General features: G+C 47.3%; 1 protein-coding gene across 1 annotated transcript; it reads right to left on the bottom strand.

Moving 5' to 3' along the window:
- Window positions 1-23,980: 23,980 nt before the first annotated feature.
- LOC137359019 (ectonucleoside triphosphate diphosphohydrolase 2-like) lies at window positions 23,981-130,324 on the bottom strand. The gene is made up of 9 exons (XM_068025159.1): window positions 129,856-130,324; window positions 82,159-82,276; window positions 74,725-74,875; window positions 72,306-72,465; window positions 42,593-42,820; window positions 40,948-41,217; window positions 32,791-32,910; window positions 29,400-29,537; window positions 23,981-28,851 (listed from the first exon to the last, which is right to left on the bottom strand). The coding sequence occupies exons 1-9, from the start codon at window positions 129,967-129,969 to the stop codon at window positions 28,648-28,650; spliced, it is 1,503 nt and encodes a 500-aa protein (XP_067881260.1). The 5' UTR covers window positions 129,970-130,324; the 3' UTR covers window positions 23,981-28,647.
- Between the last annotated feature and the right edge of the window lie 13,855 nt (window positions 130,325-144,179).

Below are 144,179 nucleotides of genomic sequence, written 5' to 3'. Positions count from 1 at the left end.
TGCATGGAAAGGTGCTGTGGGAAGGGGAGTGGGTTTTGAGGTGATTGAGGAGTGCACCAGAGTGTTGCAGCGGGAATGGTCCCTTCAAAATACTGAAAGGGGAGGCAAGGGGAAGCTGTGTTTGGTGGTGGCATCTCGCTATAGGTGGCGGAGAATGATCCATTGAATATGAAGCTTTGTGGGATGGAAGGTAAGGGCAATGAGAACCCTATTGTGGTTCTGGGAGGGAGGGGAAGGGCTGAGAGCAGAAGCGCGGGAGATAGAATGGACACGTTCAAGGGTCCTGTCAACGATGGGGCTGGGTGGGGGGGTGGAATCCACAATTGAGGAAAAAGGAAGACATATCAGAAGTGCTAGTATGGAAGGTTGCATCATCAGAACAGATGCAATTGGGATGGAGAAACTGGGAAAATGGAATAGAGTCCTTACAGGAAGCAGGGTGTGAGGAAGTGTAGCCCAGGCAGCTGCGGGAGTCTGTGGGCTTATAGTGAATATTGGTTAATAGCCTATCTCCAGAAATGGAGACAGAGAAGCTGACAAAGAGAAGGAAAGAGCCTGAGATGAACCATGTGAAGATGAGAGAAAGGTGGAAATTGGGAGCGAAGTTGATTAAATTTTCCAGTTCAGGGCGAGAGCAGGAAATGGTACCGATACAGTCATCAATCTACTGGAAAAAGAGGTGAGGGAGGGGACCCGAGTAGAACTGGAACAAGCAATGTTCCACACATCCCAGAAAAAGTAAGGTATAGCTAGGACCCATATGGGTACCCATAATAACATCTTTTATTTGGAGGAATCGAGTTGAGTTTCAGGAGAAGTTGTTCAATGTGAGAACAAGTTCAGCCAGGTGGAGGAGGGTGGTGGTGGAAGTGGACTGGTTGGACCTCCATTCAAGGAAGAAGTAGAGAGCCTTCAGACTGTCCTAATGGGGGTTGGAAATATGGGGGATTGGACATCCATGGTGAAGAGGAGATAGTGAGGGCTGGGAAACTGGAAACTGTTGGAGTGATAGAGGCATAGGAAGAGTCATAGATGTAAGTGTTTATTGTATATCAATTGTATTATTATATGCAGGTGAAGGTTGTTAATTGGGGTCTTACAGAGTCTGGTGGAGGGTTTGAGTGAGGAGCTACATGTTTGTAATCCTTTTACTCTGTACAATAAATGTGAAACTGAGTAAACATGGGCTCCAGTCATGTCCTTCAATAACAAGCTTTCTGGAATTTAACATGGTGGAAGAGGATGGTTGCTTAAAGCTGAAGGTTGGAAACTAGGATTTTTTTTTGACGTAGAAAACTAAAATCTCAAGGGCTATTGTGGAAAATATGGCAGAAAGCAAGTGTAAATTGTCAGGGTATGATGGATACTGGTTACATCTCTACCAATATGAAAACAAGGTATGGCCTTGATGTTGTCACTTCCTACCAAAAATAAAATCAGAAGTAAGGTGTTTTGTGAACTGGATGCTCATCAGTTGGATACTGATCAAGGATTGGATCTTCAGTTAGAGGGTTTTTTCAGAGGAGGGTTTATTCAGAGGAGGGGTTATTTGGGGAGGATTTATTTGGAGAGGGCTTATTCGGAGAGGGTTTATCGGAGAAGGTTTTTTCAGAGAGGGTTTATTCAGATGAGGGGTTATTTAGGGAGGGTTTATTTGGGGAGGGTTTATTTGGGAAGGGTTTATTCGAGAGGGTTTATTCGGAGAAGGTTTATTCAGAGAGGGTTTATTCGGAGGAGGGATTATTCGGAGAGAGTTATTCAGGGGAGGGTTTATTTGGAGGGAGTTATTCGGAGAGCGTTTATTCGGGGAGTATTTATTCGGAGAATGTTTATTCGGAGAGTGTTTATTCAGAGAGTGTTTATTCAGAAAGGGTTATTCGGGAGAAGGTTCATTTGGAGAGGGTTATTCAAAGAGTGTTTATTTGGGGAGTGTTTATTCAGAGAATGTTTATTCGGAGAGTGTTTATTCAGAGAGCATGTATTCAGAGAGCGTTTATTTGGAGGAGGAATTGTTCGAAGAGGGTTTATTCGGAGAGGGTTTATTCGGAGAATGTTTATTCGGAGAGTGTTTATTCGGAGAGTGTTATTCGGGAGAAGGTTTATTTGGAGAGGGTTATTCAGAGAGTGTTTATTCGGGGAGTGTTTATTCGTAGAGTGTTTATTCAGAGAGGGTTCATTCAGAGAGGGTTCATTCGGAGAGGGTTTATTCGGAGAGGGTTTATTCGGAGACTGTTTATTCGGAAAGGGTTTATTCGGAGAGGGTTTATTCGGAGAGAGTTTAATCGGAGAGGGTTTATTCGGAGACTGTTTATTCGGAGAGGGTTTATTCGGAGACTGTTTATTCGGAGACTGTTTATTCGGGGAGGGTTTATTCAGAGAATGTTTATTCGGAGAGGGTTATTCAGGGGAGGCTTTATTTGGAGATGGCTTAATCGGAGAGGGTTTATTCAGAGAGCATTTATTCAGAGAGCATTTATTCGGAGGAGGAATTGTTTGAAGAGCGTTCATTCGGGGAGCGTTTATTCGGAGAGGGTTTATTCGGAGAGGGTTTATTCGGACAGGGTTTATTCGGAGAGGGTTTATTCGGAGAGGGTTTATTCGGAGAGGGTTTATTCGGAGACTGTTTATTCGGGGAGGGTTTATTCAGAGAATGTTTATTCGGAGAGGGTTATTCAGGGGAGGCTTTATTTGGAGATGGCTTAATCGGAGAGGGTTTATTCAGAGAGCATTTATTCAGAGAGCATTTATTCGGAGGAGGAATTGTTTGAAGAGCGTTCATTCGGGGAGCGTTTATTCGGAGAGGGTTTATTCGGAGAGGGTTTATTCGGACAGGGTTTATTCGGAGAGGGTTTATTCGGAGAGGGTTTATTCGGAGAGGGTTTGTTCGGAGAGGGTTCGTTCGGAGAGGGTTTATTCGGAGAGGGTTTATTCGGAGACTGTTTATTCGGAAAGGATTTATTCGGAGAGGGTTTATTCAGAGAGGGTTCAATCAGAGAGGGTTCATTCGGAGAGGGTTTATTCGGAGAGGGTTTATTCGGAGAGGGTTTATTCGGAGACTGTTTATTCGGAAAGGGTTTATTCGGAGAGGGTTTATTCGGAGAGAGTTTAATCGGAGAGGGTTTATTCGGAGACTGTTTATTCGGAGAGGGTTTATTCGGAGACTGTTTATTCGGAGACTGTTTATTCGGGGAGGGTTTATTCGGGGAGGGTTTATTCAGAGAATGTTTATTCGGAGAGGGTTATTCAGGGGAGGCTTTATTTGGAGATGGCTTAATCGGAGAGGGTTTATTCAGAGAGCATTTATTCAGAGAGCATTTATTCGGAGGAGGAATTGTTTGAAGAGCGTTCATTCGGGGAGCGTTTATTCGGAGAGGGTTTATTCGGAGAGGGTTTATTCGGAGAGGGTTTATTCGGACAGGGTTTATTCGGAGAGGGTTTATTCGGAGAGGGTTTATTCGGAGAGGGTTTGTTCGGAGAGGGTTTGTTCGGAGAGGGTTTATTCGGAGAGGGTTTATTCGGAGACTGTTTATTCGGGGAGGGTTTATTCGGGGAGTGTTTCTTCGGAGAATGTTTATTTGGAGATGGCTTAATCGGAGAGGGTTTATTCAGAGAGCATTTATTCAGAGAGCATTTATTCGGAGGAGGAATTGTTTGAAGAGCGTTCATTCGGGGAGCGTTTATTCGGAGAGGGTTTATTCGGTGAGGGTTTATTCGGAGAGGGTTTATTCGGAGAGGGTTTATTCGGAGAGGGTTTATTCGGAGAGGGTTTATTCGGAGAGGATTTAATCGGGGAGAGTTTATTCGGAGAGGATTTATTCGGGGAGAGTTTATTCGGAGAGGGTTTATTTGGAGAGAGTTTATACGGAGGATGGTTTAGTCGGAGAGGGTTTATTTGGAGAGAGTTTATACACGGAGGGTTTATTCGGAGAGGATTTATTTGGAGAGGGTTTATTCCGAGGACGGTTTATTCGGAGAGGGTATATTCCGAGGAGGGTTTATATGGAAAGGATTTATTCAGAGAGGGTTTAGTCGGGGAGAGTTTATTCGGAGAGGGTTTATTCGGAGAGGGTTTATTCCGAGGAGCGTTTATTCGGAGAGGGTTTATTCCGAGGAGCGTTTATTCGGAGAGGGTTTATTCCGAGGAGGGTTTATTCGGAGAGGGTTTATTTGGAGACAGTTTATTCGGAGAGGATTTAATCGGGGAGAGTTTATTCGGAGAGGATTTATTCGGGGAGAGTTTATTCGGAGAGGGTTTATTTGGAGAGAGTTTATACGGAGGATGGTTTAGTCGGAGAGGATTTATTCAGAGAGGGTTTATTCCAAGGAGGTTTTATTCGGAGAGGGTTTATTCCGAGGAGGGTTTATTCGGTGAGGGTTTATGTGGAGAGTGTTTATTCAGTGAGAGTTTATTCGGAGAGGGGTTATTCGGAGAGGGGTTATTCGGAGAGGGTTTATTCAGAGAGAGTTTATTCGGAGAGGGGTTATTCGGAGAGGGTTTATTCGGAGAGGGTTTATTCGGGGAGTGTTTATTCAGGGAGTGTTTATTCAGGGAGTGTTCATTCGGAGAGTGTTCATTCAGAGAGGGTTCATTCGGAGAGTGTTCTTTCGGAGAGGGTTCAATGGGAAAGGGTTCAATCGGAGAGGGTTTATTGGGAGAGGGTTTATTGGGAGAGGGTTTATTCGGAGAGGATTTATTCAGTGAGGGTTAATTGGAAGAGGGTTAATTGGGAGAGGGTTTATTCGGAGAGGGTTTAATCAGTGAGGGTTAATTGGAAGAGGGTTAATTCGGAGAGGGTTTATTCGGAGAGGATTTAATCAGAGAGGGTTAATTGGGAGAGGGTTTATTCGGAGAGGGTTTATTCAGAGAGGATTTAAACGGAGAGGGTTAGTTGGAAGAGGGTTAATTGGGAGAGGGTTTATTCGGAGAGGGTTTATTCGGGGAGGGTTTATTCGGGGAGGGTTTATTTGCGGAGCTTTTATTTGGAGACCGTTTATTCGGAGAGGGTTTTATTCGGAAAGGGTTTACCGGAGAGGGTTTATTCGGAGAGGTTCCATTCGGAGAGGGTTCATTCGGAGAGGGTTCATTTGGAGAAGGTTTATTCGGAGAGTGTTTATTTGGAGAGGTTTTATTTGGAGAGAGTTTATACGGAGGAGGGTTTATTCGGAAAGGGTTTATTCCAAGGAGGGTTTATTCGGAGAGGGTTTATATCGAGAGCGTTTATTCGGGGAGTGTTTATTCGGGGAGTGTTTATTCGGAGAGGGTTTATTCGGAAAGTGTTCATTCGGAGAGGGTTCAATCGGAGAGGGTTCAATCGGAGTGGGTTCATTCAGAGAGGGTTTATTGGGAGAGGGTTTATTGGGAGAGGGTTTATTCTGAGAGGTTTTAATCGGAGAGGGTTTATTGGGAGAGGGTTTATTCGGAGAGGGTTTATTCGGGGAGGGTTTATTTGCGGAGGGTTTATTTGGAGACCGTTTATTCGGAGAGGGTTTTATTCGGAGAGGGTATATTCAAAGAGGGTTCTTTCGGAGAAGGTTCATTCGGAGAGGGTTCATTCGGAGAGTGTTTATTCGGAGAGTGTTTATTCGGAGAGGGTTTATTTGGAGAGGGTTTATTCAGAGGAGGGGTTTATTCGGAGAGGGATTAATTCGGAGATGGTTTATTTGAAAGGGCTTATTCGGAGGAGGGGTTAATTCAGAGAGAATTTATTCGGAGAGGTTTATTCAGGGGTGGGTTTATTTGGGGAGGGGTTCATTCGGAGAGCATTTATTCAGGGAGGGTCTATTTGGAGAGGGTTTGATTCGGAGAGCGTTCATTCGGAGAGGGTTTGATTCGGAGAGGGTTTATTCGGAGAGGGTTTGATTCGGAGAGGGTTCATTCGGAGAGGGTTTATTCGGAGAGGGTTTGATTCGGAGAGCGTTCATTCGGAGGGTTTATTCGGAGAGGGTTTGATTCGGAGAGGGTTTGATTCGGAGAGGGTTTGATTCGGAGAGGGTTCATTCGGAGAGGGTTTGATTCGGAGAGTGTTTATTTGGAGACCGTTTATTCGGAGAGGGTTTTATTCGGAGAGGGTATATTCAAAGAGGGTTCTTTCGGAGAAGGTTCATTCGGAGAGGGTTCATTCGGAGAGTGTTTATTCGGAGAGTGTTTATTCGGAGAGGGTTTATTTGGAGAGGGTTTATTCAGAGGAGGGGTTTATTCGGAGAGGGATTAATTCGGAGATGGTTTATTTGAAAGGGCTTATTCGGAGGAGGGGTTAATTCAGAGAGAATTTATTCGGAGAGGTTTATTCAGGGGTGGGTTTATTTGGGGAGGGGTTCATTCGGAGAGCATTTATTCAGGGAGGGTCTATTTGGAGAGGGTTTGATTCGGAGAGCGTTCATTCGGAGAGGGTTTGATTCGGACAGGGTTTGATTCAGAGAGGGTTTGATTCGGAGAGCGTTCATTCGGAGAGGGTTTATTCGGAGAGGGTTCATTCGGAGAGGGTTTGATTCGGAGAGGGTTCATTCGGAGAGGGTTTGATTCGGAGAGGGTTTGATTCGGAGAGGGTTTGATTCGGAGAGGGTTTGATTCGGAGAGGGTTTGATTCGGAGAGGGTTCATTCGGAGAGGGTTTGATTCGGACAGGGTTTGATTCAGAGAGGGTTTGATTGGGAGAGGGTTCATTCGGAGAGGGTTTGATTCGGAGAGGGTTTGATTCGGAGAGGGTTCATTCGGAGAGGGTTTGATTCGGACAGGGTTTGATTCAGAGAGGGTTTGATTCGGAGAGCGTTCATTCGGAGAGGGTTTATTCGGAGAGGGTTCATTCGGAGAGGGTTTGATTCGGAGAGGGTTCATTCGGAGAGGGTTTGATTCGGAGAGGGTTTGATTCGGAGAGGGTTTGATTCGGAGAGGGTTTGATTGGGAGAGGGTTCATTCGGAGAGGGTTTGATTCGGAGAGGGTTTGATTCAGAGAGGGTTTGATTCGGAGAGCGTTCATTCGGAGAGGGTTTATTCGGAGAGGGTTCATTCGGAGAGGGTTTGATTCGGAGAGGGTTCATTCGGAGAGGGTTTGATTCGGAGAGGGTTTGATTCGGAGAGGGTTTGATTCGGAGAGGGTTTGATTGGGAGAGGGTTCATTCGGAGAGGGTTTGATTCGGAGAGGGTTCATTCGGAGAGGGTTTGATTCGGAGAGGGTTTGATTCGGAGAGGGTTTGATTGGGAGAGGGTTCATTCGGAGAGGGTTTGATTCGGAGAGGGTTTGATTCGGAGATGGTTCATTCGGAGAGGGTTTGATTGGGAGAGGGTTCATTCGGAGAGGGTTTGATTCGGAGAGGGTTTGATTCGGAGAGGGTTTGATTCGGAGAGGGTTTGATTCGGAGAGGGTTTGATTCGGAGAGGGTTCATTCGGGGAGGGTTTGATTCGGAGAGGGTTCATTCGGAGAGGGTTTGATTCGGAGAGGGTTTATTCGGGGACCATTTTTTCAGGGAGGATTTATTCAGAGATGGTTTATTTGGGGAGGGTATATTCGGAGATGGTTTATTCGGGAGGGGGTTTATTTAAGGGGGGTTAATTTGGGGATGGATTATTCAGGGAATAGTTTACTTGGAGCGGGTTTATTCAGAGGAGGGGTTATTTCAGGAGGGTTTATTCGGAGAGAGTTTATTCGGAGAGGGTTTTATTCGGAGAGGGTTTATTTGGAGACCGTTTATTCGGAGAGGGTTTTATTCGGAGAGGGTTCATTCGGAGAGGATTTTACTCGGAGAGGGTTTTATTCGGAGAGGGTTTTATTCGGAAAGGGTTTTATTCGGAGAGGGTTTATTCGGAGAGGGTTCATTCGGAGAGGGTTTTATTCGGAGAGGGTTTTATTCGGAGAGGGTTTTATTCGGAGAGGGTTTTATTCGGAAAGGGTTTTATTCGGAGAGGGTTTATTCGGAGAGGGTTCATTCGGAGAGGGTTCATTCGGAGAGGGTTTTATTCGGAGAGGGTTTTATTCGGAGAGGGTTTGTTTGGGAGAGGGTTTGTTTGGGAGAGGGTTTATTTGGGAGAGGGTTTATTTAGAAGAGGGGTTAATTCGGAGAAGGTTTATTCGGAAAGGGTTTATTCGGGGGAGGGTTTATTCGGAGGAGGACTTTATGTGGAGAGTGTTTATTTGGGGAGGGGTACATTCGGAGAGCATTTATTTGGGGAGGGTCTATTCTGAGAGGTTTTATTCGGCAAATGTTTATTCGGAGGGGGGTTTATTTGGAGATGGTTTATTTTGCAGAAGGTTATTGCGGGGAAGGGTTTATTTGGAGGAGGAGTTTATTCATAGAGGGTTTATTCGGAGGAGGGGTTTATTCGGAGAGGGTTTTTTTGGAGGAGGGGTTTATGCTGAGAGCGTTTTTTCGGAGAGGGTTTATTCGGAGATAGTTTATCAGAAAAGAGTGTTTACTCAGAGTGGGTTTACATGGAGAGGGTTGATTCGGGGAGGGTAATTTCGGGGATGTTTTATTCGGGGAGGGTTTATCGGAGGAGAGAGTTTATTTGGAGGAGGGATTTATTCGGAGCGAGTTTATTCAGAGGAGGGGTGTATTCGGGGGAGCGTTTTTTCGGGGGGGGTTTTGGGGGAGGGTTTATTCGGAGTGGGTTTATTCGGGGGTTTACTCGGAGGAGGGTTTATTCAGGAGGGGGCTTTATTTGGGAGATAATTCATTTGGTGAGGGTTTATTTGGGGGAGGGATTATTCAGAGAAGGTTTATTTGGAGGAGGGTTTATTCGGGGGGGTGTTTATTCGGGGGAGGGTTTATTCGGGAAGGGTTTATTCGGGGAGGGTTTATTCGGGGGGGGGTGTTTATTCGGGGGAGGTTTTATTCGGTGAGGGTTTATTCGGAGAGGGTTTATTCGGGGGGTTTTATTTAGAGATGGTTTATCCGGGGGGTTTTATTCGCAGAGGGTTTTTTCAGGCAGTTTTATTTGGAGAAGGTTTGTTCGGAAAGGGCTTTTTCAGGGTTTTATTCAGGGAGGGGTTTATTCAGGGGGGTTTATTCAGAAAGGGTTTATTCGAGGGGTTTATTCAGGGAGGGGTTTATTTGGGGGGTTTATTCGGAGGGGTTTATTCAGAAAGGGTTTATTCGAGGGCTTTATTCGGGGGAGGTTTTATTCAGGGAGGGGTTTATTCAGGTGAGGTTTATTCTGCGAGGGCTTATTTGTGGAAGGGTTTTATCGGGGTTGGGGGTTTTTGGGGGAGGGGTTATTTGCTGGAAGATTTTTTCAGGGGAGTGGATATTCAGAGACAGTTTTTTGGGGGGAAGGCTTTTTGGCGGAAAGTAATTGGGATTTTATTTGAAAACTGGTGCCTTTCAGTAACTCTTTACAATTCAAACCTTCCAGTAACCTTTAAAAAAAAAATTCCAGTATCTATGGAATCCCTTTTCAGTTTTGAAATATAATTTCTCAAATTTTAACAAAAAATAGAAACACTCATAACACCATCATATCGTCCTCTTTCCCAAAATGCAGAAATAAAAGGCTATACAAAATTCCAATCTAAATTTATCAATTAAATTATGCTATATTACATACAAAGTTAAAATAATCACCTTTGTGCATTCCCTTAGTGCCTCTTGCATGTACCTTTGCCTGCCCTATTGGTCCTACAAGGTGTTTCCCCAGTGGCTGCAGTATGACTGGTGGAAGGCTGCTGACCTTTTATTGAGGAGGCTGCAGATGGCCTTGCAGGATGACCTCCAGCAGCTCTGACCCTACAAGACTTGGCTTCAAACTGCACCATCTGGGCTTGGGCTGCAGTAGTCTGGTCTGGCTGACAGGCAACAGCAAGGGCACTGGTGGAGTGGCAGGGGTGGGAGGACAGCAGCTTCATGCTCCATGGATACACTGCCACTGACCCAGGGCGGTGCCTCTACAATCCTAGTTGGAGAGCAGATTGCTGGAGTGCTGTGGCACCCTGGAAACCCATTGCACACTGATATCTAGAGCCATGAAAGCAACAGTCTGAGCTTCATGTCAACAAACTGATTGCATGTCAGCAGACTAAGCATCCACTGTAGCACTCAGACATTGGGTGGATTCTGTTTGTGCTGCATTGAAAGCTGAGACATGACCATCAGAAGCTGCATTATTGCTGGTTCCACTGGTGTGCTGTTGGAGGTAGTTACCCTTTCCATTTTGGAAAGATGGGCTCCAAGTTCTGTGCAAAGCCCTGTGCCAAGTTGGTGCTGAACTCCTCCATGCTCCTTGATGTTGAACACAAGCTTCCCAGTATACCAAGCATTTGGGTATTTACACCCATCAGCTTCTTCCATAGCCTGGCCCATCCATGTCCTCATCTGAGTTCTCTACAGCAGAGCTAGTGAGCTGCACTATGCTTTCCCCCTGCCCTGACTGCAGTGCACGTGCTCAGCGTCTCACCACATACTGATCCCGCCTCTCTCCTGTCCTCTAAATTACGCGCAGGGTCAGTATCTGAGCTCGTGGGTGTGACAGTGAAATCAAGTGACATTGTGTCTTCAGCTTCACTGTCTTCTTTCACTTCCACCACTGCCTGGGCCGCTCACAGTCCTTGGGTAACTGAAAGGACAAAGGGCCAAGGGTTGGGTTATGGTGAGCAGAGAGCGGAGAATAAGAAGTTTATGTTTACACCATCAGCAGCTTCTCAGTCAGAAGAGAGTGTGGGATGAGGGAGAAGTGGGATGTGAGAAGGAGGATTCAGTCTGTGGATACCCTCATCATTGATCATTTCAGCCCTGCTGGTGGCTACAGCCTCAATAATGGTCATTCCCATAAATGACCAGCACTGTCTCCTGCATGGGGGTTAGAACATGCAGGTCTGCCCTGCCCCCTCTGGTTAGTTCCTGCTGCCTTGGTGCCTCTGGTTGTGCATCACCTTCTCCCACAAGAGAGAGAGAAGTGTGTCAGTGCGTGTTGTACAATCTGTTTGGGTAATGAGGTTGTCATGGTTGAACAGCTGCCAGTGTATGCAAGCTGTGGGTTTGAGGCTTGCAGCAGTGTTAAGTGTGTGAGGGTGAGATGAAGCTTATGAATGTTAATTATTTGTCCTGATTGATAGAGATTGTTGGGAGCTGAGCAATGGGAGAACTGAGCAGTGGCTGAGGTTAGTGGTGCAGTTGGTAGGATATTTAAAGATGCATTCACTGACCTTGACCACTTGTGCAAGATTATTAAACTTCTCCCAGAACTGCATCCAGGTCCTAGGGGCTGCACCTCTGGCATTGAGCTCTGCAGTTATCTGTTCCCACTGCCTTCCCATTGTGTGTCTGGAGGGCCTCCTGTTCCCTCTGAGGATACAGGACATCCCTCCTCCATTCCACCAAGAACCCCAGTACAGCCTCTGAAAAGCTGTGTGCTTGTGCTCTCCTATGGTTAACCATTCTTTACTCTTTCCCAGAACAGAGTCACTTGTAGAATGAATTCCAGCATCTGTCTCAGCCATAATGCACCTTCCCTTTAAGTAGAGCAGGCTGGATTTGCAAAGTGCTAAGCACTCACAATATTGGGCCTCTGCTGATGCACGTAGCCAATAAACAGACTCGGGAGCACTAAGTGAACACAGTAATCATGATAATGAGCAGGCAGCAGAAAGTTGGCACACTGCCTTCGTTACACTGAATGGGCGTGCGTTAATCGTACATCTCAAACCTTGTGCCTATTTTCAGCTGTTATCCAATTTAACCTCCAAGATGTAACCACAACTTTCATTACTGACTCATTTATCGGCATCCACCAGACATGGAAAGGCTGTCCTGGAAATCACACCAGAGAATGAGGGAGTGGAGGAATCCACGGCACTTTCCTCGCATTTCCCAGCTTGATTAGTATCTCAATTCAAGCTGTAAATCCGAGCTGCCTTTTTACAACCATTTCTTGGTTCTGGGTTAGCTCTCTGATCCTAATTCGAGCAGTGAATATCAATAGGCCTGACTTGTGTGGTCAGCCAGGGGTCAAAGTTTGTTTGCCTTTCATTGACATTGTACAGAAAATCCTTGGAGCAGCCAGTGGAGAATTGGCAGTCAAACCAACATAAAGTTTGGCACTAATGCCTGTTCTGTTGAAGATTCATCGACCTGAAATGTTAATTCTGTTTCTCTTTTTAGAAATGCTTCCAGACCCGCTGAGTATTTCCAACATTTTCTGTTTTTATTAAATGCTGGCACTACTGTCTCCCGGGCAACCATTGTGTGTGTGTGCGTCTTTGTTTTGTCTGGACTTTGTTCCATCTAGACTTGACTATTACACTGCTGGCTAACCTTCCATATTCTACTGCCATCCAAAACTCTGTCAACCATTAACCTACTGCCACCAAATCCCTTTCATCATTCTCCCCTGTGCTCGCTGACCTACATTGGCTCCCAGTTAAGCAATGCCTTGACTTTAAACTTCTCATCTTTGTTTTCAAATCCTGACATGGCCTCACCCCTTCCTTTCTCTGTAATTTCCTCCAGCCCCACAACCTCCGAGATATCTGTGCTGTTCTAATTCTGGTCTTTTCATCATCCCCGATTTTAATCACTACACCATTGACGGCTGCACGTTCAGCTGCCTGGGCACTAATCTCTAGAATTACCTTCCTAAACCTCTCCGCCTCTCTTATCTCGCTTTCCTCCTCTAACACACTCATTAAAACTGACCTCTTTTACCATGGTTTTTGTCATTTGTTCTAATATCTCCTTATGTGGTTCGGTGTCAAATGTTGCTTTCTCATGCTCCTGTGAAGTACCCTGGGGCATTTTAAAGATGCTACATACGAACACATGAATTAGGAGCAGGAGTAGGCCACTCAGCCCCTCGAGTCTGCTCTACCATTCAACAAGATCATGACTGATCTGATTGTAACCTCAACTCCACATTCCCGCCTACTCTTATAACCTTTCACCCTCTTGCTTATCAAGAATCTATCTACCTCTGCCTTAAAAATGTTCAAAGACTCTGCTTCCACTGTCTTTTGAGGAAGAGAATTCCAAAGACTCAAGATCCTCTGAAAGAAAAAAATTCTCCTCATCTCTGTCTTAAATGGGCGACACCTTAGTTTTAAACAGTGATCCCTGGTACTAGATTCTCCCACAAGGGGAAACATCCTTTCCACATCCACCCTGTCAAGACCCCTCAGAATCTAATATTGTTGACCCTCAAACCAGGGTGTCAACTGACATGGCGGACAAAAGAAACCTCTACGAGATATTTTGTATAAACACGTTTATTGATTCTTAAATCACTTAGCTACTCGTTACTTCACTTGTTAAACTACTTGTTACTTGTTACAAATAAATCACAAGACCCAGGGCTTGGACTTAAATACTGCCCGTTGTGAGGCAAGGTGATCAGTCTCCCTCCAATGGGTTCTCTTCACTGAATCCTGACCTGGTTCCCCTTTGCGATGGTCCTATTGGTCTTCTTCCTTTTGGGGCTTCAGGCCTCCCCTTTTTATCCAGTTTCTCTCAGCATCGAGAATGTTCTTCGTCATGTAGACTCAGGGCCTGGAGTCATCTGTCTGCTTAGCTCCAAAACAACATGCATCTGCTGGCCTTCCTTCTTACCTGTAACCTTACCACCACAGCATCTGACAGTCTCATCGAAAATGTCTTACCACACACTGCCTAACAGGCTGGAAAACAATTACTTCAGCTAATTCACAGCTCCTTGTCCTTGTGTAAAGCTGGCAACTTTTCCCTTCATGCCTTGCACAGTTTTAGCTGTTAGCCATCCGGCTACAGTCCCCGCTTTGATCCATTAGCGAATTAGATCATAAAGGAGCCCTGATCATACCCCATATCGCGACAGCAGATATTCAAGTCCATGTCGAGATACATTTGTTTATATCTATCATACGTTCCCGTTTTCGCACATACCAATCCATTTCCAACTTCCTTTCCATTTCAACTTTCCAACGTTTAAACATAATCAGATTATACATTTGATACATCAAAATCACAATCATACCAATAATCACAATGTGCGAAACAATTCTTATCCATGGATGTATCTGCATGTTGGTATCCCAATTCAAAATATCATCCCACCAGTGTGTTACTCTAATCATTTCAATCTTTCGCCCGGTTCCCTTGGCTTTCTGAATGACTTTGACAAATGTCTGGTGAGTTTAGCTAACTGTTTCTTGATCCGTTGCAAGTCCTCAGGTAAAACTCGAATGTTAGTTTCGTATTTTTCAAAATACCTTCTTAAACTCTGTTTAATTTCTTCCATGGCATTAATCCTGCTGACTACGCCAATTCTGTTGTGCCTAATTTAACTCGGGATGGGAAGACTGGCCCCCTTTTCCAATTATGTCAAACTGCCAGGCACCAAGGAGAAGTTTAGTGGTCTCTAAGCCTGGTGAGTACGAGTATCCTCCCAATGCTGCACTCTCTTGCTGTGACATCAGTTCTCATGTGGCCTTGGAACCTACCAACACCTGCTTTAAAAAAACAGAAAGAATCCATTGTGGCTCTGCCCCAGAGCCCAATGGGTTAATTTGTCAATTATATATGTCAATTTAGAAATTTAAGATTTAATAATGTGCAATCTATATAAATTTTTACTCTCAGCAATGCAAAAATTGTGTGGTGGATTAAATGGAAAAGCAAAAGCTGCAACGTGGTTTGTTTTTTCCAATGGGGACAGAGCAAAACCTTCTCAGCTGCGTCACCTTACGTAACCTTTTTTTTCTGATGGAAAAGAACTACTCTCCATTTTAAACAGTTTTTTTCCAATCCTTTTGGTATCCTTAGGGTTTTTTATTTTTTTTAATTTAGCGATACAGCGCTGAAACAGGCCCTTCGACCCACCGAGTCTGTGCCGACCATCAACCACCCATTTATACTAATCCTATATTCCTAACACATCTGGAATGTCTGGATACAAAATTGGCTGGCCCATAGAAGTCAGAGGGTGGTAGTAGATGGAAAGTATTCAGCATGGAGCTTGGTGACCAGTGGTGTTCCGCAGGGGTCTGTTCTGGGACCTCTGCTCTTTGTGATTTTTATAAATGACTTGGATGAGGAAGTGGAAGGCTGGGTTAGCAAGTTTGCCAATGACATGAAGATTGCTGGAGTTGTGGATAGTGTGGAAGGCTGTTGTAGGTTGCAACGGGACATTGACAGGATGCAGAGCTGGGCTGAGAAGTGGCAGATGGAGTTCAACCTGGAAAAATGTGAAGTGATTCATTTTGGAAGGTCGAATTTGAATGCAGAATACAGGCTTAAAGACAGGGTTCTTGGTAGTGTGGAGGAACAGAGGGATCTTGGGGTCCATGTCCATAGATCACTCAAAGTTGCCACCCAAGTTGATAGGGTTGTTAAGAAGGTGTATGGTGTGTTGGCTTTCATTAACAGGGGGATTGAGTTTAAGAGCCGCGAGGTTATGCTGCAGCTCTATAAGGCCCTGGTTAGACCACACTTGGAATATTGTGTTCAGTTCTGGTCGCCTCATTGTAGGAAGGATGTGGAAGCTTTAGAGAGGGTGCAGAAGAGATTTACCAGGATGCTGCCTGGACTGGAGGGCATGTCTTATGAAGAAAGATTGAGGGAGCTCGGGCTTTTCTCATTGGAGCGAAGAAGGATGAGAGGTGACTTGATAGAGGGGTACAAGATGATGAGAGGCATAGATAGAGTGGATAGTCAGAGACTTTTTCCCAGGGTGGAAAGGGCTATCACCAGGGGGCATAATTGTAAGGTGATTGGAGGAAGGTTTCGGGGAGATGTCAGAGGTAGGTTCTTTACACAGAGAGTGGTGGGTGCGTGGAATGCGCTGCCAGCGGTGGTAGTAGAAGCAGATACATTAGGGACATTTAAGCGACTCTTGGATAGGTACATGGATGATAGTAGAATGAAGGGTAGGTAGGTAGTTTGATCTTAGAGTAGGTTAAAGGTTCGGCACAACATCGTGGGCTGAAGGGCCTGTACTGTGCTGTACTGTTCTATGTTCTATGTTCTATCCCCATCTGTCCCTCTATTCCCCTATCACCTACCTATACTAGGGGCAATTTATAATGGCCAATTTACCTATTAACCTGCAAGTCTTTTGGTGGTGGGAGGAAACCGGAGTACCCGGCGAAATCCCATGCAGACACAGGGAGAACTTGCAAACTCCACACAGGCAGTACCCAGAATTGAACCCAGGCCGCTGGAGCTGTGAGGCTGAGGTGCTAACAACAAAACCATTAGTAACTTTATCTACTTCAAAGGGAAGCATCTCCATCAGGAAAGACAGCATTTTAGAGTAAACTGCAATTGTTTCCAAACTTTTAGCATCTTTTGTAAGAGATCTCAAATGCCAGGATTTTTTTATAACAAAGATGATTCCAAATTCCAATTCACTGCAATAAATATTTAAAAATCAAAACTGCCAATTTTATATGAACGAGTCTTATGTCCGGAACTGAAGACTCCTCCAAACCTTGACATAATAAACTTGAAAGTTCATTGTGGCCACAAATGAAATTTCTAGTTTGTCAACTTAACAGGTCAATTAACCTTAATAGTATAAACCTAACTCAGACTTATTAACTTATAATACTTATTAACTACACACAGAACAGAATAGCACGTGCTTTTTTTAAAGATAGGCAAATCACATCATTTTTCTTGTTCTTTCTTCAGGCGCCTTTTCAAATGACTGTAATAAAACCAAAAACTAAAGAAAAAGTTATTTAACATTCTTAAAACAAAAGATTTAACACCAGCTTCTTAAACAAACTTTAACCAGACAGCATCTTTCCTATATCTCCTTTGTTTATCCTTCTCTCCCATTAAACCAATATCCAATTCCTGACATTTGCTACTTAAAACAGTCAGTAAAACTTGTCTTTAATTTAAAGCGCAAAAAAAAACAGACTTTAAACTGGAACTCCAATTAAAGCAGTGTTTTAAACATCAAATTGGATTTCTGCCAGACATCTGCCAGAGGGGCAGCATGATGGCACAGTGGTTCGCACCCAAGTTCAGTTCTGGGTACTGCCTGTGTGGAGTTTGCAAGCTCTCCCTGTGACTGCGTGGGTTTCCACCAGGTGTTCTGGTTTCTTCCCACAGCCAGAGACTTGCAGGTTGATAGGTAAATTGGCCATTGTAAATTGCCCCGAGTGTAGGTAGATGAGGTAGGAGAATGGTGGGGATGTAGTAGGGAATATGGGATTAATGTAGGATTAGTATAAATGGATGGTTGTTGGTCAGCTCAGATTTGGTGGGCTGAAGGGCCTGTTTCAGTACTCTATGACGTTTTCAAGGCTGAAGCTTATCTCTTATAAAATTGTTCATTGCCTTTTCACAGTTGCAAAACCAACTTTTAAAATAAAATAAAACTTTAACTTAAAATCTAATTTAATTTTATATCCCATTCCTGGGTGCACTATGTTAAATTGAAATGAATATCTCATTATCAAAAAGAAGGAGGTGTTGGGTGTCTTGCAAAGCATTAAGGTAGATAAGTCCCCAGGGCCTGATGGGATCTATCCCAGAATACTAAGGGAGGCAAAGGTAGAAATTGATGGGGCCTTGACAGAAATCTTTGCATCCTCATTGGCTACAGGTGAGGTCCCAGAGGACTGGAGAATTGCCAATGTTGTTCCTTTGTTTAAGAAGGGTAGTAAGGATGATCCAGGAAATTATAGGCCGGTGAGCCTTACATCAGTGGCAGGGAAATTATTAGAGAGGATTCTTCGGGACAGGATTTACTCCCATTTGGAAACAACGAACTTATTAGCGAGAGGCACGCTTGGTTTTGTGAAGGGGAGATCGTGTCTCACTATTTTGATTGAGTTTTTTGAGGAAGTGACAAAGATGATTGATGAAGGAAGGGCAGTCAGTGTATGTTATCTATATGGACTTCAGTAAAACCTTGACAAGGTCCCTCATGGCAGACTGGTACAAAAGGTGAAGTCACACGGGATCAGAGGTGAGCTGACAAGATGGATACAGAACTGGCTCTGTCATAGAAGACAGAGGGTAGCAGTGGAAGGGTGATTTTCTGAATGGAGGGATGTGACTAGTGGTGTTCCGCAGGGATCAGTGCTGGGACCTTTGCTCTCTGTAGTATATATAGATGATTTGAAGGAAAATGTAGGTGGTCTGATTAGTAAGTTTGCGAACGACACATAGGTTGGTGGAGTTGCAGATAGTGTTGAGGATTGTCAGAGGATACAGCAGGATATAGATCGGTTGGAGACTTGGGCGGAGAAATGGCAGATGGAGTTTAATCCGGACAAATGTGAGGTAATGCATTTTGGAAGATCTAATGCAGGTGGGAAGTATACAGTAAATGGCAGAACCTTTAGGAGTATTGACAGGCAGAGAGATCTGGCATACAGGTCCACAGGTCACTGAAAGTGGCAACGCAGGTGGATAAGGTAGTTAAGAAGGCATACGGCATACTTGCCTTCATCGGTCGGGGGCATAGAGTATAAAAATTGGCAAGTCATGCTGCAGCTGTACAGAACTTTAGTTAGGCCACACTTAGAATATTGCGTGCAATTCTGGTCGCTACACTACCAGAAGGACGTGGAGGGTTTGGAGAGGAACAGAAGAGGTTTACCAGGATGTTGCCTGGTCTGGAGTGCATTAGCTATGAGGAGAGGTTGGATAAACTCGGATTGTTTTCACTGGAACGACGGAGGTGGAGGGGCGACATGATAGAGGTTTACAAAGTTATGAGCGGCATGGACAGAGTGGATAGTCAGAAGCTTTTTCCCAGGGTGGAAGAGTCAGTTACTAGGGGACATAGGTTTAAGGTGAGAGGGGCAAAGTTTAGAGGGGATGTGCGAGGCAAGTTCTTTACACAGAGGGTGGTGAGTGCCTGGAACTTGCTGCCGGGGGAGGTGGTGGAAGCAGGTACCATAGAGACGTTTAAGAGGCATCTTGACAAATACATGAATAGGATGGGAATAGAGGGATACGGTCCCCGGAAGTGCAGAAGATTTTAGTTTAGGCAGGCATCAAGATCAGCGCAGGCTTGGAGGGCCGAATGGCCTGTTCCTGTGTTGTACTGTTCTTTGTTTTGTTCTTTGAATACACCCAACAATCACTTTTCACACTCATTCAATTCCAAACAACTTAGAAAATTGATTTCTGTAATGGGTTATGAATTAAAAGTACCAAAATCTGTGTTAAATTCCCTGTCCCGATGCCAAGGAACATACAGGTTCAATTAGTTCACAACCAAAACATGACTCAAGGCTCCCACAAAATATACACGTGTAAAAACAGAACAAGTAACAGACTCGTGCTTTCAACATTAAGGCCAGACAACAAAGAGTTAACGACTGGCAGTTCTGCAGAACACAAGCTGCACAAGGACATTAATTTCATTTGTGGAAGCTTCCAGCATTCACACATTTGAATCAAAAGATGCAGTAACTTGTTTTTACTCACTTGAAATTTCATTAAATATCATACCGAGGTTAGCGGCAAGTTGACTTTTTAAACTATCTGCTTCTCACTGACACTTACTAGTGCAAATTGTAACATTTTTCATTGTGACCCTTCTTTGGAACTGACCCGAAACGTTAATTCTGCTTCTATTTCCATAGATGCTGCCAGACCTGCTGAGTGGTTCCAGCATTTCTTGTTTTTATTTCAGATTTCCAGCATCCACAGTATTTTTCTTTTAAAAACATTTAAGTCAAGTCCTAGGTATTCTTAACAACAGCATCAACATATCCCAACTGCTCCAATCCACAAGGGTCATTCCTGGAGTCCTGGATGTGATTAACAGCAGTATCATGAGCAGAATGGGACCATTGCAGTCAAGTGTGAGCTCGCTGACATATCAGTAAGTATGTTGTACAGATGAATGGTCTCTCCCCAGTGTGAACCAGCTGGTAATTCACCATTTCCTTGGAGATTCTGCAGCAGCAGGTAGAACAGTGAACCATTTAACATCATAGAGTCATAATGGCACAAAGGCTGATCGAGTTCATGTCAGCTCTCTGTAGAGGAATCCAGTCAGTCCCATTCCCCTGCTCTATTCCCGCAGCCCTGTAAGTTTATTTCCCTCAAGTATGCATCCAATTTCCTTTTTAAATCGTTGATCGTCTCTGCTTCCACCACCCTCTTAGGCAACGAGTTCCAGGTCATTACCATTCGCTGCATAAAAATGTTCTCCCTCACATCCCCCGTGCATCTCTTGCCCAAAATCCTAAATCTGTGTCTCCTAGTCCTCATGCCATCAACTAATGGGAACATCTGTTCTTTGTCTAATTATCTAAACCTGTCATAAACTTGTACATCTCTATTAAATTTCCTTTCAACCTCCTTTGCTCCAGGGAGAACAACCCAAGCTTTCCCTAACTACATGTTCTGCCCCCCCCACAAGTTGAAATTTCCCTCCATTACTCAATCCTAATTCTGAACCTTTGTGCCCCTCCACTGATGCTGTCCTGCCTGTGTCCCTGTTTCCTGCACTTTGTTTTCACTGCAGATTCCAGCCATTACACTGCTGAATAAAATTTCTGTTTAAGTGGTATCATGATCCTGTCTTTATTTTCTGGGAAATTTGCAGTGTGTCTTTAAGACGGCGAAGGATCAGTACTGCTTTAAGAACAAGCAGGCCTCAGGAGTTACCGAGAAGGTGAATTTTGGTTGCTGTTGGATACAACCATACAGAGGGGGAACTAACCAGTTTCAGAAGATGCATCCTGGTTGCCTTGGATACAGCCACTCAGAGACTGAGAATCAATATGCAATGTTGCGATTAACTTTTAAACTGGCTTTTTATCTGAGACAGACTGTTCTAACACACTGACAGGTGGGCCAACATGAAGTGAAGAGAGCTCTCTGTTAATTTAAACTGAAGGAAGGGAATTTAAACTGTGACTGTCGTTTATTCCAAAAAATTCTAAAGCCAGATTGATTCTATTGAAAGTAGTTGTAAGTTGATGATCTGCTGTGGTCATCGCTGGAAGAAAGAGAAGTTTGAAGCTTTGGATGTCAACTGTTTTCCTTTCCTCATTGGACCCGAGAAGACTGCGAGTGGACTTTAATCAGAGGATTGTTCATTGGGAACTGTAGATCTGCAAGGACACTAATTTTTCTATTTTAAATGTTGTTATCTCAGTAGTGTTTAAGAATGTTGTTTTTTCTAATAAACAGTTAATTTGTTGATCTAAAGACACCTAGTTTGTTTCGCCTCATTCAGGGGTTAATAGATGGTTCAATTCGGCTGTGATTTTCTTCAATCTGGATAGTTTAAAGTGATATGTTAGGGAATTTGTTGAGTGATGGGACTGAATTGACAGTGCGTTGCTCCCAGCGCAATCAGAATCATATATTTTGATTGGGGGCTTTGTCTTGAGCAGTCGTGTCATAATGGAACTTCAATGTCCATCACCAAGAGTGGCTCGGTAGCACCACTACTGACCAGGCTGGCCGAGTCCTAAAGGACATATGTGCTAGACTGGGTCGGCAGCAGGTGGTGAGGGAACCAACAAAAGGGAAAAACATACTTGACCTCATCCTCAACAATCTGCCTGCGGCAGATGCATCTGTCCATGACAGTATTGGTAGGAGTGACCACCGCACAGTCCTTGTGGAGACGAAGTCCCGCCTTCACATTGAGGATACCCTCCATTGTATTGTGTGGCACTATCACCGTACTAAATGGGATAGATTTTGAATAGACCTATCAATGCAAATCTGGGCATCCATGAGGCGCTGTGGGCCATCAGCAGCAGCAGAATTGTACTCAACCACAATCTGTAACCTCATGGCCCAGCATATCCCCCACTCTACCATTACCATCAAGCCAGGAGACCAACCCTGGTTCAATGAAGAGTGCAGGAGGGCATGCCAGGAGCAGCACCAGGCATACCTCAAAATGAGGTGTCAACCTGGTGAAGCGACAACACAAGACTGCTTGCATGCCAAACTGTGTAAGCAGCACGTGATAGACAGACCTGAGCGATCCCATAACCAATGGATCAGATCTAAGCTCTGCAGTCCTATCATATCCAGCCGTGAATGGTGGTGGACAATTAAACAACTAACTGGAGGAGGTGGCTCCACAAATATCCCCATCCTCAATGATGGGGGATCCCAGCACATCAGTGCAAAAGATAAGGCTGAAGCATTTGCAACAATCTTCAGCCAGAAGTGCCGAGTTGATGATCCATCTTGGCCCCCCCCTGAATTTTCCAGCATCACAGATGCCAGACTTCAGCCAATTTGATTCACTCCGCGTGATATCAAGATATGACTGAAGGCACTGGATACTGCAAAAGCTATGGGCCCTGACAACAATCCGGCAATAGTACTGAAGACCTGTGCTCCAGAGCTTGCTGTGCCCCTAGTCAAGCTGTTCCAGTACAGCTACAAGACTGGCATCTGCCCAGCAATGTGGAAAATTGCCCAGGTATGTCCTGTCCACAAAAAGCAGGAAAAGTCCAACCCAGCCAATTACCGCCCCATCAATCTGCTCTCAATCATCAGTAATGTGATGGAAGGTGTCATCAACAGTGCTGTCAAGCGGCACTTGCTTAGCAATAACCTGCTCAGTGACACTCAGTTTGGGTTCTGCCAGGGCCACTCAGCTCCTGACCTCTTATAGCCTTGGTTCAAACATGGACAAAAGAGCTGAACTCAAGAGGTGAGGTGAGAGTGACTGCCCTTGACATCAAGGCAGCATTTCACCGAGTATGGCATCAAGGAACCCTAGCAAAACTGGAGTCAATGGGAATCAGGGGGAAACTCTCCTCTGGTTGAAGTCATACCTAGCGCAAAGGAAGATGTTTGTGGTTGTTGGAGGTCAATCATCTCAGCTCCAGGACATCACTGCAGGAGTTCCTCAGGGTAGTGTCCTGGGCCCAACCATCTTCAGCTGCTTCATCAATGACCTTCCATCATAAGGTCAGAAGTGGGGATGTTCGCTGATGATTGCACAATGTTCAGCACCTTTCACGACTCCTCAGATACTGAAGCAGTCCCTGCCTCCCAACCCACCCCCGGGAGCCAAGAGGCTCCCCCCCACACTCCACCCCAAACTACCACCCTAGCCTCACCAGGGCACAACCGATCTCCCTGGTGAGGCATGCCCAACTTACCTGCAGTCCTGGCTCCATGTCGTCGGCTGGGCTGCAGTCCCAGAAGTGGCCACCGCTCCCAGTGGCACTTCTGGGATTATGAGCTGCTGGCCCGATGATTGACTGGCAGCTCAATGAGGCGGGACTTCCTCCTTCAAGCGGGTGGAAGTCCCACCTTGGGACAACTAAAGCCCGGGGACCTGTAAAATGTGGGACGGATCCCCAGGCTAGGCAGAAGCGGGTTCGCCCCCGACATTTACGTCGGTGTCGGAGTCCCATCCGCCTAAGGTAAAATTCCAGCCATTATCTTTTCATATGTTTCATTGCTGTTTGTGGGAGCTTGCTGTGCACCAACTGATGGTCACATTTCCTACATTACAATAATGACTATACTTCAGAAGTACTTCCTTGGCTGTAATGTGCTTTAGGACATCCTGAGATTGGGAAAGGTACTACAGAATCTTTTGCTATTTGTTCATGGGGTGTCTTCTGAGGGGAGCTCCAAACTTGGGGAGGATGGAGGATTGCAGTCCTGGGGGAGACTGGTGAGGGGTTTGGGGGTCAAGCACTCCTGGTCCTCTTGGCCCACAAGCAGTGCTGGAAAGACATTCCTGGATTCCTGAGGCTGGCAAGAATTGCAGCTGGAAGACAGGTTAAACTTGAGGCAAGCAGCCTCAATACTTAAGTGAGAGTCCCACTTCTGTTAAACCTGGAAGTGGGAGTGATTGAGATTTTAAATAACTTCACCTTTTAAGTGACCAAAACGCACCTGTTTTGGGGAGTTAAAATTCCCCTCCAAGAGTCTGAAAGGAGGAAAGGCCCTTTCAATCCATGCCCCCTGCTCCCAACCCAGGGCCCCAGGTTACACACTTTATTCCCCCCTGCCCCTCACAACTCCTGTCCCCAACACAGGTTAACCCCTATGTTCAACTGATCAGAACCTCCTATGCTTTAGAATAAAAGAGAAAGGAACCTCACATTCATAAAGTATAAAAAAATTATTTATTCAAGACATGGCCTGTAACTTTGACAAACAGTGACTGAGTACAAGGGATTTCATGAGCTGCAGGGTCACCCGAGATGGTCTTCATCATTACAATGCCTGTGCAGAAAGAAATCAGCACACAGCTCAAGCTGTCCTTTCTGTGAGCGGCTCTCTGGGGACAGAGGGCAGAGTGGAGGGGGAGGGGTGGGCGTAGGATAACAGCATGGGAACGGCTAAACATAAAATCAAGGTCCATCTTCTTCGCCTTCTATCATCCTGGGAGTCACAGATTGAAAATGCTGGATTGGGGGAGGGCAATACAAGGGGCATTCCTATGGGAATGCTTCAAAGTGCATTCTCGGTATGGGATTGTCTTGTTTTATCATTTGCTGTCACTGGGATCTAGCGGGATCTGAGCAGTGTTTCTGCAGTTTTCAATCAAGCTGCGAGATGGAGCCCCCTGTGATTTGTGGAGCCTGGCCTGGGCTGGGAGAGTGTGTCCCATGACTGAGACCCAGGCCCAGGAAGCACTGTGTGTTGGCACATCAGTGCTGTGCTGTTCACATCAACACTCTGGCCTGGAGTGTTCCTTTAAGAAATAGCAGTGTAACATCCCAGACACTTAATTTATAGTACATTACTGCTATAAGGAAACCACCTCATATATCCATTTCTCTAGTCATGCTCATCTTTTCCGGGTGGAGAAAAAGAGCGGAGAACCTGCTATTGGGCAGAATGCCACCACAGACGGCAGTGAGATCAGGTTCTGCTGAAGAAGGATTAACTTGTAAAGTTGTAGAATGGTAATTAGGACATTTAGCTCAGACATCATCCAAAACAGGCATCAGGATTGCGAGTCTCACATATCACACTGTTTTGGAGGCAACAAAAGTTTGGAAAGACAAACTTCTGACACTGAAGCACTCACTCAGTAGTGGAGTCTCACTCTGAATTATGAACTCAAGTCTGTTGGGTGGGACTTGAACCCATGACTTTCTAACTGAGAGACAAGAGTACTACCACTGAACTGACTATTGCAGTGTCAGCATTGGCTCAGTGATCAGTGCCCTTGCCTCTGAGTTAGAAGGTTGGAGTTCAAGTCTCACTGCAGAGACTTGAATGCAGAATCTAGGCTAACCATCCAGTGCAGTACTGAAGGAGTGCTGCACTGTTGGAGAGGTCATCTTTTGGCTGAGATGTTAAACCGAGGCCCTGTCTGCCTTCTCAGGTGGATGTAAAAGATCCCATGGCACTAATCTGCGGGACTTTCCCCAGAGTCCTGCTCAATATTTATCCCTCAACTAATATCACTGTAACAGATTGGCCGGAATTTTATGCCACCCCAGCGAGCCAGATGGTGGAGTGGGGGCAGCGTAAAATTGAGCAAGAGGCTCCAGGAGGCCTTCCCGACCTGTTTCTGCTTCCAGCCAACTTTACGGCAGTCGTTGGCGGGGGGGTGGGGGGGTGCAAAAAACGGGCCTATCATCCCTTAAGTGGCCACTCCCACCTCCACAGATATTTTACCCATGGCAAGCGGGCGTGCTGGGGACGTTAAAGGCCACCCAGAGACAGCTGCTGACCTTTCTGCGCCCCGGGGGTGCCATGATAATCGGGCAGGGGTGCCTGATTGAGGGCCACCCCCGCCTGCCAACCCACCCCTAGGACCCAAAATGACCCCCTCCCCACAAACAATCACCCTAGCCTCACCAGGGCACGTCCGGTCTGGCCATGCCAAACTTACCTGCAGTCCTGGCTCCATGTTGTCGGCTGGGCTGCAGTCCCAGAAGTGGCCACCACTCCCGGTGGCACTATTGGGACTAAGACCTGCCGGCCCGTTGATTGACCGGCAGCTCAATGAGACGGGTCTTCCTCCTTCAAGCGGGTGGAAGTCCCACCTCGGGACAATTAAAGCCTGGGGACCCGTAAAATGCGAGACAGATCTGTTGGCTAGGCAGAAGCAGGTTCGTCACCGACTTTTACGTTGGTGGCAGAGTCCCGTCTGCCTAAGGTAAAATTCCAGCCATTATATTTCCATTTGCCTCATTGCTGTTTGTGGGAGCTTGCTGTGTACCAACTGATGGTCACATTACCTACATTACAATAATGACTATACTTCAGAAGTACTTCATTGGCTGTAATGTGCTTTGGGACATCCTGAGATTGGGAAAGGTGCTACAGAATATTTTTCTATTCATTCACGGGGTGTTGGCATTGTTGGCAAGGCCAGCATTTATTGCCCATCCCTAATTGCCCTTCAGAAGGTGGTGGGCTGCCTTCTTGAATGCAACTGAGTGGCTTATTACAGAGGGCAGTTAAGAGTCACCCACATTGCTGTTCGTCTGGAGTGACATGTAGGCCAGACCAGGTAAGGACAGCAGATTTCCTTCCCTAAAGGACATTAGTGAACCAGATGGATTTTCACACCAAAACAATAGTTTCATGGTCACCACCACTGTGACTAGCTTTTTATTAATTTAATTAACTGAATTTAAATTCACCAAGTGCTGTAGTAGAATTTGAACTCATGTCACCAAGTCATTATGCCAGGCCTCTGGATTATAAGCCCATTAACATAACCAATATACTACCTTAATATGTTCACGGCTGGTTCAGTCCTGGTTCTGTATGAGATTTTCACCCACGGGCTGTGTGACCAACTAACCTTGTGCTCCCTGGGGTTTCATGAGAAGGATTACAAACAGGGCACATCTCACAAACAGAGCATTAAAGCCCCCAAACCCAATGAGGAAGAACAGCTGGACCTTTAACCAGCCCAGAATCAGACCCAGGCGGAACTGCTGAGTGAGGCTGTGTCTACGTGTGATGTTCATATGGGTGGTCAGCCTTTTTAAAGAAATGTTGGGAAACTGGGTTTTAACCAGTTGGGCTACCTTCCTCAGAACACTGGGTGTCTGTCTCTCATGTCCAAGAATAAGAACTGATGGCAATGGTCCAGTTTCTTAACATTGCCTTTCATTAAAGGGCTGAGACACATTTGGACAATGGTCCCCTTTGTGTTAAATGTCCTTCAACCATCTGGTTTGGGGATTGGGTCAGTGTTTGAGATTGGAAAGGCAGAGCCCAGGACCTACTGTGAATGGAAGGACTCAAGCTGTCCATTGCTGGAGGCCCCGCAGCTCCCTGACACCGTGACACTTTACTAGAGCTACCGGCAATGGGTGGCATCGCCTGCTGCACCTTCTAAGTTAAAGTTTTACGATGGATGCCAAGGGCCATAGCCAGCTGGTCATTCATGGTTCAAACCGTGCACAACACATCGAAATTAGAATCCCAGTGAAGGTTCTGTTTGAAACATTGCAATCAGTGCCCCAGGCTCTGCACACACACACACACACACACACACACACACACACACACACACACACACACACAACAAACACACGCACACACGCATGCACACACACGCACGCGCACACACACGCGCACACACACGCGCACACACACGCGCACACACACGCGCACACACGCGCACACACGCGCACACATGCACACACACGCACGCACACACAAGCACAACAAACACACGCACACACGCACGCACACACACGCACAAAACACACACATGCACGCACGCACACACACGCACACACGCACACACACACACACACACACACATGCTGTACCAGCCAGAATCATCTCCAACTGGCAGAAGCTGAGGGCACCTCTTTCACCTGTTCCTCTACAGTGGTCACGGTGGGAGGGGTCTTGGGAGGAGAGGTGACCAAGGCTCCACAGAGGGGAGATGGTGAGCAACAGACTGGAGAGACATCAAGAACAAAAAACCCAAGAAATGGAAATCTAATCATTTGATGTAACAGCACCAGGTGGGAGTCTGTAGCAGACCAGGATCCTGGTTGGGCTTTGAGATGATCGACCTCTTCCATTTATGAATGGGATTGAGGGATACGGTGAGAGGGTGGGTGAGATTGAGGGATAGGGTGAGAGGGTGGGTGGGATTGAGGGAATTGGTGAGAGGGTGGGTAGGTGGAATTGAGGGATATGTGAGGAGATGGGTGGGATTGAGGGATATGGTGAGGAGGTGGGTAGGCAGATTTGAGAGATCTGGTGAGAAGGTAGGTAGGTAGGTTTGAGAGATATGGTGAGGAGGTAGGTAGGTAGATTTGAGGGATATGGTGAGGAGGTAGGTTTGAGGGATATGGTGAGAATGTGGGTGGGTGGGATTGAGGGATATGGTGAGGAGATGGGGAGGTAGATTTGAGAGATATGGAACTGAGTTTTGTCGAGTGCCCTTGGTTGCACGAATTGTCATTAAATCTGCTTTGAATGCTGCCTCAGGACTCCTGCTATTGAAATCAGGAGCCTGAGCATTGCCCAGTACTGGAACTGTGCTGAATCCTGGGTTAATTTTCAAACATGAGGACTAAGTTGGCAGTAGGAGTAAGAGGCTGAGGTACATGGGAGTGGAGTGAGGGGTAAGTGGGGTCAGAATGAGGGGCTGGGGTAAGTGGAGGTGGAGCAAGAGGTAAGTGGGGTGGGAGTGAGAGATTTTGTTACGGGATCTCTTGCAGTTAGTATGAGGCACTGTGTGAAGGGTTACAATCCTCCAGTCTGATTGAGGAGTGCCACTACTGAGGCTGGGGTTAGTCAACTATGGAGATTCCAGCCCAGGGATTGCTCCACAGACTACAACACCGAGTTATTCTTCACTGAGTGGGAGGACAAAACTAAGACCAGGACTCCTGCCACAACCACCAGGATGCAGATGACGATGAGGACTGCCCAGGGACCGAGCATCTGTACTTTCCAGGAAGAAGGATCTTCAGCTGGTATCATGTTGGTAAGATTGAGCATGTAACCAAGAGCCCACCCAATGTTGGTGTCCGCAACCTGAAAAAGGGCAAAATGAGAAGGGTGGTCAGAGGCTGAACAGGGCAGTGAGGGCAGCAAATCAGAGTGAGGGGGTAGGGCTGAGAGAGGGACAGAAAGACAGAAACAGATAGACACAGCGAGAGACAGAGAGAGAGAGAGAGACAAAGTCAGGGTGACAGCAAGACAAAAAGATAGAGACAGGGTGAAATAGGAAAAGTGTAAGAGATTGAGAGACTGAGAGAGAAGCTCAGTGAGCAAGAGAGTGTGAGAGGCAGTAGGGAAAGACAGACAGAAATAGGTACTCAAAAAGAGAGGGAGACAGTGAGACACAACATGGGAGAACCAGACAGAATGAGAGAGACAGACAGATGGAGAAAGATAAAGAAAGGCAGAGGAGCAGGGAGAGGAAGAAAGGAGAAAGGATAGAGGAAGACATGAACATAATCAATGTAAAAAGACACAGAGATTCAGTTAGGCAGAGAGCGAGATTGACACAAACGGAGAGAGAGAGGGAATCAAGAGACCGAACAGGCCAGCAGCAGTGATGTCAGAGGTCAGACTCAAACCTTTTTCTGGAATACGATATTTTTAAATGTTTGTTTGTTGAACTTGTACCCTCTGGTTGTCAGGGTGTAGATGTAGTAGGAACTTGTGCAATAATCCACCAGTCTGCTCTCTCTCTCAGATGGTGCTTTCTCCTTCAGCTACGTCGATAGAAAGGAACACAGTTAGAATCATCCCTGTACCAAAACAACTGACCATTTTAAAGGAGCAGACATAGCAATCAGTCTATGCTGATCTCCCAATCCTTCTCTCACCCGAACCCCCTCTCTCACCCAATCCCTCTCTCCCAATATGCCTCTCTCTCTCTCTCTTCCAATCCAGCTTTCTCTCTCGCAAACCCCCCTCTGTCACGCAATCCTCCTTTCTGTCTTCCAAACCCCCCTCTCTCTCAATCTCCCTCTCTCTCTCCCCCAATTCCTCCTCTCCCTCTCTCCCAATACCCTCTCTCTCTCCCAATCCCCCCTCCCTCTCTTCCAAATCCCCCTCTCCCCCCCAATCTCCCTCTCTCTCTCCCAAACCCCCCTCTTTCTCCCAATCCTTCTCTCTTTCTCTCAAGCCCCCCCTCTCCCAATCCCCCTCTCTCTCCCCCAATGCCTCCTCTCTCTCCCCCCATACCTCTGTCTCTCAATCCTCTCTCTCCCTCTCTTCCAAACCCCCCTCTCTCCCCACCAACACCCTCCCTCTCTCTCCCAAACCCTCTCTCTCTCCCCCTATACTCCTCTCTCTCCCAAACCCCCTCTCTCTCCCCCAATCCTCCTCTCCCTCTCTTCCAAACCCCCCTCTCTCCCCACCAGCACCCTCTCTTTCTCTCCCAAACACCCTCTCTCTCCCCCAATTTTCCTCTCTCTCCCCCATACCTCTCTCTCCCAATCCTCCTCTCTCTCTCCCAAACACCCCTCTCTCCCCCAATCCTCCTCTCTCTCCCCCCATACCTCTCTCTACCAATCCTCCTCTCTCTCTCCCAAACACCCCTCTCTTGCCCAATCCTCCTCTCTCTCTCCCCCAAACACCCCTCTCTCCCCCAATCCTCCTCTCTCTCCCCCAATTCCTCCTCTCTCTCCCCCCATACCTCTCTCTCCCAATCCTCCTCTCTCTCTCTCCCAAACCCCCTCTCTCTCCCCCAATCCACCTCTCTCCCCCCATACCTCTCTCCCAATCCTCCTCTCTCTCTCCCAAACACCCCTCTCTCCCCCTATACCTCTCTCTCCCAATCCTCCTCTCTCTCTCCCAAACACCCCTCTCTCGCCCAATCCTCCTCTCTCTCTCCCAAACACCCCTCTCTCCCCCAATCCTCCTCTCTCTCTCCCAAACACCCCTCTCTCGCCCAATCCTCCTCTCTCTCTCCCAAACACCCCTCTCTCCCCCAATCCTCCTCTCTCTCTCCCAAACACCCCTCTCTCGCCCAATCCTCCTCTCTCTCTCCCAAACACCCCTCTCTCCCCCAATCCTCCTCTCTCTCCCCCAATTCCTCCTCTCTCTCCCCCCATACCTCTCTCTCCCAATCCTCCTCTCTCTCTCCCAAACACCCCTCTCTCCCCCAATCCTCCTCTCTGTCCCCCAATTCCTCCTCTCTCTCCCCCCATACCTCTCCCTCCCAATCCTCCTCTCTCTCTCTCCCAAACCCCCTCTCTCTCCCCCAATCCTCCTCTCTCTCCCCCCATACCTCTCTCTACCAATCCTCCTCTCTCTCTCCCAAACACCCCTCTCTCCCCCAATCCTCCTCTCTCTCCCCCAGTTCCTCCTCTCTCTCCCCCTATACCTCTCTCTCCCAATCCTCCTCTCCCTCTCTTCCAAACCCCCCTCTCTCCCCAATAACACCCTTTCTTTCTCTCCCAAACGCCCTCTGTCTCCCCCAATCCTCCTCTCTCTCCCCCAATTCCTCCTCTCTCTCCCCCCATACCTCTCTCTCCCAATCCTCCTCTCTCTCTCTCCCCCAGTCCTCCTCTCTCTCCCCCAATTCCTCCTCTCTCTCCCCCAATCCTCCTCTCTCTCCCAATTGTTTTCTCTCTTAATCTACCCCACTCTCCGGATCACCCTCTCTCTCCTGAAACTTCTCTCTCTCCCAAAACTCTTGTGTTCAAGAGAAAGAAAGGCTTCGGGAGAGAGAGGGATTGGGAGGGGGCTTTGTGGGACACAGGGAACAATCCCAGCCCCGGAGCAGATAGATCTGAGACACACCCGATATTAAGCCTCAAGCTTCGTTTTCATGAGGTCAGTGAACAGCGGGCACCTGCTGAGCCTCCCCAGGCAGCTCACTGGCAACGGCCCTAGGATAAGGTCCTGGGAGAGGTTTGGTGGCAGGGGAGATGTGATTTGGAGAGGGAGGGTGTGATCGAGAGAAACAGACAGTTGGAGAAGAGAGAGGGGTGATTGGGAGAGAGAGAAGGGTGTGATTGGGAGAGAAAGAGGGATTGAGAGAGAGAGACAGAGAAGGGCTCAGGAGAGAGAGTGATCTGGAGAGTGGGGTTGATCAGAAAGGCAAGCGACTGAGAAAGAGAGGGGATTTGGGGATTGGGAAAGAGGGATGCTCAGGAGAGAAGGACTGGGAGAGGGTGGTTTGAGAGAGGGGGATTGGGGGAGAGAAGGGATTGGACAAGAGAAAGGGGGTTTGGGAAAGAGAGGAATTGGGAGAGAGGGAGGGATTGGGGAGCGAGAGAAGGATTTGGCAAGAGAAAGGGGCTTTGGGAGAGAGAGGGATTGAGAGAGAGAGGGGGATAGGGGAGAGAGGGGGTGTATGGGAGAGAGAGGGATTGGGGAATGAGAGAGGGATTGGGAGAGAGAGGGTGTTTGGGAGAGAGAGATTTTGGGGAGAGAGAGGGATTGAGGAGAGAGAGGGGGATAGGGGAGAGAGGGGGTGTATGGGAGAGAGAGGGATTGGGGAATGAGAGAGGGATTGGGAGAGAGAGGGTGTTTGGGAGAGAGAGATTTTGGGGAGAGAGAGGGATTGAGGAGAGAGAGGGGGATAGGGGAGAGAGGGGGTGTATGGGAGAGAGAGGGATTGGGGAATGAGAGAGGGATTGGGAGAGAGAGGGTGTTTGGGAGAGAGAGATTTTGGGGAGAGAGAGGGATTGAGGAGAGAGAGGGGGATAGGGGAGAGAGGGGGTGTATGGGAGAGAGAGGGATTGGGGAATGAGAGAGGGGTTGGGGAGAGAGAGGGATTGGGAGAGAGAGGGTGTTTGGGAGAGAGAGATTTTGGGGAGAGAGAGGGATTGAGGAGACAGAGGGATTGAGGACAGAGAAAGGGATTGGGTGAGAGAGGGATTAGGAGAGAGTGGCATTGGGAGTGGGAGAGGGATTGGGGAGAGAGTGGGGTAGTCTGGAAAGGGGGGAATGATAGGAGAGACACAGAGCCACATGATGTTCTCTGTTAGTGCCTCTGTTATTAACAATCACCTGTTTGAAGTCCATTGCACAAATGGTATCAGCTGCATTCTTCAGCTCACTTTGTGATGTAATACTCTCATTTAAAGTATTCTGCAGAAAGTTCATTGTGTAATAGAATGCTGCAAAGGCCTGGAGAGAAAGAGGTGACATTATCCAATTAACTGTAATTAGCAGCACAGGTAGATTTATAAAATCTCTGCTGTAACAGAAGGAAGTCCATAAATGGGATTGAACAAAGTGCACACGACTGTTTTCATTGAAAAGCGGGACATGCTGGAGACAGAATTCTACACACACAGGCCCTGTGAGAGTCACATTCAGCATGGGTTAGATACAGAGAAAAGCTCCCTCTACACTGTCCCATCAAACACTCCCAGGACAGGTACAGCACGGGGTTAGATACTGAGTAAAGCTCCCTCTACACTGCCCCATCAAAATAAATGGGTTAGATACAGAGTATAGCTCCGTCTGCACTGTCCCCATTAAACACTCCCAGGACAGGTACAGCATGGGGTTAGATACAGTGTATCTTTAAATATGGCAAGAATGAGTCTTAAGAACATCTTTCTTATACCATCTACAATATGAAAAAGAGATTAAAAGGTAATTTCACAATAAAAAAAATGGGTTAAGTACAGAGTAAAGCTCCCTCTACACCGGGATTGTCCAACATACAGCCCAGCCATGGGCCAGGATCTGGCCCACAAAGCTTTCCATCCGGCCCGCTGATGTATTTCAAAAATGAGAAATTTTCCATTGTCTTCTTCTTTCAGACCAGCTTTTTAAACATCGCACTGTCAGTTTCATAGCTGACAAGTGCTGACAATGGAGACAGCAGTTTCCCAACTTCGGACAGACTTGAGTTTTCCGACTTTTTTTAAAAGGCTGCAGGAAAACTTCAAATCTGTCTGAAGTTGGGAAACCTCGGTTCCTGATGTCAGCACCTGTCAGCTGTGAAACTGAAAGCATGATGTTTGAAAAAATACTGACCAGCCACACAGCTGCTATGCTCCCTGCAACTGTCAGAAAGACAGAGAGAGGGAGGGGGGGACAGAGAGAGAGAGGGAGAGAAAGAGGGAGGAACAGAGGCAGGGTGGGGGAAAGAGAGGGACAGAGATTGAGTGGGACAGAGAGAACATAAGAACATAAAAACTAGGAGCAGGAGTAGGCAATTCAGCCTCTCAAGCCTGCTCCGCCATTCAATATGATCATGGCTGATCTCATCTCAGCCTCAACTCCATTTTCCTGCCCATTCTCCATAAACCTTCAACCCATTACTAATTAAAAATCTGTCTATCTCCTCCTTAAATTTACTCAATGCCCCAGCATCCTCTGCACTCTAGGGTAGTGAATTCCACAGACTCAAGACCCTTTGAGAGAAGTAATTTCTCTTCATCTCTGTTTTAAATCTGCTACCCCTTATCCTAAAACTATGACCTCTAATTCTAGTTTGCCCCACAAGAGGAGACATCCTCTTTACTTCTACTTTGTCAATCCCCTTAATCAGCTTACATACCTCAATTAGATCTCCTCTCGTTCTTCTAAACTCTAGAGAGTAAAGGCATAAACTGCTCAATCTCTCTTCATAAGACAAACTCCTCATCTCTGGAATCAATCTAGTGAACCTCCTCTGAACTGCCTCCCATGCAACTACATCCCTCCTCAAGTAAAGGGACCAAAACTGTCCCTGATTTGTCTCTCTCCTGAACCCTCTCTCTCCTGAACTCTCTCTCTCCTGAACCCCCTCTCTCCAGATTCCTCCCTCCTAAACCCTCACACTCTCCTGAACCCTCTCTCTCTGATTTGTCTCTCTCCTGAACCCTCTCTCTCCTGAACTCTCTCTCTCCTGAACCCCCTCTCCCCTGATTCCTCTACCTCCCAAACCCTCACTCTCTCCTGAACCCTCTCCCCTGATTCCTCTCCCTCCTAAACCCTCACACTCTCCTGAACCGTCTCTCTCCAGATTCCTCCCTCCTAAACCCTCACACTCTCCTGAACCCTCTCTCTCTGATTTGTCTCTCTCCTGAACCCTCTCTCTCCTGAACTCTCTCTCTCCTGAACCCCCTCTCTCCAGATTCCTCCCTCCTAAACCCTCACACTCTCCTGAACCCTCTCTCTCTGATTTGTCTCTCTCCTGAACCCTCTCTCTCCTGAACTCTCTCTCTCCTGAACCCCCTGTCTCCTGATTCCTCCCTCCTAAACCCTCACTCTCTCCTGAACCCTCTCCCCTGATTCCTCTGCCTCCGAAACCCTCACTCTCTCCTGAACCCTCTCTCCAGATTCCTCCCTCCTAAACCCTCACACTCTCCTGAACCCTCTCTCTCCAGATTCCTCCCTCCTAAACCCTCACACTCTCCTGAACCCTCTCTCTGCTGATTCCTCCCTCCTAAACCCTCACTCTCTCCTGGACCCTCTCCCCTGATTCGTCTCTCTCCTGAACCCTCTCTCTCCTGATTCCTCTCTCTTAAACCCTCTCCCTCCTGATTCCTCTCTCCTGAACCCTCTCTCTCTGATTTGTCTCTCTCCTGAACCCTCTCTCTCCTGAACTCTCTCTCTCCTGAACCCCCTGTCTCCTGATTCCTCCCTCCTAAACCCTTACTCTCTCCTGGACCCTCTCCCCTGATTCGTCTCCCTCCTAAACCCTCACTCTCTCCTGAACCCTCTCTCCAGATTCCTCCCTCCTAAACCCTCACTCTCTCCTGAACCCTCACCCCTGATTCCTCTGCCTCCGAAACCCTCACTCTCTCCTGAACCCTCTCTCCAGATTCCTCCCTCCGAAACCCTCACTCTCTCCTGAACCCTCTCTCCTGATTCCTCTCTCTCCTGAACCCTCTCTCTCCTGATTCCTCTCTCTTAAACCCTCTCCCTCCTGATTCCTCTCTCCTGAACCCTCCCTCTCTGATTTGTCTCTCTCCTGAACCCTCTCTCTCCTGAACTCTCTCTCACCCGAACTCTCTCTCTCCTGAACCCCCTGTCTCCTGATTCCTCCCTCCTAAACTCTTACTCTCTCCTGGACCCTCTCCCCTGATTCCTCTCCCTCTGAAACCCTCACTCTCTCCTGAACCCTCTCTTTAGATTCCTCCCTCCTAAACCCTCACACTCCCCTGAACCCTCTCTCTCCAGATTCCTCCCTCCTAAACCCTCACACTCTTTTGGACCCTCTCCCCTGATTTGTCTCCCTCCTAAACCCTCACTCTCTCCTGAACCCTCTCTCCTGATTCCTCTCTCTCCTGAACCCTCTCTCCTGATTCCTCTCTCTCCTGAACCCTCTCTCTCCTGAACCCTCTCCCTCCTGATTCCTCTCCCTCCTGAACCCTCTCTGATTTGTCTCTCTCCTGAACCCTCTCACTCCTGAACTCACAATCTCCTGAACTCTCTCCTGAACCCCCTGTCTCCTGATTCCTCCCTCCTAAACCCTCACTCTCTCCTGAACCCTCTCCCCTGATTCCTCTGCCTCCGAAACCCTCACTCTCTCCTGAACCCTCTCTCCAGATTCCTCCCTCCTAAACCCTCACACTCTCCTGAACCCTCACCCCTGATTCCTCTGCCTCCGAAACCCTCACTCTCTCCTGAACCCTCTCTCCAGATTCCTCCCTCCGAAACCCTCACTCTCTCCTGAACCCTCTCTCCTGATTCCTCTCTCTCCTGAACCCTCTCTCTCCTGATTCCTCTCTCTTAAACCCTCTCCCTCCTGATTCCTCTCTCCTGAACCCTCTCTCTCTGATTTGTCTCTCTCCTGAACCCTCTCTCTCCTGAACTCTCTCTCACCCGAACTCTCTCTCTCCTGAACCCCCTGTCTCCTGATTCCTCCCTCCTAAACCCTTACTCTCTCCTGGACCCTCTCCCCTGATTCGTCTCCCTCCTAAACCCTCACTCTCTCCTGAACCCTCTCCCCTGATTCCTCTCCCTCCAAAACCCTCACTCTCTCCTCAACCCTCTCTTTAGATTCCTCCCTCCTAAACCCTCACACTCTCCTGGACCCTCTCCCCTGATTCGTCTCCCTCCTAAACCCTCACTCTCTCCTGAACCCTCTCTCCTGATTCCTCTCTCTCCTGAACCCTCTCTCTCCTGAACCCTCTCTCTCCTGAACCCTCTCTCTCCTGATTCATCTCTCTTAAACCCTCTCCCTCCTGATTCCTCTCTCTCCTGAACCCTCTCTCTCTGATTTGTCTCTCTCCTGAACCCTCTCACTCCTGAACTCTCTCTCTCCTGAACTCTCTCTCTCTCCTGAACCCCCTGTCTCCCGATTCCTCCCTCCTAAACCCTCACTCTCTCCTGGCCCTCTCCCCTGATTCGTCTCCCTCCTAAACCGTCACTCTCTCCTGAACCCTCTCTCCTGATTCCTCTCCCTCCTAAACCCTCTCTCTCTCCTGAACCCTCTCCAGATCCTGATCCCACTCTGTCCCAATCTTCCTCCATCCAGATCATCTTCTCTTCTGATACTGCTCCCTCCTGATCCCCCCTTTCCCCAAAACTCACTCTCTCTCCAAATCCTGCTCTCTTCTGATCTCCTACCTTGATCATCCTCTCTCCTGATCCTTCTCTCTCCTGATGCCCCCTCTCCAAATCCCTCACTCTCTCCTGATCTCTCTCTGACCCAATTCCCCTCTCCTGATCTCTTGTTCTCTCCCAATCCATTTCTCTCCCAATTCTCCTCTCTCACTGCCTCTCTCTCTCAATCCCTCTAACTCTCCAGATCCCTATCTCTTCCAATCCTTCTGGCTCTGATCCCTCTCTCCCTCGATCGCTCCTCTCTCCCGATTGTCAAACTGTCTTTCCCACTTCAAATATTTTTATAAACGAATGACAGACTTGCATTTCTACAATGTCTTTCAGGACCACCAATGTCTCAAATGCTTTACAACCAATACAGTATTTCTGAAGTGTAGTCAGTGTTGTAATGTGGGAATACAGCAGCCAATTTGTGCACAGCAAGCTCCCACAAACCGCAATGTGATAATGATCAGTAATCTGTTTTTGTGATGTTGATTGAGGGATAAATATTTTACAGCACAATGGGGAGAATGTCACTGCACTTCTTTGGAATGGTGCCATGGAATCTTTTACATCCACCTGAGAGGGTAGAAGGGACCTCAGTTTAACATCACACATCTGGACAATTAATAAATGATTAATAAATATTCAAGAAGGGTAGTTTAGTTTAGTTTAGAGATACAGCACTGAAACAGGCCCTTCGAGTCTGTGCCGACCATCAACCACCCATTTATACTAATCCTACACTAATCCCATATTCCTACCACATCCCCACCTGTCCCTATATTTCCCTACCACCGACCTATACTAGGGACAATTTGTAATGGCCAATTTACCTACCAACCTGCAAGTCTTTGGCTGTGGGGGGAAACTGGAGCACCCGGAGGAAACCCACGCAGACACAGGGAGAACTTGCAAACTCCACACAGGGAGTACCCAGAATTGAACCCGGATCGCTGGAGCTGTGAGGCTGCGGTGCTAACCACTGCGCCACTGTGCCGCCAGCAGGGATAAACCAGGTAATTACAGGCCAGTGAGTCTGACTTCAGTGATAGGGAAATTATTGGAAAATATTCTGAGGGACAGGATTAATCTCCACTTGCAGAGGCAGGGATTAATCAGGGATAGTCAGCATGGCTTTGTCAGGGGGAGATCATGTCTAACTAACTTGATTGAATTTTTCAAGACGGTGACTAGATGTGTAGATGAGGGTAAAGCAGTTGATGTAGTCTACATGGACTTCAGTAAGGCTTTTGATAAGGTCCCACATGGGAGATTGGTTAAGAAGGTAAGAGCCCATGGGATCCAGGGCAATTTGGCAAATTGGCTTAGTGGCAGGAGGCAGAGTGTGATGGTTGAGGGTTGTTTTTGAGAGTGGAAGCCTGTGACCAGTGGTGTACCGCAGGGATCGGTGCTGGGACCCTTGCTGTTTGTAGTGTACATTAATGATTTAGATGTGAATACAGGAGGTATGATCAGTAAGTTCACAGATGACATGAAAATTGGTGGTGTCGTAAATAGTGAAGAGGAAAGCCTTAGATTACAGGACGATATAGATGGGCTGGTAAGATGGGCGGAGCTGTGGCAAATGGAGTTTAATCACGAGAAGTGTGAGGTGATGCATTTTGGGAGGACTAATAAGGCAAGGGATGGTAGGACCCTAGGAAGTACACAGGGTCAGAGGGATCTTGGTGTACTTGTCCATAGATCACTGAAGGCAGCAGCACAGGTAGATAAGGTGGTTATGAAGGCATATGGGATACTTGCCTTTAGTAGCCGATGCATAGAATATAAGAGCAGGGAGGTTATGATGGAGCTGTATAAAATGCTCGTTAGGCCACAGCTGCAGTACTGTGTACAGTTCTGGTCACCACACTATAGGAAGGATGTGATTGCACTGGAGAGGGTGCAGAGGAGATTCACCAGGATGTTGCCTGGGCTGGAGCATTTCAGCTATGAAGAGAGACTGGATAGGCTAGGGTTGTTTTCCTTAGAGCAGAGAAGGCTGAGGGGAGACCTGATTGAGGTATACAAAATTATGAGGGGCATAGATAGGGTGAATAGGAAGAAACTTTTTTCCCTTAGCGGAGATGTCAATAACTAGGTAGCATAGATTTAAGGTAAGGAGCAGAAGGTTTAGAGGGGATTTGAGGAAAAAAAATTTCACTCAGAGGGTGGTTGGAATCTGGAATACACTGCCTGAAGAGGTGGTAGAGGCAGGAACCCTCGCAACATTTAAGAAGTATTTAGATGAGCACTTGAAACACCATAGCATACAAGGATACGGGCCAAGTGCTGGAAAATGGGATTAGAATAGATAGGTGCTTGATGGCCGGCATGGACACAACAGGCTGAAGGGCCTGTTTCTGTGCTATATAACTCTATGACTCTATGATTTTGCTCCAGGGTTCCTGGGAACAGTATCCAAAAGATTCATTTTTAATTTCTGGAGGCTCCAGCAGAATCCTGGAGGGTTGGCAATCCTGGGTGAAGGATTTTTCTTTTTATTCATTCATGGATGTGGGCATCGCTGGCCAGGCCAGCATTTATTACCCATCCCTAATTGCCCTTGAGAAGGTGGTGGTGAGCTGCCTTCTTGAACTGCTGCAGTCCATGTGGGGTAGGTAGACCCACAGTGCTGTTAGGAAAGGAGTTCCAGGATTTTGACCCTGCGACTGTGAAGGAACGGCGATATAGTTCCAAGTCAGGATGGTGTGTGACTTGGAGGGGAACTTGCAGGTGGTGATGTTCCCATGTATTTGCTGCCCTTGTCCTTCTAGTTGGTAGAGGTCGCGGGTTTGGAAGGTGCTGTCTAAGGAGCCTTGGTGCATTGCTGCAGTGCATCTTGTAGATGGTACACACTGCTGCCACTGTGCATCGGTGGTGGAGGGAGTGAATGTTTGTAGATGGGGTGCCAATCAAGCGGGCTGCTTTGTCCTGGATGGTGTCGAGCTTCTTGAGTGTTGTTGGAGCTGCACCCAAACAGGCAAGTGGAGAGTATTCCATCATACTCCTGACTTGTGCCTTGTAGATTGTGGACAAGCTTTGGGGAGTCAGGAGGTGAGTTACTCGCCTCAGGATTCCTCGCCTCTGACCTGCTCTTGTAGCCACGGTATTTATATGGCTACTCCAGTTCAGTTTTCGGTCAATGATAGCCCCTAGCATGTTGATAGTGGGGGATTCAGCGATGGTAATGATTCAGGATGGGCTGTAGGATGGTCCTGAAGGGAACAGAGAAGACAGGAAGGAAGCAGTGATAGGTGGGAATGCCAGAGGGCAGGTCTAGTGACTGAACGAACGGCCATCAATCCAAGGTGCAGTGGGAACCGGGAACGAGGACACGTCCAGATTTGGGAGGAGCAAAGCCTTTGAACAGGGGACAGGCTGTTGGTGAAGATTCCTTCACAATAATGGGCAGCATCATGAGGTGAGCTCAGTATGTTGGGGTACAGGGAGTGACAGACACCTGCTATTCTGAGTTGGGAAAATGCACAGAGCTCTGTCTTGGCTACAGGATGGAAGGGTAACCAGGCAACGGGTGAAAGGGTTGGCTGAGCTAAGAGACTGGAGTTTGGATAATTGCTCCCATGTTCCATGGGCCACCTCATGTCTCAGCTGCCTGGAGTTACATGAGAAATGGAAGGTTATTTGAGTAAAACCTCATCCACTTACCAAAAAGTTGCCGGTAGTCTCTGGCTGATATATATTGTTGAAGGCACAGCTGTTGTGGGAGCAGAAATCGAAGTTGAAGATGGTGTTGACAATCTCAAGGCACTCAGCTGGTTTCGAAGAGCCAATGAAGGTTATATTGTTTTGGGCTGAGTAATCTGCTGGCCTTTCACGAACAGTACATGGGCTGTCGTAGATAAAGCTCTGTGTGTACAAGGTGTTGTAGCCCTTGGGCATGCATGGGTTGATAATAGTACTGTTGTAACCTTGGGCCTGTGGGAGAAACAGAAGGACTGAGGCCTAGTTAGATTCCAACTATAATATCAAACTCCCTCAATCCCACCTATCCACCCTCTCACCATGTCCCTCAATCCACCTACCCACCCTCCCCGTATCCCTCATTCCCACCTACCCACTCTCTCTATATCCCTCAATCCCACCTACCCACCCTCTCTATATCCCTCAACCCCACCTACCCACCCTCTCTATATCCCTCAACCCCACCTACCTACCCTCTCACCTTATCCCTTAATCCCACCTACCCACCCTCACCATATCCCTCAATCCCACCTATCCACCCTCTCTATATCCCTCAACCCCACCTACCGACCCTCTCACTTTATCCCTTAATCCCACCTACCCACCCTCACCATATCCCTCAATCCCATCTATCCACCCTCTCCGTATCTCTCAACCCCACCTACCTACCCTCTCACCTTATCCCTTAATCCCACCTCCCCACCCTCACCATATCCCTCAATCCCACCTATCCACCCTCTCACCATGTCCCTCAACCCCACCTACCTACCCTCTCACCTTATCCCTTAATCCCACCTCCCCACCCTCACCATATCCCTCAATCCCACCTACCCAGCCTCTCACCATATCCCTCAATCCCACCTACCCACCCTCTCACCATATCCCTCAATCCCACCTACCCATACTCTCCATATCCCTCAATCCCACCTACCCATCCTCTCACCATATCCCTCAATCCCACCTACCCAGCCTCTCACCATATCCCTCAATCCCACCTACCCACCCTCTCACCATATCCCTCAATCCCACCTACCCATACTCTCCATATCCCTCAATCCCACCTACCCATCCTCTCACCATATCCCTCAATCCCACCTACCCATCCTCTCACCATATCCCTCAATCCCACCTACCCATACTCTCCATATCCCTCAATCCCACCTACCCATCCTCTCACCATATCCCTCAATCCCACCTACCCATCCTCTCACCATATCCCTCAATCCCACCTACCCATACTCTCCATATCCCTCAATCCCACCTACCCACCCTCTCACCCTATTCGTCAAGCCCACCTACCCACTCTCTCACCCTATCCGCCAACTCCATCTACCCAGCCTCTCACCATATCCCTCAATCCCACCTACCCATACTCTCCATATCCCTCAATCCCACCTACCCATCCTCTCACCATATCCCTCAATCCCACCTACCCATACTCTCCATATCCCTCAATCCCACCTACCCACCCTCTCACCCTATTCGTCAAGCCCACCTATCCACCCTCTCATCATATCCCTCAATCCCACCTACCCATCCTCTTACCACATCCCTCAGTTGCACTGAGCAAATTACATGAAAACATTCAACAGAAAGTATGGCCTCTTACATTCATCATTTTTGAGAAGACTTTCTTCATAACCTGGTCTCTGCCATAACAAAGGTAGCTGTGAGTGTACACGGAATAGTTATTGCCATATAGACGCAGAGAGACTTCATTTTCAGGGTTTTCTATCTTCCCTCTGGGCACGAAGGAGATCTGTGTTGATGCCCCTCCAAGGTCCATTGCACCCACGGTACTTTTCACTGGCTTAATCCATCTTCCAACCACTCCGTACTGTAAAGGAAGGGGAACATCATTCTCAAGGTGTTTGTCTTACTCAGTCTGTTGGCTGTTGGTACTGTAGGGTCTGTCGTCAACAACATCTGGCAAGTGTCCCGTCCTTCAATACCTCATCTCCATATGGGAGTTAAAAGTGGAAGATAAGAATTTGTAGGAACAGGAAAGATCTGTTACAGATAGCAAAACCACCTTGGTATCATGCAGCAACTCCACCCACCCACCCTCTCACCATATGCCTCAACCCCATTTCCCCAGCTTGCGGAGGGGGATAGGGCACAGGAAGTGGAGACGTGACGTTGATTAAAAGTGGAGGGTGGTTGGGGGGGGGGGTGGTGGGGGAGTGAGGTGGGTGGAATGTGTAAGCGAGTGGAGACTGCTGAAATGAGGTAGAGTGAAATAGTTGGGAGAGTCGGTGGGCAGAGGTAAATGCTATAACATAAAAGAGCACTTCTGGTTACCTGAAACCTTTCCTTCACGCTCATTTGTCATGTCGAAGTGTCTCTTCCTTTCATTTACTCTGAGACTATCTGCTTCCATCCAAAGTGGCCCCATTCCACCAGCACAAAGCAGCTGCTTCAGCTTTATTGCCAAGCAGTATTTTGTTAGCACTGTCATTCGTGCTGCATTTCTTGCACCATTTGCTCTGGGGGTGCGTGTGCCTTTGAGTAACTTCCACTCCGTCACCGGCACAAATCCATGAAAGCGAATTCTCATGTTAAAAAGAAATCAAAACTTTCAGCTCCAAGACTTCACAAGAGGTCAGGGCATTAGATTATTACTGCTAGACCCTGAGGAACAACAACTGTACCCACAGTAATGGGAAATGTACCCACAGTAACAGTAACTGTACCAACAGTAACTGGACCCTAGTAATAATAACTGCACACACAGAAAGAGTAACTGTACCCGCAGTAATAACAAGTGTATCCGCAGCAACACTAACTGTACTCACAGTAACAGTAAATGTACACCCAGTAACAGGAAAGGTACCCAGAATAAGAGTAACTGTACCCATAGTAACAATAAGTGTGCCCACAGCAACAGTAACTGAACCCAGGATAACAGTTCCGGTTCCGAAGAAGGGTCACTGACCCGAAACATTAACTCTGCTTCTCTTTCCACAGATGCTGCCAGACCTGCTGAGTGAATCCAGCATTTCTTGTTTTTGTTTCAGATTTCCAGCATCCGCAGTATTTTGCTTTTATTCCAGGATAACAGTAACTGGACCCACAGTCATAATAACTGCACCTGCAGTAACAGTAACTGTACCCACAACAACAGTAACCATACCCACAGTAACAATAACAGTATCCACAGTAACAGTAGCTGAACCCACAGAAACAATAACTGTACCCACAGAAACAATAATTGTACCCACAGAAACAGGAGCTGTATCCACAGTAACAGGAACTGTACCCACAGAAACAATAACTGTACCCACAGTAACAGTAACTGTACACAAGTGACAATAACTATGCGGACAGTAGCAATAACTGTACACACAGTAACAATAACTGTACTCACAGTAATGGTAACTGTGCCCAAAGTAACAGTTCCCAAAGTAACAATGACTACCCATAGTAATAATAACTGTACTCAAAGTAACAGGAACTTTTCATATAGTAACAGGAACTGTACCCACAATAACAGTAGCAATAACATAAGAACATAAGAAATAGGAGCAGGAGTAGGCCATTTGGCCCCTCAAGCCTGCCCCGCCATTCAATAAGATCATGGCTGATCTGCCCCAGACCTCAACTCCTCTTTCGACCCAGCTTCTCATAGCCCTCAACTACCCGATATTTCAAAAATCTATCTACCTCCTCTTTAAATACTTTCAATGATCGAGCCTCCACAACTCTCTGGGGTAGAGAATTCCCGACATTCACTGCCCTCTGAGAGAAGAAATTCCTTCGCATCTCAGTTTTAAATGAGTGTCCCCTTATTCTGTAACTATGTCCTCTAGTTCGAGATTCCCCCACTAGTGGAAACATCTTCTCGACATCTACCCTGTCAAGCCCCCTCAGAATCTTGTACGTTTCAATAAGATCACCTCTCATTCTTCTAAACTCTAATGAATAAAGGACTAACCTGTTTAACCGTTCTTGATAAGTCAACCCCTTCATCCCAGGAATCAGCCTAGTGAATCTCTTTTGAACTGCCTCCAATGCCAGTATATCCTTTCTTAAATACGGGGACCAAAACTGTACACAGTACTCCAGGTGCGGCCTCACCAACACCCTGTACAGTTGCAACAAGACTTCCCTATTATTAAACTCCAGCCCCCTAGCAGTAAAGGCCAAAATTCCATTTGCCGCCTTAATTACTTGCTGCACCTGCATGCTAACTTTTTGTGTTTCATGCACAAGAACACCCAGATCCTTCTGTGCTGCACTTTTCTGGAGTTTTTCTCCGTTTAAATAATAGTCTGCCTTTTGATTCTTCCGACCAAAGTGCATGACCTCACACTTTCCTACATTAAACTCCATCTGCCAAGTTTTTGCCCACTCACTCAACCTATCTATATACCCTTGCAAATTCCTTATGTCCTCATCACAACATGCCCTCCCACCTATTTTTGAATCATCAGCAAGTTTGGATATATTACACTCTGCCCCCTCCTCCAAGTCATAATATAGATAGTAAATAATTGAGGCCCTAGGACTGATCCTTGTGGCACTCCACAAGTTACGTCTTTCCAACCTGAAAAATACCCATTAATCTGGACTCTCTGCCTTCTGTGTGTTAACCAATCCTCAATCCATGCTAATACATTACCCCCAATACCGTGAGCTCCTATCTTGCTCAATAATCTTTTATGTGGCACCTTATCGAATGCCTTCTGGAAATCTAAATACACTACATCTACTGGTTCACCTTTATCAACTCTGCTTGTTATATTCTCAAAGAACTCTAGTAAATTTGCCAAACATGATTTCCCTTTCACAAAACCAAAACCATGTTGACTCTGTTTGATTGTGTTAAGCTTTTCGAATTGTCCTGCTGTTTCTTCCTTAATAATGGACTCTAGCATTTTCCCAATGACCGATGTTAGGCTGACTGGCCTATAGTTTCCTGCATTTTGTCTCCCTCCCTTCCTGAACAGGGGCATCACATTAGCAGTTTTCCAATCCACGGGGACCCTCCCAGAATCCAGTGAGTTCTGGAATATTTCGACCAATGCCTCCACTATCTCTGCAGCCACTTCCTTTAAAACCCTTGGATGTAGGCCATCAGGTCCTGGTGACTTGTCTGCATTTAGTCCCATTAGTTTGTCTAATACTTTGTCCCTCGTGATACAGACTGTTACAAGATCTTTTCTCCCATTAGCTCCTTGCTTATCTGATATCTGTGGGATGTTTATAGTGTCCTCCACCGTGAAGACCGATGCAAAATATTGGCTTAAATTATCTGCCATTTCCCTGTTCCCCGTTATCAATTCTCCAGTCGCATCCTCCAGGGGTCCCACGCTCACTTTAGCTACTCTCTTTCTTTTTATATACCCGTAGAAGCTCTTGCTGTTTGTTTTTATATTTCTTGCCAATTTACTTTCATAATCAATTTTCTCCCTCTTTCATAGCTTTTTAGTCATCCGCTGCTGGTTCCTAAAAAATTCCCAATCCTCTGGCCTACCACTAGTTTTCGCCGCTTTGTATGCCCTAGTTTTTGATTGGATACTCTCCTTGACTGCCTTTGTTAACCACGGGTGGTTCATCCTTCTCATCGAGTCCTTTTTATTGACTAGAATACATTTTTGCTGAGAATTTTGAAATATCTGCTTAAATGTCTGCCACTGCTCATCCACTGACCTTCCCCTTAGTCTATCTTCCCAGCCCGCTTTAGACAACTCTTTCTTCATAATTGCCCTTGTTTAAGTTGAGGACACTGGTTTGAGACCAGAGTTGCTCACCCTCAAACTGAATTTGAAATTCTACCATGTTGTGATCGCTTCCCCCTAGAGGATCCTTAACTACGAGATCTCTTATTAATCCTACCTCATTACACATTACTAGATCTAAAATAGCCTGTTCCCGGGTAGGTTCTGCAACGTATTGCTCTAAGTAACAATCCCTGATGCACTCTACAAATTCATCTTCCATGTTACCTCTGCCAATCTGATTTGTCCGGTCAATATGCAAATTAAAATCATCCATGTTAATTGTAGTGCCCTTCTTACACGCCTCCACTATTTCCCGATTTATACTTTGTCCTACAGTGAGGCAATTCTTTGACGGCCTATAGACGACTCCCACCCGTGACTTCTTCCCCTTGTTATTCCTTATTTCCAGCCAAACTGATTCCACATCACTATCTATTGCACCTATATCACTACTCACCACCACACCGATACCTTCCTTTATTAACAAAGCTACCCCACCTCCTTTTCCTTTTTGCCTATTTTTCTGGAATGTCGAATACCCTTGAATATTGAGTTCCCAGTCTTGGTCACCCTGCAACCACGTCTCTGTAATAGCTATCAAGTCATATTCATTTATTTCTATTTGTATCATCCACTCATCTATCTTGTTACAAATGCTGTGTGTATTCAGATAAAGAGCCTTAAGCTTTGACTTTTTACCATTATTACTCATTCTGGTTCTAATTTCTACTGCACTCTTCTGCTTATATTTTCTGCCCCTTCCTGTCACACTTTGATTACCATTCGCCTCTTCACTACCCTGCACCTCTGCGCTCTCATTTCTTTTTGATTTTTTTAAGCTTCCCTTCAATTGAACCCTCCCTCCCACTAATTAGTTTAAAGTCCTATCTACAACACTAGTTATACGATTCGCCACCTCACTGGTCCCAGCATGGTTCAAATGAAGCCCGTCCCAACGGAACAGCTCTCTCTTTCCCCAGAACTGGTGCCAGTGCCCCATGAATTAGAACCTATTTCTCCCACAACAATCTTTGAGCCACGCATTTACCTCTCTAATCTTATTTACCCTACACCAATTTGCACACGGCTCAGGTAGTAATCCAGAGATTATTACCTCTGTGGTTCTGCTTTTTAATTTAGCCCAAGCTGCTCATAGTCCCTCAGCAGAACTACTTTCCTCGTCCTACCTATGACGTTGGTACCTACGTGGACCACGACAATTGCATCCTTCCCCTCCCACTCCAAGTTCCTCTCCAGCCCAGAAGAGATGTCCTTAACCTTGGCATCAGGTAGGCAACACAGCCTTCGGGACTCCCTGTCTTTACTGCAGAGAACAGTATCTATTCCCCTAACTATGCTATCTCCTATTACCTCTACATTTCTCTTTTCTCCCCCCACATGAATGGCACTCTGAACCACAGTGCTGTGGTCAGTTCACTCATCCTCACTGCAGTCTGTGCCCTTGTCCACCCTGGGAACAAGAACCTTGTACCGATTGGATAAGGGCACTGGCTGAGGCTCCTCCAAAGTTAAATTCTGGATCCCCATACCTGCCTCACTCACAGTCACACCCTTCCATCCCTGACTACGGTCCAAATTTGACATAATTAATCTAAGGGGTGTGACTCTCTCCTGAAACCCAGTGTCCAGGTAACTCTCCCCCTCCCTGATGTGTCACAGTGTCACCAGCTCAGACTCCAGCTCATCAACTCTGAGCCAAAGGTCCTCGAGCAGCCAACACTTGCTGTAGATGTGGCCATCGCAGATCGCACCAGCTCCCACATACTACAGCTGTAACACATTGCCTGCCCGGCCATCTCTATTCTATTTAGTTAATTAATTTGGATGGTAAATACTTTAAAAGTGCATTTTTTAACTGTAAGCTTCAGCTGTAATAACATCTCTTGATTTAAACCACTTGGCCAAAAAGAGACACGGAAGTGTTGGCCAGGGGCTGCAAGAAATACAGAATCAGTTACAAACTGCTGGAATTGTTTGTGACCTATAGTAACCTGGAGCTCAGACACTGGCCTGTGCTGGTAAAAACCAGTTTGAACTAATTAATTTATGTGACAAGACAAAGAAGAGGACACAGGAAAAGGGCCTTATTTGGACACGGTGTGATACCGGGGTCTTTGGGCCTGGGCCAATTAGGAGAAGATACGAATGAGGTGAGCAGGCTTAAGCCAACCGGAAAGAGACAGCTCAGTTCTGGAGAGATAAGAAGGAGAATAAGAATAGAGCTTTTTGGGCATAGAGCCAGCAATAAACTCCGGAGATCAACAATCGTGGAAGTGGAAAACCCTGCGTGAGCAACACGGCGATGACGTAAGAGAGAGAGAGAGAAAACAGAATGCCTGGCCAGTGTCAACTCTCCCTATTTCGGGTATTATCCTTTGTTTTCTGTGACTAGGTCAGGGAAAGGTCAGAGGAACCTAGTGGGTGTGCTTATCAATTCTAGCTAGCTTTGTTATTAACTGTATAACTCAGTTTGAGTTGCATGCTCTTGCCTAACTAAGTGTATAAGCCTTATTCTTACATTGTACAACAACGTGAATAAAGTAAATTGATAGTTAAAGAAAGGACTGAGTTTCCTCCTCTTTGTACGAAGCCATTAACTGTAGCTGTGGATTAAGCTGGAGGGTGGCTCTCCTGTAACCCGATATCCCAAAAACCCAGCCTGAGCCTGAATTAAGAGGACTTGGTCCCACGTGACGGCCAGGATCAAGTGGGTGCTGGGAAGAAAGGGGCCACGGTTTACATAATTGGCGTCCCTGGGTGGACTCGAGGATAAATCTCTCCGTTGAATCAGCAGGAGACTCGAGCTGAACCGAATTGGCAAAGTACAGAGAGAACAGGAACTTAGGGGTTAATTTGTAACTACTAACATAAGATGTCGAAACAAAGGGAATCTCCAAGCCCTGGAGACTCGGATTGTTTTGATTGGAAGGGATTTAAACAAAGAACAAAGAACAAAGAACAGTACAGCACAGGAACAGGCCATTTGGCCCTCCAAGCCTGCGCCAATCTTGATGCCTGCCGAAACTAAAACCTTCTGCACTTCCGGGATCCGTATCCCTCTAATCCCATCCTATTCATGTATTTGTCAAGATGCCTCTTAAACGTCTCTATGGTACCTGCTTCCACCACCTCCCCCGGCAACAAGTTCCAGGCACTCACCACCCTCTGTGTAAAGAACTTGCCTCGCACATCCCCTAAATTCCTCCAAAAATACGTAATAGCGAAGTGGCCGCAATACTGAGAGTATGCCGACACTAGCGACAAGGGAAATCCCGTAGGAGAAGTCCTTTTGAAGATTGCACAAGCAAAGATGTCAGCTGGGAAATTTTAAAAAATACAGAAGTCAGTACCTATTGGCTGTTTACTTGAGGAATGGATAGAATGCCAACAGCAGGCTAAAAATGAGCAGAACAGACTAGAGGAAGAGAATAAAAAACTCCGTGGGGAGGCAGCCCGCCTTAGTGAAAAAGTAACTGATTTGCAGGGACAGAGAAGTGCAGATTTGATGCATATGAACCAATATCAGTTACAGTGTGAGAAACTAGTTACAGAAAAAAGTAGGCGAGAAGGAGAAGCCCAAGCAGCTAAAGCTGAGGTGGAAGGATGGAAACAGCAATGTAGTGATTTAAAAACTGCTATGAATGTGATTCAGAGAGCAGCTCAGGAAAACAGAAGTAATTCAGGTGATCACACAAAGTGTCAAAAATACATAGCGAGACTGCAAGAGCAGCTAGCCATGCAGAGAGGTAACCCCAGTAACAGTACCTGGGCCCACAGTAACAGTAACTGTACCCCCAGTAACAGTAACTGGACCCACACTAAAACTAACTCTATCAACAGTAACAATAACTTTACCCACAGCATCATTAACTGTACTCAGACTAACAGACCTGTACCACAGTAACAGGAATGTATTCACAGTAACAGTAACTGTGCCCGCAGTAAAATTTCCTGTACCCACAGTAACAGTGATTTTTTTTTAATTTCTTCATGGGATGTGGGCATCACTGGCCAGGCCAGCATTTATTGCCCATCCCTATTTGCTTTTGAGAAGGTGGTGGTGAGCTGCCTTCTTGAACCACTGCAGCCCCTGGGGTGTAGGTACACTAACAATGTAATTAGGAAGAGAGTTCCAGGATTTTGACCCAGCAACAGTGAAGGAACGGTGATATAATTCCAAGTCAGGATGGTGTTTGACTTGGAGGGGAACTTGCAGGTGGTGGTGTCCCCATGCATCTGCTGCCCTTGTCCTTCTAGGTGGTAGAGGTCATGGGCTTGGAAGGTACCTTGGTGAATTTCTGCAGTGCATCTTGTAGATGCTACACACTACTGCCACTGTGGTGAAGGGAGTGAATGTTGAAGGTGGTGGATGGGGTACCAATCAAGTGGGCTGCTTTGTCCTGGATGGTGTTAATCTTTCTGAGTGCTGTTGGAACTGCACCCAATCAGGCATCACAGTCCTGACTTGAAAATGGTGAACAGGCATTGGGGAGACAGGAGGTGAGTAACTCACCACAGAATTCCTAACCTCTGACCTGCTGTTGTAGCCACAGCATTTATGTGGCTGGCCCAGTTCAGTTTCTGGTCAATGGTAACCCCCAGAATGTTGATATGGGGGATTCAGTGATCGTAATGCATTGATTATCAAGGGGAGATGGTTTGATTCTCTCTTGTTGGAGATGGTCATTGTCTGGCACTTGTGTGGTGCTAATGTTACTCGCCACTTATCAGCCCAAGCCTGGATGTTGTCCAGGTTTTGTTGCATTTCTACATGGACTGCTTCAGTCTCTGAGGAGTCATAAATGATGCTGAACATTGTGCAATCATCAGTAAACATCCCCACTTCTGGCCTTATGATGGAAAGAAGGTCATTGATGAAGCAGCTGAAGATGGTTGGGCCTAGGACACTACCCTGAGGAACTTCTGCTGTGATGTCCTGGGACTGAGATGATTGACCCCCAACAACCACAACCATCTTCCTTTGCGCTAGGTATGACTCCAACCAATGGAGAGTTTTCCCCCTGATTCCCATTGACTCCAGTTTTGCTGAGGCTCCTTGATGCCATATTCATTCAAATACTGTCTTGATGTTAAGGGCAGTAACTCTCACCTCATCTTTGGAGTTCAGCTCTTTTGTCCATATTTGGACCAAGATTGTAATGAGGTCAGGAGCTGAATGGCCCTGACAGAACCCAAACTGACTGTCAGTGAGCAGGTTGTTGCTGAGCAAGTGCCGATTGATAGCACTGTCAATGACACCTTCCATCACTTTACTGATGATTGGGAGTAGTCTGATAGGGCAGTAATTGGCCGGGTTGGACTTGTCCTGCTTTTTGTGCACAGAACATAACTGGCCAATTTTCCACATTGCAGGGTAGATGCCAGTGTTGTAGCTGAACTGGAACAGCTTGGCTAGGGGCGCAGCTAATTCTGGAGCACAGGTCTTCAGTACTGTTATCAGAATATTGTCAGGGCCCATAGCCTTTGCAGTATCCAGTGCCTTCAGTCGTTTCTTGATATCACGTGGAGTGAATTGAATTAGCTGAAGACTGGCAGCTGTGATGCTGGGGACTTCAGGAGGAGGCCGAGATGGATCATCCGCTCAGTATTTCTGACTGACGATGGATGCAAATCCTTCAGCCTTGATTTTTGCACTGATGTGCTGGGCTCCCCCATAATTGAGGATGGGGATATTTGTGGAGCCTCCTCCTCTTCTTGTCAATTGTTTAATTATCCACCACCATTCACGAATGGTTGTGGCAGGACTGCAGAGTTTGTATCTGATCCGTTCGTTGTGGGATCGCTTAACCCTGTCTATTGCATGCTGCTTTCGCTGTTTGGCATGTAAGTAGTCATATGTTTTTGCTTCACCAGGCTGAAGCCTCATTTTTAGGTATGCCTGGTGCTGCTCCTGGTATGCCCCCCTACACTCTTCATTGAAGCAGGGTTGGTTCCCCCAGCTTGATGGTAATGGTAGAGTGGCGGATATGCCGGGCCATAAGGTTACAGATTGTTGTTGAATACAATTCTGCTGCTGCTTCTAGGATGCCTAGTGTTGAGTTGCTATATCTATTCAAAATCTATCCCATTTAGCACGGTGATAGTGCCACACAACACGATGGTGGGTATCCTCAATGTGATGACGGGATTTTGTCTCCACGAGGACTGTGCGGTGGTCACTTCTACCAATACCATCATGGACAGATGCATCTGTGCCAGGTAGATTGCTGAGGATGAGGTCAATATGTTTTTCCCTCTTGTTGGTTCCCTCACCACCTGCTACAGACTCAGTCTAGCAGCTATTTCCTTTAGGACTCAGCCAGTTCGGTCAGTAGTGGTGCTACCGAGCCACTCTTGGTGATGGACATTGAAGTCCCTCACCCAGAGTACATTCTGTGCCCTTGCCACCCTCAGTGCTTCTTCCAATTGATGTTCAACATGGAGAAGCACTGATTCATCACCGAGGGAGTAGAGGCAGTAGGTGGTAATCAGCAGGAGATTTCCTTGCCCATATTTGACCTGGTGCCATGAAAATTCATAGGTCCGGAGTCAATGTTGAGGACTCCAAGGGCAACTCCCTCCCGACTGTACACCACTGTGCTGCCACCATCTGGTGGGTCTGTCCTGCCGGTGGGACAGGACGTACCCGGGGATGGTGATTGCAGTGTCTGGGACATTGTCTGTAAGGTATGATTCCATGAGTATGACTATGTCAGGCTGTTGCTTGACTAGTCTGTGGGACAGCTCTCCCAACTTTGGCATAAGCCCCCAGATGGTAATAAGGACGACTTTGCAGGGTCGACAGGGTTGTGTGTGCTGTTGTCGTTTCCGGTGCCTAGGTTGATGCCGGGTGGTCCGTCCAGTTTCATTCCTTTTCTTAGACTTTGTAGCAGTTGATGCAACTGAGTGGCTTGCTAGGCCATTTAAGAGTCAACCACATTGCTGTAAGGACGGCAGATTTCCTTCCCTAATGGACATTAGTGAACCAGATGGGTTTTTACAACAATCAACAATGGTTTCATGGTCACCACTGGACAAGCTTTTTAATTCCAGATTTATTAATTGAATTCAAATTTCACCATCTGCCATGTCCTCAGAGCTCTGGATCAATAGTCCAGTGACATTACCACTACGCTGCTGTCTCCCACAGTAACAATAACTGTTCCAACTGTACCCACAGTAACAATGATTGTACCCGCGTTAACAGTAACTGTACCCGCAGTAGTCATTACTGTTTGTGCTCGTCCTTCATAGTCGAAGCTGAACATAACATCAATTAGAACTCATTGAGTTAAGTTTCAGATATCATGTGTTCGAAGATGACTAATCAGTCCAATTTGAGCACGAAAAGTTCTGTTGCATGTTGGACACACGTGTATTGTTGGTGCGGACGTGGTGCTTGCGGCTCTGGACTTGTGAAGCTTACATCTCCTGTTAGCCAGTGTGATTCTGATCCGTTCATAGGAGGTGGTGCCTTTGCTAACGAGACTGCTCTATATAGAGCGATCTTGTGTGAGGTTCTACCACATCTCAAGGGCGGCTGAAACTCTTCAATGAGACCTTGAAGCACTTTTTCTGGCCTTTGTGTGAATGTTTCCCTTCAATTAGAAGAGATTTTTTTGGCAAATGTCTTTCAGGCATTCTGGCAACATGTGCTGCCCATTTATCTGAGCTCCCTTCAGCAGAGTGTGGATGCTAGGCATGTTGGTCAGGGAGAAAATCTTAGTATTAGGAAGCATGTCTTGCCATTTCATCTTGAGTAGTCTCTGCAAGCAGGTCATGTGTAAGTGGTGTAGCTTGTTTGTGTGTCTGCAGTGAACTGTCCAGGCTTCACAAGCATACAAGAGAATGGGAAGGACAACCGCTCTGTATACCTTCACTTTTGTTGTGAGATTAATTCCTCCTCACTCCCAGACAGTTTCTCATAGCTTGCCAAAGGCATTGCTGGCCTTATTCTGGCATCATTACTTTGTCGTCAATGTGAACTGCTCTGGAGAGGGTGCTGCCAAGGTCGGTAAAATTGTCGACTGCTTCAAGCCTTTGATCATTGACTGGAATAGTTGGCTTCACATACTGCTTTCGTGGGGCAGCTTGCTACATGACTTCAGTCTTTTTGGTGCTGATGGTGAGACCCAAGTTATCACATGCAGATGAGAAGCGATACATGCTATGTTGCATCTCTTGTTCTGAACAGGCATTTAGGGAACAGTCACCAGCGAAAAGGAAGTCACAAACCACAGCTTCATGCACTTTGATTTTGGCTTGCCATCTCTTCAAATTGAAGATTTTGCCATCTGTGCAGTATCTAATGTGAATGGCACTTTCATTAACAGAAAGTATGACAGAGAACATCTAGCTGAACAGGTTAGGAGCCAACACACAGCCCCATTTGTCACTGGGAAGGCATCAGAAGACTGTCCACCATCCAGGACTCGAGTAAGCATGCTGTCATGGAATTGTTGTACCATAATGATGACATTTTATGGACAGCCAAATTTTGCCGTAATCTTCCATTGGCCCTCACGACTAACTGTGCCAAAGACTTTAGTCAGATCAACAAATATTGAGTACAAATTGTAGTTCTGCTCTTGGCATTTCTCCTGCAGGAAACACCATGTCAACCATACCACAACCTTTTCTGAAACCATATTGACTCTCTGGTAGAAGGTTCTGTTCTAGATGTAGTGTCAAATGGTTTAGCAGGACTCTTGCAAGTATTTTCACAGCAATGCACAGTAGGGAGATTCTCAATGGTTGTCCATCATAAAGATGGACAAATGATGCATCTTTGAATTCCCGAGGAATGGCTTCCTTGCTCCACATTATCTGGAACTGTTTGCTGAGTTTGTCAAAGTATATTTCACCTGATATTGCATCTGACCCTGGTGCCTTGCCACTTGACAGGAGACTGACTGCTTTCATGATCTCAGCTTTGTTGGGGATGTCAGCAAGTAATGTGTTGACTTCAATTTGGGGCAAGTGGGCAATTGTCTCATCATTGACTGTTGAGGCCCCATTTAGAACATTGTTAAAATGTTCTGCCCATCTCTCCAGGATTTTGGGCTTGACTGTAATCAGTGTGAGAAGAGGAGCATTTCTGGAATCCTGAGGACTGCAGATTGTCTTCAGAACATTCAGTATTGTTTCTGCCTGTGTATAATTGTATTTCTTCTGTCTTTTTGCTTAGCCAGTGATCCTGCATCTCTCTAAGCTTTGACTGGATGATTTTATGGATGTGAAAAGTGAGGAAGCACAGAGTGATCTGAAGATAGAGTGTCATGAACCCAGTGCTATTTGCCATATGTGGGAATTCGGAGCAGAGGAGGAGGAAGTCCTGCATTTTATACTTTCGTTAACCTCCAGTAGCTGGTGAGTGTTCTTCTTTTGGCTGCAAGTGAGGAGACTGTAACTTGCCATTACTTTAGCTAACTAAATTAATAACAAATTGACTCATTAAATAAATAAGGTTAGACAGACATGGCAAGGCTGGTGGTGTGCTGTGACTGCAACGTGGTGGACTCTGTGGAATTTATTGCAGCCCCAAATAACCATATCTGTGGGAAGTATCTGCAGCAGGATCAACTTTGGCTCAGAGTTGCTGAGTTGGAGTCAGAGTTGCCGACATTGCAGGGCATCAGGCAGGGGGAGGGTTACCTGGACACTTTATTCCAGGAGGCAGTCACACCCCTTAGGTTAAGTAGAACTTTAGAGTTGGTCAGTGACAGGAGGACTGCGAATCAGGCAGGTATGTGGGATCCAGGATGTAGTGATGGAGGAGGCTCGGCTCTTGACTTTGACTAACAGGTATGAGGCAGCTTGCTACCTGTATGGTTGAGAACAAGGACTGCAGGGTGAATGAGCAAACTGACCCTGGCATCATGGTGCAAGAAGCCATTCAAATGGGGGGAGTGAAAAGGAATGCGGTAGTGCTGGGAGACAGTATAGTGAGGGGAATAGATGCTATACTCTGTAGCCTCGACGGAGTGCCAAAGTGCCAGGGTTAAGGACATCTCCTCGTGGCTGGAGATGATCTTGGAGTAGGAGGGGCAGGATCCAGTTGTCATGGTCCACGTAGGAACCAATGAAATAGGTAGAACTAGGAATGATGTTCTGCTGAGGGAGATTGATGAGTTAGGGTCCAAATTAAAACACAGAACTCCAAAAGTTCAAACTTCAAACAATCTCTGGATTGTTACCTGAGCCACGCGCTAATTAGCATAGGATCAAATAGATTAGAGAATTAAACGCATGGCTCAAAGAGTGGTGTGGGAGGAAGGGGTTTCAATTCATGGGGCACTGGCACCAGTACTCAGGAAAGAGAGAGCTTTTTCATTGGGATGGGCTCTACTTAAACCGAGCTTGGACCAGCGTCCTGGTGAATGGGCCATGGATAGGGTTTTAAACTAATGGGGTGAGAGTGGGGGGTGGTGTGGAAGTCAGGCAAAGGGAAAATTAGAGATCCAAAGAGAAATGTCAAGGCAATAGAACGGTGTACCGATGTGGGTGAAGACAAGAAGAGTGGGGCAAGAAGAGACAGAGAGTCTAATGGTAATCATGCATCAGCAGCTAAGGTCCATTCGGAAAAAAGTAGAAAGAAAATAAAATTAAAGTCTCTTTATCTGAATGTGCGAAGCATCTGCAAAAAGGTAGCTGAACTAGTGACACAAATAGAAATACATGGTTACAAGGTGACCAAGTTTGGGAAATAAGTATTCCAGGGTACACAACATTTCAAAAAGACAGGCAGAATGGAAAAGGAGGAGGGGTAATCCTGATAGTAAAATATGACATAAGGAGATTAGTGAGAAAGGATCTTGGCTCAGAAGATCAGGAAGTAGAATCAGTATGGGTGAAAATTAGGAATAGAAAGGATCAGAAAATGCTGTTGGGAGTAGTTTCAGCCCCCTAACAGTACTTATACTGTTGGACAGAGCATTAAGCAAGAAATTACTGGAGCTTGTAACAAAGGCAATGTAATAATTGTGGGTGACTTTAATCTTCATATAGACTGGACCAATCAAATTGGCAAAGGTGGTCTGGAAGATGAGTATGTAGAATGCTTTTGTGACAGTTTCCTGGAGCAATACATTGTGGAATTGATTAGGGTTAAGGCGATTTTAGATCTAGTATTGTGTAATGAGGCAGAGTTAATTAATAATCTCATAGTAAAAGCTCTGCTGGGAACTAGTGATCGTAATACAACTGAATTCCATATTAAGTTTTAAATGACATACTCCATTCACAAACAAGAATCCTAAACTTAAACAAAGCCAGTTATATAGGTATGAGGGAAGAGCTGGCTAAGGTTGATTGGGTAAATAAACCAAAAGTTATGCTGGTAAATCAACAGTGGGAGACATTTAAAGAAACAATTCAGATTGTTCAACAAAAATATATTCCATTAAAAAACAAAAACTCAGCAAGAAAGATTCAGCTGTGGCTTACGAACAAAGTTAAGGATAGTATTTGATTAAAAGGAGAGGCTTAAAATGTTGCAAAGAATAGCAGTTGGTCTGAGGACTGGGAGTCTTTTAGAATCCTGCAAAGGGCCACCAAAAAGTTGACAAAAAGGTAAAAAACTAGAATGAAAGTAAAGTAGCCAGGACTGTTAGAGCTGTTACAAGTATATAAAGAGGAAGAGAGTAGCTAAAGTAAACATTGGTCCCTTAGAAGCAGTGACAGGAGAAATTATTATGGGGAATAAGGATGGTAGAGACATTGAACAAATATTTTGTGTCTGCCTTTACAATAGAAGCCACAAGTTACATATTAGAAATAAAGGCTAAAAAAAAAAAAGGGAGGAAATTAAGGAAATTAATATCAGCAGAGAAAAAGTATTGGAGAAGTTTGAGGGAATAAAATATATCTAATCCCTGGGATCTGATAGCCTACATCCTAGGATTCTAAAAGAGACAGCCACAGAGTGGATGCACTGGTTATGATTTTCCAAAATTCCCTAGATTCTGGAACAGTCCCCAGCAGATTGGAAGTTAGCAAATGTAACACTGCCATTCAAGAAAGGAAGAAGAGAGAAAAAAGGGAACTACAGGCCAGTGACCCTGACATCAGTTGTCGGGAAAGTACTGGAGTCTATTATTAAAGAAGTCTTAACAATGCACTTAGATTATCATAGTATGATCAGACAAAGTCAGCATGGTTGAACGAAAGGGAAGTCATGTTTGACAAATTTATTAAAGTTTTTTGAAGATGTAGCTTACTAGACAGATAAAGGGGAACCAGTAGATGTAGTATACTTGGATTTCCAAAAGGTTTTCGATAAGGTGCCACACACAAGGTTAATACAGAAGTTAAGGACTCATGGAGTTGGGGGTAATATATTAGCATGGATAGAGGATTGGTTAATGGACAGGAAACAGAGAGTGGGGATAAACAGGGCATTTTCAAGCTATGAGGAGGACACAAAGAGGCTAAAAGAGATATAGACAGATTAAGTGAGTGAGCAACAAGGTGGCAGATGGAGTATAATGTGGGCAAGTGTGAGGTTATTCAGTTGGCAGTAACAATAGAAAAGCAGAATATCTTTTAAAAGGTGTGAAACTTGTAAATGTTGAAGTTCAGAGGCTCTTGGTTGTATTTGTACAATGAACACAAAAAGTTAGCATGCAGGTACAGCAAGCAATTAGGAAGGCCAATGGCATGTTGGCCTTTATTACAAGGGGATTGGAGTACAGGAATAAAGAAGTATGGCTACAATTGTACAGGGCTTTGGCAAGACCACATCCAGAGTACTGTGTGCAGTTTTGGTCTCCATATTTAAGAAAGAATATACTTGCCTTGGAGGCTGTACAGGAAAGGTTCACTAGATTGAACCCTGGAATGAGAAGGTTGTTCTATGATGAGAGGCTGAGTAAACTGGGTCTATATTCTCTGGAGTTTAGAAGAATGAGAGGTGATCTCATTGAAACATATAAGATTCTGAAGGGGCTTGACAGGGTAGACACTGAGAGGTTGCTTCCCTGGCTGGGGAATCTAGAACATGGGGGCACAGCCTCAGGATAAGGGGACAATCATTTAGGATTAGATGAGGAGAAATTTCTTCACTCAAAGGGCTGTGAATCTTTGGAATTCTCTACCCCAGAGGGTAGTGGATGCTTCATCGTTGAATATATTAAAGGCTGAGCTAGAAAGATTTTTGGTCCCTCGGGAAACAAGGGAGATAGGAAACAGGCAGACAAGTGGGGTTGAAGCCAAAGATCAGCCATGATCGTATTGAATGGTGGAGCAGGCTCGATGGGCCAAATGGTCTACTCCTGCTCCTATTTCTTATGTTCTTATGTTGTTGAAGCAGCTTTCTTTGAAGCAGATGAATGGTTGTTTTGGTGGACACTAACGAGATGGTGTTTCTCATCCACTAGAGTCTGAATCTCCTCATTGTTTTTATCAAACCAGTCCTGGTGCTTATGGGTGGAGGGTCCCAGATGTTCTAGGGTGGTAGAGTGCACAAGGTCTCTGAGGCTATCCAGTCATCGTTCATGCTGCGAGAGATAAATTTAAGACCATCTAGCTGTCAGTAACAGTATCTATACCCACAGTAACAATAACCGTACCCACAGTAACGGTAACTGTACTCACAGCGACTGTAACTGTACTCATAGTAGTGCACCTTCACTGTACTGTAACTGAACTAGGACTAATAGTAACTAATAGGAATTGTACCCACAGTAACAGAAACTGCACCTGCAGTAACAATAACTGTATCTGTGGTAACAATAACTGTACCCACAGTAACAGTAACTGTATCTGTGGTAATAACTGTACCCAGTGACACTAACTGTACATGCTAACTGTGCCAGCAGTAACAGTAACTATACTGCAGTAACGGGAACTGTACCCACACTAACTGTACCCTTAGTATCGGTAACCTACCCACAGGCACTTTACTGAGACAAAATCAGACAAGTTTATTCAGTGTTATGCAGCATGGTCTGTCGCAGCGTGATGTTGATATCTCTCTGTAACAGTGCGAGAGACAATTTTCTGGTCCATTGTGGAGAGGTCAGTGAATCCCTAGGCTTCATTAACAGGTTCAATGGTGAATGAGGAGAATGTAAGATTAAGCTTTGCTCGGCTAATAATCTAAGTAAAGTGTCGCAAATAAGTGCCGTTGACAAAGGGGTGTAAGTTCTTTCAGTGCATCTCTGAATCCGAGGGGCTATCGTTTGCCATCCGTCTGCCCATTTCTGACGGAGAATAACAGTAACATTCTGGTCGGTTGCACCTACCTCAAGGTGAAAGGGTTGAGTCGGGTCCAGTGCAACAAGGCAGGTTGCCTGCATGACAGCTGCTTTAAGTTTGTTACTGCATCACTGTGGAATTCTGACCAGACAGGGCGGATATCATCATCCCTTTTTTAACAGTTTGTAGAGCAATTTTGCCACTTTGGCAAATCCCAGAATGAAGTTCCTCCGATACACTACCAATCCCAGAAATGAGCGGAGTGCCATTTTGGACACCAGGAGAAGCAATTGTTGTATAGCATCCCCCTTTTGGCTGTCCAGAGTCTTCCCAGCCAATGAGAGGTATATTGACATAGGATAAATAAGATTAGAGAGCTGAATGTGCTCAAAGATTGGTGTGGGAAGTGAGTTTCGATTCATAGGGCACTGGCACCAGTACTGGGGAAAGAGGGAGCTGTACCATTGGGACAGCCCTCACCTGAACCGCACTGGAAATAGTGTTCTGGCGAGTCATATAACTCGGGCTGTGGAGAGAGCTTTAAACTAAATAGTGGAGGCGAGGATTCATGTGGGGTGGGGGGGCGGGTAGGGGGAGTGGTGATTTGGAAAGTTAAAGAGAAAGGACAAGGCAATAGTGCAGGGTAATGATATGGATAATGACAACCAGAGTGTGACAGGAAGGGACAGAGTGTACAAACATAAGAGTGCACCAGCAAATAAGGTCAGAGTAAGAAAAATATTAAAGCCTCTTGATCTAAATGCTCACAGCATTCATAAGAAGATGGATGAATTGATAGGACACATAGAAATAACTGAGAACGAAATGATAGCCATTACAGAGACATGGTAGCAAGGTGACCAAGGCAGGGACCTGAATACTGAAGGATATTTAACATTTTGGAGGGACAGGAAGAAAGGAAAAGGAGGTGGTGTAGCTCTGTTAATAAAGGATGAGATCAGTACAATAGTGAGAAATGATCTTGGTTCAGAAGATCAACATATAGAATCAGTTTGGGTGCGGATAAGAAACAGCAAACACAGTATGCATCAAGAAATATTGGGGGTTTGCAAGAAAAGTATGGCAATAATCCCGCGTGATTTTAATCTTCACATCGATTGGACAAATCAAATTGGCAAAGATGGCCTGGAGGATGAATTCATAAATTGTATTCAGGACAGTTTCTTAGAACAATATGTTCTAGAACCTAGCAGGGACCAGGCTAATTCAGACCTGGTAATGTTTAATGAGACAGGATTACTTCAATACATCATAATAAAGGATCCTCTAGGCAAGAGTGATCATAACATGATAGAATTTCACACTTAGTTTGAGGGTGAGAAACGTGAGCCCATAACTAGTGTCTTAAACTTAAATAAAGGCAATTACAAAGGTTTGAAGACAGCTAAAGTGGACTGGGAAAATATGTTAAAAGGTAAGATGGTAGAGGAGCAGTGGCAGACATTTAAGGAGATATTTCATAACTACCAACAAAGATATATTCCATTGAGGAAGAAAGATTCTACCAGAAGGATGCATCATCTGTCGCTAACTAAGGAAGTTAAGGGTGGTATCAAATTGAAAGAAAAGGCGTACAATATTGCAAAAATTAGTGGTAGGCCAGAAGATTGGGAAAATCTTAGAAACCAGCAGAGGGTGACAAAAAAAAGAGGGAGAAATTAGGGTATGAGAGAAAACTAGCGAGAAATATAAAAACAGAGTAAAAGACAAATATATAAAAAGGAAAAGAGTAGTTAAAGTGAGCATTGGTCTCTTAGAGGGTGAGACTGGGGAATTAATAATGGGAAATAGGAAATGGCAGAGGCTTTGAAAAAATATTTTGCATCCGTCTTCACAGCAGAAGACAAAAAAAGTATCCCAAGAACAGTAGAAAATCAGCAGGCAAAAGGGAGGGAGGAACTTCAAGCAATCACAATCACTGGAGAAAAAGTAATGGGAATGCTAATAGGACTAAAGGCTGACAAGTTCCCTGGACCTGATGGCCTGCATCCGAGGATTTTAAATGAGGTGGTGGCAGAAATTGTGGATGCAATAGTTGCTATCTGCCAAAATTCCCTAGATCCTGGAAAGGTCGCAGCAGATTGGAAATCCGCAAATGTAACACCTCTATTCAAGAAAGGAGGGAGACAGAAAACAGGAACCTATTGGCTAGTTAGCCTAACATCTGTTGTTGGGAAAATGTTAGAATCCATTATGAAAGAGGTAGTAACAGGACATCAAGAAAATCATAATACAATCAGGCAGAGACAACATAGTTTTATGAAAGGGAAATCATGTTTGACTAATTTATTAGAGGTTTTGAGGATGTCTAAGCAGGATAAAGTAGCTGTAGCGTATTTGGATTTCCAAAAGGCATTTGATAAGGTGCCATATAAAGGTTATTACACCAGATAAGAGCTCATTGTGTTGAGGGCGATATATTAGCATGAATAGAGGATTGTTTAACTAATAGGAAATAGAGAGTCAGGATAAATTGATTATTTTTAGGATATAACTGTAACTAGTGGGGTGCCACAGGGATCAATGCTGAGGCCTCAACTATTTACGATCTATATTAATAACTTGGATGAAGGGAACGAGTATATTGTAGCCAAATTTGCAGACAATACAAAGATTGGCAGGAAAGCATGTGAGGAAAATTTGGCAGATGGAGTATAATGTGGGAAAATGTGAAGTTGTCCACTTTGGCAGTAAGAATAGAAAAGCAGAATATTATTTATATGGAGAGAGACTGCCAAATGCTGTGGTACAGAGGGACCTGGGTGTATTCATACACGAATCACAAAAAGTCAGCAAGCAGGTAGAGCAAGTAATTGGGAAAGAAAATGGAATGTTGGCCTTTATTGCAAAGGGGATGGAGTATAAAAGTAGGGAAGTCTTGCTACAACTGTACAGGGCATTGGTGAGACTCCACCTAGAGTACTGTGTACAGCTTTGGTCATCTTATTTAAGGAGGGACATACTTGCATTGGAAGCAGTTCAGAGAAGGTTCACGATGCTGATTCTTGGGATGATGGATTTGTCTTTTGAGGAAAGGTTGAGCAGGTTGGGTCTATACTCATTGGAGTTTAGAAGATTGAAATGTATAAGATTCTGAGGGGACTTGACAGGGTAGCTGCTGAGAGGACATTTCCCCTCATGAGGGAAATCTAGGGCCACAGTTTCAAATAAGCGGTCTCCCAGTTAAGACAGACAGGAGGAGGAATTTCTTCTCTCAGAGGGTTGTTAGTGTTTGGAATTCTCTTCCCCAGCGAGCAGTGGAGGCTGGATCATGGAATATACTCAAGGCTGAGTGAGACAGATTTTTGATCTACAAGGGCATCAAGGGTTATGGGGGGTAGACAGGAAAGTGGAGTTAAGGCCACAATCAGATCAGCCATGATCTTATTGAATGGCGAGCAGGCTTGTGAGGCTGAAGGGTCTACTCCTGCTTCTAATTCTTTTGTTCTTATGTTCTTCTCGACACTCCCAGGTAAGTGCCTTGTTCCTTCAGCAACTGGCTGTGGTGCTGGTTGACCTGAAGGGCTGCTTGAATCAGTAGTGGGCAGTAACTAATCGAGGAGGGATAAATGTTCGTCCAAGGTGGTTGGTGGCCAGAAGCAGATCTCCCACATACTGAAATAAACAATCTGGTCCCGAAAATCCTTGGAGTGCCCTCACCATACATATATGGAAAATAGTCGGGGCATTGTGAAATCCCTGTGGCAAACATGTACAAGTATAGCTTTGATCTTCAAAAGTAAATGCAAACTTGTATTGATTCACCTTTCTGACCAGGATACTTCAAACCCATTGGAAATATCCAATCTAGAAAAGTACTTGGACCCGGTCGGTATTTGTGATAGAGGTGTTGGCGTTTCCCTCAAGACTGGAGAGCAGGCTGGCATTAGAGTTAAGCTTGTGGTCGTCAATGGTTAACCTCCAATTGCTGTCCAGTTTCTTTCGAGGCCAAATAGGTAAACTGGTCGTGAAAGTACCCAGCCTAACAGCACCCTGCTGGAGAAGGGACTGAATGGTGTCTCTAATGAAGGGAAGGCTTTCCCTGGGAATGAGATATTGTTTAGCAAATGGGTGTTGTGCCCATTTATGGATTCCTTCCCTGCCCTTCAACCATAATCATGCTCATCAGTGGCGAACGCTAAGAGATGTTTCTAGATTAATCCCACTACCCTGGTGTCCTCATGTCTCTGAGCATCATAGGTCAATGACTTTTTAATTGCCAAGACCGAGTGAGCATTCGAGATCTGGACAGCAATCCCTTTTCCATCGGCTGAGGAAGTCAACCAGAAGCAATTGTGATTCTAGTCAATTATTGTCCCATACTGGTTCAGTGCGTCAATTCCCAAAATCCCCCTCCCATCTGAGGTGGTCATGGAAACAGGTGACGAGAGTTCCCAGCCTAAGCTTCCCAAAGGAAGTCCCATCAAAGCTCATAAGCAGCAAATAATCCCTTCCTGCCAGTGTGGCTTTTGGGGCATGAGCTGTGTGTTACAGTGACTGCCGATCCTGTGTCTATTAGCATAATCTGTCATCAGCCCCCTTTTAAAACGACTGGGATCACAGGTCACCAGTCACTATCATGTCAGAACCCCAATACCGACTATTTGGAGGGGGTTGACTTTCCTCATTGGGTAGAGAGGCTCTCCAGGGGTGAGGCCGCCAAGGAAAAGAAACCCACTGTGGGCGGTGCAGATGAGGTTGCCTGAAAGGCGCCACAAACCAGCTGCCTTCCTTTGTCCTCCCCCATGGAATTTGCCATGGTTATCAGAGCAAGCAGTCGGACGAACGTTTGCTCGACCCAGGATGGTTTCAGGTTGGGTTGGTGGGGAGTAGCATGGCGTGGGTAACAGACAGTCCCTAACAATATGTCCTGTTATACTGGTCCTCCTTGTCCCCTCCCAGGATACCATTTAGGTCCTTCACGATTGTAGCTTTGTTTAGAGGCACAGCCTTTGGGGTGCCTCATGTGCGTGTTGGACAATCACAATTAACTCAGCCCACTGTCACTCCAGGTGGGTGGTTATACCCATAGCCTTCTTCACCAGTGCTTGTAGCTGGGCTAGAAATATAGTTTTAAATGGTAAATGATCCCTCCCATGTATGGTGGGAGCCTCATGCTGGGATCGCTTGTACGGGTGATTTGCATAAAAGTTAACAAACTTGTTCTGACTTTGTCTCAATAAAGTAGTTTCACAACTGAACCTTGTTGCCACATGAGTTCCTGCGTGAGTAACGGGGACAAACCTTTACAGAATTATAGCTGGTGACCATGGCAGGATGTGACTAAGTTGTGAAAACTTTTTGAGAGAAAGGAAGGATCTGGAGTCTGGCCAACATGTGTCTTGGGAGAGGAACCTTATGGGATATTAACCCATATTAAGTCTGGACGGAAGAGTGCATACATCCTCCTGCCGCTTTAGTCTTTGGTCCTCAAATTTTTTTCTCTTTTTCTCTGTCTCTCTCATCTCTTGTCTTCAGGTGTCTGGTTTTTCACTGCTGCGTGGGCTGGATTGGGAGGGTCTCTTTAATCCTGGCTCTTATCCAATTCACCCCTTCCAGTGCCCAATTGTGCTCATCCCCATGGTGGTCATGTATTGTGCATGCTTTTCACCAATCATATACATTCCACATTATCTGTATTAGCCTGAACATGATCACGTAAGGTTCTCCATATTCACCACTGTTCTGCTTCCTCTGATTTTGAGCTGCTACATCCTGTGATCTCTTATCTCAGATAGTCTCCAGCAAGTCTGCTCTTTTAGCTTACACAAGCAATTTTGAACTTGCTACAAGGACTTAGCTTTTTAGCTGCTGCAAGTATTTTAAAGCCTGACATCATTTGCCATGAAGAAGAGTCACTGATCGGAAACATTAACTCTGCTTCTGTCTCCACAGATGCTGCCAGACCTGCTGAGTATTTCCAGCATTTCTTGTTTTTATAACATTTCCCATGATTCTTCTACCTTGGCATCTATTTATATTGTGCCGTAGTTCGACATTTTCCCAATTTACTATATACTGCAAAAGTAGTCTTAATAAAGCTGTGTTAATAATCTTTCAGTACCCACAGTAACAATAACTGCACCTGCAGTAAGAGTAACTCTACCCACAGGAATCATAACTGCACCTGCAGCAACAGTAACTCTACCCACAGTAACAATAACTGGACCTGCAGTAACAGTAACTCTACCCACAGTAACAATAACTGTACCTGCAGTAAGAGTAACTCTTCCCACAGTAACAATAACTGCACCTGCAGTAACAGTAACTCTACCCACAGTAACAATAACTGTACCTGCAGTAAGAGTAACTCTACCCACAGTAACAATAACTGCACCTGCAGTAAGAGTAACTCTACCCACAGTAACAATAACTGCACCTGCAGTAAGAGTAACTCTACCCACAGTAACAATAACTGTACCTGCAGTAAGAGTAACTCTTCCCACAGTAACAATAACTGCACCTGCAGTAACAGTAACTCTACCCACAGTAACAATAACTGCACCTGCAGTAACAGTAACTCTACCCACAGTAACAATAACTGTACCTGCAGTAAGAGTAACTCTACCCACAGTAACAATAACTGCACCTGCAGTAAGAGTAACTCTACCCACAGTAACAATAACTGCACCTGCAGTAACAGTAACTCTACCCACAGTAACAATAACTGTACCTGCAGTAAGAGTAACTCTTCCCACAGTAACAATAACTGCACCTGCAGTAACAGTAACTCTACCCACAGTAACAATAACTGTACCTGCAGTAAGAGTAACTCTACCCACAGTAACAATAACTGCACCTGCAGTAAGAGTAACTCTACCCACAGTAACAATAACTGCACCTGCAGTAACAGTAACTGTACCCACAGTAACAATAACTGCACCTGCAGTAACAGTAACTCTACCCACAGTAACAATAACTGCACCTGCAGTAAGAGTAACTCTACCCACAGTAACAATAACTGCACCTGCAGTAACAGTAACTCTACCCACAGTATCAATAACTGCACCTGCAGTAAAAGTAACTCTACCCACAGTATCAATAACTGCACCTGCAGTAAGAGTAACTCTACCCACAGTAACAATAACTGCACCTGCAGTAACAGTAACTCTACCCACAGTATCAATAACTGCACCTGCAGTAACAGTAACTCTACCCACAGTAACAATAACTGCACCTGCAGTAAGAGTAACTCTACCCACAGTAACAATAACTGCACCTGCAGTAAGAGTAACTCTACCCACAGTAACAATAACTGCACCTGCAGTAACAGTAACTCTACCCACAGTAACAATAACTTTCACCTGCAGTAAGAGTAACTCTACCCACAGTAACAATAACTGCAGCTGCAGTAACAGTAACTGTACCCACAGTAACAATAACTGCACCTGCAGTAAGAGTAACTCTACCCACAGTAACAATAACTGGACCTGCAGTAACAGTAACTCTACCCACAGTAACAATAACTGCACCTGTAGTAACAGTAACTCTACCCACAGTATCAATAACTGCATCTGCAGTAACAGTAACTCTACCCACAGTATCAATAACTGCACCTGCAGTAACAGTAACTCTACCCACAGTAACAATAACTGCACCTGCAGTAAGAGTAACTCTACCCACAGTAACAATAACTGCACCTGCAGTAACAGTAACTCTACCCACAGTAATAACTGCACCTGCAGTAACAGTAACTCTACCCACAGTAACAATAACTGCACCTGCAGTAAGAGTAACTCTACCCACAATAACAATAACTGCAACTGCAGTAACAGTAACTCTACCCACAGTAATAACTGCACCTGCAGTAAGAGTAACTCTACTCACAGTAACAATAACTGCACCTGCAGTAAGAGTAACTCTACCCACAGTAACAATAACTGCACCTGCAGTAACAGTAACTCTACCCACAGTAACAATAACTGGACCTGCAGTAAGAGTAACTCTACCCACAGTAACAATAACTGCACCTGCAGTAACAGTAACTCTACCCACAGTAACAATAACTGCACCTGCAGTAACAGTAACTCTACCCACAGTAACAATAACTGCACCTGCAGTAACAATAACTGCACCTGCAGTAAGAGTAACTCTACCCACAGTAACAATAACTGCACCTGCAGTAAGAGTAACTCTCCCCACAGTAACAATAACTGCACCTGCAGTAAGAGTAACTCTCCCCACAGTAACAATAACTGCACCTGCAGTGAGAGTAACTTTACCCACAATAACAATAACTGTACCTGCAGGATGTGGTAGGAATATGGGATTAGTGTAGGATTAGTATAAATGGGTGGTTGATGGTCAGCACAGACTCAGTGGGCCGAAGGGCCTGTTTCAGTGCTGTATCTCAAAATAAATAAAGAGCTGAGTTTCCTGAGGGTGAAATCCAGCTCTGGTCTTTCCCTCTGCCTCCTGCTGCTTTTAAAGTAAACATGCCAAAGCTGGCCCGAAACCAGGTTCTCCGTACTTAAAAGCTTTTGAAGGGATGTGACAACCACCCAACATTGTTAATATGCAAATATATTTATTTATTTCTGCCGTTGAATTCCAAACATACAGAGTAATCCTGTGAGACGAGCAAGCCCCAGCTTTGATTCCAGCTCTGCTGGTTCATAAGCAGATCTCAGCCGGGGTAACAGGTCGGGTGCTACAATTGGCCTCAGTACCCTTGGTTTTGAGATAGGGGGAAATCAAATGCAGGGTTCCTGTTCCTGATCACTATCCAGTAACTCCTGCTGCATAGAGCGTGACTGGACTTTGATCAGCTCTAGCTCTTCATGTTGCTTCTCGAGTTGCCAACCAACCAGGATCACCCTGGATTCAGCAAGCTATGACATAACAATCTGTACTTATTTGGCGCCTTTAATGTAGTAAAGATGTCCCAAGCCACTTCACAGGAGTGTTATCAAACAAAATCAGATACCGAACCACATAAGGAAATATGAACACAAAAGCAAACTATTGCAGTGGCTGTAAATGTGAAATTTAAAAACAGTAAGTGCTGGAAATACTCAGCAGGTCGGGCAGCATCTGAAGAAAGAGACACAGAGTCAAAGTTTCAGGTCTGTGACCTTACATCAGAACATCAGCATTGTGTATTTCCAGCATTTTCTGTTTGTATTAATTTTAAAAATGTTAAGACAGATGACCAAAAGCTTGGTCAAAGATGTAGATTTTAAGGAGCATCTTAAAGGAGAGATAGAGAAGCAGAGAGGTGTAGGGAGGGAATTTCAGAGCTTAGGGCCTTGGCAGCTGAAGGCATAGTCACTAATATGTTGGAGCAATTAAAATCAGGGATGTGCAAGAGGCCAGAATTAGAGGAGTGCCGATATCTCAGAGGGTTGTGGGGCTGGAGGAGATTACAGAGATAGGGAAGAGCGACATCACAGACAACTTTGAAAATGAGGATGAGAATTTTAAAATCAAGATGTCGTTTATCCAGAGCCAGTGTCGGTCAGCAAGCACAGGGGTGATAGGTGAACGGGACTTGGTGTGTTAGGACACAAGCAGCAGAGTTTTAAATGATCTCAAGTTTACGGAGGGGAGAATGTGGGAGACCAGCCAGGAGGGCATTGGAGTGGTCAAGTCTAGAGGTGACAGAGGCATGAGTGAGGGCTTCAGCAGCAGATGAGCTGAGGCAGGATTGGAGGCGGGCCCAGACATTGTTTTCGAGAAATCCCAGGAGAAAAAGCACAAGGACATTTTACAAAACAGGCGTGTTTCATTTTCTTTGAACACTTTTGTTTATTAATTCTAAAAATTAGATGGGAAAACAAAAGGCTGCTCGACTGGCTGGGGCACTTGGAGGCAAGAGGTCATTTGATGAAGCTTCCAGGAATATTCCCAACCGGAGTTGGCATTCCCTACTTGCTTCAGATTGTGAGGCTGCTGCTTTCAAGATCCAGATCTGCAGGAATCGCAGTGTACTAACTTGTAGAAACCATAGAAAAAATCCAATTTGGCTGAAGTACAAACACAAAACCAAACAGAAACACAGCCCATGAGATTATCAGGAGAAAAGGATTCATTTTAAACCTGATATTTATAGGGAGAAAATCATGGAACTAACAGTAGTAATTTCTGTGCTGGGTATGTTTCTCATTCTGGGGCCCCTCAATTAGCTGGTTATTGATGGAGCAAGAACCCCACTGAATCCATCTCTAACTTGCTCCAATCTCCCCAACCTGGAACATCCATTTTCTACACAGTGGGTTCAGAGCAATAATATTGCCCCGATTCAGTTACGCTGTTGATATCACTTTTTAAAAAGCTGCAGCCATTTTAAGGGCCGCAGCAGCAGCTTTCTGGTGGTGGTGTGGGATAGGGGAGGTTTGGGAGTGGTGGGGTGTGTGTGGTGTGGTTGGGGTCCTGTGGCAGGGTTGGGAGTAAGGGGTTAGTGGCAGGAAGGGTCCAGATTCTCATACACATCCCTGGAGGCCCTTGTGGTGGAAGTCAAGGCCCGAAGAGCAAGATGGCCAGGCTCTGGGGGCAGGAAGCCTCCCAGGTGTGTGATGTGGATTGTGTGGAGGGAGATGGCAGAGGCAGACAGTGAGGCCTGCACCAGTCCTGGATCTGGCACTTTGTGCAAGACAGAGTTCAATGAGCTCACAAGGGTGCCCAAGGTAAGTCAAGTCATCACATTCAGATCACACTAGGGGGTCCTCCCTGATCAGACTGTGTATATACTCCCTGATCAGACCATGGGGGTCCTCCCTGATCAGACCATGGGGGTCCACCCTGATCAGACCACGGGGGTCCACCCTGATCAGACCACGGGGGTCCACCCTGATCAGACCACGGAGGTCCTCCCTGATCAGACCACGGGGGTCCTCCCTGATCAGACCACGGGGGTCCTCCCTGATCAGACCACGGAGGTCCTCCCTGATCAGACCACGGAGGTCCTCCCTGATCAGACCACGGAGGTCCTCCCTGATCAGACCACGGGGGTCCTCCCTGATCAGACCACGGGGGTCCTCCCTGATCAGACCACGGGGGTCCTCCCTGATCAGACCACGGGGGTCCTCCCTGATCAGACCACGGAGGTCCTCCCTGATCAGACCACGGGGGTCCTCCCTGATCAGACCACGGGGGTCCTCCCTGATCAGACCACGGGGGTCCTCCCTGATCAGACCACAAGGGCCCTGCCTGATCAGACCACGGAGATCCTCCCTGATCAGACCACAGGGGTCCTCCCTGATCAGACCATGGGGTCCACTGTTGGACGCTTATTCCATAGCCAGGGACAGTGCATTCAAGAGAATGCAGGAGAAGGAAGCCTTTCAGGGTTTTGATTGTACCAGATACTTGGGTTTGTACTGACCTCTCTCTCTGGCCCATTCATGCTACGTACTACCTTACCTTTATGAAGTTCTCCAGCAGGTAGTTGGCCGTGACCCATCCAAAAACCCCCTCCTCGTTACCCGACAGGATTTTCGCTCCTTGGTAGTTGAACTTGTAGGATTTCATGGTGGTGGCGATGGCAGCAAGGACCCCATTGGTAGCCTCAGGATCAGTCAGACTGCAGACAGACAAAGACAGGGTTTATGGCAGCTTAGTGTGGTGGGACTGGGCTGACAACTCAGAGATTATGGAGGGGTGGTAGGGCGATGTTAAGGAATAACAGGATGGTGTCGCTGGGGGGGGAGGTGCGAGGTGAGCAGGAAGCTATCCATACCCCCTCACCCACTACCCCCCTACTGCCCCGAGGGATTTTAACCCCCAGGCCTCCCCTCGATGGCCCCAATCAGCCTTCCACCTGACTCCATGGCTTTCTGACTCAGAAGTGAGTGTTACAAGGCTGAATTCTTGTAAACTCCTTATCGGCTCACTCATGTCCTTCAGGGATGGGGGCTTACCATCCCTCCCTGGTCTGGGCCCACATGTGACTCCAGTCCCACAGTATGTGGTCAACTCTTAGAGCCTTGCCCATGCGGCCCAGTATAGAGGAGGTCATGGTTAGCTTGGTCTCAGACATTAAAGCATTTGGCAGCCTTTTTGGAGTTGGTTTTGTAGTTGGAACCTTGGCTACAATTTCTGGTCCAGTCTCTATGTGGCCTGTCTTCAGTGTTCACCTGCTGCAACGTGGTCCCAACAGTTACTGAATGAAACACACCAGTGACTCTCCCATCTGGAGTGTCCGACAGAAATTCAACACGGTGACTCCTCATCCTCAAGTCTCAATGTTTCTTGCTCTCCCCCATCTTCCTCTTATTATCCATTCTCTGCTACTTTCTCATCTTCTCTCTCTTTTTTCCCAGTTTTCTTTCCCTCTCTCTCACCCTTTTACCTCTCTCATCCTCCCACATTCTTTCCCTCTTTTTTCCCCTCTTGTTCTGCCCTCTCATCTCCCTCCTTTCTTTCTCTCCTTCCTCTTCTCTTCTCTGTCTCTTTCCTTTGTATCCTTTTGCCGTCTAGACTCATCTTGCCACTGGACCAAGATAGGTCAGGACGAGAAAGTGAGCAACTCTCCTGCACTAAAATCCAATTTATGAACAAGCCATGTTCATCGACTTTCTTTATCTGTCATTCATTATCCATCTATCACAAGTCCTGTGGTGATGGACAAGCAATGTAGCAGCAGGTGTGGATTCACTGGGAGCTGTAGCCGTGAACTTGCACAGAGGCAGCTCAGGCCTAAGGGTCATTTTTCACTCGAAGGAAGCAGTCGTGGAACTCAGCAGCCCCCTGAGTGACTGAGCAGCCCTTTACAGAACCACACTGCTCACCTCCCTAGAATGAGGATGGGGCTGGAAAAGGTGCCCCAGACATTGTCTGCTTCGCCTTCCCTGGCAAGCAGGCCACAGCTGGTGGGGATCTCATCAACACGGTCGTAAGTCAATCTCAAAAAAGAAAACAAGTCACCATTGGCACATGGAACTTGAAATGGCCTAGCAAGCCACTCATGTATCAAACCTGTTACTTGCAGTTCAAGAGGATGGCCCACACCCATGTTCTCACTACCAAGAGGTGACGAATCTGCTGTTAGCTGTGCACGGGCATTAGAAAGACAAAAAGGGCATCGGTACAGTGGAGGGGGTGGGGGGGAGGAATATTGTGAAGCACCAAATCTAGTCAGTGTCCACCCCACAGCTTCTTTTATTTGTTCATAGGATGCGAGTGTTACTGGCAAGACCAGCATTTATTGCCCTTGAGAAGGTGATGGTAAATTGCCTTCTTGAATACAATTGAGTGGCTTGCTAGGTCATTTCAGAGGACAGTTAAGAATCAACATTGCCGTGGGTCTGGAGTCATCTGTAGGCCAGAGCAGACAAGGGCAAGAGATTTCCTTCCCTAAAGGACATTAGTGAATCAGATGGGTTTTTATGACAATCCGGCATTTTCATGGTCACCATTTCTGAGACTAGGTTTAAAGTCCAGATTTTATTTAATTAATGGAATTCCTCAGCTTCTGTGGTGGGATGATAAACTCATGTCTTCTGGATCATTAGTCCAGTAACTCGTCCAGTAACATAACCACTATACCACTGAACAGTCATTGAGTAAACCAGATCTGATTTGTGTTCCATGCAATTCCCGGGATACTACTGGCATTTTGGGGATTGCATCACCTCCATGCTTAATTTTCCATGAGACCTTGTGCAGAGCGTGTACAGGCCTTTGGTGATTGGTGGAGAGAGGCTGGGGCCCTCTGGTGATTGGCAGAGAGAGTGTAAGGCCCTTTGGTGATTGGTGGAGAGAGGCTAGGGCCCTCTGGTGATTGGCGGAGAGAGTGTAAGGCCCTTTGGTGATTGGTGGAGAGCACAGAGGTGTTACTTACTTCAACAAGCGCATCCCAGCCGTAGCACCAAGGTAGAGGGGGGTCTCAGCATGTCGCTCTGAGGGAATGTCTTTCATAGTCTTATCAAGGCAGGGCTTCAGACTCTTCCCAGCAGCTGGCAGATCTGCTGCATAACTTGAGATTCCAGGACCTATAGACCGATATTGAACATGGCATCAGTACATTTGTGGTTTGTAACCCTGGAGTGTGCACTAGTTACCTCCCGCCCCCACCATCATCCACAGAAGGACAGCCAGTTGCCCTCCAGTGCCTTGCCAAAATGGCCAGCTTTCATAGGTCACAGGCTATTCCACAATGGATGGCATCACAAAACATCTTGATCCAGCATGACTTTCCACCCCTCAGTACAGGGGCGCTGAACCCAATTGACCGTCCTACCAACCTAGCTCATATTAACTCAGTATGTACCAGACGTTGATTCAGAGCCTCACATTGCTCTTCCTATGAGGTGGATTAATGGCTTACAGCAGGCAAGGACTCTTCATGTAAAAACACTCCCAGGACAGGTCCCGCACAGGTTAGATACAGAGTAAAGCACCCTCTACACTGTCCCATCAAACACTCCCAGGACAGGTACAGCATGAGGTTCTCTGCTGCCTGATTGAGGACTGCTCAGTGGTCCATGAGGTTCAGCTGACTGTGGGCTGCGTGTTGGAAGCTGGAGGCTGGAGACTGGAGACTGTGCCAGTGCAACTGCTGCAGGGAGAGAGAGACAGAGACAGAGACGGAAAGGAAGATTTTTCCACTTATTTTGTCAACAAGGAAAAGGAACAGGAAGACAAAGGAACTGAAAGCTCTTCTGTGAGTTTGGTTTAACATTGCAGTCTTTTTGTATTTGATTGTTGGAGGGAGGAAGAAGAGGAAGGAAGAAGACCCAGGTTGGGGCTGCCTGTTTCAGTAGGGGGCTCCTGTGTTGTTACCACTTGGCCTGGGACAGTGGGAGCTGCCCAGGTGAGGAGACTTTACTGTTGTTTGATAACATCTGGAAAAGTGTGTGCCTGGACAGCTTCAGCTGTTTCAGGTGAAGATGACACCCCCCTCCAACCGAAAGACCAGTGATAAGACTGCTCTGTCATTTTACAGCTGCCTCCTGACTTTCCTCTCCCTCAGCCTCTTCCCCTTTGCCTCTGACTCCTTACACCATCAAGTTATTGTTATATTTGATAATTGTTTCTCCCTTCTCTCTCTCAACACACAGCGGGTGTAACTCTTCTGCCCCATGGCTTCCCAGTCCTATCCGGTGGCAGGGCCATCCTATGCTGCAGCAGCAGCTGCTGCGGCTGTTCCTGTTGCCCTGTCACCTTTCAAACTTTTGACAACGAAGCTTGGGATGAAGAGTTATGCCCACCCAAATATGACAATTGAGGCATGCGTAGAGGCAATGGTTGTTGGCCCTTTGGCCTTTGTTGCAGCCTCAAAAATGTACAGGAAAGCAGTATTTTTCCTGAAGACCGAGCGGGCAGTGTCCCTGGCCCTGAGTAAGGGGCTCACAGTGGGTGGGACTTTCCTGCCAGTGGACCCTTTGAGGGCCACTGTGCAGCGAGTAGTGTTATCCAACTTCCCGTCCTTCATTCCCGGTGAGCGCCTCCTCCCCCACCTGCACTATCTGAGGGAGGTGAAGTCGGAGATCACCCCAGTCCCGCTCGGTCTTCAGGAAAGCAACCTCCGACATGTGTACTCCTTTCGCTCCAGTTATTTATGCAGCTGGCACGGGAGGAGGTCACAGAGGGCCAATTTAGTGTAGGGTTCCAGGTGCAGCCTACCGTGTTTGCTGGACCTCGGACGGGGTGCAGTGCCATGCCTGTAAGGGGATGGGGCATGTTCATAAGAGCTGCCCCAACCTCTGGGCCACCAACTCCACCTCAGCGGCTCAGGGTGGTGTCGCTGCACCTCCCCCCTACTCCCCCAACACCTGTAACAGGTGCCGCTCAGTCAGTTCTGGAGGCCGTGGTTTTCATGGACTCTGGTGGAGAGGGGGAGACAAAGGCACACCCCCTGGACACAGAACAACTTGAGCCTGAGCTTATCCCTAGGCCCAATCCAGGGGAGCCTACCTGTCCCATGGCTGAGCTCGGGCACAAGGGATCTGGGCAGGGGGGTGCGGTGGTAGAAGCAGAGACCTCTACCAATATGGAGGTCTCTGAGCCACCGTGTCCCTCCCAGAACAAGAGGAGGATGCGCCCCTCCTTTGAAGAAAGCCCTGAACTACAGGGTCCATCTCCTAGCGCAGGTCCTTGGGCTCCCCCTGCCGCTAACACCATGAGGGCCTCGAGCCCTGGGCAGGAACCCTCCATCCCTCAGAATGGAGGGGGGGAGATGCCCCTGTAATCTTGGCAACTCCCGAGGTGGGGGGCCCGCCCGTGGTGGGGGAGCCTGTGGACCCACCAGGAGAAAATATTCCATCTGCCACTAGGTCGGGTGTCCTGGGTGGGGGCAAGTCTTGTGAGGGGCAACCCTCCCAGCAGCCTGATGCTGCCGCCCTGATGTACCCGACCCTGAGGCCAATTTGCGTAGTTTCCCGTCTGCTGGGCCTGCGGGCGCTGGCAGGGCAGGAGATGGCCTCCTCTCTCCACCTCTGGTCCCGGCTCCGGATGGATTTCTCGACTTAGCAACTACCGTCTCCCCTGGGCTGCTCACTGGCCTGGGGATGGAGGTGGAGGAGGGTCCTGAACCGTTGGCGCCAAAGGCTCCAGTCCAATGGATGAACCCAGAGAGGACTCCTCCGCCATCGATCCTGGGGGCGCGATCGTGAAGGAAGCGGGACCAGCTGGCGCGGCCGGGACATCTGCCCCTCGGTGTGTGGTGGGTGTGTCGGCTGCTGGCAGTGACGACCCGGAGGAGGATGGAGACTCGATGTGGGGTACAAAGGACGACCTTTAATCCATTGCTAGTGAGGCGGTGGACTCCCTCGTGCCTCCCAACGTGTCTCCTCTCATCCCCACCAGAGAACTCCAGGACTTCCTTGTGGCATGCAGGGGTTGCTGCAATAAAGTTCAGCTGGCCCTCGGCAAGTGGTCGAGTTTGGCACTGATTATCCAGTCCGTCCGTGCTACCCTCAAGAAGACTGGGAAGGGCACAGGCATGAAACTGGTTGAGAGATGCCGGTTTAAAGCGTTCCTCAATGGGTTGCTGGGGTAGTGGAAGATGAGGTGCACTTCCGCTCCTTCCTCACAATGAGGTGTTGGTGATGGTTTTTAAGAACCTTTGACATGAAGATAACCATAGCCAGCCTCAACAACAACGGCAGCAGGGGGTCTCTCCACAGATTTCACAATCTCTCAGTCCTCAGGGAAGGGAGATATGCAGTGAGCTTTCTGCAGGAAACCCACACCGTTCTGGGAGATGAAGCCACCTGGCTCCTGGTGTGTCAGGGCGGGGTCTACATGAGTCACCTAATCCTTATTTCTAGTGGGGTGACTATCTTGTTGGCCCCAACTTTTCAGCCAGAGATCTTGGGGGCCAAGGAGCTAGTGCCGGGCTGCTTGATCCACCTTGCCATTCGCCTGGGTACCATGGCGCTCCACTTTGTGAACGTGTACCCGCGCAAGCCCGGCACGTTGCAAGCATGCCTTTTAAAGAAGTGTCCGCTCGCTTGAGCTCTATCAATAGCAGCGAGTGCACCATCCTCGGGGAGGGGGGGATTTTAACTGTACCCTCGAGGTGAGGGATCGTTCCGGTCCCCAGCATGGCCAAGCGTCGGAGGAGAAGTTGAAGGAACTGATCAGCTCTCTCGACTTGGTGGACGGCTGGCAGAATCTCCATCCCGACTCCAGCATCTTCACATGGTGGTCAGGAGGAGAAGGGTCTCGAATCGACCGCCTCTACTTTTTGCAGGGGTACGTCTCTTGCGTCTCGGCAGCCTACATGTGGCTGGCGCCGTGCTCAGACCACCACCTGGTGTGGGCAGAGTTCACTCCACTCTGCACGTGGGCGGGGTCCGCGTACTGGCACTTTAACAACCGGCTGCTGGAGGACGAGCGATTCCGGGACTGGATTTCGTCGATTCTGGGCCAACTGGAGAAGGAAGCAGGGGGGCTTCCCCTCCTTGAGGCTATGGTGGGATGTGGGCAAGATTCACATCTGTGTCTTCTGTCAGGAGTACACAAAGGGGTTGACCAAGAGGCGGGAAGCCGAGATTGGGCGCCTGGAGAGGGAGATGCTTGACCTGGAGTCCCATCTCGGTCAGGCCGTCGTGGACCTGGCCCTGTGGCAGGTGTACAAAGAGAAGAAGGGCGCACTGAGGGATCTGCAGCTCACGCGTACGTGAGGTCGTGGATCCAGATCCTGCAAGATTTGGACCGCGCTTCACCCTTCTTCTACTCGCTGGAAAAATGGCAGGGGATCAGTAAGCAGCTCGTTGAGCTGCTGGCCGACAACAGATCCTCCTTCACGCATCCGAAGGGAATGGGCCTTTTGGTCCGTACCTATTACAGCATGTTGTTCTCTCCAGATTCGTCCAGGGAGGACGCGCGCAGAGTTTTGTGGGAGGACCTGCCGCAGGTCAGCCTGGAGGGCGCCGAAGGATTGGAGGCTCCACTCACATTAGCGGAGCTGACCAGTGCCCTCCACCAGCTCTCAAGGGGCAAATCCCCGGGGCTGGATGGGCTGACGTGGAGTTCTGGGACGTCCTGGAGGGCAATTACGCGCGGGTCCTGGGGAAAGCCTGGCGACTGGGGAGATGCGCCTTCATGGCGTAGGACAGTCATCATCTTACTGCCGAAGAGGGGTGATCTCCTACTGCTTAAGAACTGGCATCCGGTCTCCCTCCTCAGTACGGATTATAAGATCTTTGCCCGGGCAATGTCTACCCACCTGGGATCCGTGCTGGCCCACATGATCCACCCCGACCAATCCTACACGATCCCAGTCCAGTCGATACAGCACAGCATCCACCTGGTCCGGGACCTGATCCATCTATCCCAGAGGACTGGTCTGTCTGCGTCGATCAAGAGAAGACGTTCGACAGGGTGGATCACGAATATCTTTTCGGGACTCTGCGCACTTCGGACTCGGGCCGTATTTTGTGGCCCGGGTTCGATTTTTATTCGCTGCAGCAGAGTGTCTTGTCAAAGTTAACAGGTCCTTGATGGCACCCGTTTGCTTTGGGAGAGGAGTGCGTCAGGGATGCCCCATGTCCGGCCAATTATATACCATCTGCGTGGAGCCATTCCTGTGTCTGCTTTGCAGGAGGTTGGCGGGTTTGGCTCTGCATGGGCCGGACATGCGGGTCAACTTCTTGGCTTACATCGATGACATACTCTTCACGGTCACAGATCCTGTTGACTTGTGGCGGATGCGCGAGTGCCAACAGACCTTTTCTGCTGCATCCTTCGCGAGGATCAATTGGAAGAAATGTTCCGGAATCCTGGTGGGTCAGTGGCGGGTGGACTCCCTGCTGGAGGAGTTAATACCTTTTGTGTGGAACACCAGGCACCTCCTCTATCTGGGAGTCCACCTTAGCAGGAGTTGGAGGCGAAAGTCAGCACTCGGCTCGGGCGCTGGACTGGACTGCTCCAAGTGCTTTCCTACAGGGGCCAAGCGCTGGTCATAAACCAACTGGTGGGCTCGATGCTGTGGTACCACCCCCTGCATTTGCCAGTAAGATCCAGAAGAAGCTCATCGATTTCTTCTGGGGCAAGAGGAATCACTGGGTCTCTGTCGTGGTCCTGAGTCTCCTGATTGAGGAGGGCGGCCAGTCGTTGGCATGTGTCCGCACCCAGGCTGCTACTTTCCGCCTTCGGACCCCATACGTCAAGCATCCCCCCAGATGGTGTGCGCTGGCGATGTATTTTTTCCGCCGGGGCACTGCCTTCAAGACGACACACAGCTCCCAGTGGAGAACGTTAGCCGCGCCTCTCTGAGGGAGCTGCCTGTCTTTTACCGGAATCTATTCAGAGTCTGGAGCATGGTAGCCTCCAGTCAGGGCGCTCCCCCTTCGGTGGAGGAGAGCACCTTGGCTGTCCGGGCGGCTGGCTCAGGGGACGGACCGAGGGGCAGAGGAGTAGTCGAAGCCCCCAGGACACCCCTCACTGCGGGCGACGAGGGGGCTCGGGAGTGTGGAGTGCTCCTAGCCGAGTTGACTCCCACTCAGCCAGAACTGCTCATCGGACCCAGGCCCTGAAACCCTCCTCGGGAGCTGGTTCCACACAACCCGAGCTGCCTCTCTGAAACGCCCTCCATGCCATTCCACACAGTGCGGATGTGTTTCCTGTACGGGCGGCTCTTGCACACTCTCCACTTCCTCGCCCTTGTCAGCTGCCCGGACACACCGTGGCAGTCCGTGTTGCCATCTGACGGCGAGAGGAATCCTCACTGGAGGTCTCTCTACATGGGAGTCCTCCTCCATTACATCGGGGTGGAGGGTGTTGCACAGGGCAGTCCCATGCAATAACTTTTAAGTAGGTCCACGGACTCCCAGGCCGCCTGTAATTCTTGCGGCCTGGACAAGTCCGTGTTCCATGTATAGATGGAGTGTGCGAGGTTGCAGTCCCTCTTTGAGTATTTAAATGGGCTGCTCCTCAAGTTTTGGCTGTACTTCAGCCCCATGTTCCTGAACTTTGGACACCCAGTTCGGAGGGGTGTGGGCTGGGAGCAGGTTCTCCTCGTCCATCTGCTCCTGGGCCTGGCCAACGTGGCAATTCACAGGTCCAGGCTGTGGGCCGTTGTGGGGGTGGGGGGGGGGGGGTCCGTCCACCCTGATTGCCTGCCCCTCTTCTGAGGTTACATTCGTGCCCGGGTGTCCCTGGAGAAGGTGCATGTGGTGTCTGCCGGAACACTTGAGGTCTTCCGCGACTGATGGGCAGCGCAGAGGCTGGAGTGCACCATCGATGCCAGGAAGGGCATTTTAATTTAAGTTTTGTTTTATTTATTTGATTTTAGTAAAGTTATTTTATAGAATGTATATAAGGGGCACCTGAGGAATAAAGGCCCCCTCAACAAATAAAACAAAGAAAAGAAAAGAAATCGGGTTAGGTACAGAGTAAAGCTCCCTCTACACTAACCCTGCCCCAGTTGTAGATTGGACTCCCTGACAGTGCCAGCTAACACCACACCTCAGGACCTACCCCCATCTCCCTTTCCCCATTCCACTGACAAACTGCTCAACTAGTTCACCCTCATTCCCTTTGAACCTGCCTCATTTCTCCCCACCTACAAAAATCCGCACCCTCTTCTCTCGCACAGTGCTCACCACTTTCTGTGTAAATTGTAACCCATCTGTGGCCCTTCCCTGCTGTAGGCCTGAGCCCATGTCCCTGGTTATGGAGTCTGTGGTAATCTCACTGGTATTATTGGGCCTGGGATAGATTAGAGAAGGTTTTGTGTGTTGAAGGCCTGTGCTGAGGATCAGGGCTCAGGACACTGCCCTGTTAGGCTAAGATTCCAGCTGCTCCAGGATTACATATTGTCCCTTACCGTTCACGTGGCAGTTGTTGTGCTCACTCACAATGCCAGTGTCATTCTCTTTCCCAGCCGGCCATTTGTAAATAAACAGGGTCGTGCGAGAGGAACCAGCATCAATGACAATGCCATACTGTCGGAACAGAAAACAAGGAATATGCTTCAGAACATCTTTGTAATATACAAATTTAGAAAAAGCAGGTATAAATAAATAAAGCAAATGTAATATTGTGCTGGATAAATCCTACTCTAGTGTTTATACCAGCTGTGGCTCAGTGAGTGGCACTCTCACCTGTCAGACAGGTTGTGGCTTCAGGACCCACTCCAGAGAATTCAGCATTAAGCCCAGGCCGACACCCTAGTACAGTACTGAGTGAGTGCTGCACTGTCAGAGGTGCCGTCTTTCAGATGAGATGCTCAAGCGAGGAAGCGTCTGCCCTCTGAGGTGGATGTAAAGAGTTCCAAGGCACCATTTGAAGAAGTGCAGAGACATTCTCCCCAGTGCCCTGGTCAATATTTATTCCTCAACCAACATCACGAAAAATAGATTATTTTAGTCATTACAACATTGCTGTTTTGTGGGATCTTGCTGTACGCATATTTGTTGCCATCTGTCCTACAGCTGTGACTACACTTCAAAAAGTACTTCATTGGCTGTTTCGTCCTGAGGATGTGAAAGGTGCTATAAAAATGCAAGTCCTTCTTTATTTCCTGGGTCTGAGACTGAGCTGTGTGCATTGAAGCTTTTGCTGACGCTCAGGACTAGATTATGCTACAGCCATGGTCTGCAAGTGCTGGCTCTGAGTATAGTCAGGCCGCAATGGATTGATACAGGTCTGAATGGGTGGTTTGACACACGTGTGACTGGATGTTTGGGACACATGTGATTGGATGGTTTATTACATTTGTGAATGGATGGTTTGGTAGAGGTGTGATTGGATAGTTTTGTGAAAGGGAAATCGTGTTTGACAAATTTATTGGAGTTCTTTGAGGATGTAACAAGCAGGGTGGGTAAAGGGGAACCAGTAGATGCAGTGTATTTGGATTTCCAAAAGGCATTTGATAAGGTGCCACATAAAAGGTTACTACACAAGAGCTCATGGTGGGGAGTAATATATTAGCATGGATAGGGGATTGGCTAACTAACAGGAAATAGAGAGTCAGGATAAATGTGGCATTTTCAGGTTGACAAACTGTAACTAGTGGGGTGCCACAGGGATCAGTGCTGGGGCTGCAACTATTTACGATCTATATTAATGACTTGGATCAAGAGACAGAGTGTACAGTAGCCAAATTTGCTGACAGTACAAAGATAGGTAGTAAAGCAAGTTGTGAGGAATACACAGAGACTGCAAAGGGATGTTATGTGAATGGGCAGAAATTAGGCAGATGGAGTAAAATGTGGGAAATTGTGAGGTTATCCACTTTGGTAGAATAGTAAAGTAAAATATTACTTACATGGAGAGATACTGCAGAATGCTGTAATACAGAGGAATCTAGGCAACTCATGATTGTATAGAAGGTAACTGATCACCTTTGCACTGTCTGTATTCTTTGACTTGATGCTGTTTTAAACTGTTTGGGAATGTAATTTTTACAGATTTTTATGAGTAAAGTATATTTTGGAAATTTAAAAAAGCAGAGGAATCTAGGTGTTTTCATACATGAATCACAAAAGTTAGCATGCAGATACAGCAAGTAATTAGGAAGGCAGATAGAATTTATTGCAAGGGTGATGGAGTATAAGAATAGGGAGGTCTTGCTACAACGGTATTGGGTGTTGTCAAGACCACACCTTGAGTAGTGTGTACAGTTTTGGCCTCCTTATTCAAGGAGGGATATACTTGCATTTTTTTTGTTCATGGGATGTGGGCGTCACTGATTATGCCAGCATTTATTGCCCATCCCTAATTGCCCTTGAACTGAATGGCTTGCTAGACCAATTCAGAGGGCATTTAAGAGTCAACCACATTGCTGTGGGTCTGGAGTCACATGTAGGCCAGACCAGGTAAGGACAGCAGATTTCCTTCCCTAAAGGACATTAGTGAACCAGATGGATTTTTACAACAATCGACAATGGTTTCATGGTCACCACTAGACTTGCTTTTTAATTCCAGATTTATCAATTGAATTCAAATTCCATCATCTACCATGGTGGGATTCGAACCCATGTCCCCAGAGCATAAGCCTGGGTCTCTGTGTTACTAGTCTAGTGGTCATTACCACTACGCCACCACCTCCCCATTTGAGGCAGTTCAGAGAACGTTCACCAGGTTGATTCCTGGGATGTAGGAGTTGTCTTATGAGAAAGGTTTGAGCAGGTTGGGCCTATATTCTTTGGGGTTTAGAAGAATGAGAGGTGATCTTATTGAAAATGGTGTTGAAGTAGAAGATTAGCCATGATCTCAATGAATGGCGGAGCAGGCTCGAAGGGCTGAATGGCCTACTCCTGCTCCTGTTTCTTGTGTGTTCTTGTGAAACATATAAGACTCTGAGGGGGCTTGACAGGGTAGGTGCTGAGAGGATGTTTTTGCTCAAGGGGGAATCTAGAACTAGGAGGCAAAGTTTCAGAATAAGGGGTCTCCCATTTAAGGCAGAGATGAGGAGGACTTTCTTCTCTCAGAGGGGTCGTTAATCTTTGGAATTCTCTTCTCCTAAAGCACTGAAGACAGGGTCATTGAATATATTCAAGTTGAGCTAAACAGATTTTTGATCTACAAGAGAGTAAAGGGTTATGGGGGGGCAGGCAAGAAAGTGAGTTGATGTTATTGAATGGTGGAGCAGGCTTGAGGGGCCGAATGGCCTCCTCCTGCTCCTATTTTTTTTGTTCTTATGTTGGGTCCAGGTGTGACTGGATGGTTTGGTAGAGTTGTGATTGGATGGTTTGGGTCACATGTGATTGGATGGTTTGATAGAGGGGTGAATGAATGGTTAGGTAGAGGTGCGTTTGGATGGTTTGGTTCTGGTCTGATTGGATGGTTTGGTGAAGTTGTGTCTGGATGGTTTGGTACAAGTGTGAGTGAATGGATGTTTTGATATAGGTGTGACAGAGTCATAGAATCACTTACAGCACCGAAAGAGGCCATTTGGCCCATCGAGTCCATGCTGGCTCTCTGCAGAACAATCCATTCAGTCCCACTCCTCCGTTCGATTCTATTAACCCTGCAAGCTTACTTCCTTCAAGTACCAATCCAATTTCCTTTTGAAATATTTGATTGTCTCCGCTTCCACCACCCTTGCGGGCAATGGCTTCCAGGTCATTACCATCCATTGCCCAATACCTGCAATCGGTGTACCCAGGTGCTTGTACCATCAGTTAATGGGAACAGATTTTCCTTGCCTACCTTCTCTAAGCTTGTCATAATCTTGTATCCCTGTATCAAACCTCCCCACAGTCTCCTTTGCTCCAACAAGAACAACCCCAGCTTCTCCCACCTACCTTGTAGCTAAAATCCCTCATTCTGCTAAATCTCCTCTGCACCCTCTCAAGGACCCTCACATCCTTCTTAAAGAGTGGTGACTAGAACTGGATGCAATACTCCAGTTAGGGCCGAACCAGAACTTTATAAAGGTTCAGCATAACTTCCCTCCTTTTGTACTCAATGCCTCTACTTATGAAGCCCAAGATCCCATATGCTTTGCTAACCACTCTCTCAATATGTCCTGCTACCTTCAAAGATCAATGCACATGCACCCCCAGGTCCTTCTGTTCAAGCACACGCTTTAGAACTGGGCCATTAAGTCTATATTGTCTCATCCTATCCCTTTTGCCAAAATGCATCACCTCACACTTCTCTGTATTAAATTCCATCTGCCAGTTCTCTGCCCATTCTGCTAGCCTATCTATGTCTTGTTGCAGGTGATTCTTATCATCCTCACTGTTTGTCAATCCTCCATGTTTGATGTCATCAGCAAATTTTGAAATTCTACTCTGTATTCCAAGATCCAAGTCATTTATAAATAGTGGTCTTAGCACTGACCCTTGGGGAACACCACTGAAAACCATCCTCCAGTCTAGAAAATAATCATTTACCATGACTCACTATTTTCTGTCTTTAAGCCAATTTTTATCCACTGACCCTCCTTTCCCATGAGCCTCAATTTTGTTAACCAGCCTTTTATGTGGTATTTTATCATATGTTTTCTTAAAATCCATATGGACACCATTCATCACATTCCCTTCATCAAGCTTCCCTGTTATGTCACCAAAAGATGTGATTGGATGGTTTGGTACAGAGGTGATTGGATGGATTGATACAGGGGTGATTGGATGGTTTGGTGCAGGGGTGATTGGATGGATTGATACAGGGGTGATTGGATGGTTTGGTGCAGGGGTGATGGGATGGGTTGCTACAGGGGTGATTTTATGGGTACAGGTTTGATTGGATGCTTTGGTACAGAGGTGATTGGACGGTTTGTCACAGGGGTGATTGGATGGATTGACACGGGGTGATTGTATGGTTTGGTTTAATTGTGATTGGATGGACTGGTGCAGATGTGATTGAATTTTTGGTCAAGGTGTGGTTGAATATTTTGGGTAGGTATAATTAGAGTGTTTGGTATATGTGTGATTGGATGTTTTGATTCAGCTGTGATCGGATGCTCTACCAGTATTTTGATTGGATGGTTTGACAGGGTTCGGTAAGTGGTCAATTGGATTTTTTGGCAGAAGTGTGATCAGATGATTTCATACTGCTGTAATTGGATGGTTTTGTAGAGATGTGATTGAAGGATTTGATGGAGGTGTGATTGGGTGTTCTGGCACATATATGATTGGATGGTTTTATAGAGGTGTGATTGGATGGTTTGATAGAGAGGCGATTTGATAGGTTGATACAGATGTGATTGAATGTTTTGGGGCAGACGTAATTGGATGGTTTGGTGGAGTTGTGATTGGTTGGTTCACTAGATGGTTTGGTTCAGGTGTGATTGGATGTTTTTGGATAGCTGTGATTGGATGGCTTGATAGAGGTTTGATTGGATGGTCCGGTAAGTGGTTGATCCGGTATTTTGGCAGGGCTGTAACCAGATGATTTCCTACTGGCGTGATTGGATGGTTTGGTACAAATGTTATTCGATAGTTTGGTTCAAATGTGATTGCATGATTTGTTTCAGGTGCCATTGGATGGTTTGGTAAAGATGTGAATGGATGATTTGATAAGGGTTCTGATTGGATGGTTTGGTCGAGGTTTTATTGGATGGTTTGACTCAGGTGTGATTGGATGCTTCACTAGTGTTTTGATTGGATGGTTTGTTCATGTTCAATAAGATTTTCTGTCAGAAGTGTGATCAGATGGTTTTGTATAGGTCTGATTGGATGGGTTCGTATTGGTGTGATTGGACAGTTTTGTATAGATGTGTTCAGAGATCATTTGGTATTTTTGCAGCAACGAATGTGAAATGATAAAAAAAAAAATCATCAATCCCCTAGCCCGTACATTCACTGTGGTTTATTATATTGGGCAGCACAGTGGCGCAGTACTTAGCATCACAGCCTCACAGCTCCAGCGACCTGGGTTTGATTCTGGGTACTGCCCGTGTGGAGTTTGCAAGTTCTCCCTGTGACTGCGTGGGTTTCCGCCGGGTGCTCCGGTTTCCTCCCACATGCCAAAGATTTGCAGGTTGATAGGTAAATTGGCCATTATAAAAACTTACTTGGTAGTAAGTTTAGTATAGGTAGGTGGTAGGGGAATTGTGGGGATGTGAGAGGGTAATGGGATTAATGTAGGATTAGTATAAATGGGTGGTTGATGGTCAGCACAGACTCGGTGGGCCGAAGGGCCTGTTTCAGTGCTGTATCTCTAAATAAAAATAAATAAACCCTGGAAGAACGGGCAGGCTGTCTTTAACTTAAATAGACCAATTTGTTCCTGCAGGTTGCATATGTTCCCATGGTCCTCTGGCCCCAGCTCTGCACATCCACCTTACTGACTTGTTAGATTGCTGGGTGCTGCTCAGTATTTGATTTTCAGCCAACGTAGCCCCCTGGGCTCTACACTTGACTCATTGCTTTTTCGACAGTTACAGAAGAATCCTTTGTTTGTGCAAACAATGAGCTCCAGTTCATTAAACATCTCTTCTCTACATCTGTTATGCGACATCCACCCAAATGAACTTCTACTCAGTGTTAAAGCATTTCATTATTCTTCTCCTCCATTCATTTTTCCTTCAGTCCCTCCCCGTACCCCCTCCCCCCATGCTCCTGAACACAGGACCATCTGCCAATCACCCGCAGTCAAGTGGTCATTCCTTATGGGTGATATGGAGAGACTGGAGAAGCTGGAATTCTCTCTACAGCAAAGTAGGTTATGTGAAGATTTAACCAAGGTGTTAAAAATTATGACATATAAACAGAAAATGCTGGAAATACTCAGCAGGTCAGGCAGCATCTGTGGAGAGAGAAGTTTCAGGTTAATGACAGCACTTTCTGCTTTTTAATTTCAGATTTCCAGCATCTGCAATATTTTGCTTTTATTATTATGTTAAAAACTATGAATGGTTTTAATAGAGTAAACAGGGTGAAACTGTTTCAACTGACAGGAGGGTTGGTAACCAGAGGATAAAGAATTAAGATAATTGGAAAAAAAGAGTTGGGGACAAGATGAGGAGAATTTTTTTACGACAGAGAATTATTACAATCTGGCAGGCACTGCGTTGCCAGGTTGATGAAAGCAGGACTATTTGAAAAGGAGAAAGTTGCAGGCCTTTGGGGAAAGAACAGGGGAGTGGGCCTAACTGGATAGCCCTACCAAAGAGCCAGCACAGGCACGATGGGCCCATTGGCCTCCTTCCGTGCTGCATGATTCTATGATCCTATGAGTGGTCTGTGTATTAGATCCCAGCCAAGCCCAATCCCATCCCTGTACAGTTTGCCGTGGGGGAGACTACTTTGCAATCAGCAGTCAGAGCAGCAGGAGTGAAAAAGAGGGAGTCTCGGTCACTCCCGATTGCATGAAAGTCTGCTGCTTGTCATTTACACAGAAAATCAGCAGAACTGCTGTAGAAATGGCTTGCACAGCCACCAGCAGTCAGGTTCTGCTGCTTTTCAGGGGATTCACTGGAGACGCGGTGAGAGGTTGGGAGAAGCCCCACAGAAATCCAGAGCCAAAATATTTCGATGTCTTAGTATAGGAGGCAGCTTAAATCAAGTAGGGAATTCAGAAGAAAATTTGTTACCTAGAAAGTAGTGAGAATGTGGGACTTACTACCAAGTAAGTTGTGAAGAGGACATCAGGAGTCTGCAAAGGGTTATTGATAGGTTAAGTGAGTGGGCAAAAATTTGGTAAATGGAGTATAATGTGGGAAAATGTGAACTTATCCACTTTGGCAGGAAGAATAGAAAAGCAGCATGTCATTTAAATGGAGAGAGATTTCAAAACTCTGAGGTGCAGAGGGATCTGGGTGTCCTGGTACATGATTCACAAAACATTAATATGCAGATACAGCAAGTGATTAGTAAGGTTGATGGAATATTGTTGTTTATTGCAAGGGGAATGGAATATAAAAGTAGGGAGTTCTGATGAAAGGTCACAGACCTGAAATGTTAACTTTGCTTCTCTCTCCACAAATGCTGGCAGACCTGCTGAGTATTTCCAGCATTTCTTGTTTTATTTCAGATTTCCAGCATCTGCAGTAATTGGCTTTTATAAAAGTAGGGATGTTTTGCTACAGTTATATAGGATATTGGTAAGACCACAACTGGAGTATTGTGTACAGTTCTGGTCTCCTTATTTAAGAAAGGCTATAAATGCATTAGAGGCAGTTCAGAGAAGGTTCATTCCACAGGGGGGGGGGGGTGTTATTTTATGAAGAAAGGTTGGAAAGGTTGGGTCTGTATCCATTGGAGTTTAGAAGAATGAGAGTTGATCTTATTTTTATTTATTTTTTATTCATTCATGGGATGTGGGCGTCGCTGCCCAGGCCAGCATTTATTACCCATCCCTAATTACCCTTGAGAAGGTGGTGGTGAGCTGCCTTCTTGAACCGCTGCAGTCCATGTGGGGTAGGTATACCCACAGTGCTATTAGGAAGGGAGTTCCAGGATTTTTACCCAGCGACAGTGAAGGAACGGCAATATAGTTCCAAGTCAGGATGGTGTGTGGCTTGGAGGGGACCTTGCAGGTGGTGGTGTTCCTATGTATTTGCTGCTCCTGTCCTTCTAGTTGGTAGAGGTCACGGGTTTGGAAGGTGCTGTCTGAGGAGCCTTGGTGCATTGCTGCAGTGAATCTTGTAGATGGTACACACTGCTGCCGCTGTGCGTCGGTAGTGGAGGGAGTGAATGTTTGTGAATGGGGTGCCAATCAAGCGGGCTGCTTTGTCCTGGATGGTGTCGAGCTTCTTGAGTGTTGATGGAGTTGCACCTATCCAGGCAAGTGGAGAGTATTCCATTACACTCCTGACTTGTGCCTTGTAGATGGTGGACAGTCTTTGGGGAGTCAGGAGGTGAGTTACTCGCCTCAGGATTCCTAGCCTCTGACCTGCTCTTGTAGCCACGGTATTTATATGACTTCTCCAGTTCAGTTTCTGGTCAATGGTAACCCCTAGGATGTTGATAGTGGGGGATTCAGTGATTGTAACACTATTGAATGTCAAGGGGAGATAGTTAGATTCTCTCTTGTTGGAGACATATATGATCCTGAGAGAACTTGACAGGGTGGATGTTGAAAGGATGTTTCCCCTTGTGGAAGAGACTAGAACTAGGGAACACAGTTTAAAAATAAGAGTCACCTATTTAATACGGAGATGAGGAGAATTTTTTTCTCTCAGAGGTTTGTGAGTCTTTGGAACTCTCTTACCCGGAGAGCAGTGGAGGCAGAGTCATTGAATATTTTTAAGGCAGAGGTAGACAGATACTTGACAAACAAGGGAATCAAAGGGTATAGGGGGCTGGCGGGAAAGTGGAGTTGAGGTCGCAATCAGATCAGCAGGCTCAAAGGGGCTGAATGGCCTATTCCTGCCCCTAATTTGTATGTTCGTAGGGAGTGGTTGAGGCAAATAAAATAGACGCATTTAAGGGGAGGCAAGATAAACACATGAACGAGAAGGGAATAGATCGAGTTATGCTGGTAGAATTAGGGAAGGAAAGGCAAGAGGTGGCTTGAGTGGAGCATAACTACTTGTATAGACTAGTTCAGCCGAATGGCCTATATCTGTTTTATAATTCTACATAATTCTGTGTAAATGGCCATTACTGCTGGTCACATCTTCAGGCCACAGATATCATATGCCATAATAAAGTAAAGGCATAGACCATATAACTGGCACTGATGTTGGCCTGCTGTATCTGTTGTTTGGTGAACAACATCTGTCAACTATTCCCACAGAACAAAAGACAGTTTAATATGTTATTGTTTGTGAGGTGATTTTCTGTTTAGTAGTGTTTCTGCCAGCTGTCTAAAACCAGGCTGACACTCCAGTGCAGTACAGAGGAAGTACTACACTGTTAGAGAGCCAGTGCTACACTGATGGAGGAGCAGTACTGAGAGAAGGCTGCATTAATGGAGGAGCAGTACTGAGGGAATGCCATACTGTCGGAGGGGTGCTACTGAGGGAGCGCCACAATGTCGGAGGGACAGTACTCAGGGAAAGCAGCAATGTCGCAGGGAGAGTACTCAGGGAGAGCCGCACTGTTGGAGGGAGAGTACTCAGGGAAAGCCGCACTGTTGGAGGGAGAGTACTCAGGGAAAGCCGCACTATCAGAGGGACAGTAGTCAGGGCGGGTCGCACTGTCGAAGGGACACTACTCAGGGGAAGGCGCACTGTCGGGGGGGCAGTACTCAGGGAGAGGCACACAGTCGGAGGGACAGTACTCAGGGCATGCCGCACTGTCGGAGGGTCAGTACTCAGGGAGAGGCACACAGTCGGAGGGACAGTACTCAGGGCATGCCACACTGTCGGAGGGTCAGTACTCAGGGAGAGCCACACAGTCGGAGGGACAGTACTCAGGGAGAGCCACACAGTCGGAGGGACAGTACTCAGGGAGAGCCACACAGTCGGAGGGACAGTACTCAGGGAGAGCCACACTGTCGGAGGGTCAGTACTCAGGGAGAGCCACACAGTCGGAGGGACAGTACTCAGGGAGAGCCACACAGTCGGAGGGACAGTACTCAGGGAGAGCCACACTGTCGGAGGGTCAGTACTCAGGGAGAGCCACACAGTCGGAGGGACAGTACTCAGGGAGAGCCACACAGTCGGAGGGACAGTACTCAGGGAGAGCCACACAGTCGGAGGGACAGTACTCAGGGAGAGCCACACAGTCGGAGGGACAGTACTCAGGGAGAGCCACACAGTCGGAGGGACAGTACTCAGGGAGAGCCACACAGTCGGAGGGACAGTACTCAGGGAGAGCCACACAGTCGGAGGGGCAGTACTCAGGGAGAGCCGCACAGTCGGAGGGACAGTACTCAGGGAGAGCCGCACTGTCGGAGGATCAGTACTCGGGGAGAGGCACACAGTCGGAGGGACAGTACTCAGGGAGAGCCACACTGTCGGAGGGGCAGTACTCAGGGCAAGCCGCACTGTCGGAGGATCAGTACTCAGGGCAAGCCGCACTGTCGGAGGGACAGTACTCAGGGAGAGCCGCATTGTCAGAGGGAACGTACTCAGGGCGGGTCGCACTGTCGTAGGGAGAGTACTCAGGGCGGGTCGCACTGTCGTAGGGAGAGTACTCAGGGCGGGTCGCACTGTCGGAGGGACAGTACTCAGAGAGAGCCGCATTGTCAGAGGGAACGTACTCAGGGAAAGCCGCACTGTCGGAGGGACAGTACTCAGGGAGAGCCGCATTGTCAGAGGGAACGTACTCAGGGAAAGCCGCACTGTCGGAGGGACAGTACTCAGGGAGAGCCGCATTGTCAGAGGGAACGTACTCAGGGAAAGCCACACTGTTGGAGGGACAGTACTCAGGGAGAGGAGCACTGTCGGAGGGACAGTACTCAGGGAGAGGCGCACTATCAGAGGGACAGTACTCAAGGACAGCTGCACTGTCCGAGGGTCAGTACTCAGGGAGAGGAGCACTGTCGGAGGGACAGTACTCAGGGCGGGTCGCACTGTCGGAGGGACAGCACTGAAGGAGCGCTCCACTGACAGAGGTACCGTCTTTTGGATGAGCATTAAACTGGGACCCATCTGCCCTCTCATCTGAACGTAAAAGATTCCGTTGCACTGTTTTGGAAATGAGTAGAGGAGTTTTCCCAACGTACAGGCTAATAATATTTGTACAAACATTGAGTGGTGCAGTGGTGAGCACCGCTGCCTCACAGCTCTAGTGACCCGAGTTCAATTCTGGGTACTGCATGTGTGGAGTTTGCAAGTTCTCCCTGTGACCGTGTGGGTTTCTGCCGGGTTCTCTGGTTTCCTCCCACAGCCAAAGATGTAGGTAGGTTATTTGGCCATTGTAAATTGCCCCTAGTGTCGGTAGGAGAATGGAGGGGATGTGGTAGAGAATATGGGGTTAATGTAGGATTAATATAAATGGGTGGTTGTTGGTCAGCACAGACTCGGTGGGCCGAAGGGCCTGTTTCAGTGCTATATCTCTAAATATAAATAAATAAATAGGAGAAGGCCATTTAGCCCCTTGAGCCTGTTCCACCATTCAATGAGTACACGGTCGATCTTTGAACTAACTCCATATTAGCCCTACCCCATAATGCCTCTGAACTGTACCCCAGTGAGAGTCAGTGCCTGTGAAACTGTACAGCAGTGAGAATCAGTGTCTGTGGAACTGTACACCAGAGAGAGTCAGTGTCTGTGGAAATGTACACCAGTGAGAGTCAGTGTCTGTGGAAATGTACACCAGTGAGAGTCAGTGTCTGTGGAACTGTACACCAGAGAGAGTCAGTGTCTGTGGAAATGTACACCAGTGAGAGTCAGTGTCTGTGGAAATGTACACCAGTGAGAGTCAGTGTCTGTGGAACTGTACACCAGAGAGAGTCAGTGTCTGTGGAAATGTACACCAGTGAGAGTCAGTGCCTGTGGAACTGTACACCAGAGAGAGTCAGTGTCTGTGGAACAGTACACCAGAGAGAGTCAGTGTCTGTGGAACAGTACACCAGAGAGAGTCAGTGTCTGTGGAACTGTACACCAGAGAGAGTCAGTGTCTGTGGAAATGTACACCAGTGAGAGTCAGTGTCTGTGGAAATGTACACCAGTGAGAGTCAGTGTCTGTGGAACTGTACACCAGAGAGAGTCAGTGTCTGTGGAAATGTACACCAGTGAGAGTCAGTGCCTGTGGAACTGTACACCAGAGAGAGTCAGTGTCTGTGGAACAGTACACCAGAGAGAGTCAGTGCCTGTGGAAATGTACACCAGTGAGAGTCAGTGCCTGTGGAACTGTACACCAGAGAGAGTCAGTGTCTGTGGAACAGTACACCAGAGAGAGTCAGTGTCTGTGGAACTGCACCCAGTGAGAGTCAGTGTCTGTTGAACTGTACCCAGTGAGAGTCAGTGTCTGTTGAACTGTACCCAGTGAGAGTCAGTGCCTGTGGAAATGTACACCAGAGAGAGTCAGTGTCTGTTGAACTGTACCCAGTGAGAGTCAGTGTCTGTTGAACTGTACCCAGTGAGAGTCAGTGTCTGTTGAACTGGACCCAGTGAGAGTCAGTGTCTGTTGAACTGGACCCAGTGGGAGTCAGTGTCTGTTGAACTGGACCCAGTGGGAGTCAGTGTCTGTTGAACTGTACCCAGTGAGAGTCAGTGTCTGTTGAACTGGACCCAGTGAGAGTCAGTGTCTGTTGAACTGGACCCAGTGAGAGTCAGTGTCTGTTGAACTGGACCCAGTGAGAGTCAGTGTCTGTTGAACTGGACCCAGTGAGAGTCAGTGTCTGTTGAACTGGACCCAGTGAGAGTCAATGTCTGTTGAACTGGACCCAGTGAGAGTCAGTGTCTGTGGAACTGTACCCAGTGAGAGTCAGTGTCTGTTGAACTGGACCCAGTGAGAGTCAGTGTCTGTTGAACTGGACCCAGTGGGAGTCAGTGTCTGTTGAACTGGACCCAGTGGGAGTCAGTGTCTGTTGAACTGTACCCAGTGAGAGTCAGTGTCTGTTGAACTGGACCCAGTGGGAGTCAGTGTCTGTTGAACTGGACCCAGTGAGAGTCAGTGTCTGTTGAACTGGACCCAGTGAGAGTCAGTGTCTGTTGAACTGGACCCAGTGAGAGTCAGTGTCTGTTGAACTGGACCCAGTGAGAGTCAGTGTCTGTTGAACTGGACCCAGTGAGAGTCAGTGCCTGTGGAACTGCACCCAGTGAGAGTCAGTGTCTGTGGAACTGCACCCAGTGAGAGTCAGTGTCTGTGGAACTGTACCCAGTGAGAGTCAGTGTCTGTGGAACTGTACCCAGTGAGAGTCAGTGTCTGTGGAACTGGACCCAGTGAGAGTCAGTGTCTGTGGAACTGGACCCAGTGAGAGTCAGTGTCTGTGGAACTGGACCCAGTGAGAGTCAGTGTCTGTTGAACTGGACCCAGTGAGAGTCAGTGTCTGTTGAACTGGACCCAGTGAGAGTCAGTGTCTGTTGAACTGGACCCAGTGAGAGTCAGTGTCTGTGGAACTGTACCCAGTGAGAGTCAGTGTCTGTTGAACTGGACCCAGTGAGAGTCAGTGTCTGTTGAACTGGACCCAGTGGGAGTCAGTGTCTGTTGAACTGGACCCAGTGGGAGTCAGTGTCTTTTGAACTGTACCCAGTGAGAGTCAGTGTCTGTTGAACTGGACCCAGTGGGAGTCAGTGTCTGTTGAACTGGACCCAGTGAGAGTCAGTGTCTGTTGAACTGGACCCAGTGAGAGTCAGTGTCTGTTGAACTGGACCCAGTGAGAGTCAGTGTCTGTTGAACTGGACCCAGTGAGAGTCAGTGTCTGTGGAACTGCACCCAGTGAGAGTCAGTGTCTGTGGAACTGTACCCAGTGAGAGTCAGTGTCTGTGGAACTGTACCCAGTGAGAGTCAGTGTCTGTGGAACTGTACCCAGTGAGAGTCAGTGTCTGTGGAACTCTACCCAGTGAGAGTCAGTGTCTGTGGAACTGGACCCAGTGAGAGTCAGTGTCTGTTGAACTGGACCCAGTGAGAGTCAGTGTCTGTTGAACTGGACCCAGTGAGAGTCAGTGTCTGTGGAACTGGACCCAGTGAGAGTCAGTGTCTGTTGAACTGGACCCAGTGGGAGTCAGTGTCTGTTGAACTGGACCCAGTGGGAGTCAGTGTCTGTTGAACTGGACCCAGTGGGAGTCAGTGTCTGTTGAACTGTACCCAGTGAGAGTCAGTGTCTGTTGAACTGGACCCAGTGGGAGTCAGTGTCTGTTGAACTGGACCCAGTGAGAGTCAGTGTCTGTTGAACTGGACCCAGTGAGAGTCAGTGTCTGTTGAACTGGACCCAGTGAGAGTCAGTGTCTGTTGAACTGGACCCAGTGAGAGTCAGTATCTGTTGAACTGGACCCAGTGAGAGTCAGTGTCTGTTGAACTGGACCCAGTGAGAGTCAGTGTCTGTTGAACTGGACCCAGTGAGAGTCAGTGTCTGTTGAACTGGACCCAGTGAGAGTCAGTGTCTGTTGAACTGGACCCAGTGAGAGTCAGTGTCTGTTGAACTGGACCCAGTGAGAGTCAGTGTCTGTTGAACTGGACCCAGTGAGGGTCAGTGTCTGTTGAACTGGACCCAGTGAGAGTCAGTGTCTGTTGAACTGGACCCAATGAGAGTCAGTGTCTGTTGAACTGTACCCAGTGAGAGTCAGTGTCTGTTAAACTGGACCCAGTGAGAGTCAGTGTCTGTTGAACTGGACCCAGTGAGAGTCAGTGTCTTCTGTCGGTCAGCATAATCATTACATCAATTCCATATCTGCATTTTTTTATAAATCAAGTTTCATTTTTAGCTATCCGCATGCACAGAATGTACAGCACAGAAGGAGGCCCTTCAGCTCATTGTGCATGTGCCAGCCCTTTGGTAGATCCAATTAGTCCCCCACGTCTGCTCTTTCCCCAGAGTCCGGTAATTTTTTTCTTTCAATTATATATCCAATGCTCTTTCGAAAGTTCTATTGAACCTGCTTCCATCTGCCTTTCAGGCAGTGCATTCCAGTTCACGAGAACTCACTGGTAGGTGAGGATGCTGCACCACTGCGATATAATGTGTATATCAGTTGTGTTTACAGCCACTTATAACCACACTAACACAAATCAGGCTCGGACTGGCGTTGCCCAGCCTGCGATCTCTCAGTCCCCGCTCTGTCTCGCAGGGAGAAATCTGTCCACTGACTAGTGTCTCTCAGTCCCCGCTCTGTCTCGCAGGGAGAAATCTATACACTGAATGGTGTCTCTCAGTCCCCTCTCTCTCAAGAGGATATCTGTGCACTGTGTGCTGTCGCCCAGTCCCTTTCTCTCAGGTGGATATCTGTACACTGACTGGTGTAGCTCAGTCGCCTGTCTCTCTCAGGTGGTTATCTGTACACAGTCCCTCATCCCGTCAATTTCACGGAGATATCTGTACACTGACTCCTGTCACTCAGTCTCTCTCTCAGGGTGATATCTGTCCACCAACTGGTTTCTCTCAGTCCCTCTCTCTCAGGGTGATATCTGTACACTGACTGATGTCTCTCAGTCCCTTCTCATTCAGGGTGACATCTGTACACTGACTGGTGTCTCTCAGTCCCTCTCTTTCAGGGAGACATCTGTTCACTGACTGGTGTCTCTCAGTCCCTCTCTTTCAGGGTGATATCTGTACACTGACTGGTGTCTCCCAGTCCCTCTCTTTCAGGGAGACATCTGTTCACTGACTAGTGTCTCACAGTCCCTCTCTTTCAGGGAGACATCTGTTCACTGACTGGTGTCTCTCAATCCCCTCTCTCTCAGGGAGATATCTGCACACTGACTGGTCTCTCTCATGCCCCTCTCTTTCAGGGTGATATCTGTACACTGACTTGTGTCTCTCAATCCACTGTCTCTCTCAGGGGGATATCTCTACACTATCTCTCAGTCCCTCTCATTCAGGGTGATATCTGTACAATGACTGGTGTCTCCCAGTCCCTCTCTTTCAGGGAGACATCTGTTCACTGACTGGTGTCTCTCAGTCCCTCTCTTTCAGGGAGACATCTGTTCACTGACAGGTATCTCTCAGTCCCTCTCTTTCACGGTGATATCTGTTCACTGACTGGTGTCTCTCAGTCCCGTCTCATTCAGGGTGATATCTGTACAATGACTGGTGTCTCTCAGTCCCTCTCTTTCAGGGTGATATCTGTACACTGACTGGTGTCTCTCAGTCCCCTCTCTTTCAGGGTGACATCTGTACACTGACTGGTGTCTCTCAGTCCCCTCTCTTTCAGGGTGATATCTGTACACTGACTGGTGTCTCTCAGTCCCTCACTTTCAGGGTGATATCTGTACACTGACTGGTGTCTCTCAGTCCCCTCTCTTTCAGGGTGATATCTGTACACGGACTGGTGTCTCTCAGTCCCCTCTCTTTCAGGGAGACATCTGTACACTGACTGGTGTCTCTCAGTCCCTCTCTTTCAGGGAGACATCTGTTCACTGACTGGTGTCTCTCAATCCCCTCTCTCTCAGGGAGATAGCTGCACACTGACTGGTCTCTCTCATTCCCCTCTCTTTCAGGGAGATAGCCGTACACTGACTGGTGTCTCTCAGTCCCTCTCTTTCAGGGTGATATCTGTACACTGAATGGTGTCTCTCAGTCCCCTCTCTCGAGGGTTGATACCTGTACACTGACTGGCATCTCTCAGTCCCGTCTCTCTCCGGTGGATGTCTTTACACTGACTGGTGTCTCTCAGTCCCCTCTCATTCAGGGTGATATCTGTACACTGAATGGTGTCTCTCAGTCCCCTCTCTCTCCGGTGGATGTCTTTACACTGACTGGTGTCTCTCAGTCCCCTCTCATTCAGGGTGATATCTGTACAATGACTGGTGTCTCTCAGTCCCTCTCTTTCAGGGTGATATCTGTACACTGACTGGTGTCTCTCAGTCCCTCTCTTTCAGAGTGATATCTGTACACTGATTGATGTCTCTCAGTCCCCTTTCATTCAGGGTGACATCTGTACACTGACTGGTGTCTCTCAGTCCCTCTCTTTCAGGGTGATATCTGTACACTGACTGGTGTCTCTCAGTCCCTCTCTTTCAGGGTGATATCTGTACACTGACTGGTGTCTCTCAATCCACTTTCTCTCTCAGGGTGATATCTCTACACTATCTCTCAGTCCCTCTCTTTCAGGGTGATATCTGTACACTGACTAGTGTCTCTCAGTCCCCTCTCCTTCAGGGTGATACCTGTACACTGACTGGTGTATCTCAATTCCCCTGTCCCTCCTCAGGGGACATTTGTACACTGACTGATGTCTCTCAATCCCTCTCTTTCAGGGTGAAACCTGTACACTGACTGGTGTCTCTCAGTCCCTCTCTTTCAGGGTGATATCTGTACACTGACTCTCAATCCCTCTCTTTCAGGGTGATATCTGGACACTGACTGGTGTCTCCCAGTCCCCTCTCTTTCAGGGAGACATCTGTTCACTGACTGGTGTCTCTCAGTCCCTCTCTTTCAGGGTGATATCTGTACACTGACTGGTGCATCTCAGTCCCTCTCATTCAGGGTGACACTGACTGGTGTCTCCCAGTCCCCTCTCTTTCAGGGTGATATCTGTACACTGACTGGTGCATCTCAGTCCCTCTCATTCAGGGTGACACTGACTGGTGTCTCCCAGTCCCCTCTCTCTCAGGGAGATAGCCGTACACTGACTGGTGTCTCTCAGTCCCTCTCTTTCAGGGAGACATCTGTTCACTGACTGGTGTCTCTCAGTCCCTCTCTTTCAGGGTGATATCTGTACACTGACTGGTGCATCTCAGTCCCTCTCATTCAGGGTGACACTGACTGGTGTCTCCCAGTCCCATCTCATTCAGGGTGATATCTGCACACTGACTGGTGTCTCTCAATCCCCTCTCTCTCAGGGAGATAGCCGTACACTGACTGGTGTCTCTCAGTCCCCTTTCATTCAGGGTGATATCTGTACACTGACTGATGTCTCTCAGTCCCTTCTCATTCAGGGTGACATCTGTACACTGACTGGTGTCTCTCAGTCCCCTTTCATTCAGGGTGATATCTGTACACTGACTGATGTCTCTCAGTCCCTTCTCATTCAGGGTGACATCTGTACACTGACTGGTGTCTCTCAGTCCCTTCTCATTCAGGGTGACATCTGTACACTGACTGGTGTCTCTCAGTCCCATCTCATTCAGGGTGATATCTGTGCACTGACTGGTGTCTTTCAGTCCCTCACTTTCAGGGAGATATCTGTACACTGACTGGTGTATCTCAGTCGCCTGTCTCTCTCAGGTGGTTATCTGTACACAGTCCCTCAGCCCGTCAATTTCAGGGAGATATCTGTACACTGACTGCTGTCACTCAGTCTCTCTCTCAGGGTGATATCTGTCCACCAACTGGTTTCTCTCAGTCCCTCTCTCTCAGGGTGATATCTGTACACCAACTGGTGTCTCTCAGTCCCTCTCTTTCAGGGAGATATCTGCACACGGACAGGTGTCTCTCAGTCCCCTCTCTTTCAGGGTGATATCTGTACACTGACTGGTGTCTCCCAGTCCCCTCTCATTCAGGGTGATATCTGTTCACTGACTGGTGTCTCTCAGTCCCTCTCTTTCAGGGTGATATCTGTACACTGACTGGTGTCTCCCAGTCCCCTCTCATTCAGGGTGATATCTGTACACTGACTGGTGTCTCCCAGTCCCCTCTCATTCAGGGTGATATCTGTACACTGAATGGTGTCTCTCAGTCCCCTCTCTCTCGGGTTGATATCTGTATACTGACTGGCATCTCTCAGTCCCCTCTCTCTCCGGTGGATGTCTTTACACTGACTGGTGTCTCTCAGACCCCGCTCTTTCAGGGTGATATCTGTATACTGACTGGTGTCTCTCAGTCATTCTCTTTCAGGGTGATATCTGTACACTGATTGGTGCATCTCAGTCCCTCTCATTCAAGGTGATATCTGTACACTGACTGGTGTCTCTCAATCCCCTCTCTTTCAGGGTGATATCTGTACACTGACTGGTGTCTCTCAGTCCCCTTTCATTCAGGGTGATATCTGTACACTGACTGATGTCTCTCAGTCCCTTCTCATTCAGGGTGATATCTGTACACTGACTGGTGTCTCTCAGTCCCCTTTCATTCAGGGTGATATCTGTACACTGACTGATGTCTCTCAGTCCCTCTCTTTCCGGGTGATATCTGTACACTGACTGGTGTCTCTCAGTCCCCTCTCATTCAGGGTGATATCTGTATACTGACTGGTGTCTCTCAGTCCCTCTCTTTCAGCGTGATATCTGTACACTGACTTGTGTCTCTCAATCCACTATCTCTCTCAGGGGGATATCTCTACACTATCTCTCAGTCCCTCTCATTCAGGGTGATATCTGTACACTGACTGGTGTCTCCCAGTCCCTCTCTTTCAGGGAGACATCTGTTCACTGACTGGTGTCTCTCAGTCCCTCTCTTTCAGGGAGACATCTGTTCACTGACAGGTATCTCTCAGTCCCTCTCTTTCAGGGTGATATCTGGACACTGACTGGTGTCTCTCAGTCCCTCTCATTCAGGGTGATATCTGTACACTGACTGGTGTCTCTCAGTCCCCTCTCATTCATGGTGATATCTGTACACTGACTGATGTCTCTCAGTCCCTTCTCATTCAGGGTGACATCTGTACACTGACTGGTGTCTCTCAGTCCCTCTCTTTCAGGGAGACATCTGTTCACTGACTGGTGTCTCTCAGTCCCTCTCTTTCAGGGTGATATCTGTACACTGACTGGTGTCTCCCAGTCCCTCTCTTTCAGGGAGACATCTGTTCACTGACTAGTGTCTCACAGTCCCTCTCTTTCAGGGAGACATCTGTTCACTGACTGGTGTCTCTCAATCCCCTCTCTCTCAGGGAGATATCTGCACACTGACTGGTCTCTCTCATGCCCCTCTCTTTCAGGGTGATATCTGTACACTGACTTGTGTCTCTCAATCCACTGTCTCTCTCAGGGGGATATCTCTACACTATCTCTCAGTCCCTCTCATTCAGGGTGATATCTGTACAATGACTGGTGTCTCCCAGTCCCTCTCTTTCAGGGAGACATCTGTTCACTGACTGGTGTCTCTCAGTCCCTCTCTTTCAGGGAGACATCTGTTCACTGACAGGTATCTCTCAGTCCCTCTCTTTCACGGTGATATCTGTGCACTGACTGGTGTCTCTCAGTCCCGTCTCATTCAGGGTGATATCTGTACAATGACTGGTGTCTCTCAGTCCCTCTCTTTCAGGGTGATATCTGTACACTGACTGGTGTCTCTCAGTCCCCTCTCTTTCAGGGTGACATCTGTACACTGACTGGTGTCTCTCAGTCCCCTCTCTTTCAGGGTGATATCTGTACACTGACTGGTGTCTCTCAGTCCCTCACTTTCAGGGTGATATCTGTACACTGACTGGTGTCTCTCAGTCCCCTCTCTTTCAGGGTGATATCTGTACACGGACTGGTGTCTCTCAGTCCCCTCTCTTTCAGGGAGACATCTGTACACTGACTGGTGTCTCTCAGTCCCTCTCTTTCAGGGAGACATCTGTTCACTGACTGGTGTCTCTCAATCCCCTCTCTCTCAGGGAGATAGCTGCACACTGACTGGTCTCTCTCATTCCCCTCTCTTTCAGGGAGATAGCCGTACACTGACTGGTGTCTCTCAGTCCCTCTCTTTCAGGGTGATATCTGTACACTGAATGGTGTCTCTCAGTCCCCTCTCTCGAGGGTTGATACCTGTACACTGACTGGCATCTCTCAGTCCCGTCTCTCTCCGGTGGATGTCTTTACACTGACTGGTGTCTCTCAGTCCCCTCTCATTCAGGGTGATATCTGTACACTGAATGGTGTCTCTCAGTCCCCTCTCTCTCCGGTGGATGTCTTTACACTGACTGGTGTCTCTCAGTCCCCTCTCATTCAGGGTGATATCTGTACAATGACTGGTGTCTCTCAGTCCCTCTCTTTCAGGGTGATATCTGTACACTGACTGGTGTCTCTCAGTCCCTCTCTTTCAGAGTGATATCTGTACACTGATTGATGTCTCTCAGTCCCCTTTCATTCAGGGTGACATCTGTACACTGACTGGTGTCTCTCAGTCCCTCTCTTTCAGGGTGATATCTGTACACTGACTGGTGTCTCTCAGTCCCTCTCTTTCAGGGTGATATCTGTACACTGACTGGTGTCTCTCAATCCACTTTCTCTCTCAGGGTGATATCTCTACACTATCTCTCAGTCCCTCTCTTTCAGGGTGATATCTGTACACTGACTAGTGTCTCTCAGTCCCCTCTCCTTCAGGGTGATACCTGTACACTGACTGGTGTATCTCAATTCCCCTGTCCCTCCTCAGGGGACATTTGTACACTGACTGATGTCTCTCAATCCCTCTCTTTCAGGGTGAAACCTGTACACTGACTGGTGTCTCTCAGTCCCTCTCTTTCAGGGTGATATCTGTACACTGACTCTCAATCCCTCTCTTTCAGGGTGATATCTGGACACTGACTGGTGTCTCCCAGTCCCCTCTCTTTCAGGGAGACATCTGTTCACTGACTGGTGTCTCTCAGTCCCTCTCTTTCAGGGTGATATCTGTACACTGACTGGTGCATCTCAGTCCCTCTCATTCAGGGTGACACTGACTGGTGTCTCCCAGTCCCCTCTCTTTTAGGGTGATATCTGTACACTGACTGGTGCATCTCAGTCCCTCTCATTCAGGGTGACACTGACTGGTGTCTCCCAGTCCCCTCTCTCTCAGGGAGATAGCCGTACACTGACTGGTGTCTCTCAGTCCCTCTCTTTCAGGGAGACATCTGTTCACTGACTGGTGTCTCTCAGTCCCTCTCTTTCAGGGTGATATCTGTACACTGACTGGTGCATCTCAGTCCCTCTCATTCAGGGTGACACTGACTGGTGTCTCCCAGTCCCATCTCATTCAGGGTGATATCTGCACACTGACTGGTGTCTCTCAATCCCCTCTCTCTCAGGGAGATAGCTGCACACTGACTGGTCTCTCTCATTCCCCTCTCTTTCAGGGAGATAGCCGTACACTGACTGGTGTCTCTCAGTCCCCTTTCATTCAGGGTGATATCTGTACACTGACTGATGTCTCTCAGTCCCCTTTCATTCAGGGTGATATCTGTACACTGACTGATGTCTCTCAGTCCCTTCTCATTCAGGGTGACATCTGTACACTGACTGGTGTCTCTCAGTCCCCTTTCATTCAGGGTGATATCTGTACACTGACTGATGTCTCTCAGTCCCTTCTCATTCAGGGTGACATCTGTACACTGACTGGTGTCTCTCAGTCCCATCTCATTCAGGGTGATATCTGTGCACTGACTGGTGTCTTTCAGTCCCTCACTTTCAGGGAGATATCTGTACACTGACTGGTGTATCTCAGTCGCCTGTCTCTCTCAGGTGGTTATCTGTACACAGTCCCTCAGCCCGTCAATTTCAGGGAGATATCTGTACACTGACTGCTGTCACTCAGTCTCTCTCTCAGGGTGATATCTGTCCACCAACTGGTTTCTCTCAGTCCCTCTCTCTCAGGGTGATATCTGTACACCAACTGGTGTCTCTCAGTCCCTCTCTTTCAGGGAGTTATCTGCACACGGACAGGTGTCTCTCAGTCCCCTCTCTTTCAGGGTGATATCTGTACACTGACTGGTGTCTCCCAGTCCCCTCTCATTCAGGGTGATATCTGTTCACTGACTGGTGTCTCTCAGTCCCTCTCTTTCAGGGTGATATCTGTACACTGACTGGTGTCTCCCAGTCCCCTCTCATTCAGGGTGATATCTGTACACTGACTGGTGTCTCCCAGTCCCCTCTCATTCAGGGTGATATCTGTACACTGAATGGTGTCTCTCAGTCCCCTCTCTCTCGGGTTGATATCTGTACACTGACTGGCATCTCTCAGTCCCCTCTCTCTCCGGTGGATGTCTTTACACTGACTGGTGTCTCTCAGTCCCCGCTCTTTCAGGGTGATATCTGTATACTGACTGGTGTCTCTCAGTCATTCTCTTTCAGGGTGATATCTGTACACTGATTGGTGCATCTCAGTCCCTCTCATTCAAGGTGATATCTGTACACTGACTGGTGTCTCTCAATCCCCTCTCTTTCAGGGTGATATCTGTACACTGACTGGTGTCTCTCAGTCCCCTTTCATTCAGGGTGATATCTGTACACTGACTGATGTCTCTCAGTCCCTTCTCATTCAGGGTGACATCTGTACCCTGACTGGTGTCTCTCAATCCACTGTCTCTCTCGGGGGATATCTCTACACTGTCTCTCAATCCCTCTCTTTCAGGGTGATATCTGTACACTGACTGGTGCCTCTCAATCCCCTGTCTCTCTCAAGAGGATATCTGTACACTGACTGGTGGCTCTCAATCCCCAGTCTCTGTCAGGGTGATATCTGTACACTGTGTGCTGTTGCCCAGTCCCTTTCTCTCAGGTGGATATCTGTACACTGACTGGTGTCTCTCAGTCCCTCTCTTTCAGGGTGATATCTGTACACTGACTGCTGTCACTCAGTCCCTCTCATTCAGGGTGATATCTGTACAGTGACTGGTGTCTCTCAGTCCCTCTCTTTCCGGGTGATATCTGTACACTGGTGTCTCTCAGTCCCCTCTCATTCAGGGTGATATCTGTATACTGACTGGTGTCTCTCAGTCCCTCTCTTTCAGCGTGATATCTGTACACTGACTGGTGTCTCACAGTCCCCTCTCATTCAGGGTGATTTCTGTTCACTGACTGGTGTCTCTCAGTCCCTCTCTTTCCGGGTGATATCTGTACACTGACTGGTGTCTCTCAGTCCCCTCTCATTCAGGGTGATATCTGTATACTGACTGGTGTCTCTCAGTCCCTCTCTTTCAGCGTGATATCTGTACACTGACTGGTGTCTCACAGTGCCCTCTCATTCAGGGTGATTTCTGTTCACTGACTGGTGTTTCTCAGTCCCTCTCTTTCAGGGTGATATCTGTACACTGACTGGTGTCTCTCAGTCCCCTTTCATTCAGGGTGCTATCTGTACACTGACTGATGTCTCTCAGTCCCTTCTCATTCAGGGTGACATCTGTACACTGACTGGTGTCTCTCAGTCCCATCTCATTCAGGGTGATATCTGTGCACTGACTGGTGTCTCTCAGTCCCTCTCTTTCAGGGTGATATCAGTACACTGACTTGTATCTCTCAATCCACTGTCTCTCTCAGGGGGATATCTCTACACTGTCTCTCAGTCCCTCTCTTTCAGGGTGATATCTGTACACTGACTTGTGTCTCTCAGTCCCCTCTCCTTCAGGGTGATACCTGTACACTGACTGGTGTATCTCAATTCCCCTGTCCCTCCTCAGGGGACGTTTGTACACTGACTGATGTCTCTCAGTCCCTCTCTTTCTGTGTGAAATCTGTACACTGACTGGTGTCTCTCAATCCACTTTCTCTCTCAGGGGGATATCTCTACACTGTCTCTCAATCCCTCTCTTTCAGGGTGATATCTGTACACTGACTGGTGTCTCTCAGTTCCCTCTCTTTTAGGGTGATATCAAAACACTGACTGGTGCCTCTCAATCCCCTGTCTCTCTCAAGAGGATATCTGTACACTGACTGGTGGCTCTCAATCCCCAGTCTCTGTCAGGGTGATATCTGTACACTGTGTGCTGTCGCCCAGTCCCTTTCTCTCAGGTGGATATCTGTACACTGACTGGTGTCTTTCAGTCCCTCTCTTTCAGGGAGATATCTGTACACTGACTGGTGTCTCTCAGTCCCCTCTCATTCAGGGTGATATCTGTACAGTGACTGGTGTCGCCCAGTCCCTTTCTCTCAGGCGGATATCTGTACACTGACTGGTGTCTTTCAGTCCCTCTCTTTCAGGGAGATATCTGTACACTGACTGGTGTCTCTCAGTCCCCTCTCATTCAGGGTGATATCTGTACAGTGACTGGTGTCTCTCAGTCCCTCTCTTTCAGGGTGATATCTGTACACTGACTGGTGCATCTCAGTCCCTCTTATTCAGGGTGATATCTGTACACTGACTGGTGTCTCACAGTCCCCTCTCATTCAGGGTGATATCTGTTCACTGACTGGTGTCTCTCAGTCCCTCTCTTTCAGGGTGATATCTGTACTCTGATTGGTGTCTCTCAGTCCCCTCTCTTTCAGGTTGATATCTGTACACTGACTGGTGTCTCTCAGTCCCCTTTCATTCAGGGTGATATCTGTACACTGACTGATGTCTCTCAGTCCCTCTCTTTCAGGGTGATATCTGTACACTGACTGGTGTCTCTCAGTCCCTCTCATTCAGGGTGGTATCTGTACACTGACTGGTGTCTCACAGTCCCCTCTCATTCAGGGTGATTTCTGTTCACTGACTGGTGTTTCTCAGTCCCTCTCTTTCAGGGTGATATCTGTACACTGACTGGTGTCTCTCAATCCACTGTCTCTCTCAGGGGGATATCTCTACACTGTCTCTCAGTCCCTCTCTTTCAGGGTGATATCTGTACACTGACTTGTGTCTCTCAGTCCCCTCTCCTTCAGGGTGATACCTGTACACTGACTGGTGTATCTCAATTCCCCTGACCCTCCTCAGGGGACATTTGTACACTGACTGATGTCTCTCAGTCCCTCTCTTTCAGTGTGAAATCTGTACACTGACTGGTGTCTCTCAATCCACTTTCTCTCTCAGGGGGATATCTCTACACTGTCTCTCAATCCCTCTCTTTTAGGGTGATATCTGTACACTGACTGGTGCCTCTCAATCCCCTGTCTCTCTCAAGAGGTTATCTGTACACTGACTGGTGGCTCTCAATCCCCAGTCTCTGTCAGGGTGATATCTGTACACTGTGTGCTGTCGCCCAGTCCCTTTCTCTCAGGTGGATATCTGTACACTGACTGGTGTCTTTCAGTCCCTCACTTTCAGGGTGATATCTGTACACTGACTCCTGTCACTCAGTCTCTCTCTCAGGGTGATATCTGTCCACCAACTGGTTTCTCTCAGTCCCTCTCTTTCAGGGAGATATCTGTACACTGACAGGTGTCTCTCAGTCCCTCTCATTCAGGGTGATATCTGTACACTGACTGGTGTCTCTCAGTCCCTCTCTTTCAGGGTGATATCTGTATATTGACCGGTGTCTCTCAGTCCCTCTCTTTCAGCGTGATATCTGTACACTGACTGGTGCATCTCAGTCCCTCTCATTCAGGGTGATTTCTGTTCACTGACTGGTGTTTCTCAGTCCCTCTCTTTCAGGGTGATATCTGTACACTGACTGGTGTCTCACAGTCCCCTTTCATTCAGGGTGCTATCTGTACACTGACTGGTGTCTCTCAGTCCCCTCTCATTCAGGGTGATATCTGTACACTGAATGGTGTCTCTCAGTCCCCTCTCTCTAGGGTTGATATCTGTACACTGACTGGCATCTCTCAGTCCCCTCTCTCTCCGGTGGATGTCTTTACACTGACTGGTGTCTCTCAGTCCCCTCTCATTCAGGGTGATATCTGTACACTGAATGGTGTCTCTCAGTCCCCTCTCTCTAGGGTTGATATCTGTACACTGACTGGCATCTCTCAGTCCCCTCTCTCTCCGGTGGATGTCTTTACACTGACTGGTGTCTCTCAGTCCCCTCTCATTCAGGGTGGTATCTGTACACTGACTGGTGTCTCTCAGTCCCTCTCTTTCAGGGTGATATCTGTACACTGACTGGTGTCTCTCAGTCCCTCTCTTTCAGGGTGATATCTGTACACTGATTGGTGTCTCTCAGTCCCCTCTCTTTCAGGGTGATATCTGTACACTGACTGGTGTCTCTCAGTCCCCTTTCATTCAGGGTGATATCTGTACACTGACTGATGTCTCTCAGTCCCATCTCATTCAGGGTGATATCTGTACACTGACTGGTGTCTCTCAGTCCCTCTCTTTCAGGGTGATATCTGTACACTGACTTGTGTCTCTCAATCCACTGTCTCTCTCAGGGGGATATCTCTACACTGTCTCTCAGTCCCTCTCTTTCAGGGTGATATCTGTACACAGACTTGTGTCTCTCAGTCCCCTCTCCTTCAGGGTGATACCTGTACACTGACTGGTGTATCTCAATTCCCCTGTCCCTCCTCAGGGGACATTTGTACACTTACTGATGTCTCTCAGTCCCTCTCTTTCTGTGTGAAATCTGTACACTGACTGGTGTCTCTCAATCCACTTTCTCTCTCAGGGGGATATCTCTACACTGTCTCTCAATCCCTCTCATTCAGGGTGATATCTGTACACTGACTGGTGTCTCTCAGTTCCCTCTCTTTTAGGGTGATATCAAAACACTGACTGGTGCCTCTCAATCCCCAGTCTCTGTCAGGGTGATATCTGTGCACTGTGTGCTGTCGCCCAGTCCCTTTCTCTCAGGTGGATATCTGTACACTGACTGGTGTATCTCAGTCGCCTGTCTCTCTCAGGTGGTTATCTGTACACAGTCCCTCAGCCCGTCAATTTCACGGAGATATCTGTACACTGACTGCTGTCACTCAGTCTCTCTCTCAGGGTGATATCTGTACACCAACTGGTGTCTCTCAGTCCCTCTCTTTCAGGGAGATATCTGTACACTGACTGGTGCATCTCAGTCCCTCTCATTCAGGGTGATATCTGTACACTGACTGGTGCATCTCAGTCCCTCTCATTCAGGGTGATATCTGTACACTGACTGGTGCATCTCAGTCCCTCTCATTCAGGGTGATATCTGTACACTGTGTGCTGTCGCCCAGTCCCTTTCTCTCAGGCGGATATCTGTACACTGACTGGTGTCTTTCAGTCCCTCACTTTCAGGGAGATATCTGTACACTGACTGGTGTCTCTCAGTCCCTCTCTTTCAGGGTGATATCTGTACACTGACTGGTGCATCTCAGTCCCTCTCATTCAGGGTGATATCTGTACACTGACTGGTGTCTCACAGTCCCCTCTCATTCAGGGTGATATCTGTTCACTGACTGGTGTCTCTCAGTCCCTCTCTTTCAGGGTGTTATCTGTACACTGATTGGTGTCTCTCAGTCCCCTCTCTTTCAGGGTGATATCTGTACACTGACTGGTGTCTCTCAGTCCCCTTTCATTCAGGGTGATATCTGTACACTGACTGATGTCTCTCAGTCCCTTCTCATTCAGGGTGATATCTGTACACTGACTGGTGTCTCTCAGTCCCTCTCTTTCAGGGTGATATCTGTACACTGACTGGTGTCTCTCAGTCCCTCTCTTTCAGGGTGATAACTGTACACTGATTGGTGTCTCTCAGTCCCCTCTCTTTCAGGGTGATATCTGTACACTGACTGGTGTCTCTCAGCCCCCTTTCATTCAGGGTGATATCTGTACATTGACTGATGTCTCTCAGTCCCTTCTCATTCAGGGTGACATGTGTACACTGACTGGTGTCTCACAGTCCCCTCTCATTCAGGGTGATATCTGTTCACTGACTGGTGTCTCTCAGTCCCTCTCTTTCAGGGAGACATCTTTTCACTGACTGGTGTCTCTCAGTCCCCCTCATTCAGGGTGATATCTGTACACTGACTGGTGTCTCCCAGTCCCCTCTCATTCATGGTGATATCTGTACACTGACTGATGTCTCTCAGTCCCTTCTCATTCAGGGTGACATCTGTACACTGACTGGTGTCTCTCAGTCCCTCTCTTTCAGGGAGACATCTGTTCACTGACTGGTGTCTCTCAGTCCCTCTCTTTCAGGGTGATATCTGTACACTGACTGGTGTCTCCCAGTCCCTCTCTTTCAGGGAGACATCTGTTCACTGACTAGTGTCTCACAGTCCCTCTCTTTCAGGGAGACATCTGTTCACTGACTGGTGTCTCTCAATCCCCTCTCTCTCAGGGAGATATCTGCACACTGACTGGTCTCTCTCATGCCCCTCTCTTTCAGGGTGATATCTGTACACTGACTTGTGTCTCTCAATCCACTGTCTCTCTCAGGGGGATATCTCTACACTATCTCTCAGTCCCTCTCATTCAGGGTGATATCTGTACACTGACTGGTGTCTCCCAGTCCCTCTCTTTCAGGGAGACATCTGTTCACTGACTGGTGTCTCTCAGTCCCTCTCTTTCAGGGAGAAATCTGTTCACTGACAGGTATCTCTCAGTCCCTCTCTTTCAGGGTGATATCTGTACACTGACTGGTGTCTCTCAGTCCCTCTCATTCAGGGTGATATCTGTACACTGACTGGTGTCTCCCAGTCCCCTCTCATTCATGGTGATATCTGTACACTGACTGATGTCTCTCAGTCCCTTCTCATTCAGGGTGACATCTGTACACTGACTGGTGTCTCTCAGTCCCTCTCTTTCAGGGAGACATCTGTTCACTGACTGGTGTCTCTCAGTCCCTCTCTTTCAGGGTGATATCTGTACACTGACTGGTGTCTCCCAGTCCCTCTCTTTCAGGGAGACATCTGTTCACTGACTAGTGTCTCACAATCCCTCTCTTTCAGGGAGACATCTGTTCACTGACTGGTGTCTCTCAATCCCCTCTCTCTCAGGGAGATATCTGCACACTGACTGGTCTCTCTCATGCCCCTCTCTTTCAGGGTGATATCTGTACACTGACTTGTGTCTCTCAATCCACTGTCTCTCTCAGGGGGATATCTCTACACTATCTCTCAGTCCCTCTCTTTCAGGGTGATATCTGTACACTGACTGGTGTCTCTCAGTCCCCTCTCTTTCAGGGTGATATCTGTACACTGACTGGTGTCTCTCAGTCCCCTCTCTTTCAGGGTGACATCTGTACACTGACTGGTGTCTCTCAGTCCCCTCTCTTTCAGGGTGATATCTGTACACTGACTGGTGTCTCTCAGTCCCTCACTTTCAGGGTGATATCTGTACACTGACTGGTGTCTCTCAGTCCCCTCTCTTTCAGGGTGATATCTGTACACTGACTGGTGTCTCTCAGTCCCCTCTCTTTCAGGGAGACATCTGTTCACTGACTGGTGTCTCTCAGTCCCTCACTTTCAGGGTGATATCTGTACACTGACTGGTGTCTCTCAGTCCCCTCTCTTTCAGGGTGATATCAGTACACTGACTGGTGTCTCTCAGTCCCTCTCTTTCAGGGTGATATCTGTACACTGACTTGTGTCTCTCAGTCCCCTCTCATTCAGGGTGATATCTGTTCACTGACTGGTGTCTCTCAGTCCCCTCTCATTCAGGGTGACATCTGTACACTGACTGTTGTCTCTCAGTCCCCTCTCTTTCAGGATGATATCTGTTCACTGACTGGTGTCTCTCAGTCCCTCTCATTCAAGGTGATATCTGTACACTGACTGGTGTCTCTCAGTCCCCTCTCATTCAGGGTGATATCTGTACAATGACTGGTGTCTCTCAGTCCCCTCTCATTCAGGGTGACATCTGTACACTGACTGTTGTCTCTCAGTCCCTCTCTTTCAGGGAGACATCTGTTCACTGACAGGTGTCTCTCAGTCCCTCTCTTTCAGGGTGATATCTGTACACTGACTGGTGTCTCTCAGTCCCCTCTCATTCAGGGTGATATCTGTACAATGACTGGTGTCTCTCAGTCCCTCTCTTTCAGGGTGATATCTGTACACTGACTGGTGTCTCTCAGTCCCCTCTCATTCAGGGTGATATCTGTACAATGACTGGTGTCTCTCAGTCCCTCTCTTTCAGGGTGATATCTGTTCACTGACTGGTGTCTCTCAATCCCCTCTCTTTCAGGGAGATATCTGCACACTGACTGGGCTCTCTCATGCCCCTCTCTTTCAGGGAGATAGCCGTACACTGACTGGTGTCTCTCAGTCCCTCTCTTTCAGGGTGATGTCTGTACACTGAATGGTGTCTCTCAGTCCCCTCTCTCTCCAGTGGATGTCTGCACACTGACTGGTGTCTCTCAGTCCCCTCTCATTCGGGGTGATATCTGTACACTGACTGGTGTCTCACAGTCCCCTCTCATTCAGGGTGATATCTGTTCACTGACTGGTGTCTCTCAGTCCCTTTCTTTCAGGGAGACATCTTTTCACTGACTGGTGTCTCTCAGTCCCTCTCATTCAGGGTGATATCTGTACACTGACTGGTGTCTCCCAGTCCCCTCTCATTCAGGGTGATATCTGTTCACTGACTGGTTTCTCTCAATCCCCTCTCTTTCAGGGAGATATCTGTACACTGACTGGTGTCTCTCAGTCCCTCTCTTTCAGTGAGACATCTGTTCACTGACTGGTGTCTCTCAGTCCCTCTCTTTCAGGGAGACATCTGTTCACTGACTGGTGTCTCTCAATCCCCTCTCTCTCAGAGAGATAGCTGCACACTGACTGGTCTCTCTCATTCCCCTCTCTTTCAGGGAGATAGCCGTACACTGACTGGTGTCTCTCAGTCCCTCTCTTTCAGGGTGATACCTGTACACTGAATGGTGTCTCTCAGTCCCCTCTCTCTAGGGTTGATATCTGTACACTGACTGGCATCTCTCAGTCCCGTCTCTCTCCGGTGGATGTCTTTACAGTGACTGGTGTCTCTCAGTCCCCTCTCATTCAGGGTGATATCTGTACACTGAATGGTGTCTCTCAGTCCCCTCTCTCTAGGGTTGATATCTGTACACTGACTGGCATCTCTCAGTCCCCTCTCTCTCCAGTGGATGTCTGCACACTGACTGGTGTCTCTCAGTCCCCTCTCATTCGGGGTGATATCTGTACACTGACTGATGTCTCACAGTCCCCTCTCATTCAGGGTGATATCTGTACACTGACTGGTGTCTCTCAGTCCCCTTTCATTCAGGGTGATATCTGTACACTGACTGATGTCTCTCAGTCCCTTCTCATTCAGGGTGATATCTGTACACTGACTGGTGTCTCTCAGTCCCTCTCTTTCAGGGTGATATCTGTACACTGACTGGTGTCTCTCAGTCCCTCTCTTTCAGGGTGATAACTGTACACTGATTGGTGTCTCTCAGTCCCCTCTCTTTCAGGGTGATATCTGTACACTGACTGGTGTCTCTCAGTCCCCTTTCATTCAGGGTGATATCTGTACACTGACTGATGTCTCTCAGTCCCTTCTCATTCAGGGTGACATGTGTACACTGACTGGGGTCTCACAGTCCCCTCTCATTCAGGGTGATATCTGTTCACTGACTGGTGTCTCTCAGTCCCTCTCTTTCAGGGAGACATCTTTTCACTGACTGGTGTCTCTCAGTCCCTCTCATTCAGGGTGATATCTGTACACTGACTGGTGTCTCCCAGTCCCCTCTCATTCATGGTGATATCTGTACACTGACTGATGTCTCTCAGTCCCTTCTCATTCAGGGTGACATCTGTACACTGACTGGTGTCTCTCAGTCCCTCTCTTTCAGGGTGATATCTGTTCACTGACTGGTGTCTCTCAGTCCCTCTCTTTCAGGGAGACATCTGTTCACTGACTGGTGTCTCTCAGTCCCCTCTCATTCAGGGTGATATCTGTCCACTGAATGGTGTCTCTCAGTCCCTCTCTTTCAGGGTGATATCTGTACACTGATTGATGTCTCTCAGTCCCCTCTCTCTAGGGTTGATATCTGTACACTGACTGGCATCTCTCAGTCCCCTCTCTCTCCGGTGGAAGTCTTTCCACTGACTGGTGTCTCTCAGTCCCCTCTCATTCAGGGTGATATCTGTATTCTGACTGGTGTCTCTCAGTCCCTCTCTTTCAGGGTGATATCTGTACACTGATTGATGTCTCTCAGTCCCCTTTCATTCAGGGTGATATCTGTACACTGACTGATGTCTCTCAGTCCCTTCTCATTCAGGGTGACATCTGTACACTGACTGGTGTCTCTCAGTCCCATCTCATTCAGGGTGATATCTGTGCACTGACTGTTGTCTCTCAGTCCCTCTCTTTCAGGGTGATATCTGTACACTGATTGATGTCTCTCAGTCCCCTTTCATTCAGGGTGATATCTGTACACTGACTGACCTCTCTCAGTCCCTTCTCATTCAGGGTGACATCTGTACACTGACTGGTGTCTCTCAGTCCCATCTCATTCAGGGTGATATCTGTGCACTGACTGTTGTCTCTCAGTCCCTCTCTTTCAGGGTGATATCTGTACACTGACTGGTGTCTCTCAATCCACTTTCTCTCTCAGGGGGATATCTCTACACTATCTCTCAGTCCCCTCTCTTTCAGGGTGATACCGGTACACTGACTGGTGTATCTCAATTCCCCTGTCCCTCCTCAGTGGACATTTGTACACTGACTGATGTCTCTCAGTCCCTCTCTTTCAGGGTGAAACCTGTACATTGACTGGTGTCTCTCAATCCACTTTCTCTCTCAGGGGGATATCTCTACACTGTCTCAATCCCTCTCTTTCAGGGTGATATCTGTACACTGACTTGTGTCTCCCAGTCCCCTCTCTTTCAGGGAGACATCTGTTCACTGACTGGTGTCTCCCAGTCCCCTCTCATTCAGGGTGATATCTGTTCACTGACTGGTGTATCTCAATCCCCTCTCTCTCAGAGATATAGCTGCACACTGACTGGTCTATCTCATTCCCCTCTCTTTCAGGGAGATAGCCGTACACTGACTGGTGTCTCTCAGTCCCTCTCTTTCAGGGTGATATCTGTACACTGACTGGTGTATCTCAGTCCCCTCTCTCTAGGGTTGATATCTGTACACTGACTGGCATCTCTCAGTCCCGTCTCTCTCCGGTGGATGTCTTTACACTGACTGGTGTCTCTCAGTCCCCTCTCATTCAGGGTGATATCTGTACACTGAATGGTGTCTCTCAGTCCCCTCTCTCTAGGGTTGATATCTGTACACTGACTGGCATCTCTCAGTCCCCTCTCTCTCCAGTGGATGTCTGCACACTGACTGATGTCTCTCAGTCCCTCTCTTTCAGGGTGATATCTGTACACTGATTGGTGTCTCTCAGTCCCCTCTCTTTCAGGGTGATATCTGTACACTGACTGGTGTCTCTCAGTCCCTCTCTTTCAGGGTGATATCTGTACACTGACTGATGTCTCTCAGTCCCTTCTCATTCAGGGTGACATCTGTACACTGACTGGTGTCTCTCAGTCCCATCTCATTCAGGGTGATATCTGTGCACTGACTGGTGTCTCTCAGTCCCTCGCTTTCAGGGTGAAATCTGTACACTGACTGGTGTCTCTCAATCCACTGTCTCTCTCGGGGGATATCTCTACACTGTCTCTCAATCCCTCTCTTTCAGGGTGATATCTGTACACTGACTGGTGTCTTTCAGTCCCTCACTTTCAGGGAGATATCTGTACACTGACAGGTGTCTCTCAGTCCCCTCTCATTCAGGGTGATATCTGTACAGTGACTGGTGTCTCTCAGTCCCTCTCTTTCAGCGTGATATCTGTTCACTGACTGGTGCATCTCAGTCCCTCTCATTCAGGGTGATATCTGTACACTGACTGGTGTCTCACAGTCCCCTCTCATTCAGGGTGATATCTGTTCACTGACTGGTGCCTCTCAATCCCCTGTCTCTCTCAAGAGGATATCTGTACACTGATTGGTGTCTCTCAGTCCCTCTCTTTCAGGGAGATATCTGTACACTGACTGGTGTCTCTCAGTCCCATCTCATTCAGGGTGATATCTGTACAGTGACTGGTGTCTCTCAGTCCCTCTCTTTCAGGGTGATATCTGTACACTGACTGGTGCATCTCAGTCCCTCTCATTCAGGGTGATATCTGTACACTCACTAGTGTCTCTCAGTCCCTCTCTTTCAGGGTGATATCTGTACACTGATTGGTGTCTCTCAGTCCCCTCTCTTTCAGGGTGATATCTGTACACTGACTGGTGTCTCTCAGTCCCCTTTCATTCAGGGTGATATCTGTACACTGACTGATGTCTCTCAGTCCCTTCTCATTCAGGGTGACATCTGTACACTGACTGGTGTCTCTCAGTCCCCTCTCATTCAGGGTGATATATGTTCACTGACTGGTGTCTCTCAGTCCCTCTCTTTCAGGGTGATATCTGTACACTGACTTGTGTCTCTCAATCCACTGTCTCTCTCAGGGGGATATCTCTACACTATCTCCCAGTCCCTCTCTTTCAGGGTGATATCTGTACACTGACTAGTGTCTCTCAGTCCCCTCTCCTTCAGGGTGATACCTGTACACTGACTGGTGTCTCTCAGTCCCTCACTTTCAGGGAGATATCTGTACACTGACTGGTGTCTCTCAGTCCCTCACTTTCAGGGAGATATCTGTACACTGACTGGTGTCTCTCAGTCCCCTCTCATTCAGGGTGATATATGTTCACTGACTGGTGTCTCTCAGTCCCTCTCTTTCAGGGTGATATCTGTACACTGACTTGTGTCTCTCAATCCACTGTCTCTTTCAGGGGGATATCTCTACACTATCTCCCAGTCCCTCTCTTTCAGGGTGATATCTGTACACTGACTGGTGTCTATCAGTCCCTCTCTTTCAGAGAGATATCTGTACACTGACTGGTGTAGCTCAGTCTCTCTCTCAGGGTGATATCTGTCCACCAACTGGTTTCTCTCAGTCCCTCTCTCTCAGGGTGATATCTGTACACCAACTGGTGTCTCTCAGTCCCTCTCTTTCAGGGAGATATCTGTACACTGACAGGTGTCTCTCAGTCCCCTCTCATTCAGGGTGATATCTGTGCAGTGACTGGTGTCTCTCAGTCCCTCTCTTTCAGGGTGATATCTGTACACTGACTGGTGTCTCTCAGTCCACTCTCATTCAGGGTGATATCTGTATACTGACTGGTGTCTCTCAGTCATTCTCTTTCAGGGTGATATCTGTACACTGACTGGTGCATCTCAGTCCCTCTCATTCAGGGTGATATCTGAACACTGACTGGTGTCTCTCAGTCCCTGACTTCCAGGGTGATATCTGTACACTATGTGCTGTCGCCCAGTCCCTTTCTCTCAGGCGGATATCTGTACACTGACTGGTGTCTTTCAGTCCCTCACTTTCAGGGAGATATCTTTTCACTGACTGGTGTCTCTCAGTCCCCTCCCATTCAGGGTGATATCTGTATACTGACTGGTGTCTCTCAGTCCCTCGCTTTCAGGGTGATATCTGTACACTGACTGGTGCATCTCAGTCCCTCTCATTCAGGGTGATATCTGTACACTGACTGGTCTCTCACAGTCCCCTCTCATTCAGGGTGATATCTGTACAGTGACTGGTGTCTCTCAGTCCCTCTCTTTCAGGGTGACATCTGTACACTGACTGGTGTCTCTCAGTCCCCTCTCATTCAGGGTGATATCTGTATACTGACTGGTGTCTCTCAGTCCCATCTCATTCAGGGTGATATCTGTGCACTGACTGGTGTCTCTCAGTCCCTCGCTTTCAGGGTGAAATCTGTACACTGACTGGTGTCTCTCAATCCACTGTCTCTCTCGGGGGATATCTCTACACTGTCTCTCAATCCCTCTCTTTCAGGGTGATATCTGTACACTGACTGGTGTCTTTCAGTCCCTCACTTTCAGGGAGATATCTGTACACTGACAGGTGTCTCTCAGTCCCCTCTCATTCAGGGTGATATCTGTACAGTGACTGGTGTCTCTCAGTCCCTCTCTTTCAGCGTGATATCTGTTCACTGACTGGTGCATCTCAGTCCCTCTCATTCAGGGTGATATCTGTACACTGACTGGTGTCTCACAGTCCCCTCTCATTCAGGGTGATATCTGTTCACTGACTGGTGCCTCTCAATCCCCTGTCTCTCTCAAGAGGATATCTGTACACTGATTGGTGTCTCTCAGTCCCTCTCTTTCAGGGAGATATCTGTACACTGACTGGTGTCTCTCAGTCCCATCTCATTCAGGGTGATATCTGTACAGTGACTGGTGTCTCTCAGTCCCTCTCTTTCAGGGTGATATCTGTACACTGACTGGTGCATCTCAGTCCCTCTCATTCAGGGTGATATCTGTACACTGACTAGTGTCTCTCAGTCCCTCTCTTTCAGGGTGATATCTGTACACTGATTGGTGTCTCTCAGTCCCCTCTCTTTCAGGGTGATATCTGTACACTGACTGGTGTCTCTCAGTCCCCTTTCATTCAGGGTGATATCTGTACACTGACTGATGTCTCTCAGTCCCTTCTCATTCAGGGTGACATCTGTACACTGACTGGTGTCTCTCAGTCCCCTCTCATTCAGGGTGATATATGTTCACTGACTGGTGTCTCTCAGTCCCTCTCTTTCAGGGTGATATCTGTACACTGACTTGTGTCTCTCAATCCACTGTCTCTCTCAGGGGGATATCTCTACACTATCTCCCAGTCCCTCTCTTTCAGGGTGATATCTGTACACTGACTAGTGTCTCTCAGTCCCCTCTCCTTCAGGGTGATACCTGTACACTGACTGGTGTCTCTCAGTCCCTCACTTTCAGGGAGATATCTGTACACTGACTGGTGTCTCTCAGTCCCTCACTTTCAGGGAGATATCTGTACACTGACTGGTGTCTCTCAGTCCCCTCTCATTCAGGGTGATATATGTTCACTGACTGGTGTCTCTCAGTCCCTCTCTTTCAGGGTGATATCTGTACACTGACTTGTGTCTCTCAATCCACTGTCTCTTTCAGGGGGATATCTCTACACTATCTCCCAGTCCCTCTCTTTCAGGGTGATATCTGTACACTGACTGGTGTCTATCAGTCCCTCTCTTTCAGAGAGATATCTGTACACTGACTGGTGTAGCTCAGTCTCTCTCTCAGGGTGATATCTGTCCACCAACTGGTTTCTCTCAGTCCCTCTCTCTCAGGGTGATATCTGTACACCAACTGGTGTCTCTCAGTCCCTCTCTTTCAGGGAGATATCTGTACACTGACAGGTGTCTCTCAGTCCCCTCTCATTCAGGGTGATATCTGTGCAGTGACTGGTGTCTCTCAGTCCCTCTCTTTCAGGGTGATATCTGTACACTGACTGGTGTCTCTCAGTCCACTCTCATTCAGGGTGATATCTGTATACTGACTGGTGTCTCTCAGTCATTCTCTTTCAGGGTGATATCTGTACACTGACTGGTGCATCTCAGTCCCTCTCATTCAGGGTGATATCTGAACACTGACTGGTGTCTCTCAGTCCCTGACTTCCAGGGTGATATCTGTACACTATGTGCTGTCGCCCAGTCCCTTTCTCTCAGGCGGATATCTGTACACTGACTGGTGTCTTTCAGTCCCTCACTTTCAGGGAGATATCTTTTCACTGACTGGTGTCTCTCAGTCCCCTCCCATTCAGGGTGATATCTGTATACTGACTGGTGTCTCTCAGTCCCTCGCTTTCAGGGTGATATCTGTACACTGACTGGTGCATCTCAGTCCCTCTCATTCAGGGTGATATCTGTACACTGACTGGTCTCTCACAGTCCCCTCTCATTCAGGGTGATATCTGTACAGTGACTGGTGTCTCTCAGTCCCTCTCTTTCAGGGTGACATCTGTACACTGACTGGTGTCTCTCAGTCCCCTCTCATTCAGGGTGATATCTGTATACTGACTGGTGTCTCTCAGTCCCTCTCTTTCAGGGTGATATCTGTACACTGACTGGTGCATCTCAGTCCCTCTCATTCAGGGTGATATCTGTACACTGACTGGTGTCTCCCAGTCCCCTCTCATTCAGGGTGATATCTGTACACTGACTGGTGTCTCCCAGTCCCCTCTCATTCAGGGTGATATCTGTACACTGACTGGTCTCTCACAGTCCCCTCTCATTCAGGGTGATATCTGTTCACTGACTGGTGTCTCTCAGTCCCTCTCTTTCAGGGAGACATCTTTTCACTGACTGGTGTCTCTCAGTCCCTCTCATTCAGGGTGATATCTGTTCACTGACTGGTGCATCTCAGTCCCTCTCAATCAGGGTGATATCTGTACACTGACTGGTGTCTCCCAGTCCCCTCTCCTTCAGGCTAATATCTGTTCACTGACTGGTGTCTCTCAGTCCCTCTCTTTCAGGGAGACATCTGTTCACTGACTGGTGTCTCCCAGTCCCCTCTCATTCAGGGTGATATCTGTTCACTGACTGGTGTCTCTCAGTCCCTCTCCTTCAGGGAGACATCTGTTCACTGACTGGTGTCTCTCAGTCCCATCTCATTCAGGGTTAAATCTGTACACTGACTGGTGTCTCTCAATCCACTGTCTCTCTCAGGGGGATATCTCTACACTGTCTCTCAATCCCTCTCTTTCAGGGTGATATCTGTACACTGTGTGCTGTCGCCCAGTCCCTTTCTATCAGGCGGATAGCTGTACACTGACTGGTGTCTTTCAGTCCCTCACTTTCAGGGAGATATCTGTACAGTGACTGGCGTCTCTCAGTCCCTCACTTTCAGGGAGATATCTGTACACTGACTGGTGTCTCTCAGTCCCTCTCTTTCAGGGTGATATCTGTACACTGACTGGTGTCTCTCAGTCCCCTCTCATTCAGGGTGATATCTGTATACTGACTGGTGTCTCTCAGTCCCCTCTCATTCAGGGTGATATCTGTATACTGACTGGTGTCTCTCAGTCCCTCTCTTTCAGGGTGATATCTGTACACTGACTGGTGTCTCTCAGTCCCCTCTCATTCAGGGTGATATCTGTATACTGACTGGTGTCTCTCAGTCCCCTCTCATTCAGGGTGATATCTGTATACTGACTGGTGTCTCTCAGTCCCTCTCTTTCAGGGTGATATCTGTACACTGACTGGTGCATCTCAGTCCCTCTCATTCAGGGTGATATCTGTACACTGACTGGTGTCTCCCAGTCCCCTCTCAATCAGGGTGATATCTGTACACTGACTGGTGTCTCCCAGTCCCCTCTCATTCAGGGTGATATCTGTTCACTGACTGGTGTCTCTCAGTCCCTCTCTTTCAGGGTGATATCTGTACAGTGACTGGTGCTTCTCAGTCCCTCTCATTCAGGGTGATATCTGTACACTGACTGGTGCATCTCAGTCCCTCTCATTCAGGGTGATATCTGTACACTGACTGGTGTCTCCCAGTCCCCTCTCATTCAGGGTGATATCTGTTCACTGACTGGTGTCTCTCAGTCCCTCTCTTTCAGGGTGATATCTGTACACTGACTGGTGTCTCTCAGTCCCCTCTCATTCAGGGTGATATCTGTACACTGACTGGTGTCTCTCAGTCCCTCTCTTTCAGGGTGATATCTGTACACTGACTGGTGTCTCTCAGTCCCATCTCATTCAGGGTGAAAACTGTACACTGACTGGTGTCTCTCAATCCACTGTCTCTCTCAGGGGGATATCTCTACACTGTCTCTCAATCCCTCTCTTTCAGGGTGATATCTGTACACTGTGTGCTGTCGCCCAGTCCCTTTCTCTCAGGCGGATATCTGTACACTGACTGGTGTCTTTCAGTCCCTCACTTTCAGGGAGATATCTGTACACTGACTGGTGTCTCTCAGTCCCTCTCTTTCAGGGTGATATCTGTACACTGACTGGTGTCTCTCAGTCCCCTCTCATTCAGGGTGATATCTGTACACTGACTGGTGTCTCTCAGTCCCTCTCTTTCAGGGTGATATCTGTTCACTGACTGGTGTCTCTCAGTCACTCTCTTTCAGGGAGACATCTTTTCACTGACTGGTGTCTCACAGTCCCCTCTCATTCAGGGTGATATCTGTTCACTGACTGGTGTCTCTCAGTCACTCTCTTTCAGGGAGACATCTTTTCACTGACTGGTGTCTCTCAGTCCCTCTCATTCAGGGTGATATCTGTACACTGACTGGTGTCTCCCAGTCCTCTCTCATTCAGGGTGATATCTGTTCACTGACTGGTGTCTCTCAGTCCCCTCTCTTTCAGGGTGATATCTGTATACTGACTGGTGTCACTCAGTCATTCTCTTTCAGGGTGATATCTGTACACTGACTGGTGTCTCTCAGTCCCCTCTCTTTCAGGGTGATATCTGTATGCTGACTGGTGTCTCTCAGTCATTCTCTTTCAGGGTGATATCTGTACACTGACTGGTGTCTCTCAGTCCCTCTCTTTCAGGGTGATATCTGTACACTGTGTGCTGTCGTCCAGTCCCTTTCTCTCAGGCGGATATCTGTACACTGACTGGTGTCTCTCAGTCCCCTCTCTTTCAGGGTGATATCTGTATGCTGACTGGTGTCTTTCAGTCCCTCACTTTCAGGGAGACATCTGTACACTGACTGGTGTCTCTCAGTCCCTCTCATTCAGGGTGATATCTGTACAGTGACTGGTGTCTCTCAGTCCCTCTCTTTCAGGGTGATATCTGTACACTGACTGATGCATCTCAGTCCCTCTCATTCAGGGTGATATCTGTACACTGACTGGTGTCTCCCAGTCCCCTCTCATTCAGGGTGATATCTCTTCACTGACTGGTGTCTCTCAGTCCCTCTCTTTCAGGGTGATATCTGTACACTGACTGGTGTCTCTCAGTCCCCTTTCATTCAGGGTGATATCTGTACACTGACTGATGTCTCTCAGTCCCTTCTCATTCAGGGTGATATCTGTACACTGACTGGTGTCTCTCAGTCATTCTCTTTCAGGGTGATATCTGTACACTGACTGGTGCATCTCAGTCCCTCTCTTTCAGGGTGATTTCTGTACACTGTGTGCTGTCGCCCAGTCCCTTTCTCTCAGGCGGATATCTGTTCACTGACTGGTGTCTTTCAGTCCCTCACTTTCAGGGAGATATCTGTACACTGATTGGTGTCTCTCAGTCCCCTCTCTTTCAGGGTGATATCTGTACACTGACTGGTGTCTCTCGGTCCCCTTTCATTCAGGGTGATATCTGTACACTGACTGATGTCTCTCAGTCCCTTCTCATTCAGGGTGATATCTGTACACTGACTAGTGTCTCTCAGTCCCTCTCTTTCAGGGTGATATCTGTACACTGACTGGTGTCTCTCAGTCCCTCTCTTTCAGGGTGATATCTGTACACTGATTGGTGTCTCTCAGTCCCCTCTTTTTCAGGGTGATATCTGTACACTGACTGGTGTCTCTCAGTCCCCTTTCATTCAGGGTGATATCTGTACACTGACTGATGTCTCTCAGTCCCTTCTCATTCAGGGTGACATCTGTACACTGACTGGTGTCTCACAGTCCCCTCTCATTCAGGGTGATATCTGTTCACTGACTGTTGTCTCTCAGTCCCTCTCTTTCAGGGAGACATCTTTTCACTGACTGGTGTCTCTCAGTCCCTCTCTTTCAGGGAGACATCTTTTCACTGACTGGTGTCTCTCAGTCCCTCTCATTCAGGGTGATATCTGTACACTGACTGGTGTCTCCCAGTCCCCTCTCATTCCGGGTGATATCTGTTCACTGACTGGTGTCTTTCAGTCCCTCTCTTTCAGGGAGACATCTGTTCACTGACTGGTGTCTCCTCGTCCCCTCTCATTCAGGGTGATATCTGTTCACTGACTGGTGTCTCTCAGTCCCTCTCTTTCAGGGTGATATCTGTACACTGACTGGTGTCTCCCAGTCCCTCTCTTTCAGGGAGACATCTGTTCACTGACTGGTGTCTCACAGTCCCTCTCTTTCAGGGAGACATCTGTTCACTGACTGGTGTCTCACAGTCCCTCTCTTTCAGGGAGACATCTGTTCACTGACTGGTGTCTCTCAATCCCCTTTATCTCAGGGAGATATCTGCACACTGACTGGTCTCTCTCATGCCCCTCTCTTTCAGGGTGATATCTGTACACTGACTTGTGTCTCTCAATCCACTGTCTCTCTCAGGGGGATATCTCTACACTATCTCTCAGTCCCTCTCTGTCAGGGTGATATCTGTACACTGACTAGTGTCTCTCAGTCCCTCTCTTTCAGGGTGATATCTGTACACTGACTTGTGTCTCTCAATCCACTGTCTCTCTCAGGGGGATATCTCTACACTATCTCTCAGTCCCTCTCTGTCAGGGTGATATCTTTTCACTGACTGGTGTCTCTCAGTCCCTCTCATTCAGGGTGATATCTGTACACTGACTGGTGTCTCCCAGTCCTCTCTCATTCAGGGTGATATCTGTTCACTGACTGGTGCATCTCAGTCCCTCTCATTCAGGGTGATATCTGTACACTGACTGTTGTCTCCCTGTCCCCTCTCATTCAGGGTGATATCTGTTCACTGACTGGTGTCTCTCAATCCCCTCTCTCAGGGAGATAGCTGCATACTGACTGGTGTCTCTCAATCCCCTCTCTTTCAGGGAGATAGCCGTACACTGACTGGTGTCTCTCAGTCCCTCTCTTTCAGGGAGACATCTGTTCACTGACTGGTGTCTCTCAGTCCCTCTCTTTCAGGGAGACATCTGTTCACTGACTGGTGTCTCTCAATCCCCTCTCTCTCATGGAGATAGCTGCACACTGACTGGTCTCTCTCATTCCCCTCTCTTTCAGGGAGATAGCCGTACACTGACTGGTGTCTCTCAGTCCCTCTCTTTCAGGGTGATATCTGTGCACTGAATGGTGTCTCTCAGTCCCCTCTCTCTCCGGTGGATGTCTTTACACTGACTGGTGTCTCTCAGTCCCCTCTCATTCAGGGTGATATCTGTACACTGACTGGTGTCTCTCAGTCCCTCTCTTTCAGGGTGATATCTGTACACTTACTGGTGTCTATCAGTCCCTCTCTTTCAGGGTGATATCTGTACACTGATTGGTGTCTCTCAGTCCCCTCTCTTTCAGGGTGATATCTGTACACTGACTGATGTCTCTCAGTCCCTTTTCATTCAGGGTGACATCTGTACACTGATTGGTGTCTCTCAGTCCCATCTCATTCAGGGTGATATCTGTGCACTGACTGGTGTCTCTCAGTCCCCTTTCATTCAGGGTGATATCGGTACACTGACTGATGTCTCTCAGTCCCTTTTCATTCAGGGTGACATCTGTACACTGACTGGTGTCTCTCAGTCCCATCTCATTCAGGGTGATATCTGTGCACTGACTGGTGTCTCTCAGTCCCTCTCTTTCAGGGTGATATCTGTACACTGACTTGTGTCTCTCAATCCACTGTCTCTCTCAGGGGGATATCTCTACACTATCTCTCAGTCCCTCTCTTTCAGGGTGATATCTGTACACTGACTGGTGTCTCTCAGTCCCCTCTCCTTCAGGGTGATAACTGTACACTGACTGGTGTATCTCAATTCCCCTGTCCCTCCTCAGGGGACATTTGTACACTGACTGATGTCACTCAGTCCCTCTCTTTCAGGGTGAAATCTGTACACTGACTGGTGTCTCTCAATCCACTTTCTCTCTCAGGGGGATATCTCTACACTGTCTCTCAATCCCTCTCTTTCAGAGTGATATCGATACACTGACTGGTGCCTCTCAATCCCCTGTCTCTCTCAAGAGGATATCTTTACACTATGTGCTGTCGCCCAGTCCCTTTCTCTCAGGTGGATATCTGTACACTGACTGGTGTATCTCAGTCGCCTGTCTCTCTCAGGTGGTTATCTGTGCACAGTCCCTCAGCCCGTCAATTTCAGGGAGATATCTGTACACTGACTGCTGTCACTCAGTCTCTCTCTCAGGGTGATATCTGTACACCAACTGGTGTCTCTCAGTCCCTCTCTTTCAGGGAGATATCTGTACACTGACAGGTGTCGCTCAGTCGTCTGTCTCTCTCAGGTGGATATCTGTCCACAGTCCCTCAGCCCGTCAATTTCAGGGAGATATCTGTACACTGACTGGTGTCTCTCAGTCCCTCTCTTTCAGGGTGATATCTGTCCACTGACTGGTGTCTCTCAGTCCCCTCTCATTCAGGGTGATATCTGTACACTGACTGGTGTCTCAGTTCCATCTTTCGGGGTGATATCTGTACACTGACTGGTGTCTCTCAGCTCCCTCTCTTTCAGGGTGATATCTATACACGGACTGGTGTCTCTCAATCCCCCATCTCTCTCAGGGGGATATTTGTACACTGACTGGTGTCTGTCCGTCCCCTCTCTCTCAGGGAGATATCGGTACACTGACTGGTGTCTCTCAGTCCCCTCTCTCTCGGGGGATATTTGTACACTGACTGATGTCTCTCAGTCCCTCTCTCACAGGTGGAAAAACTGTACACTGACTGGTGTCTCTCCATCCCCTCTCATTCAGGGTGATATCTGTACAGTGACTGGTGTCTCTCAGTCCCCTCTCTCTCAGGGAGATAGCTGTACACTGACTGATGACTCTCAATCCCCTCTCTCATGGGGTGATAGCTGCACACTGACTGGTGTCTCTCAATCCCCTGTCTTTCAGGGTGATATCTGTACACTGACTGGTGTCTCTCAATCCCCTCTCTTTCAGGGAGATATTTGCACACTGACTGCTGTCTCTCAGCCTGTCTCTCTCAGGGAGATAGTGAATTTAGGGAGTTAGGCAGAAGTTTAAAAAGCAGGACCTCAAGGGTTGTAATCTCAGGATTATTCCCTGTGCCACGTGCTAGTGATGGTAGGAATACGAGGATAAGGCAAATGAATGCGTGGCTAAAGAGCTGGGAGGGCTTCAGCTACTTGGATCATTGGGATCTCTTCTGGTGCAGAGCTGACCTGTACAAGAGGGACAGGTTGCATCTAAACTGGAGGGGGACCAATATCCATGCAGGAAGGTATGTCTTTGGTTGTAGGAGGAAACCGGAGCACTTGGCGGAAACCCACACAGTCACAGGGAGAACTTCCAAACTCCGCACAGGTAGTACCCAGAACTGAACTCAGGTAGCTGGAGCTGTGAGGCTGTGGTGCTAACCACTGTGCCACCCCATGTCTGTTTTCCATGGTAGGGGTTACTAAAACTAGACGGCATAGATTTAAGGTGAAATGGAGGAAGTTTAAAGGGGGTCAAAGGAGTAATTTTTCACACGGATAATAGTGGGTATCTGGAATGAGCTGCCAGAGGAGGTGGTGGAGGCAGGAACAGTTGCAACATTTAAGAGGTATCTGAGCAGGTACTTGAATGAGCAAGGCATAGAGGGATATGGAATTAATGCAGGCAGGTGGGATTAGTATAGATAGGCCTTATGGTCAGCATGAATGCGGTGGGCTGAAGGGCCTGTTACTATGCTGTATGATTCTATGACTCTATATCCGTACACTGACTGATGTCTCTCAGTCCCTCTCTCTCATGGGGAAATCTGCACTAGTGTCTTTCAGTCCCCTGTCTCTCTCAGTGGGTTATCTGTACACTGACAGATGTCTCTCAATCCCTTTCTCTCTCTCAGGGTGATATCGCTACACTGACTGATGTCTCTCAGTCCCTCTCTCTCATGGGGAAATCTGCACTAGTGTCTTTCAGTCCCCTGTCTCTCTCAGTGGGTTATCTGTACACTGACAGATGTCTCTCAATCCCTTTCTCTCTCTCAGGGTGATATCGCTACACTGACTGATGTCTCTCAGTCCCTCTCTCTCATGGGGAAATCTGCACTAGTGTCTTTCAGTCCCCTGTCTCTCTCAGGAGGTTATCTGTACACTGACTGCTGTCTCTCAATCCCCCCTCAGGGAGATAGCCAGCTGCCGCAGCTTGGCAAAGGACTTGTTTTGTGAAGCAACAGCAGGGGGAGTCCAGGCACCGAGGGAGGATCAGTGAAATATGAGGCTGGGAGTCACTGGGCAAGTGGATGGGAGCCTGGGTAACTGATCCTCAGGGAGAGGGGAAGAGGCAAGAGAAATGATTGGAATAAGCAGAGAGGATCCTATGCTAAACCTGGCGGCACACATGGCCAGGTGTGTGGAGCAAGGGATGGTTCAGAACAAATCATCCCACCGGGCTGTACCTCAATAGCTGCTGATTAAGAACAGGAGTGAGCCTTATTGTATCACACCCTTAACACTCAGCCACTCTCATTGGTAGAATGAGGCTTATTGGTACATTTCCTGGATGAGGAGCAATTCGCAGCTCCTGCTCGGACTCCTCGTTTGCAGGAGTATCTGAGCGGTAGCTGGATCCTTCTGACAACCTGAATCGAGAACCCTGAGAGACGCCTACAGAATATCCCGGAGCCCGGCGTTAGTAAACCCCGGATTCCGGAAACCCCGGTCTCAGTTAATACAGGATTCAATAAACTCTGGACTCAGTAAATACAGGATTCAATAAACTCTGGACTCAGTAAATACAGGATTCAATAAACTCTGGACTCAGTAAATACAGGATTCAATAAACTCTGGACTCAGTAAATACAGGATTCAATAAACTCTGGACTCAGTAAATACCGGACTCAGTAAATACCGGACTCAGTAAATACAGGATTCAATAAATTCTGGACTCAGTAAATACAGGATTCAATAAACTCTGGACTCAGTAAATACAGGATTCAATAAACTCTGGACTCAGTAAATACAGGATTCAATAAACTCTGGACTCAGTAAATACAGGATTCAATAAATTCTGGACTCAGTAAATACAGGATTCAATAAACTCTGGACTCAGTAAATACAGGATTCAATAAACTCTGGACTCAGTAAATACCGGACTCAGTAAATACAGGATTCAATAAATTCTGGACTCAGTAAATACCGGACTCAGTAAATATTGGATTCCGTAAACACCGACTCAGTAAACCCCAGACTCCGTAAATACAGAACTCAATAAACGCTAAGCTCAGTAAACAGCGGGCTTAGCAAATGCTAGGCTGTCCGAGATGGGCTCCTCGCAATTCAATTCGAGACTGTAATGACCCTTCCGAGCTGTGATCAGCTGAAAGAAAAGGGAATCCCTGCCTCTGAGCTAACTGTCAACCTTGCAGCTGGGATTAATTTCACAAACCGGGGCGACTCACGCTCAGCTGCAAACACAGCCCGGAGCCAGGCGGGGTCCGGCTCTTCGCACTGAGTGAGACAGGAAGGGGAGTGGAAAGACTCACCTTGTATGGAGGAGGATGCTCCAGGTCCTGGGTCGTTGCACACAGCAGGATGATGCCCAGTACTCCCAAAATGCCGAGTGCCACTGAAATGAGGAGGTGATAGATGCTAGGCATGGCCAAGTTCAGGTACAAAGTGGTGGTGCAGACACAGAGAGCCGGGCTGCTGCTGACTGTAGATAGGAGTCACAGAGAGAGCTGGATGTTTTTAAGCGATAAAGGGATTGGTTGTCGCTCTGCTGGAAATGTAGGGCACTCCTAGTGTGCTACTCGCCGGTACCCCGGAACTGCGGCGACACTGGCTGTCTGAGCGTGAGAGCAAAGCAGCAACCAGCTCGGCCCTCGCACCCGCACTGCCCTGCCCTGCCCTGCCCTATGCCAGCCTGAACGGCCAGCTCCGGACAGCCGCTGGAGCAGCACCAAGTTGCCGCTCATTACATATCTGCTCAAGCTGACAAGCCTCTGCACGGTCCGCCCCAAGAGCCCAAGGCATAAACACATAAATCGCCTTTCAAGCAGCAAGTTGTGTCTATCATCCCGGCTGCAAGTGGCGACCTGCCCTCCCGTGTACTTGCTTATCATTCACTGCCTCAGAGGAACAGTACTGAGGGAGTGCTGCACTGTCGGAGGGTCAGTACTGAGGGAGTGCTGCACTGTCGGAGGGTCAGTACTGAGGGAGTGCTGCACTGTCGGAGGGTCAGTACTGAGGGAGTGCTGCACTGTCGGAGGGTCAGTACTGAGGGAGTGCTGCACTGTCAGAGGGCGATTTTTAGATAAGACATTAAAGTGACACCTTATCTGTTCTCTCAGATGGATGTAAAAGCTGCCCTGGCAATATCTGAAGCCGAGCAGGGAAGTTCTGCTGGGTGTCCTGCCAATAATAATCAGTGGCGCAGTGGTTAGCACCGCAGCCTCACAGCTCCAGCGACCCGGGTTCAATTCTGGGTCCTGCCTGTGTGGAGTTTGCAAGTTCTCCCTGTGTCTGCGTGGGTTTTCTCCGGGTGCTCCGGTTTCCTCCCACAAGCCAAAAGACTTGCAGGTTGATAGGTAAATTGGCCATTATAAATTGCCCCTAGTATAGGTAGGTGGTAGGGAAATATAGGGACAGGTGGGGATGCGGTAGGAATATGGGATTAGTGTAGGATTAGTATAAATGGGTGGTTGATGGTCGGCACAGATTCGGTGGGCCGAAGGGCCTGTTTCAGTGCTGTATCTCTAAACTAAACTAAACAACATCACTAGAACAGATTATCTGGTCATTATCACATTTCTCTGTGCGAGAGCTTGCTGTACACACGTGGACTGCTGCGTTTCCTACAAGTGTGACTACACTTCAATGTATCAATATCTGTAAAGCATGTAGGAACGTTCTGAGGGTGATCTGTTAAATCAGGCCCTGCACACCCAGGGTACCCCCATCAGATTGCAATATTATGAACTATGTAACTCTGGAATAAGCTAGGAACATGTAGGGAGACTGCACTTGTCCCTCACAAACCAAGCAACATCATTTCTGTGGTAGTTTAAGGAATGATTGCACTGGGCTCTGGTCATCGCATTATATCCTCTTTCTGCCTTGTTTTTGGGTTTCCCACCAATGTTAGAAGTCATGGCTTCAACTAATCTACAGGTCATCCCCATCACCTCCATACATCACACAAGGCTGGTAGTGTGCATTGTTGGGAGAAAGGAGAAACCACAGCTGCTCCTAGCCTGAACAGATTGGGCATGAATAGAATGGAGTGATTATTGATAAATTAATGGAGTCCTTTCCCATTAATGTCCTGTTATAGACAGGAGACTGTTCCTGTTAATAGGATGGAGTCCTTCTGTGAATATGATGAAGCCCCTTCCTCTTAATAGAACCTTCTACTTAATGGATTGAAGTCTCCAACTTTTAATAGAATAAAGCCCATTTTACCAAATATGACGGAGCAACGTCCTTCAAATAGGATGAAGCCCTTTCCTCTTAAGTGAAAGGAGTTCTGTCCTGTTAGTAGAATGGTGTGCCTTCTGCTTAATAAAATGGAGCCCCTTCCTGTTTATAAAATTCTGCCCCTTCCTGTAAATAGATTGGAGTCATTTCCTGTTAACAGAATGGGGCCTGTTCCACTTAATAGAATGGAGTCACAAGAACACAAGAAGTAGGAGTAGGAGTGGACCATATGGCCTATCAAGCCTGCTCTGTCATTCAATATGGTCATGGCTGATCTTAGGCTTCAATTCCACTTTCCCACCCAATCCACACATCTCTTGTAACAAAAACAAGAAATGCAGGAAATACTCAGCAGGTCTGGCAGCATCTGTGGAGAGAGAAGCTGCTTCTGCTTTTATCCACATACCCCTTGATTCCCTGAGACCAAAATCTGTCTCTCCCAGCCTTAAATGTATACAATTATGGAGCATCCACAACCCTCTTGGGTATACAATTCCAAAGATACACAACCCTTTGAGTGAAGTAATGTTCCCTCATCACAGTCCTAAATGATTGGCCCCTTATCCTGAGACTGTGCCGCTGTGTTTTAGATTCCCCGACCAGTGGAAACAACCTCTCAGTATTTACCCTATCCAGCCACTTCAGAATCTTATACATTTCAATGAGATCACCTCTCATTCTTCTAAACTCCAGAGAATAGAAACCCAATTTAGTCAACCTCTCATCGTAGGACAACCCCCTCATCCCAGGGTCCAATCTGGTGAATCTTCGCTGCACTGCTTCCAATACAAGTATATCCTTTCTTAAATGTAAAGACCAAAACTGCACACGGTACTGCAGATGTGGTCTCACCAAAACCCTGTACAATGGTAGCAAGACTTCTTTATTCCTGTACTCCAATGCAATAAAGGCCAACATGCAATTTTCCTTCCTAATTACTTGCTGTACCTGCATGCTAACGTTTTGTGTTCAAAGAACAAAGAACAGTACAGCACAGGAACAGGCCATTCGGCCCTCCAAGCCTGCGCCGATCTTGATGCCTGTCTAAACTAAAACATTCTGCACTTCCGGGGTCCGTATCCCTCTATTCCCTTCCTATTCATGTATTTGTCAATATGCCTCTTAAATGTCGCTATCGTATCTGCTTCCACCATCTCCCCCGGCAGCAAGTTCCAGGCACTCACCATCCTCTGTGTAAAAAGCTTGCCTCGCACATCCCCTCTAAACTTTGCCCCTCGCACCTTAAACCTATGTCCCCTAGTAACTGACTCTTCCACCCTGGGAAAAAGCTTCTGACTATCCACTCTGTCCATGCCACGAATAACTTTGTAAACCTTTATCATGTCGCCCCTCCACCTCCGTCGTTCCAGTGAAAACAATCTGAGTTTATCCAACCTCTCCTCATAGCTAATGCCCTCCAGACCAGGCAGCATCCTGGTAAACCTCTTCTGTACCCTGTCCAAAGCCTCCACGTCCTTCTGGTAGTGTGGCGACCAGAATTGCACGCAATATTCCAAGTGTTGCCTAACTAAGGTTCTGTACAGCTGCAGCATGACTTGCCAATTTTTATACTCTATGAAGGCAAGCATGCCGTATGCCTTCTTGACTACCTTATCCACCTGCGTTGCCACTTTCAGTGATCTGTGGACCTGTATGCCCAGATCTCTCTGCCTGTCAATACTCCTAAAGGTTCTGCCATTTACTGTATACTTCCCACCTGCATTAGACCTTCCAAAATGCATTACCTCACATTTGTCCGGATTAAACTCCATCTGCCATTTCTCCGCCCAAGTCTCCAACCGATCTATATCCTGCTGTATCCTCTGACAATCCTCATCACTGTCCTCAACTCCACCAACTTTTGTGTCGTCCGCAAACTTACTAATCAGACCAGCTACATTTTCCTCCAAATCATTTATATATACTACAAACAGCAAAGGTCCCAACACTGATCCCTGTGGAACACCACTAGTCACATCCCTCCATTCAGAAAAACACCCATCCACTGTTACCCTCTGTCTTCTGTGACCGAGCCAGTTCTGTATCCATCTTGCCAGCTCCCCTCTGATCTCAAGTGACTTCACCTTTTGTATCAGTCTTCCATGAGGGACCTTGTAAAAGGCTTTACTGAAGTCCGTATAGATAACATCCACTGCCCTTCCTTCATCAATCATCTTCGTCACTTCCTCAAAAAACTCAATCAAGTTAGTGAGACACGACCTCCCCTTCACAAAACCATGCTGCCTCTCGCTAATAAGTCCATTTGTTTCCAAATGGGAGTAAATCCTGTCCTGAAGAATCCTCTCTAATAATTTCCCTACCACTGACGTAAGGCTCACCAGCCTGTAATTTCCTGGATTATCCTTGCTACCCTTCTTAAACAAAGGAACAACATTGGCAATTCTCCAGTCCTCTGGGACCTCACCTGTAGCCAATGAGGATACAAAGATTTCTGTCAAGGCTCCAGCAATTTCCTCCCTTGCCTCCCTCAGTATTCTGGGGTAGATCCCATCAGGCCCTGGGGACTTATCTACCTTAATGTTTTTCAAGACGCCCAACACCTCCTCCTTTTTGATATCGACATGACCCAGACTATCTGCACTTCCTTCCCTAGACTCATCCACCAAGTCCTTCTCTTTGGTGAATCCTGATGCAAAGCACTCATTTAGTACCTCGCCCATTTCCTCTGGCTCCACGCATAGATTCCCTCCTCTGTCCTTGAGTGGGTCAACCCTTTCCCTGGCTACCGTCTTGCTCTTTATATACGTATAAAAAGCCTTGAGATTCTCCTTAATCCTGTTTGCCAATGACTTTTCATGACCCCTTTTAGCCCTCCTGACTCCTTGCTTAAGTTCCTCCCTACTTTCTTTATATTCCTCAAGGGATTCGTCTGTTCCCAGCCTTCCAGCCCTTACGAATGCTTCCTTTTTCTTTTTGACTAGGCTCACAATATCCCTCATTATCCAAGATTCCCAAAACTTGCCGAACTTATCCTTCATCCTCACAGGAACATGCCGGTCCTGGATTCTAACCAACTGACTTTTGAAAGACTCCCACATGTCAGATGTTGATTTACCCTCAAACAGCCGCCCCCAATCTCAATTCTTCAGTTCCTGTCTAATATTGTTATAATTAGCCTTCCCCCAATTTAGCACCTTCACCCGAGGACTACTCTTATCCTTATCCACAAGTACCTTAAAACTTACGGAATTATGGTCACTGTTCTCTTTGAACATCAACACGTACAGGTTTCACACCTTTTAAAAAATAGTCTGATTTTTCTATTCTTACAACCAAAGTAAATAATGTCACACTTCCCTACATTATTCTCCATTTGCCATCTTTTTGCCCACTCACTTAGCCTGTCTGTATCTCTTTACAGCCCCTCGGTGTCCTCCCCACAGCTTACCTTTCCACCTACCATTGTGTCATCAGCAAACTTAGATACATTACTCTCTGTCTCTTCATCTAAGCCATTAATATAGATTATAAATAGCTGAGGCCCCAGCACTGATCCTTGCGGCACTCCACTATTCACTGCCTGCCAACCTGAAAATACCCAATTTATGCCCACTCTTTGCTTCCTGTCCATTAACTAATCCTCTATCCATGCTAATATATTGCTCCTAACTCCATGAGCCCTTATCTTGCCTAGTTTAGTTTAGTTTAGTTTGGAGATACAGCACTGAAACAGGCCCTTCGGCCCACCGAGTCTGTGCCGACCATCAACCACCCATTTATACTAATCCTACACTAATTTCATATTCCTACCACATCCCACCTGTCCCTATATTTCCCTACCACCTACCTATACTAGGGGCAATTGCTAATGGCCAATTTACCTATCAACCTGCAAGTCTTTGGCATGTGGGAGGAAACCGGAGCACCCGGAGGAAACCCACGCAGACACAGGGAGAACTTGCAAACTCCACACAGGCAGTACCCGGAATTGAACCCGGGTCCCTGGAGCTGTGAAGCTGCAGTGCTAACCACTGCGCCACTGTGCCGCCTATTTTCCTTTTGTGTGGTATCTTCTTGACTGCCTTTTGGAAGTCTAGGTATACTATATCTACTGGTTCCCCTTTATCTACCCTACTAGTTACATCCTCAAAAAACTCTAATAAGTTTGTCAAACAGGATTTCCCTTTAATGAAACCATGTTGACTTGTTCTAATCATACTGTGCTTTTCTAAGTGCATTGTTAAGACTTCCTTAATAATAGATTCTAGCATTTTCCCAACGACTGATGTTATGCTAACTGGCCTGTTTTCTCTCTCCCTCCTTTCTTGAAAAGCAGTGTAACATTTGTCAATTTCCAATCTGATGGGACCATTCCCAAATCATAGCTAGTGCATCCACTATCTCTGCAGCTATCTCTTGTAGAATCCTAGGGTAGAGACCCAGGGATTTGTCAGATTTTGTCCTTTAAGTTTCTCCAATGTTTTTTCTCTGCTGATAATTTCCTTAATTTCCCCACTCTTTTTATCCCTTAGGTTACCACCTATTTCTTGTCTGAAACTTGTGTTTTTTACTGTGAAGACAGACACGAAGTATTTGTTCACTGCCTCTGCCATTTCCTCATTCCCCATGATAATTTCTCTTGTCTCTGCTTCTAAGGGACCAAGATTTATGTTAGCTACTCTCTTCCTTTTTATATACCTATAAATGCTCTTTCAATGTTTTTATATTATTGGTTAGTTCACTATCATATTCCATTCTTTTCTTTTTTATCAACTTTTGGTGACCCTTTGTTGATTTCTAAAACATTCCCAATCCTCAGACTTGATGCTCTTTTTGCAACATTGTAAGCCTCTTCTTTTAATCTAATACTATCCTTAACTTCATGAGTGAGCCACAGATGGGTCTTTCTTGCTGAGTTTTTGTTTTTCGATGAATGTATTTTGTTGAACATTTTGAATTGTTTCTTTAAATGCTTCCCACTGTTCATTACAGCCATACCCTTTAGTCTATTTACCCAATTTACCTTCGCCAGTTCTCCCCACACGCCTACGAAATTGGCTTTGTTTAAGTTTAAGATTCTTGTGTGTGATTTGAGTATGTCACTTTCAATCTTAGCATGGAATTCAATGGTTTTATGACCACTATTTCCCCGTGGATCTTTTACTGTGACATTACTAATTAATCCTGCTTCATTACACAATACTAGATCAAGATAGCTTTATCCCAAGTCGGATCCACAATGTATTGCTCCAAGAAACTGTCCTGACAACATTCTACAAACTCATCTTCTGGACCACTCTTTCTAATTTCATTGTCCCAGTCTATATGAAGATTAAAGTCCCCCACAATTATTACATTGCCTTTGTTGTAAGCTCCAATAATTTCTTGTTTAATGGTCTGTCCAACAGTATAACTACTGTTAGGAGGCCTATAAACTATTCCCACCAGTGTTTTCTGTTCTTGCTATTCCTAATTTCCACCCATGCTGATTGTACTTCATGATCTTCTGAGACCAGACTCTTTCTCACTAATGTCTTTTGTCAACGTTTACTATGATGGCTAACCCTCCTCCTTTGCCATTCTGTCTGTCTTTCTGAAATATTGTGTAGCCTGGAATATTTATTTCCCAACCTTGATCACCTTGTAACCATGTCTCTGTAATGGCAATTAGATCTAGATCATTTGCCTCTATTTGTGCCACTAGGTCATCTGGTCTTATTGCAGCTGCTTCGTGCATTCAGATAAAGAACTTTAATTTCATTTTTTAAAATTTCTGTTCCCTGCAATGACCTTATTCACTGATGTACAATTTTTGTTAAACTCTCCATCTCTTCCTGTCCATTCTGCTTGTCTTTACCCACAATGCTATATTGTTCTGATGCCTCGACCTTTCTCTTTGGATTTCTAAATCTCCCTTCACCTGAATCCTCTCCTCCCTCTGCTACTTCACAACCTCTAGCCTTACCTGCTGGTACACTTTTAAGTTCATACGCTCTGTCCTCTCCTGCCATACTCTGATTATCATTACACTTATTGCTGTCTTGCCTTCTCCTCTCTCACATTATCCACCTCCTCTTAGCAGAATGCAGCTTCTTCCTCTTAACAGAATGAAGCCACCTCCTCTTACTAGAATGGAGCCCCCTCCTCTTAACCTGAAAGCATTCACCAGAATTGGATCACATTTTATTTCTACCATGTGGAGAATGAATGTTTCCTTTTCTTAACAGAATGAAGCTACTTTCTCTTCATGGAATGGAGCCCCTTCCTATCAATAGAATGTTTTTTTTCCCAAAAATATACTTCATTCATAAAAATCTGTAAAAAAAAATATTAGAAACAGTTTAAAACAGCACCAAGTTGACATTTCAGAACGTGCAAAGGAAATCAGTTTTCTTCAATACAGGAGTGAGTTGCCTCACAACCCTTCCATTCCATTTTACATTCCATGTACATTTTACAGCAAACCCATATTTGGTGTATACAGCCCAAGCGGTTTCCTAAGGGTCCAGCCTCTCAGTTCACTATGGTGGGAGGACCTTACACAGTGGTCTGTCCCCGTTGAGACTTTGCAGTGGCTGCCCCAAGCTTTAGTGCGTCCCTCAGCACATAGTCCTGGACCTTGGAATGTGCCAGTCTGCAACAGTTGGTCATGGACAATTCTTTGGGCTGGAAGACCAGCAAGTTTCGGGCAGACCAAGGAGCGTCTTTCACCAAATATTGATGGTCCCTCAGCAGCAGTTGATGTTTATCTCAGTGTGCGTCCCTGGGAGCAGCCCGTACAGCACAGAGTCCTGTGTTACAGAGCTGCTTGGGATGATCCTCGACAAAAACCACTGCATCTCTTTCCACACCTGCTTTGCAAAGGCACATTCCAGAAGGAGGTGGGCAACAGTCTCTTCCCCACCACAGCCACCTCGACGGCAGCGTGTGGAGGCGGTGAGATTCCGGGCATGCAGGAATGATCTGACGGGGAGAGCCCTTCTCACCAACAGCCAAGCTACATCTTGGTGGTTGTTTGAAAGTTCTGCTAATGAGGGATTCTGCCAAATGACTTTGGCAGTCTGCTCGGGGAACCATCCGACCGGATCCACCATCTCCTTTCCCCGTAGGGCCTTGAGGACATTCCATGCCGACCACTGCCTAATGGATTGGTGGTCAACGGTGTTTTCTGCACAAGTCTTTCCATGAAGGATAGGTGGTACAGCATAGTCCAACTGGATGGCGCGTTCCGCGGCAATGTGACCAGGCCCATCCTTCGCAACACCGGGGACAGATAGAACCTCAGCACGTAGTGACACTTGGTGTTTGCGTACTGGGGTTCTACGCACAGCTTGATGCAGCCACACACGAAGGTGGTCATCAGGATGAGGGCGACGTTGGGTACATTTTTCCCACCCTTATCCAGAGGTTTGAACATTGTGTCCCTCCAGACCCGGTCCATTTTGCATCTCCAGATAAAGCGGAAAATGGCTCGGGTGACCACCACAGCACATGAGTGGGAAATGGGCCAGATCTGCGCCACATACAGCAACAACGTGATCGCCTCGCACCTGATGACCAGGTTCTTATGTATTCAATTTCTGTAAACAGAATGGAATACCTTCCTGTTCATCGAATGAAGGTTGTTCCTGTTAATAGGATGCAGCTCCTTCTTCTTCATAAATGTAGCTCCATTCTATTAACAGACTGGAGCCTCTTCCTGTTAATATAGTGGAGTCCATTTCTGGTAATAGTATGGAGCTCCTTTCAGTTAATTGATGTAGTACCTTCCTGTTAATAGTCGGAGTTCCTTCGTGTTAATAAGTGAAGAGACTTCCTATGAATAGAATGAAGTCACTTTCACTAAGTCCCTTGCTGTTAGTAGAATAGAGTCCGCTCCTGCCCCGTTCTCTTAATGGAGTTCCTTCCTGTCAATAGAATGGAGTCTCTTCCTGTAATTATAGTGGAACACCTTCCAGTTGATAGAATGGAACCTGTTTCTTTCAACAGAATGCAGTCCCTTCCTGCTAATAGAATGGAATCTTTTCCTGTTAATAAAATCAGGACCCTTCCTGTTATTAGTATGGAGTTTATTCCTATTAAACGGATGAAGACCTTTCTGCTTAATAGAATGGAGGCCCTTCCTCATAATAGAATAGAGTTTTTCCCATTAATAGGATGGAGCCCCTTCCTCTTACAAGAATGGAGCCCCTTCCTATCAATAGAATGACTCCCTTCCTGTTAATAGAGTGGAGCCCTTTCCTCTGAATAGAATGCAACCCTTTCCTGTTTATAGTATGGAGCCCCTCCTTATTAATACAGCCGACTCCCTTCCTGTTATATAATGGAACCATTTCCTTTTAATAACGTTCAGCCCCTTCCTGTTAATAGAATGGAGCCCCTTCCTCTTAATAGATCAGAATGCCCACATTACTCCAGGTGTGGCCTAACCAGTACTTTGTGTAGCTGAAGCATGACTTTAATTCCCTTGTATTCCAGTCCTCTTGCTCGAAAGGCCAGAATTCCATGAGCCTTTTGGATTATTTTCTGTATCTGTTCTTGATATTTTAATTATTTATATAGCTGGACTCCCAAATCTTTTTGGACCTCCATTGTTTCTAGCTTTTCACCATTTCGAAAGTACACTGTTCTGACCTTTTGTTTTAGCTCCAAAGTGGATGGCTTCACATTTGCCTACATTGAAATCCATTTGCCATAGTTTTGCCCATTCATTTAAATTTGCTGCTGAGCCACCAAATGAGGTATTAGGACAGATGCTGATCACAGTGATAGGGTTTAAAAGGTTCTTAAAGGAGAAAAGGGAGGTGGTGAGGTGGAAAGATGTAGGGTGGAAATTCCAGGGTCTCGGCAGCTGAAGGCATGGCCAAAAATAATGGAGCAAAGAAAGTTGGGGATGCTCAAGAGGCCAGAATTGGAGGAACACCGAGATCTCAAGTGTTGTAGGGCTGGAGGAGGCTACAGAGATAGGAGGGATAAGGTCAGGAAGGGATTTGAAAACAAAGATGAGAATTTTAAAATTGAGGCATTGCTGGACTGTGAGCACAGGAGGGATGTGTGAATGGGACTTGGTGCCAGTTAGGATACATGCAACAGAGTTTTAGATGAGCTGACATTTACAGAGGGTGCAAGCTGGGAGGTTGGTCAGGAGTGCATTGGAACAGTCCAGTTTTGGTGTAACCAAGGCATTGATGAGGGTTTCAGCAGCAGATGAGCTGAGGCAGGGCCAGAGTCGGACGATGTTACAGAGGCAGAGGTGGGCTTGGTGATGGCGTGGATATGCGGTCAGAAGCTCATCTCAAGGTCAAATAGGACACTAAGGTTGAGAAGAGTCTGTTTCAGCCTCACACTGTGGCCGGGGAGAGTGATGGAATTGTGGCTCAGGAACAGAGTTTGTGGCTAGGACTGAAGACAATTGGAGAAAATTTGTGCTCCTCCAATACCGAATGTCAGGTAAGCAACGTGACAAATCAGAGGCAGTAGAGGGATTGAGAGAGGTGATGGTGAGGTAGAGCTGGATGTTGTCAGCGTGCATGTGAAAACCAATGCTGCATTTTTGGATGATGTTCCCGAAGGGCAGCATGTAGATGAGAAATAGAAGGGGGCCCAGGATAGATCCTTGGGGGACACCAGAGATAACAGTGTGGGAATGGGAAGAGAAGCCATTGCAGGTGATTCTCTGGTTACAACTGGACAGATAAGAATGGACCCAGCTGGACCACAGGCAGAGGCGTTAGAGGAGGATGTTGTGGTCAACCGCGTAAAGACTGCAGACAGGTCGAGAAGGATAAGGAGGGATAGTTTACCATGGTCACAATCACAAAGGATGTCATTTGTGATTTTGATAAGGGCTGTTCCAGTGCTATGGCAGGGGCAGAAACCTGATTGGAGGAGTTCAAATATGGAGTTGTGGGAAAGATGGCATGGATTTGGGTGGTGATAACATGTTCAAGAACTTTGGAGAGGAAAGGGAGGTTGGTGGTGGGACAGTAGTTTGCAAGGACAGTGGGGTCGAAGGTGTTTTTTTAAGGAGGGGGTAATGATGACAGATTTGAAGAGAAGGTGGACGCACCTGTTAACAATATCTGCTAACATGGGGACTAGGAAGGGAAGTTGGGTGGTCAGCAGTTTAGTGGCAATAGGGTTGAAGGAGCAGAAGTTGGGTCTCATGGATAAGATGAGCTTGGAGAGGGCATGAGGGGAGATAGGAGAGAAAATAGGGAAAGCTGCAGGTTGAGGGTTAGGGCAAGAGGCAAATCTAAGATAGTTCTGATGAAAGTCAGATACCTGAAACGTTAACTCTGTTTCTTTCCCCACGGTGTGCTGAGTATCTGCAGCATTTTCTGTTTCTGTTAACCTTAGAGGAAACTTGGTCCAGTAAGCTGGGGGAAAGAGGGAAGCAGTAGAAGCAGCTGACCAGATAGTCTCAATCTTCATGATAAAGAAGCCCACAAGCTGCTTACACTTGTGTGAGGTGAGGGTGGAGGAGGCAGGGGAGAGGGGTTTAAAAAGGTGGTTTGTAGCAGAGAAGGGAAGCCAAGGGTTATCGTTGCATCCTGGAATAGTAAGCAGTTTTGGCAGGACCTGATGGTGCTTTATGTGGTCCAGCCAGAACTGGTAATTAATTGGCTAAACCAATTGCCCATCATAAATGTTCAAATCTGCGTCCCTTGGATTTAGGGAAGCAGAGATGAGGGCCGTATCAGAGGGAATGGCCAGGGTGCAAGAGAGTAAGAGTTTTAATAGGGACTGGAGCAACAAAGGTGGAGGTTGAGCAGATTGGTGGCTGCAGAAATGTCCTGGTGAATGGAGGGCCAAAGACTAGATGATTGATATTTGAAAGTGCCATTGTAAGTGAATTGGAAGAGAGTTTTTTCCAGGGGTGGCACAGATGGAAGTAGGATTGGGAGAGGGGTGGGACATGTGGATGGAGAGTGATACAAGGAAATGATTAGAGATGGCCTTATCTGTGATGGGCACCATGGTAGTAGAGAGGCAACATGAAATGGCGAGATTGCATGGTTATCTGTGACTAAGGGTTGGGGACTTTAAATGGAAGGAAAGATTAAGAGAGAGCAGGAGGACAGTGAACATAGATGATCTATAAAAAGGTGAATTGAGATGGATGGTGAAACCAGTGAGGATGAGAAGTTTCTCGGTATAGTGGCTGAGGAAGGAGAGCTGTGAATATTCTGTGAGAATATTTTTATAGTACTTAGCTAGGTGGTAAAGAACAAGGATTTTGAATGAGAGAGGACGGGGTGGAACACAGTGAGATGCTCGAAGGAAGAGAAAGTGCCAGAGGAGTAGGGGTACAAACCAAGGTGGGATTTGGTGCTAAACACATCACCTCTGCAATAATCTGGGTGGGGCAAGTGGTGGAAAGTATAGCAGGCAAGGAGACTTCATTTAAGTGGAAGGTGTCATCACCCCTGAGCCAGGTTTCTGTTATGTTGATACAATCCACCAATAAGCTCATGGATGGCAAGGGCCTTGTTCACAAGTGAATGGACATTCTGGAGGGAGATGCAGAGAGGTGGGGGGATGAGAGCTGATTCACTGACTGAGGGGTGAGTGGAACAGGGAGGAGATTGGAAAGATTAGACCCCAGCAAACACACTTGGCGGGAAGGTTGGTGAGAGAGTAGCATGGGGAAGTTGGGGTTGCTGTTTGTAAGGAGGCAATAATGATTACCTCAATGGGTCCTCTGGAGGCAGCCAAGAGAGGCACAGAGGGAAGCTGTAGGCTTATCTAAGAGGGAATCAAGCCTGGGAACACAGCAGGAAAGCAGAAATGTCGAGGAATGCTGAAGGGCTGGGGTAGGGATTTGGGAGGGCAGAGTACCTGAAAGGCGAGAAATGAAAGGAGACATGATGACAGGAGAGAAGTGTCTAGGAGGGGTAAAGAGAAAACAAGTAAAAGGAGTTGGGGAAGTAATGGGCTCAGATCCAGACTGGCAGGCAAAGCACACTCATGAATGCTAACTCAAGTTACATAGGCTGCAGAGCAAGGCTAGGGTAGATCTGTCCTGGTAATAAATGGAGAGTAGAGAGCAGACATAGGAGGGAGCCGAGGTTTAAAGTGAGATGTCCTGTGGTGAGTTAAAGTTGACAACACCAAGTTAGATGGCACAGTAAATAGTGTAAATGGGAGCAGGAAGTTACAAAGGGACATTGATAGATTAAGTGAGTGAACCTAAGAAATATAAATCCGGGTATTTTCTAAATGGTGACAAACTAGGAACTGTGGATGAGAGGAGATTTAGGGATCCAAATGTACAAATCAAGCAAAATTAATATACAGGTACCAAAAAAAACAATCAAAAAGCCTAATGCAATGTTGACCTCCATCTCAGGAGGGCTGAAGTATAAAGGAGTGGATGTTATATTACAGTTGTACAGAACTCTGGTTAGCTCTGCAATATTGTGCTCAG

This window comes from Heterodontus francisci, unplaced genomic scaffold, assembly GCF_036365525.1.
Source record: "Heterodontus francisci isolate sHetFra1 unplaced genomic scaffold, sHetFra1.hap1 HAP1_SCAFFOLD_773, whole genome shotgun sequence".
Taxonomy (NCBI): domain Eukaryota; kingdom Metazoa; phylum Chordata; class Chondrichthyes; order Heterodontiformes; family Heterodontidae; genus Heterodontus; species Heterodontus francisci.
This window is presented reverse-complemented; position numbering and strand designations above follow the sequence as displayed.

Coding starts and splice junctions, on each gene's coding strand:
- LOC137359019 (XM_068025159.1), bottom strand. CDS start 129,969: ATGCCTAGCATCTATCACCTCCTCATTTCAGTGGCACTCGGCATTTTG. Junction 82,277..129,855: donor AGCATCCTCCTCCATACAAG/GTGAGTCTTTCC, acceptor CTGTTCCGACAG/TATGGCATTGTCATTGATGC. Junction 29,538..32,790: donor GTGCAATGGACTTCAAACAG/GTGATTGTTAAT, acceptor CTATCGACGTAG/CTGAAGGAGAAAGCACCATC.